Source organism: Neomonachus schauinslandi, chromosome 5 (genome assembly GCF_002201575.2).
Source record: "Neomonachus schauinslandi chromosome 5, ASM220157v2, whole genome shotgun sequence".
NCBI classification, from domain to species: domain Eukaryota; kingdom Metazoa; phylum Chordata; class Mammalia; order Carnivora; family Phocidae; genus Neomonachus; species Neomonachus schauinslandi.
Window position 1 is genome coordinate 84,363,492 of NC_058407.1, and position 143,547 is coordinate 84,507,038.

The window sequence follows — 143,547 nt, forward strand, 5'->3', positions numbered from 1 at the left end:
CGTTTTCTTAGGCGATAAGGAATTGGTTAGTGGTTACCTCATATCAACTTTGGGAAACTGTTTTTGCTGATGTTTTCCAGAGGTATACACAAGTAATTATCCAGGTGAAGTTAGTCTTACAAAATAAGCTAAAGTAAACTTTGTATGACTAAAGTGGTTTTCTCTGCTCAGGGAATTTTTAAGGCTGGTCTTTTTTAGGTTTTTTTTTTTTTTTTTTTTTTTAAACAATTCTCCCCTTTTGAACATTATCTCAGCAGGGTGAGAGAATGACCAACCAGTATAGTATTATTTTCAGTTTCCATCATTGATGTAGTCAGGCTGAAGAATCACATATTTGCTGTTGCCATTAGTTGAATCATCATGCTGAGGGCCATGTAGTCACCTTCATCATTTATGTGGTTATTGTTGATTTCATCCAGTTGTCTGATCCTGATGGATACCATTTGGCATATGAGTGGCTGCTGACAGGCCTTTAAAACCCTTAGGGTTAGACAACGTATTAGTTAAATAAGATGACTGAAGGAGAACAATAGCCAAGGACTGAAAAATTCCCAGAGTAGATTCCCAGGTGCCAAGATTTAACCCACTAAATAAATCAAATGGATTTCAGTTTTTAAAAAGTTATTTACAGGGTGCCTGGGTGGCTCAGTTGGTTAAGTAACTGCCTTCGGCTCAGGTCATGATCCTGGACTCCCAGGATCGAGTCCCGCACGGGCTCCCTGCTCAGCAGGGAGTCTGCTTCTCCCTCTGACCCTCCCACCTCTCATGTGTGCTCTCTCTCTCTCTCTCTCTCATTCTCTCTCTCAAATAAATAAATAAAATCTTTAAAAAAATAAAAGAATAAAAAGTTATTTACATTAGCATAGCATGATGTTTTAACAATCACTTCCTCATGATGACTTAGGACTGGTTGAAGGTGAGATTGATTTATTTTAGGAGGTCGTGTGACAGGTGAACTTCCACCCAAATTAGGCCTCCGTATGGTGTGAGCAGTGAGGTAATTTAATGAGAGGCGTTTCTATGGAAACAAAAAGGTTAATAGTTCAAGCAAATTATAAATTCACTGAGTTTGGAGATCAGCTAGTTGAGATAATTTCTAAATATTGGGCTTAAAACATCTTCAGATGGAGTGAGGGCAAGAATGGCAATCTGACAGATTTTCCCAGTTTGCAGTTTGGATGTCTCGTGATCTTGCTGCATGGCCACAGAGCAACAGACACAAAGATTGCCCTCACATGGGTTGTTTTGGTGGTTTCTCTTAAGTTTATGTCAAGTTGTCCAGCTTTAGCTTGCATGGCTTTGGGAGAAGCGCAGTTTTATTTTCATAGTGATTCCAACTCAGAAGAGTGGGAGAAAATTGGAGATGTTAGTTCAGAGAGTTCTAGCCAAATATTGGAAGAAGCTAGAATTCAGGATCCAGTCCAGTTTGTGGGTAGAAAACAAAACCTCAAGGACAGTTAACAGCAGTAGAATCTGATATCCACAAGGGTGTATTACTGAAACTTCATTTTTTTCTTTGGAATTGTCCCTGTTTTTATCAAAGAGGACCGCAGTCAGACTAACTTGTTTGTAAATTAAGTCTAGTTTCAAAAATTTGGCCTGATTATTTACATAAGTGCAGCAAGAATAGTGATTGACCAAATAGGCGCTTTTAAATCTGCTGTGCTGGAACTTGTGTCCTATTAAAAGGAGAACAGATCGAGCTTATGTAAATACATATATTGTCATGAAAAATAAGTATATTCAAAAAGAATTTCTGAATTCTGGAGGGATCAAGTAAGGAGAAAAAGATACTTGTTTCAACCTTTGTTTACAAAAGTATATTTTACTGAAGTGCTGTAAGCTGTAGATAGCTTAAAACAGAGGAGAAAATAGGGCCCTTTAAATCTGGAAAACAAAACATTAAAGAACTAGCAATGTTTTAAATGAAGTCATAAAATTATAATCATCTTTAGTTCAGTCTCCTGTAATTAATTCTTGTTTTGCTTCAACTTGGGTTAGCAACATTATGAATCAGTTTTCTGTTAGACTTTTAGAAATCCTTACCCGTTCAGTGTTATGATCTTAAAGTTATCAGAAACTTGTAGTTGTCAGTCTTTTCCATGACTTTCCTTACAGGTGAAGCACTTTTGTAGGAACACTTTTATGAAAATAACAGAGTAAAACAGTAACTGCCAATGAGTGAAAAAAGATTTAAAAATAGCCATGGTTAAAGATCTTGTGAGAGTTCACACAAACACACACACGCACACACAAATGGAATTGACAAATAAAATTGGTTATTTTTGTGATCTGTAGTATTTTAAGATAATAGCTGGAATTATGACTAGATAATATTATACCAGAACATGTCAAATTTTTAGGAATTTCATATAATCTTTGAATTAGTTATTTAATAATATACCCCATATAAATTATGATCTAAGATAAAACATTATTTTTTGACAGTGTTTCCCATGCAAATTAATATATCAAATAAGTCTACATAAATTAACATATCTCTTTTTACTTCATTCAAAAGTTGATTTGGGGAAGTTTGTTGAAAATGTCAAAAGATTTAAAACATTTGGTCAAATAGAATCATAGGTCACTCTTAAATAATACTTAGTTACCCATTCAACCAGAATGACAAAAGATTTCAAAGGCAGAGATTCCTGTGGTGCTCTCTGTAAGTAGTGCTCTCACTGAGTGGCTGGAGTTGAAGAGAACCTGAGTGAGGAGGTCCTGGAGTACTGCGCATTATGGTGTCCTAGCATGTTATCTGGAGCCAACATGGTACAGGTCTGGATTATTCCAGGGTGCTTTGTGCCTGATGACTTTGGCAAGATGGCTCTTGCTGTAGCGAGCACTGACCAGGGGTGTTACAGCGTGCACTGTATTGGGGCTGTCTTGGTAGGTTGGCTTGGGATGATGTGGGTTAGGGAACCAGCGCTCACTGAGGCAGTAGGCCAGCTAGGGTGCCTGGACTGTGCTCCCATCCATGCTATGAAGGTAGAGGGGAATGTAGAATCTGGTACTCACCAGGCCCTCCAATCCAGAGAAATTTCCAGCAGCTTCCTTACCATTTGGTGGAGTTCTAGGGCTAGATACTTTATATTCTAGTTGCTCTTTTAAACTGTAGCTTTTTTTCTGTGCCCTGGGGGGGTCCAAGTTTGATGTGGCTTAGAGGCCCAGGGCTCACTGAGGCAGCAGGCCAGCTGTGGCATCCATAACCTGCTCCTGTCTGTGCTGTCAAGATGTACTGGAAACAAACCATGGCACTTGCCAGCCTCTCAGATATGGAGAGAGTTCTAGTTGCTGTCCTGCCATTTGATAGGGTCCTAAGGCTGGTTCCTTTATATTCTAGTTTCCCTCTCAAACTGTGGCTTTTTTTCTGTGTCCCAGGGCAGATGAATCTGCTCATAGCCCCTCAGTGCTATCCCTCCCACTGCAGTTCCACAGCATTCGGGGTGGTGGTGGGGGTTTCCTTTGTTAGAGTATGTCTGTCTGTCTTGTTGTTCTTTATGTGATCTTTGTATCTTTTGTTGTGCTGAAGCTGTTCAGTCCATCCCCAGTTCTTCTTTAGGAGGAATTGCTCTATTAATAGGTGTAGATTTGTTGTGTCTGTGGAGGAGATGAGTTCAGGCTCTTCCTGTGTTGCCATCTTGAATCGGAAGCTCTCTGTCAGGTAGGGCTTGATCAGAGAAGCAGAGGCACTGTGAGTGATATAAGGGATTTACTAGAGGGATTTAACCTTATGTGATTATGTGAGGTGGTCAAGCTCTTCCCTTGCGTATGTTTGCCTGTGTGTCTGGCACTGGGCCTGAAGTCAGCAGAGCCAGCAGTTAGGAAGAGAAGGCAGATACACAGTGGGGAATGCAAAAACAAACTGCAGCCTGTGAAGATGAATCCTGTTTCTTAACAGAACCTGCATTAGTCTCATTGCCTCAAAGTCTCCAATTTGAACAATGCAAAAGACCTGTCAAAAAGCTGGTTGCATACTGCTCGGGTGAGGATTTAGAGAAGCTGAAGGAGAACCCACAGGGTCTGGAGCAGCTGCAAACTCTGCTATTTCCCTGAGGATATCTGGCAGCAGTCAGAGTTGCAGTTATTTGTTTGGAAAATAAGCCCACTGTTTCACTTCTGCCCTCCAAATCTCTGGCTGCCCAAGGAAGCACAACTGTCCCTTGTAAAACCAAATATAAATTAATCCTCTCCCCAAAGGAGGGCACACGTTCTTGTTATACATCTTTGGATGCTGCTCATTCCTCTTCTTACTGAATCATTCTTTTTGATAATCCTCTAACTTAAATCCTGAGATATGAAGTCAGCTGTTATTAACATTTTATTTTAGATGTTGGGAGAATAGGAAAAGGGACCCAAATACATAGATATATACATACATACCCACCACCACCACCAACAAAATAAGGAAGAAATACTTATAGTTATTATAGTCCTGTTTCTCATCTGGTCATGTGGTTATTAGGTGTTATTTTATAACTGTCTTCTTCAGTTTCCCATTCCTTCTTCCTTTGCTCTCAGCAGGCACCTCATCGAGTCACAAATGTCTGGTGTGTGGACTTGCCTTAGCAGTTTGCTTGTATTTGGCTTTTGAGTTTTCCGCTAACTTTAATCACAGGACATGGGAATACCAGAAGGTACCCTAGGGGATCCCCTACATTTCAGACCTACTCCTCCGTACTTCAGTAGTGTCACAGCAATCCTATTTCTCTTGAATAGTCAGAATCACTCACCCCAGCCAGTACAGTAACCTGCTTCTTTGCCTGTTGATTCATTGGCATGAGGAGCTCAAAGTGGTCAAGAGGCAGTCCACTTCCATTTAAATGGAACCATTGCTTTTTCCCCTGGCGGAAGCATTCCTTCCTTGCTGAGACCTCTAAACCAGCAAAGTTCAAAAGTTTCAGGGAGGGAAAGCAACATTTCACTAGAGGATCACTAGAGGGTAAAAATAAGAGGAGCCACTCCCATTTCCACCCCGATTCCTAGGCCCAAGAATCCTTCTGTGGGACAAACAGCCTATTTTGGTAGGTAAGGGCAGTTATACTGGCTTCCACTTGGTCTTTCTTACCATAATAGTCCTGACTTAATAGGCCAGGGGACCAATATGTGGATTTGGTTAGTTGCTGACTTTATCTGTTCTAATAATACAACCTGAAACTGGGGAAATAATCACAGAGTGGGTTAGAGAACCTTCTGAGCCCACTGTGTGATGGACTGAGCAAAACTGCACTGATCACGTGACTTGCATAAATCCAGTCCCTGTTCTGACTGGTAGAGCACCATGGCATTTTAATCATCCAGGAACTGTCAGTTCTGAGTTAATGTCCAATAATTTCTGAGAAGTTATTTTCCTTTCCCAAATACACAGTTACTCTGATAAGTTGCTCTGGAGAACACTAGTGTGAAGATTTCCTACATAATTTTTTAGTTGTGTAATAGAGGCCTTCCTCAAAGGGCCCCAACCTCCACTTTATTCAAGGGACTCTGGGTCTATAAATTGGCTCATTTCTGGGAACTGGTTGAAGGACTATGACACTTGTAGTGATTCAAGTCAAACTTATGTGTACTGGAATCAGGGCTTTGTATTCTGCATTTTTAAATCAAGTAATCTGTTTCAGAGTCATCATGATCAACTAGCCAATGCCAGAATTCTCTTTGGGTCAGACTATCCTGATTACTGTGTTGCTCTGTTGCATATTATAGCAACCACATGTACCTTTTCTTTGGTTGTGAACTGAATTGCTACCATTTAGCCCCCATACCTTGGAATCCATCATTCTCATTGATTCAGGTAGTTTAGTTCAAAGACAGTACTTCCCATTGTCATTCTTAGCTTACAGAGAACAGCCACTAAGAGCTCTTCAGGGATGCTGGGGCTCCCTCCTCTGGATCTTCCCTGGGGACAGCAAGAGAGTAGATGATCAGGTAGACTGAGACTCTGGCATTCCCATCTCCCTAAGCCTCTGGATTCCTCCTTTAGGGTATAGCCAGGGAGTTCTAGCCCTTCAATGTCTTTGGAATCTACCCCTGTGTCATTCCAGCCCAACTTTCTGATATTCATTTTTGGAGCCAGGTTTCTAGCAAGCAACTAAATAAATTATTAGAGCCACTCCTGGCCACTATATTTAACACAATAAACCAGAATTTCATATTGAGTCCATATCAGTAAATTTAGGTTCGTTCAAGATTTTGTTCTGTTCACTCTGGCTTAGTACCCTTAGGATCTCTTCCCACAATTATGCCTTACTTTTTTGGTGATACAGGCATACCTCAGAGATCTTACAGTTTTGTTTCCAGCCACTACAATAAAGCCAGTATCACAACAAAGCAAGCCAAAGAGTTATTTGGTTTCCCAGTACATATAAAAATTAAATTTGCACTAAACTATGGTCTATTAAGTATGCATTAGAATGTCTTAACAATGTTTATATCTTAATTAAAACCATGTTATTGCTGAAGAATGCTAGCTATCATCTGAGCTTTCAGTGAGTGTGATGTTTTTTGCTGCTGAAGAGTTGTGCCTTGATGTTGATGGCTGCTAGCTAATCAGGGTGGCGGTTGCTGAAAGTTGGGGTGGCTGTGGCAATTTCTTAAAACAATAAAGTTTGCCACATCATAAACTTTTCCTCCCATGATTTTTCTGTACATGTGATAGCATTTTGCCCACAGTGGAACTTCTTTCAAAATTGGAGCCAATCTATTCAAAGCCTGCTGCTTCTTTATCAACTAAGTTTATGTAATATTCTGAATCCTTTTTTGTCCTTTCAGCAATCTTCACAGCATCTTAGGAAACCACTTTCTTCACTTATCCATAAGATGACTCCTCTCTATTAAAGTTTTTTTTTTTTTTTAAAGATTTTATTTATTTATTTGACAGAGAGAGACACAGCGAGAGAGGGAACACAAGCAGGGGAGTGGGAGAGGGAGAAGCAGGCTCCCTGCAGAGCAGGGAGCCCGATGCGGGACTCGATCCCAGGACCCTGGGATCATGACCTGAGCTGAAGGCAGTCGCTTAACCAACTGAGCCACCCAGGTGCCCTCTATTAAAGTTTTATCATGAGGTTGCAGCAATTAACTTCAGGCTCCACTTCTCATTCTGGTTCTCTTGCTATTTCTACCATATCTGCAGTGACTTCCTCCACTGAAATCTTGAACCTCAAGGTCACCCATGAGAGTTGCAATCAACTTCTTCTGAACTCCTGTTAATGTTGATGTTTTGACCTCTTCCCATGAATCACAAATTTTCTGAATGGCATCTAGAGTGGCAAGCCCTTTCCAGAAGGTTTTCAGTTGACTTTGCCCAGATCCATCAGAGCAATCCCTATCTGTGGCAGCTGTAGCCTTATGAAATGTATTTTGTAAATAATAAGACTTGAAAGTCAAAAATTACTTATTGACCCGTGGGTTGCAGATGGATGTTGTGTTATCAGGCATGAAAATAAGATGAATCTCTTTGGACATCTCCATCAGATCTCTTGGATGACTCGATGGATTGTCAATGAAAAAATATATATATATATTTTTTCTGAACACTAGGTCTCAACAGTGGGCTTAGAGTATACAGTAAACACATTTAAATAGATGTGCTACCATCGAGGTTTACAGAACACAATTTAGCATAATTCTTGCCCCTGTGATTTTTGGAATGGTAAGTGAACATTGGCTCCATTACTTTGTAACGAGAGTGAGCCTGTTCTTTGAAGCTTTGCAACCAGGCATTGACTTCCCCTCTCTAGCTATTAAAGTCCTAGGTGGCATCTTTTTTCCAATATAAGACTATTTTGTCTACAGTGAAAATCTGTTTAGGGTAACCACTTTCATTCATTATCTTAGCTAGATCTTCCAGATAGCTTGCTAAGCTTCTATATCAACACTTGCTTCACTTTACACTTTTATGTTATAGAGATGATTTCTTTCCTTAACCTCACGAACCAACCTCTTTTAGCTTCATACTTTTCTTCTGCACCTTCCTCACCTTTCTGAGCCTTCATAGAATTGAAGAGAGTTGAGGCCTTGCTCTGGATTAGGCTTTGGCTTAGGGGAATGTTGTGTCTGGTTTGATTTTCTATCCAGACTACTAAACCTCTCTCCATATCAGCATTACGACTTTTTCTCTTTCTTATCATTCAGATGTTCACTGGCACTTTTAATTTCCTTTCAGAACTTTGCCCTTGCATTCACAACTTGGCTAACTGGCTCAAGAAGCCTAGCTTTCAGCCTGTCTTGGCTTTTGACATGGCCTCCTCACTAAGCTTAATCACTTCTAGATTTTTATTTAAAGTGAGAGATGTACAGCTCTTCCTTTCATTTGAACAGTTAGAGGCCATTGTAGGGTAACTAACTGGCCTAATTCCAGTATAGAAGTGTCTAAGGGAATGGGAAAGGCCATGGGAGAGAGACTGGGGAATGGCTGGTTGGTAGAGCAATTAGAATACGTACACCATTTATTAAGATTTCCGTCCTATATGGGTGTGGTTTGTGGTTCCCCAAAGCAATTATAATAATAGTATCAAAGAGCACTGATTACAGATTACCATCACAATTGTAATAATAAAAAACCTTCAAATATTACAAGAATTACGAAATGTAATAGACATGAAGTAAGCAAAGGGTGTTAGAAAAATGGTGCCCATAGACCAGCTCAACACAGGTTGCCACAAACTCAGTTTCTTAAAAAGCTCAATTTCTGCGAAACAGTAAAGCAAAGCACAATAAAATGAGGAATGCTTATATATATTGGCAAGTGCAACTCTTGGTGTGTTTCATGTCTCTTCATGTGTCACTCATTTGTACATCATTCTCTAGGGCTTCCTATTCTTGAAGTGCTGAGAGGTGGCAGGCAGATTCTTAGTGGAGTTTAGCAATCCCTTGTGAGGCAACTCTCTCAGGAAAGACCATCACAGGCATTCAGACAGGGGAAAGCTGTCTGAGGAAGAGGAGGAAGAAGGGCAAGAGAGACTCGGCAGAATTTAGTGGTTTAAGGTCCCCTGCCTGCTTCTTTGGAATCTGCCCAGATGTTCCCTTCCCAATTGCAGAGTCTCACTTCTTTCTAATCAGTGCCCTTAACTTTAACATAAGAGTCTGTGCAAGGCTGGGAGTTCAGTTTGCATTGTAATTCAGCCACTTGCAGAATGTTGGTATTCTGTGATCTTGGCCCGGTAGCTACAGGAGATAAGGGGTTGTTTTAGGACAGTTATAGAGACTTTGAGGTCCCTTTATGCAGATCCTGCATTTCTTCAGCTTTTTCAGCATATTTAGGAGCAGATAATCAGCCCCATTATTCTCACAAAATTGTTCTGTGACAGCAAACACTTGGTCACCCAAAGCCTTTCCCTCTCTAGATACTTAATTATTAGTGTCTAGATTATAATTTACATAACTTTGTCTCCTGCGTGCCATGGAATACCACTGTCCCTTTTACCACTGCAGGCAAGGGTCATTAATGCCTTTAAATCTTTAAATCAGAGACTATTCTAGGTGGCATAGAAGCAATTTAGAGAACCTACTTTTAACTTTCTTTTCCTCTGGAACAACATTTGGTGTTGGTTAGGGTTCAGAGAAGCTGAATCATTATGAGTGATATAAGGGATTTATTATAGGAATTAGCTCCTACGTGATCACAGGACGTGGTTAAGCAGTCCATTACTGGTCCTGAAGTCAGCAGTGCCAGCAGTAGGGACAGGAAGATGGAGTGTGAGTGTGGGAGGGTAAAGAAGAGCTGAAACCAATGAGGACAAAGTAGAACCTGTCTGTCTCTCGCTTGCACTCATGTCGGTGTGTCATTGCCTCCAAGGCTCTGACTGCCAGGATGCTGGTGCCCTGCAGAAGGGCTGGTGCGCTTGCCATAGAAAATTACAGAATGTGGCCAACAATTCAGGAAAGCTGAGGAAGCTGTGGGCCAAGCTGCTGCCCCAAAGAGATTCAGCAGGAGCTGGAGGAACTGGCTTCTGCCTGATGCCAAGAAGGTGAATGAGCCCCAGCAGCACCTGACATTACACCAGCCATCTGAATGTAAAGCTGCTGCTGTTTCATTTCTGCCTTCCAAGTCTGAAGCAGAGTTCACTTGTGGCCAGTCCTAACCCAGAATCCTGGAAGGAAGTGAATGCTGGTAGTTGGTACAATACAAATCCACCATAATATTTTATTTTAAATCATAACTGTAAGATTTCATCTTATGAAAATTTCAGGATTAAAGCCGGACACTGATTAATGCAGGCAGATGTTTTAGAAAGCACCAAGGACATCTTTAAAAATTTTTTTAGTTTCCATTGGTGTGGTGTCAAAACAAATCTCACTTTGGCTTTAATACTCAGATTGATTAGAATCATACATTAAGGCTGCTTTATAAATTAGTTATGATGGAATTGTAATGTCAATTCCAGTTCTCTTTTTATTGTTACATCAGCTTGTTTATAATCACCAGCTCCTCATCATGCCAACATATGAACCCAAATATAAGTGTTTTTGTGAAATAATAGCTAAGTACTTAAGGGGATTACTTTTTTTTTTTTTTTTTTTTTTAAAGATTTTATTTATTTATTTGAGAGAGAATGAGAGACAGAGAGCATGAGAGGGAGGAGGGTCAGAGGGAGAAGCAGACTCCCCGCTGAGCAGGGAGCCCGATGCGGGACTCGATCCTGGGACTCCAGGATCATGACCTGAGCCGAAGGCAGTCGCTTAACCAACTGAGCCACCCAGGCGCCCCAAGGGGATTACTTTTAAATAGCATTCTTGGGGCACATGGGTTGCTCACTTGGTTAAGCATCTGACTCTTGATATTTGCTTAGGTCATGATCTCAGGGTTGTGAGATCGGGCCCCGTGTTGGGCTCTGCACTGAGCATGGAGCCTGCTTACGGTCTTTCTCTCCTTCTTCCTCTGCCACTCCCCGCTCACACTCTCCCTCTCTGCCTCTCTAAAAAAAAAAAAAAATTAGCTTTCTTTTGCTTTAAAGTCTGGTCACTTTACTTAAATGACTTAGGACCACTCCCTACAACACAATAAAAAATAATAATGATCATTTATTAAATGCATAACTTTGTTCCAGGTACTATGTTAAGAACTTTCCATATATTATCTCACTTAATTCTTTAAAACAGTACTATGAAAGCTAGGTATTATCGCCTTTTACAGATGGGGAAATTGAGGCTCAGTTAAGTACTTAGCCTGAGCTGGGATGAGGACCTAAGATATAACTCAGGTCGTGTGACTCCAGCACACATGCCCTAACCACCCTGCTCAGCTACTAAGTTTGTAATTTCAATGGTGAGGAATATCCAAAAATCAGTAGGGAAACCTAAAACTAGTCATTGTATCTTTTTTTCCTTTCTTATAGCTTTGAGGAATTGGATTCTATAACCAATGAGCTACATGCAGTAGACCTTCAAATTCGGGAACTTCTGGAAAAGCAACAAGAGCTCATTCAGAAAAAGAACATCCTAACAAACCGAATAAAGCAGCATTTACAGGCTTCTGATGCTGGGAAAAGCAGTGAATGGGATTCTTCACCTGCTGCTTGGAAGAAAGGTTTATTCTGTTTTTCTTTGCAAGTTTTGTTTCTGCTTGTTTCTTTACGCGGGAGTTTAATCATTGTTCCTGGATCAGTGCTTTCCAGCGGCTTAGAGGGAAAATTGGCCACTCTTCAAGTGGCATGGGAAACCCGTAGGCAAACCATTCTTACCCATGTTCTTTTTAAATGAAGCTTTTCTTATTCAGACTTCATAATTTTTTTCCAAATATGGTTCTAGCAGCGTCAATCAATGCTTGGAAAAAGAAGATTCTTACCTAACTTTTCTAAGTTTTAACTAGAGAAAAATTAAACAAGAAAAAAAGATTCAAACTTCTTGCCAAAGTCTGGTTTATTTTCCTGCCCTAGTGAACACACCTTTCTTGATTCAAGATCTTGCTAAGCATCATGTTTATCACTGGCTGTCACATTATAATGGAATACTGTGACTCTAAAATTGCAATGCTTTTGTGGGCCTTGCTTTCCAGGGATTCACTTCTAAACAAGATATTTACATAAATTCTACATAATTGTTAACTTGATATTTGAGATTTTTATGGTATTTTGAATTCCCTTATCAACATTCAGACTGTTTTTTGAATACTTATCAAGCACCTTCCTCTTCTTTGTAGGTTAACTCTCAACTGGCAAATATTTATTTTTTTTGACATACTGTTTCTTATCATATATCATTAAATGCATTTTTGCTTAGCTTTATTAAACTAATTTTGAAATTGTTATTTCTGCTCTAATGTTTATTATTTCCCTTCTGCTGGCTTTAGGCCTTATTTGCTGTTCCTTTTCTAGCTCCTTTAGGTGTGAGGTTAGGTTATATATTTGAGACTTCTTGCCTCTTGAGTTAGGCCTGTATTAGAATATACTTCCCCCTTAGGACTGCCTTTGCTGCAATCCAAAGATTTTGGACTGTCGTGTTTTCATTTTCACTTGTTTCCATATACTTTTATTTCTTCTTAAATTTCCTGGTTAACCCATTCATTCTTTAGTAGGATGTTCTTTAACCTCCATGTATTTGTGGTCTTTCCAAATTTTTTCTTGTGGTTGACTTCAATATTCATAGTGTTGTGGTCTGAAAATATGCATGGTATGATCTTGATCTTTTTGGACTTGTTGAAGGGTGATTTGTGACCCACTGTGTGATCCATTCTGGAGGATGTTCCATGTGCACTTGAAAAGAATGTGTATTCTGCTGCTTTAGGATCAAATGTTCTGAATATATCTGTTAACTCCCTCTGGCCCAGTATGTCATTCAAAGCCATTGTTTCCTTGTTGATTTTCTGGTTACATGATCAGTCCATTACTGCAAGCAGGGTGCTAAAGTTCTTTAGTATTATTATGTTATTATCAATGAGTTTCTTTATATTTGTTAATAAGTGCTTTACATATTTTGGTCCTGCCAAGTTGGGGGCATAAATATTTACAATTGTTAGATCTTCTTGATGGATATACTACTTAATTATGATATAATGGCCTTCTTCATGTCTTGTTTCAGTCTTCAGTCTAAAATGTAGTTTATCAAGGGGTGCCTGGGTGGCTCAGTTGGTCAGGCATCTGCCTTCGGCTTGGGTCATGATCCCAGGGTACTGGGATTGAGCCCCACATGAGGCTCCTCTCCCTCTGCCACTCTCCCTGCTTGTGCACTCTCTCTCTCAAATAAATAAAACCTTTAAATAAAATAAAATAAAACCTAGTTTGTCTAGGGGTGCCTGGATGGCTCAGTCAAACATCTGACTCTTTTTCTTCTAATTTTTTATTGTTATGTTAATCACCATACATTACATCATTAGTTTTAGATGTAGTGTTCCATGATTCATTGTTTGTGCATAACACCCAGTGTTCCATGCAGAATGTGCCCTCTTTAATACCCATCACCAGGCTAACCCATCCTCCCCCCCCCCTCCCCTCTAGAACCCTCAGTTTGTTTTTCAGAGTCCATCGTCTCTCATGGTTTGTCTCCCCCTCCGATTTCCCCCTTTATTATTCCCCTCTTGCTATCTTCTTCTTTTTTTTTTCTTAACATATATTGCATTATTTGTTTCAGAGGTACAGATCTGAGATTCAACAGTCTTGCACAATTCACAGCACTCACCATAGCACATACCCTCCCCAGTGTCTATCAACCAGTCACCCCATCCCTCCCACCCCACCCCCACTCCAGCAACCCTCAGTTTGTTTCCTGCAATTAAGAATTCCTCATATCAGTGAGGTCATATGATACATGTCTTTCTCTGTTTGACTTATTTCGCTCAGCATAATACCCTCCAGTTCCAACTGCGTCGTTGCAAATGGCAAGGTCTCATTCCTTTTGATGGCTGCATAATATTCCATTGTATATATATACCACATCTTCTTTATCCATTCATCCGTCAATGGACATCTTGGCTCTTTCCACAGTTTGGCTATTGTGGACATTGCTGCTATAAACATCGGGGTGCACATACCCCTTCGGATCCCTACATTTGTATCTTTGGGGTAAATACCCAGTAGTGCAATTGCTGGATCGTATAGTAGCTCTATTTTCAACTTTTTGAGGAACCTCCATACAGTTTTCCAGAGTGGCTGCACCAGCTTGCATTCCCACCAACAGTGTAGGAGGGTTCCCCTTTCTCCGCATCCCCGCCAACATCTGTCGTTTCCTGACTTGTTAATTTTAGCCATTCTGACTGGTGTGAGGTGGTATCTCATTGAGGTTTTGATTTGGATTTCCCTGATGCTGAGCGATGTTGAGCACTTTTTCATGTGTCTGTTTGCCATTTGGATGTCTTCTTTGGAAAAATGTCTGTTCATGTCTTCTGCCCATTTCTTGATTGGATTCTTTGTTCTTTGGGTGTTGAGTTTGATGAGTTCTTTATAGATTTTGGATACTAGCCCTTTATCTGATATGTAATTTGCAAATATCTTCTCCCATTCTGTTGGTTGTCTTTTGGTTTTGTTGACTGTTTCTTTTGCTGTGCAAAAGCTTCTTATCTTGATGAGGTCCCAATAGTTCATTTTTGCCCTTGCTTCCCTTGCCTTTGGCGATGTTTCTAGGAAGAAGTTGCTGTGGCTGAGGTGAAAGAGGTTGCTGCCTGTGTTCTCCTTTAGGATTTTGAGGGACTCCTGTCTCACATTTAGGTCTTTCAACCATTTTGAGTCTATTTTTGTGTGCAGTGTAAGGAAATGGTCCAGTTTCATTCTTCTGCATGTGGCTGTCCAGTTTTCCCAACACCATTTGTTGAAGAGACTGTCTTTTTTCCATTGGACATTCTTTCCTGCTTTGTCAAAGATTAGTTGACCATAGAGTTGAGGGTCCATTTCTGAGTTCTCTATTCTGTTCCATTGATCTATGTGTCTGTTTTTGTGCCAGTACCATACTGTCTTGATGATGACAGCTTTGTAATAGAGCTGGAAGTCCGGAATTATGATGCTGCCAGCTTTGCTTTTCTTTTTCAACATTCCGCTGGCTATTCGGGGTCTTTTTGGTTCCATACAAATTTTAGGATTATTTGTTCCATTTCTTTGAAAAAAGTGGATGGTATTTTGATGGGGATTGCATTGAATGTGTAGATTGCTCTAGGTAGCTTTGACATCTTCACAATATTTGTTCTTCCAATCCATGAGCGTGGAACATTTTCCCATTTCTTTGTGTCTTCCTCAATTTCTTTCATGAGTATATTATAGTTTTCTGAGTACAGATTATTTGCCTCTTTGGTTAGATTTATTCCTAGGTATCTTACGGTTTTGGGTGCAACTGTAAATGGGATGGACTCCTTAATTTCTCTTTCTCCTGTCTTGTTGTTGGTGTATAGGAATGCCATTGATTTCTGTGCATTGATTTTATATCCTGCCACTTTACTGAATTCCTGTATGAGTTCTAGCAGTTTTGGGGTGGAGTCTTTTGGGTTTTCCACATAAAGTATCATATCATCTGCAAAGAGTGAGAATTTGACTTCTTCTTTGCCGATTTGGATGCCTTTTATTTCTTTTTGTTGTCTGATTGCCGTGGCTAGGACTTCTAGTACTATGTTGAATAGCAGTGGTGATAGTGGACATCCTGACCTTAGGGGGAAAGCTCTCAGTTTTTCCCCATTGAGAATGATATTCGCTGTGGGTTTTTCATAGATGGCTTTTATGATATTGAGGTAAAACATCTGACTCTTGATTTCAGCTCAGATCATGATCTCAGGGTCGTGAGATCCAGCCGCATATCAGGCTCCACACTCAGTAGGGAGTCTGCTGAGATTCTCTCACTTCCTCTGCCCCTCCCCCCACGCACGCTCTCTCCCCTCTCTCTCTCTCTAAAATAAATAAATATTTTTTAAAAAGTCTAGTTTGTCTGATATAAGTATGGCTATCTCAGCTTTCTTTTGATATCTATTAGCATGATAGATGGTTCTCTATCCCCTCACTTTCAATCTGTAGGTGTTGTTAGGTCTAAAATGAGTCTCTTGTAGGCAGCATACAAATGGGTCTTGTTTTTTTTTTTATATCCATTCTGAGACCCTGTGTCTTTTGATTGGAGCATTTAGTCCATTTACATTCTGAGTGATTATTGAAAGATATGAGTTTAGTGCCATTGTGTTACCCGTAAAGTTGGTGTTTCTGGTGGTGGCCTATGTACTTTCTAGTCTTTATTGCTTGGTTTTTTATATTTTTGAATGATTAAAAAAACCAAAAGAAGAAGCATACTTTGTGAAGTGTGTAAATTATATGAAATTTAGATTTCAGTGTCCATAAAGTTTTATTGGAACACAGCCATGCTTGTTCATTTACATGTTGTCTACCACTGTTTTCACACAATAATGGCCGAGGAGTTGTGATATTGTATGGCCCACAAAGCCTAATATTTACGATCTGGCACTTTACAGTAAACATTAGCTGACTTGTTTTATATTATCTATTAGGAAATAGTAAGCAAGAATTTCTAATTATGCAAGATAAGTAAATATAAACGGTACATTACTAACAAGGTACCCTTTCTCTGTGGAATTTCACCTGTTTGAGAATGGACTCTCTTACCTTCATCTGTTGAATAAGCATTTCCTAGCTATTCTTTTTTTAAAAAGATATTATTGAAATTTCCAAAAGTATAGAAAAGTAGAATTGTAATAAAACTGCCAAGTATCCATTAACTACTTTTAACAATTATCAACATATGACCAATCCTTTTTCATTTATATGCCCGGAATTTTCCCTCCCTCCTCCCTCTTGGTTTGTTTATTTGAAACAATTCTCAGACATCATATCATTTCAGTTGTAACTCCTTCAGTATGTATCAGAAAAATATAATGACATCATCACACCTAAAAAATTTAATATTGATTCATTAAAATCATCAAGTAAAAATATTCACATTTCTCTGTCTCATCAAAACTTAGTTTTCTTTTTTTAAATTGTGGTCCAGAATAGATTCATGGTTTATGTTATATTTTGGTGATATTTCTGTAGGTTTCCCTTATTTCCTGTTTGTTTCCCATGTAAATTTAAATTATTTCTTGAAGAAATCAGGGTCTTTGACTTATAGTTTGCTATATCCTAGTTTTTCTGATAACTTCCTTGTGATGTTGTTCATTTTGTTCCTTTTAGTTAGATTTAGAAGCTTGACTGTATTTGGCCTTTTTCTTTTTTTTTTCAAGAGTATATTTCCCATGGCATGATTCAGGAGGTACATCATAACCTGGTTATTTTGTGTGATGTTAAGCTTGGACAGTGGGTTTGGGTGATATCTGCCTATTCTATTATTGTCAAGTTCTCTGTCACCTTTTCATCTAATGGCTTTAGAGCTGCTGATGATTATTGTCTGCCTTAAAGAATGGCTTTAATTAGGGGCTTCCAAAGTGATGATTTCTCGTTCTGTCACTCCTTATATCAGCTAGACTTTTTCTATAAAGAACTTGTTCCTTGTTAACTCCTTGCAGATCAAAAATTCTTTCCCTTTCTTTACTGTTTTTCAGAAAGAGATGCTTTCCTGACATTTCTAACTGGGGTCAATAAGGTCTATTTTTTTTTTTTAAATATCATTATAAACTTATGGATATTTAACATATTTGATGGATTTTAATCCATATTATTCTTTGTTATGCTGAAATAGTCCTGTCTTTGGGCAGTGAGCATCTCTTCAGGTTGGCTCCTGAATCTTTTTTCTTCACCCCATAGTTTTTGACTCCTTGCTTGCTTTTAGGAGAAGTTACTCCCTGCTCATTTTGCATATTTTCCTCTGGACCTGGTGTCAGCCAAATCTCCAGGTAGCCGTGGTTCCTTTAGTTTTTCCCATCTATTTCTGTTTTATTTAAATTCTCATGTCTGAACTGCTCTCCTATTCAACAGGATGAATATGGAGAACATTTTTTTCTACTACTGTACTTCCTTAACCCTGAAAAAGAGAGTAGTAATAATAGAAAGTAGCTAGAAGTTGCAGATAATTAGACGTTCATGCCACATCACTGCTGTTTGAAAAATTGGAGATGGAAAAAAGAGAAAGGATGGGTCAAGGTCAAGTCCAGTTTTCTGTTTGCTTTCACTAGCAGTTCATAGGATGTGAATATAACTTTTTTTTTTTTTCCACCTCTCCATTTCTGAGGAAATAGCCTTATATTTGCTTCCCTAAGATTTCTGGGGCATTTAAGGACCAGTTGAAGTATTTAATACACTTTAGCCATTTCTTAATAAACTTAAGGATATCTCAAGGAATTTGCTGGGACAATGAAAGCAGTTTGAACATTGTCTATCACATCCACAGTTGTTTCTTTATACTTGTTTTGTTCCTAATTAGGTTAGAAAGAAAAATATGACCCTAATGTGCTAAATATTTTATGAAATAGAGCACTAAGAACCCAATAATTGTGAGCTTTTAAGATGTATTTTTATTATATAAGAGTGTATATTTTATATTACAAAATCTTAATGAATAGGATGCTTTACAAAACCTAAAGAGATTGAGTAGATTTGATAGCATCATTAAAGTAACTAGCTAATCAAGAATAAATTTTGTTCAGGTATATGAAGTGATCACAAATACAATGTTAAAATTAATAAAACCCAACTTTATAATCATCCCTGTTGCATTTAGTTCATATTTTGGCATTTATTATGAACAATTTAGAATTATGTCTTCGTAGAGTAAATACTTGGAGTGTTTTCATTTTTATTTTTTGTTTTTTGTTTTTGTTTTTGTTTTTTTTTTGTCAAATGAGATTATTCTTTTATCAACATTTGGGTACAAGTAAACAACTAAAATGCTATTTACAGTTGCCCTAAATTTAGTACTGGCACGTGGTCTGTTTTAATGAACTCAACATCTGCTAAAACAGTCCAAGGCTGTGGCTTGAGTAACGAGCATCTTCATTTACTGCTTAGTATCCCAGTCTACTAGCTTATTTCCATCATTGTGTCTGTTTTTGCTTTCAATAGGAGCATGTGAAATGGGTTCATGCTGAAATGGTAAATAAAAACTCCAAGCTAAAGCTAATTTATGTGACCCCAGAGAAAATCGCAAAAAGCAAAATGTTCATGTCGAGACTAGAGAAAGCCTATGAAGCCAGGAGATTTACCCGGATTGCTGTGGATGAAGTTCATTGCTGTAGCCACTGGGGACATGATTTCAGACCCGGTATGTATGATGTATCTAGAACACTCCTTGATACTAGGGACTATTTTCTTACTCACTTACATGATGGAAATCCCTGCTTCCATTAAAATTATTTCCTCAGCCATTTATTACTCATTTTCTCTTGCCTTAATATAAGGAGAACCAAGAGGCAGAGTCTTCAATGTCTTTACTACCCTCCAGGGTAGCGCTTAGTCTGATTGCCTTTATCCCTTAAAATGCATGTTTCTCAGCAACATGATTCTCTCCCACCTTTAGCCATAAAGGTTTACTGGCACCAGGTTCTCCCTCACATCCATTGGGGAATTCGTATCTGCTTTGGAGCTGTCTTCTTTAGTCATCAGTCAGGGTCTCTGGCATCCACTTCCAGGTCTATACCTAACTATCACCACTGGGTTACAGTGCTGTGGGGTATTTTAGTAACCCCGTTCTTTACTCCTCCAACCTAATCCTGCAGTCAGAGGCGGAAGCAGATCACCCCAGACTTGCTCTGTGCAAAACCACCTTAAATTTAAGAAATCCTGCTCATGATTTCAACCACAGTTCTTCTTGAACCTGCTTTCACACACATATGGACCCCTAGGGTCCCCTTTAATCCCTCCGTGTATTTGTCCACGGCTCTAAATGCCACCTGATGGTCACTCTCTCCTCCTTCCAGACTCTGCTGTTGCCACTTCTGTTTCTCGTGGATTGCTTGGCATTTTACCTGCCTCAGGCTCTGTGCCAGACTGAGCTGCTGGACCGCTCCCGGCTTCTGCTTCCCCCATTCATGCTGTTTCAGTACTAAATGCTGCCGGGAAAAAATTGCACAGCTGCATTCATTTCCACCTCAGGTCACTGTCATCAGACCCCGCTGTGCTTTTACTTGTTCCTGATGCGTCTCCTGTAAGCATTTCTCCCAGCAAGCTTTTCGTGCCTTTAACTTCCCTTTAGGTCCTACCTCCTACTTAGTGGACGCCTCCTGGTCCCCAGGAAATAGGTGCCAGCAGGTCTGGAGGTCTCCTCTTTCTCTTTCCGTACATTAGTAATCTTGTTTTCTCTTCTTAAGGTAAAAGAGACCATTTCTTGTAAGGGTTACCATGACTCCTCCCACTTCATCCTCTCCTGCCTTCTTAAGATCTCGCTCTGTCAAAGGCTTCACTCCTGCATTGTTTTTTAAAATTTTTTAAATTTAAAAATTTTTTTTAAAAAAGATTGATTGATTTATTGAGAGAGAAAGAGTGAGAGAGAGAGAAAACACAAGCGGGGGGAGTGGGAGAGGGAGAAGCAGGCTCTCCGCTGAGCAGGGAGCCCGATGGGGGCTCGATCCCAGGACCCTGGGATCATGACCTGAGCCGAAGGCAGACGCTTAACTGACTGAGCCTCCCAGGCACCCCATCTTTTTTTTTTTTTTAAGATTTTATTTATTTATTTAACTTGAGAGAGGGAGAGAGTGAGTGAGCAAGTGAGTGGGAGGGGGAGGAGCAGAGGGAGAAGGAAAAGCCAACTCTGCCCTGAGCCCGGAGTGCGTCACTGAGCTCCATCTCACAACCTGAGATCATGACCTGAGCCGAAATCAAGAGTCAGACACTCAACTGAGCCCCCAGGTGTCACTCCTGAATCTTAAGACTCTCTAAAAACAAAGAAACTGAAATAGCCTTCGACCTCTCCCACCCCTTTATGGTGTTGTCCTATTTCTGCTCTTCCTTTCGCCTCATCCTCTAAACTCACCATCTGTTTCTCACCTTCCTTCCTTTCTGAATTCACTGAGTCACTTCTGCCTCACAGGTGACCGTGGCCCCCCACTCCTCACTGGCTTAATCCAGGGGGCTCGTCTGCATTCCTCTTCCCGATTAACTTCCGGAGCAGGAGGAGCGTTTCCTGGTTCACCTGTCTCCTTGCCCCTTGCCCCTTGCCCCCGTGGTTCCTGTGGTTACTGTGACAGAGGCTTTGACATGGTTCCTCTGCATTCTCACTGCCTTTGTTGTCCTTCCTTTGCTGCCACCCTGAATGTTAGTGTTCCCTGTGGTTCTGATCTCTTCTCACCTTTTCTTACACTTCCCCAGACATGGTGGACTCGTGGCCTGAAGACACACAGTTCTCTACCTTCAGAATTATTGGGGGCACAGTTATTTTTTTTAATTTTGATTTAAATGCCTTAGGCAGTATATATATATTGTCCTTTAAACTGGAGACCCCACCATGTTAATCAGACTACTCCAAAGAGTTGTTATCTGTAGCTACTGAAAACACCAGGTTTCTCACCTTTGCCCTGTTTTTCCAGCCTCGGTGGTCTGATCACTTCGGATGAGAACCCTTGCTTGTGTGTTACCATCACTTGCATTGTCTCTGCAGATAAGCTGCCACTTGTCATCAGTTGTTCCCGTATCTAGTCCTCTTCCTCTTCAGCTGCAGATTTATGTTCCTAATTGTTTATTGGAAATGTGTACCCATCTTAAAAAAATTTTGAGATATTATTGATATGTAACATTGTTTTAATTGTATAAGGTAGGTATTTGATGTGTGTATATATTGGGATGTGATTATTACAGTATGTTCACTTATATCCTTCACCACACATAGTTACAAAATATTTTTGGTCCTCATGAGAATGTTTTAGATTTATTCCCTTAGCATCTTACAAAAATATAGTACAGTATTGTAACTATAGTCAGTAGGTTGCACATTACATCCCCAAGCCTCCTTGTATATTTAGAAGTTTGAATCTTTTGATCCCCTTCACCCATTTTGCCCACCCCCATCCCTCACCTCTGGCAACCACGAGGGTGTTCTCTGTATCTTTGAGTTTTTTTTTAAGATTCCACATATAAGTGATATCATACAGTGTTTGTCTTTCTCTGACTTATATCACTTAGCATAATGCTCTCAGGGTTCATCCATGCTGTTGGATGGATGAATGAAATGAATGAAAATAAGAAAAGAAAGACAAATAAGAAAATAAGAATTTTCTTATTTTTTATGGCCAAATAATATTCCATTGTGTATGTATGTATATATACATACCATATTTTCTTTATCCATGTATCAGTGCACACTTAGATTGTTTCTATCTTGGCTATTATAAATAATGCTGTAGTGAACATAGAGGTATAGATGTCTTTTCAAGATAGTGATTTTGTTTCCTTTGGATAATACCCAGAAGTGGAATTGTTGGATCATATGATAGTTTTAGTTTTAATTTTTTGAGGAACCTCCGTACTGTCTTCCATAGTGGCTGTACCAATTTATATTGCTACCAACAGTGCACCAGGGTTCTCTTTTCTCCCACGCTTGTTATTTCTTGTGTTTTTGACGATAGCCATTCTAACAGGTGTGAGGTGATATTTCATTGTGGTTTTGATTTGCATTTTACTGATGATTAGTGATACTGAACACGTTTTCATGCACCTATTGGCTATTTGTATGTCTCTCTGGAATAAAATGTGTTCCCAGATCCTCTGCCTATTTTTCACTCATATTTTTTTGAGGTTTTTTGCTATTGAGTTGAATGAGTTCTTTGTATAGTTTTTATGTTAACCCTTTATCAGATAGTTGCAAATATTTACTCCTAGTCCATAGGTTGCCTTTTCATTATGTTGATGGTTTCCTTTGCCATACAGAATCATTTTCTAGTTTGATGTAATCCCACTTATTTTTTGCTTTTGTTGCCTTTGCTTTTGATGTCAAATCCAATAAATGATTGCCAAGATCAGTGTCGGGAACTTATCCCCTATGTTTTCTTCTAGTAGTGTTATGGTTCCAGGTCTTATGTTTAAGACTTTAATCCTCTTTTTTTTTTTTTTTTAAAAGATTTTATTTATTTTTTTGACTGAGAGAGACATAGCGAGAGCAGGAACACAAGCAGGGGGAGCGGGAGAGGGAGAAGCAGGCCTCCCGCAGAGCAGGGAGCCCGATGTGGGACTCGATCCCAGGACCCTGGGATCATGACCTGAGCCGAAGGCAGACGCTTAACGACTGAGCCACCCAGGCGCCCGACTTTAATCCTTTTTAAGTTTATTTTTGTATATGGTATAAGGGTCCAGTTTCATTCTTTTGTACGTGGCTGGCTAGTTTTCCCAACACCATTTATTGAAGAGACTTGCTTCCCCATTGTATAGTCTTGACTCCTTTATCATAAATTAATTGACCATATATGTGTGGGTTTATTTCTGGGTTGTCTGCTCTGTTTTGTTGATCCATGTTTCTGTTTTTATGCTAGTACCATACTGTTTTGATAACTATAGCTTTGTAATATAGTTTGAAATCAGGAAGTTCAATGCCTCCAGCTTTTTCTTCTTTCTCAGGATTGCTTTGACTATTGGGTCCTTTTGTGGTTTAGGATGGTTGTTTCTAGTTCTGTGAAAATGCCTTTGGATTCTTGATAGGGATTACATTGAATCTGTAGAATCTATAGACTGCTCTAGGTATATGGAAATTTTAACAGTGTTAAGTCTTCCAGTTCATGGACGCAGAATATCTTTCCATTTATTTGTGTTATCTTCAGTTTCTTTTATCAGTGTCTTATAGTTTTTAATGTATAGGTCTTTTACCTCCTTGGTTAAATTTACCCCTCGATATTTTATTCTTCTTCATGTAATTGTAAATGGAATTGTTTTCTTTTCTCTAATGGTTCGTTATTAGTATATAGAAACACAACTGATTTTTGTATAGTGATTTTGTGTTCTGTTACTTTAGTGAATTTTAGTTCTAATTTTTGTTTTTGGTGGAATCAAGATTTCCTGTGTATAATTTCATGTCATCTGCAAATAGTGATGGTTTTATTTATTCTGTTTCAATTTGGTGCCTCTTATTTCTTTTTCTTGCCTAATTTCCATGGCTAGGACTTCCAATGGTATGTTAAATAACACTGGTGAGAGTGGGCATCCTTGTCTTGTTCCTGAACAGGAAGAAAAGGTTGGAAGTAATAAGCTTGAGAGGAGGGTCTTTGTGGAGCTGAAACTCTGACCTCTGAGGAGGCACAGCTCCCTGGTGCTGGTGTCTCTTAGAGGAGGCAGAGGTGGCGGGGGGGGACCTGTGATGAAGCGGGTTCCCCAAAGCTTGGAAAAATGGTCAACTGTATTCAGCTGCTCCTATGAAGACATAGTGCTGCAGTAGGGATGAAGAAACCTTCTGGGGTGATGTTCTTGAGAACACAAGCAAGCCCACATGAAGCAAAAAGGAAGGAGCAAGACCCTTCTTCCTCCCCCAGGCTTGTACTCTATCCTTCTAGGGCCAGCTGGCAAAGCAGAAATGGAGTGTGCAGATTCCCCGCTCTAGCACCACAGAGCAGGGTACAGAACGGTGGATGGAGTTGGAGCTGAGAACAAATAATAGCTCAAACTCTGGTACTTCTCTTCCTAAACTACCTGGCAGATCTTCTTCTTCTTCTTCTTCTTTTTTTTTTTAAAGATTTTATTTATTCATCAGAGAGAGAAAGAGACAGCACACACAAGCAGGGGGAGCGGCAGGCAGAGGTAGAAGCAGGCTCCCGCTGAGTAAGGAGCCTGACGTGGGGCTCAATCCCAGAACCCTGGGATCATGACCTGAGCCAAAGGCAGACGCTTAACTGACTGAACCACCCAGGCAATCCCATAGATCTTTGTACTTAGAATAAATTTCATATTCTTAACTGGGGTCTGTAAGGCAATATGTGGTCTGTCCCTGTTTGTCTCTACCCAATTTCCTATTCTTCCTTCCTCTCTGGTCATACTCCCACTACACTGGGCTTACCACTATGAGCCCTTCTCACTCTTGGATAATAACGTACTTATTAGTTTACTCTTTGTTTTGTCTGGTTTCTTTGCTTGAATTGTACTTCCATTTGCATAGCATCTTTGTCTTGTTCACCACTTAATCTTCAGTGCCTGGACAGTAAAGTCGACAAAACCAAAAGACAACTGGCAGAATGGGAGAAGATATTTCCAAATGTCTTATCAGATAAAGGGCTAGTATCCAAGATGTATAAAGAACTTCTGAAACTCAACACCCAAAGAACAGATAATCCAGTCAAGAAATGGACAGAAAACCTGAACATTTCTCCAAAGAAGACATCCAAATGGCCAAAAGACACATGAAAAAATGCTCCACATCACTCAGCATCAGGGAAATACATATCAAAACCACAACAAGATACCACCTCACACCAGTCAGAATGGCTAAAATTAGCAAGTCAGGAAATGACAGATGTTGGCGAGGATGTAGAGAAAGGGGAACCCTTGTGCACTGTTAGTGGGAATGCAAGCTGGTCAGCCACTCTGGACAACAGTATGGAGGTTCCTCAAAAAGTTGAAAATAAAGCTACTCTATGGCCCAGCAATTGCACTACTGGGTATTTACCCCAAAGATACAAAAGTAGTGAAACAAAGGGGCGCCTGCGCCCCAATTTTTATAACAGCAGTGTCCACGGTAGCCAAACTATGGAAAGAGCCCAGATATCCATCAACAGATGAATGGATAAAGAAGATGTGGTATATATACACAATGGAATCCTACTCTGCCGTCAAAAAAATGAAATCTTGCCGTTTGCAATGACGGATGGAACTAGAGGGTATTATGCTAAGTGAAACAAGTCAGTCAGAGAAAGACAACTATCATATGATATCTCTTATATGTGGAATTTAAGAAACAAAACAGGATCATAGGGAAAGAGGGGAAAAAATAAAGATGAAATCAGAGAGGGAGACAAACCACAAGAGACTCTTAATCACAGGAAACAAACTGAGGGTTGCTGGAGGGGAAGGAGGTGGGGGGATGGGGTAACTGGGTGATAGACATTAAGGACGGCACGTGACGTAATGAGCACTGGGTATTTTTTTTTTTTAAAGATTTTATTTATTTATTTGACAGAGAGATAGGGAGAGAGGGAACACAAGCAGGGGGAGTGGAAGAGGGAGAAGCAGGCCTCCCGTGGAGCAGGGAGCCCGATGTGGGGCTCGATCCCAGGACCCTGGGATCATGACCTGAGCCAAAGGCAGACGCTTAACGACTGAGCCACCCAGGCGCCCCGAACACTTTGTATTATATAAGACTGATGAATCACTGACCTCTACCTCAGAAACCAATAATACATTACATGTTAATTCATTGAATTTAAATTAAAAAAATGAAAAAAAAATCTTTAGTGCCTGGAGACATGCTTGACAGGAATAGATGAATCTTGGACTCTTTCCTTCCCCCTGCTCCCCACTCTGCCTCCTTTAGGCCCATATCCCAATTGTCACCAAGACTTATGGGGCTCTGGTTCTTGGGTTTCTATTCAGTCTCTTCCTTCTGCTCTATCCTCATTGTCATGCCTTGTTTCCTATTCTTACTGGGTCTCTGGTCTGCTGCTGCCATCTTTGAACTAATCTTCCTTTCTTTAGTCTTTGCCTCTTCCAGCCCATACTTTGCACTGCCACCAAAAGATGAATCTTTATATCCCTTGTGCGCTTTAAAAATTACATGGTGACTCATTTCCTATAGAATAAAGTCCTAGCTCCTTAGAGTCAATGGACCATGTTGTTCCCAGTCTTACTTAAGCCTGCCTTTTTATGCTCTTCAGGGTAACGGTATCAGTCAAGGTGCAGGCAGGGAAGCAGAGCTACTATGAATGGCAGGTGATCAGGGATTTATGTTAGGAAGCAGACCCCGTACAATGCTGTGAGGAGCAGGGGATGTGAAGGATGGAGGATCAGAGAAAAATCCCTGGTTTCCTGAAGCACTGGTGTGGGAGATCAACTGGAGCTTGTAGGGGAGTCCAACTGGCATGGCCAGTGCCAGAGGGAGCCACAAAGGGAGGCTCCTGAGATGTCTCTGGTAAGCGCTGTCCTCTGAGTAGCTGTCAGCACTGTGGGTCTGCTGCCAAGCATCTAGTGGGGCCCGTTGGTGGGTAAGGCCTACAGTTGGGAAGAAGAACTGAAGGAAGAATGGAAAAAAACCAGGACAAGCTAGAACTGGCTGGGCACCTCTGCATCTGTCCCTCATCCCATCTGCCTGGAGAGGTCTTCAGAGAGTCATGGCAGCTGGTTCACTTCTGCCTGCCCTACCTTGCACAAGGTCCTCTTTTGGGCCAGCCCTCACCTGGAGCCATACAGGGAACGTGGTTCCCAGCTTCCTAGAGTTGACAGTAGATGCACCCAGCTCGACACCCTGTGAGTTAGCCCGATGGACCTGCTGGCTGTTGTCTGATTATGACAGGTCATTTCATGCCGGCGTCTTTGCAGTGAATGTGCTTTGTCTCTGCCTGGTGGTTTCTTCTGCCCTTCCTAGTGAGTTTCTCATGTCCTTCAAGACCCAACTCAAATGTTAATTTCCTTGAAACCTTCACGACTTCCCCAACCACAACCTTCGCTGTTTTCATAGTAGTTCTCTAGCTTTGCATTTAGCAGTTTTGACCGCAGTTCCTTTCCACTTTCTCCAAGTAGTTCAAGTACTTAAGGACAACTCATCTAGTGATGGAAACGTTCATGACAAATATGAGCCCAGAATGGTTTCCTGGAAATAAGTTCTATAAAAACCAGCACATTCACCAAAAGCTCTGGTGTGATTTTGCCACACTTGGAGGATAGTGGTGGTAGCAGGGGTTTGGCTGATGGCCTCTTTTACCTCTTGTCAGTTGTAAGAGATTCCACACGCTATGGCCATTCCCACTGTCTCTTGGAGCCACTGGTCAGAGGGTGCAGACCAGCGCACAGCTTACTGGAAATGTGTTAGTATTCCCTCTCTTCAACAGCGAATTCTCCTGCGGGCCAGAACAGTGTTTCTGAAGAACCAGTTAGAAGTAGCCTGCTTACTCTGAAAGGCCAGGCAGCCAACTGCAGATTAGATATCTCGAGCTGGAGAAAGAAAATCCAGCAACCATTGCTTAACTGCTTAATGGTAAGATGTCATTTACTCCTTAAGGGTAGAAAGCGGGCCACTTGTTTTTTTCTTTTCCAGATTACAAGGCACTTGGTGTCTTGAAGCGGCAGTTCCCTAACACCACTCCAATAGGGCTGACTGCAACTGAGACAAGCCATATTCTGAAGGATGCCCAGAAAATACTATGTGTGGACAAGTGTTTTACTTTCATGGCTTCTTTTAATCGGCCAAATCTTTATTATAAGGTGTGTAACTTCTATGTCAGTTTGTTACTTTTGTGAAGGATTGCAGCTGAGGTTGCCTTTTCATTATGTTTATTTACATGAGTAACAGTTAACTCTGTTTAAAAGTTTTTAAAATCAGGAGGTGATTATAAGCAGATCAGTAATTAATGCTTTCTTCATGTATCTCTGTTGCTGCATAATCCTTGGCTGGGTTAAGTAAAAGACATCGCCTTGTGAAATTGATGCACATTCTTGTGCAGGTATGGAGGGAAGGTGAAGATTGATACCAAGGACCCTAATGACATCTCTATTGAAGTCATTTAAAAATAACTCAACATGGGGCACCTGGGTGGCTCAGTTGGTTAAGCGGCTGCCTTCGGCTCAGGTCATGATCCCAGGGTGCTGGGATCGATCCCCACATCAGGCTCCCTTCTTGGCGGAGAGTCTACTTCTTCCTCTCCCTCTGTCTGCCGCTCTGCCTACTTGTGTTCTCTCTGTCAAATAAATAAATAAAATCTTTTTAAAAAATACAACATTAATACGCCATTAAAGATTTGCTAATATTCTATTTAGATTATATAACTTAACAGCTGTTTTTTCATTGTTTCTCATCCTTTTAAGAATAGACAATATTTTTCTGAGTTTTCACTGAAGTTATTAATGCCATGTTTTATGTTTTTATAAAAATAGCATCAGAAAATAAAAATGTCTCCATCTTTTTAAGTTGTTCACTGCTCCTGTGCCCCCTCATCCCTGGCAAATTCACAACTAAGGATCAAGAAGAGCCTGGGAGGTGGCAGGGTCAGAGGAGGTGAATATAAGAGTAAGAGAAAAAGCACTGTGCCCATAAAAGCATGGCACCCTGAAAATTGTAAGCAAATGGCTACATGGATGGTCCTATTAATATACTGTGTAATAAGTTAGCTTTTTCTTAGATTTGGCAGAAGCCCTCCAACACTGAAGTTTTTATAGAGGGTATTGTAAAGGTCATTAATGGGAGATACAAAGGGCAGTGAGGTAATATGAAAACAAACCAACTTTGAAGACTCAGAACTTTTGAAAAGTAATTAATATTACACTAATCTACCAATGAATGATTAGCAGCCAAAAATACTAGTATATGGCAGAAGATACTTGAAAATGGTATGATAAAATGAATTTGCTTGGTGATCTTAGAAATTGGGTGTGTCATTTGCTCATGGGACAGATTATAAGAGTTACACTGTTTGATTTATTTTTGTTTATTTACACCTAATTGCTTTAAGTAGTGGACCTAATGACATAATGCTAATTATCAGCACATGTTTAGTAAGTATCCACTGTGTATAAGATAGAAGGTTAAATGGTGATTTTCTGAAGGAATGTAAAAAACAGACCTTTAATAGCAAAGGACACATTAAGGAATAAATAGTACATATTGAATGAATTAACTGTAGATGGAGTTGAGAGTATTTGTCTATGTGTTCCAGGATTAATGCATAGACAGGTGTTACTGAAGCACAGAGTTTGTGTAAAAGTAGCATTTCAAAGCTCTTCTACAGATTTTCAGGAGATATTAATGGTATACTGGGTGAAAGGAGCTCCAGGGTCAAATTTGAGAAAGACTGCAGCTTTTTATCCCACCTGGAGCTTCAGAGGGTATATCAGTCAGCACATGAGAAGTTTAGGCCAGCCCTGCAAATAGAGAAATCTGTTACCTGTGTTCAGTGCAGGTCCCCAGTCACTTGCACAGGAAACTTTTCACATCATACTCGAGAGAAAAACTAGGTAATGGGAACCAACACTGGTGGCCCAGGGCTTATTTGTGCTTTAGAGCAAGCTGCTGATCAAATCTTGAATTATACCAGAAAGTCATACATGTTCAGGACCTTGGAATCTTTTCTAAATCTTTTCCCCCCATGCATTGTATTAATCAGTATCTTGAATGTATGTTAAAAAATTATATATATCTAACAGTTGGACGTATTTTACTACAGGAATATATTGCTTTTCTTAGACTCCAAGCAAGTTACAGTTAGTTTACAGAAGCTGGGAATTCACGCAGGAGCGTACCATGCCAATATGGAACCAGAAGATAAGACCAATGTTCATCGAAGATGGTCAGCCAGTGAAATTCAGGTTAAGTATATACCTTCAATAGAAGTCTAATTAACATTTTAAAATATTTTAACTTAATTTAATTAACATATAATGTTAAACATTTTAATTACTAGTGGCAACAGTAAACAGGTTGCATTTGGTATGGGAATTGATATAGCAGATGTGAGGTTTGTTATTCATCATTCAATGAGTAAATCTATTGAAAATTATTACCAAGAGCGTGGATGTGCAGGTATGTATAACTCCTATCCAGAAGTAACTTTTAACAAAGCTTTTCTAGAAAACACACTATAGATGAGGTTTAACGATTCTGTGTTTTTATTAGCTAGTATTTTTAGAACAATGAAGTCTTTTTTTGCAGTTTTATACTTATTTGTACTTATGTATTTAAATGCTTATCTTACTTATATGGGAGTGTTATGAATTGTTTCCTGTGTTTGCTAAGATAATTTGATGTTCATCTTTGCCTTCTGAATTTTTAATTAGTGGTTTCAAATTTATAACTTCAATAACTAGATTATTTATGCACATATTTTTTAAGCTGATTGTTGATGTCTCTTTAGTCATTTTTTTCTTTTTATAATTTGAGGGCAGTTGCTACAAATTACCTTGCACATCTCTGAAATTTCTAGATGTGATATATTTAGACTATAAAGTGTTGCCAGCTGATTTTATATATATTATTTTTGCATATTTTGAAATTTTCAAGTAATTATGCAATCTCAAGATTTCTCACACTATAGGTTGAGATGACATGAAAGCGGACTGTATTTTGTATTATGGCTTTGGGGATATATTCAGAATAAGTTCAGTGGTGGTGATGGAAAATATGGGACAACAGAAGCTTTTATGAGATGGTATCATACTGTCAAAACATAAGCAAGTAAGCCACATACATTTTTATAACTTGTTACTTAAACATAAGCACTATATGAAAGTCTATGAAATTACTTTGAATACTTGCTCAGTAAGTAAATACACTGGTAGAATATCAAGTACAAACCTGTAAAAGCAAATGTCTGAAGGGTGGGAACCAGTACATGAACCCTCAGATCTGCCTTAATTCAAGAAGAGATACTCTCTCTCCCTGATAATCCTCCAAAACTATTTTTTATTGTTCTTTCTTTTTTATTTAAGTAAAACAAGCATTTTTTTTTTTTTTTAAAGATTTTATTTATTTGAGAGAGAGAGAATGAGAGAGAAAGAACACATGAGAGGGGATAGGGTCAGAGGGCGAAGCAGACTCCCTGCCAAGTAGGGAGCCCGATGCGGGACTCGATCCCGGGACTCCAGGATCATGACCTGAGCCGAAGGCAGTAGCTTAACCAACTGAGCCACCCAGGCGCCGCAGTAAAACAAGCATATTGGGATGATTTTTTTTAATTGAAGAATAATTGACATACAATATTGTATTAGTTTCAGGTATACAACATAGTGAATCAGTATTCATATACATTTTGAAATGGTCACCACAGTAAGTCTAGGGACCCTCTGTCACCTTACAGAGTTGTTACAATATAATGGACTGTATTCCCTCTGCTGTATATTTTATCCCCTGATTATTTTATAATTGGAAGATTATACCTCTTAATCCCCTTCACCTATTTCACCCATCCCCCTTTTATTGAAAGTTTTGATCTAAATTGACAGTGAGTCCAAGCCTTTTCTCTCTGGCTCTGGCATACAGCTACATGCTTTACTAATTTTGAAAAGGTATATACGGTTGGCATTTTGAGAGCTGAGCTTGGCTCGGTAACAGGTACCATCTCACCAGCTGATGGGTTGATGAAATAGTTGAGAGCAGGGTTAAGTTTTTCCTTAAGAAATAAATTTAGGGGTGTCTGGGTGGCTCAGTGGGTTAAGCATTTGCCTTTGGCTCAGGTCAGTGCCTCAGGCTCCCTGCTCAGCAGGGAGTCTGCGTCTCCCTTTCCCTCTGCCCCTCCCCCCACGCCACCTATGCCCGCTTATGCTCTCTGGCTCTCAAATAAAATCTTCAAAAAAAAAAAAAAAGAGAAAGATTTAAATCTATTTAGGGTGGTTTTAGACCTTTAGGTCCCTTTTCAGTAGTAGTCATCTTTATACTCTTATTGCCATCCTAAAAAGGATTCAAAAATTTTGAACTGATAAGCAGTTACTGGACAGTGACAGAAAATGTCATTTCTTTTCTATAGGTGGTGCAACAATCTAGATAATAAGAAAATGAAAATTTCCTTAGATATCCAGTAAACTCTCAAGAAGCGTATTTTGGGATTTAGAGTCAAACTGATACTGTAAAATACAAGAAAATGCTTTAATATCAGGAAGATTCTCTTAATAGCTGCAAAATACTGAATCTCAAAGTGAATCCCAGACAACTTCTAAAAGCAATGTTTATCAGGTACATATGGAAAAAATTGTATGTAGTAGGCAGAAGAATAGTTCCCCAAAGCTGTTTACATCCAAATTCCTGGAAACGGTAATTTACCTTCCATGGCAAAAGAGAATTAAGATTGCAAATGTGAATTAAGGTTGCTAATCAGCTGAGCTTAAAATTGGGATATAACCCTGGGTTGTTTGGATGGGTCCAGTATAATCATAAGGGTCCTTAAATGTGGAAGGAAGCAGGAAAGGTCAGAATGATACTTGTTGGCTTTAAAGATGGAGGAAAGGGGGACATGAGCCAAGGAATACACGAATTCTCTAGAAACTGGAAAGGACAAGGAAAAGATTCCACCCTAAAGCCGCCAGAAGAAATCCATCTCTGCTGACACCTTAATTTTAAGCCAAGGAGACCCATGTCAGACTTCTAACCTGTAAAAATGTAAGATAATAAATCTGTGTTTTTTTAAGCCACTAAGTTTGTGGTAATGTTAATGACAGCAATAGGAAACTAATATAGTCTATAACTCTGTGTTTTGAAATAGGCATTCTTAAAACTTCTTAGGTCATTTAATAATTTGTATCTCTAAATGTGTTTGCAGGTGTCGCCGTGTATTGATAGCTCAACATTTTGATGAAGTGTGGAATTCAGAAGCATGCAACAGAATGTGTGATAATTGTTGTGAAGACGTTGGTGAGTTCACAGTTTTTCTAACTGAAGTAGTGTTACGTTAGTATCAGGTGTACAACGTAGTGATTCCGTAAGTCTGCGCACTGTGCTGCCCACAAGTACAGCTACTGTCCATCACCGTGCGGTGCTGTTACAGTACCTTTGACTATATATTCCCTGTGCTGTACCTCTCACCGCATGACTTACTCATTCCATAACTGTAAGCCCGTACTCCCACTGCCCTTCATCCATTTTACCCATCCCCCCACTTCCCTCCCCTCTGGCAAACGTCGGTTTGTTTTCTGTATTTGTGGGTCAGTTTCTGCTTTCTGCTTATTCCTTTGTTTTGTTTCTTAGATTCTACATATAAGTGAAATCCTTTGGTATTGTCTTTGTCTGACTTATTTCACTTAGCATAATACCCTCTGTCCATTCGTATTGTTGCAAATGGCAAGATCTCATTCTTCTTTATGGCTGAGTAACATTCCATTGTATATACATACCACATCTTCTTTATCCATCCGTCAATGGACACTTGGGTTGCTTCCATATCTTGGCTATAAACATAGGAGTACATATATCTTTTAAATTAGTGTTTTCAAGTTCTTTGGGTAAATACCCAGTGGAATTACTGGATCACATGGTAATTCTATTTTTAATTTTTTGAGGAACCACCATACTGGTTTCCACAGTGGCTGCACCAGTTGTATTCCCACCAATGATGCAAAAGGGTTCCCTTTTCTCCCCATCCTCATCAGCCCTGTTGTTTCTTGTCTTTTGGATTTTAACCCTTCTGACAGGTGTGAAGTGATATCTCACTGTGGTTTTCATTTGTATTTCCCTGATGTTTAGTGATAGTGAGCATCTTTTCATGTTTCTATTGGCTATTTGTATGTCTTCTTTGGAAAAATGTCTATTCAGGTCCTTTGCCCATTTTTTAATTGGATTATTTGGGGCTTTTTTTGGTGTTGAGTTAGTAAGTTCTTTATCTATTTTGGATACTAACCCTTTATTGAATATGTCATTTGCAAATATCTTCTCCCATTCAGTAGGTTATTAGTTTTGTTGATGATTTTCTTCATTGTGTAAAAGCTTGATGATTTTCTTCATTGTGCAAAAGCCTTTTATTTTGGTGTGATCCCAGTAATTTATTTTTGCTTTTGTTTCTCTTGTGTTAGGAGACATATCTAGAAAAATGTTGCTATGACCAATGTCAAAGAAATTACTGTCTATGTCCTTTTCTGACATTGTATGGTTTGAGGTTTCATGTTTAGGTCTTTAATCCATTTTGAGTTTGGTTTTGTATGTAGTATAAGAAAGTGGTCCAGTTTCATTGTTTTGCATGTAGCTGTCCAGTTTTCCCAGCACCATTTATTGAAGAGACCATCTTTTTCTTTATTGTATTTTCTTGCATCCTTTGTCATAGATTAATTGACCATAGAAGTGTGGGTTTATTTCTGGGCCCTCTATTCTGTTCCATTGATCTGTGTCTATTTTTGTGCCAGTAACATACTGTTTTGATTATTACACTGGTGGTATATCTTGAAATGTGGGATTTGAAATCCAGCTTTGTTCTTCTTAAGATTTCTTTGGCTGTTTGAGGTCTTTTGTGGTTCCACACAAATTTTAGGATCATTTGTTCTAGTTCTGTGAAAAATGCTGTTGGTATTTGGATAGAGATTGCACTGCATCTGTAGATTGCTTTGTGGAGTAGGTATTTTACCAGTATTCTTCCAATCCATGAGCATTGTCTTTCCATTTGCTTCTGTAATCTTCAGTTTCTTTCATCAGTGTTTTATAGTTCTCAGAGTACACGTTCTTTTGCCTCCTTGGTTAAGTTTATTCCTGGGTATTTTATTATGTTTGGCACAGTTGTAAATGGAATTGTTTTTAATTTATTTTTCTGCTACTTCATTAGTGTATAGAAATGTAGCTGATTTCTATATATTAATTTTGTATCCTGTAACTTTACTGAATTCATTTATTCTGATACTTTTTGGTGTAGTCTTTAGGGTTTTCTTTGTATAGTATTATGTCACCTGTAAATGGTGGCATTTTAACTTCTTCCTTACCAATATGGGTTTCTTTTATTTCTTATCTGATTGCTGTGGCTAGGACTTCCAGTACTATGTTGAATAAAAGTGATGACAGTGGAATCCTTGTTTTGCTCCTGATCACAGAGCAAAAGTTGCCACTTTTTCACCATTGAATGTAGGCTGCAAAATCTTCAAGTATGGCCTTTATTATGTTGAGGTATGTTCCCTCTAAACTCACTTTGTTGAGTTTTTATCATGAACAGATGTTGAATTTTGTTAAATACTTTTTCTGCATCTATTGAGATCATATGGTTTTACCCTTCCTCTTATAAATGTGTAATTGATTTGCAAATATTGAACTATCCATGTATCCACAGAATCACTTCTACTTGATTGTGATGAATAATCCTTTTAATGTATTGCTAAAAGTGGTTTGCTAATATTTTGTTGAGGATTTTTGCATCTATGTGCATTGTGGATACTGGCTTGTAGTTTTCTTTTTGTCTGTTGTCTTTGTCTGGTTTTGCTATCAGGGTAAGTCTGGCCTCATGGAATGTATTTGGAAGCCTTACTTCCACTTCTATTTTTTTGGTATAGTTTGAGGAGAATAGATATTAACTCTTTTTTGAGTGTTTGGTAGCATGTACCTAAGAATCCATCTGGTCTTGGACTTTGTTGGTAATTTTTTGATTATCACTTCCATCTTGTTACTAGTAATTGGTCTGTTCAGACTTCTATTTCTCCCTTATTCAGTTTTGGAAAATTCTATGTTTCTAGGAATTTATCCATTTATTCTAGGTTGTCCAATTTGTTGGCATATGATTTTTCATAATACTCTCTTACAGTCCTTTGTATTTCTGTGATGTCAATTGTTACCTCTCTTTCATTTCTGATTTTATTTGGCTCCTCTCATTTTTTCTTGGTGAGTCTGGGTAAAAGTTCATCAATTTCATTTATCTTCTCAAAGAACCAGCTCTTGGTTTCCTTGATCATCTTTTTTTCTTTAGTCTCTATTTCATTTACTTCTGCTTTGATCTTCATTATATCCTTACTACTTATGTTGGGTTTTGTTCTCTGTTTCCTTTGGGTATGAGGTTAGATTGTTTACTTGAGATTTTTCTTGTTGCTTGAGGTAGGTTTATATTGCTATAAATTTACCTGTCATAGAACTGCTTCTGCTGTGTCCCAAAGATTTTGGACCATTGTGTTTTCATTTTCATTTGTCTCCATGTATTTTTTAAATGTCTTCTTTGTTGACCCATTGGTTGTGTAGTAGCGTGTTTTTTAGCCTCCACGTGTTTGTGTTTTTTCCAGTTTTTTTCTTCTGATTGATTTCTAGTTTCATACTATTGTGGTCGGAAAAGATGCATAATATAATCAGTCTTCTTAAATTTATTGAGACTTATTTTGTTCCCTAATGTGATCTGTTCTAGAGAATGCTCCATGTGCACTTGAATGTGTAATCTGCTATTTTTGGATGGAATGTTTGTATATATCTGTTACGTTCATCTAGTCTAACATGTCATTCAAAGATAGTATCCTTTATGACTTTCTGCTTGGATGATGTATCCATTGATGTAAATGAAGTGTTTAAGTTCCCTATCATTATTGTGTTACCATCCATTTCTCCCTCTATCTGGTTGTGTTTACTTTGTGTATTTTTTTCTTAGCATTTTTTAAATTTTTATTTATTTAAGTAATCTCTACATCCAGTGTGGGGCTCAGACTAACTGACCCCAAGACCAAGAGTCACATATTCTTCCTACTGAGTCAGCCAGGGGCTCCTGCTTGATATATTTAGATGCTCCTATGTTGGGTGCATAGGTATTTACAATCCTTATATCCTCTTGTTGGATTGGTACCTTTATCATTATGTAATGTTCTTCTTTGATTCTTGATACAGTCTTAGTTTTGTTTGTTTGTTTGTTTTTTAAAGATTTTATTTATTTGACAGAGAAAGAGCACACAAGCAGGGGGAGCAGCAGAGGGAGAGGAAGAAGCAGACTCTCCGCTGAGCAGGGAGCCCGACGCGGGGCTCGATCCCAGGACCCTGAGCCTAAGGCAGACGCTTAACTGGCTGAGCCACCCGGGTGCCCAATACAGTCTTAGTTTTAAAGTCTATTTTGTCTGATGTATGTACTGCTACTCCGGTTTTTCTTTTTGCTTCCATTTGCATATGTTTTTCCATTCCTTCACTTTCAGCCTGTATGTGTCTTTAGGCCTGAAGTAAGTCTCTTGTAGGCAGCATATACCTGTGTCTTTGTTTTTTTAATCCATTCCATCACCCTGTGTCTTTTGAGTGGAACATTTAGACCATTTACATTTAAAGTAATTATTGATAGTTACGTACTTACTGCCATTTTGTTGATTGTTCTTTGGTTGTTTTTGTAGTTCTTCTGTTCCTTCCCTTGTTCTCTTTCTTTGTGATTGCTGACTTTCTGCACTATTTTGTTTCACCTTCTCTTTTATTATTATTCTTTTTCTTTTTACTTTTTTGAGTATAGTTGACACACAATATTATATTAGTTTCGGATGTACAACATAATGATTCAGCAACTCTATACATTATGCTGTGCCCATCACAAGTGTAGCTACCATGTGTCACCATGCAACACTGTTACAGTACCATTGACTATATTCTGTATACTGTACTCTCCCCTCCCCCCCCCCTTTTTTTTTTTTTTTTTTTTTACCTATTCTAGGTTTGGTGTTTGTGGTTATATATGAACTTTGGGTTCATATATAACATCCTAACTATAAAGCAGTCTATATTGAGTTGATGGTCATTTAAGTTTGAACACATTCTAAAGGAACTTCTTTTTTATTCCCCCCTCCATGGTTTATATATATGTTGCCATGTTTTATATCTTTTTATTCATAATTTCCTTTAGCACTTCTTGTAATGCCAGTTTAATAGTGATGAATTCCTTTAACTTTTGTTTCGGAACTCTTTATCTCTTCTTCAATTCCAAGTAATAATCTTGCTGGGTATTTTTTTTTTTTTTTTAAGATTTTATTTATTTGACAGAGAGAGAGAGAACGAGCCAGAGAGAGGCAGAGGGAGAGGGAGAAGCAGACTCCCTGCTGAGCAGGGAGCCTGACACAGGGCTCGATCCCAGGACTCTGAGATTGTGACCTGAGCTGAAGGCAGCAGCTTAACCAACTGAGCCACCCAGGTGCCCCTTTGTGCAATTCTTTTTTTTTTAAAAGATTTTATTTATTTATTTGAGACAGAATGAGAGAGAGAGAGAGCACATGAGAGAGGGGAGGGTCAGAGGGAGAAGCAGGCTCCCTGCCGAGCAGGGAGCCCGATGTGGGACTCGATCCAGGGACTCCAGGATCATGACCTGAGCCGAAGGCAGTTGCATAACCAACTGAGCCACCCAGGCTCCCCCTTTGTGCAATTCTTGATTGCAGGGGTTTTTGTTTTCTTTTTTTCCCTTCAGGCCTGCAGTTTCTGCTGAAAAATCAGTTGATAGCCTTGTGGAGTTTCTCTTGAACATAACTTTTTGTTTCTCTCTCACTGCTTTTACAATTATCTCTTTAGCCTTTGACATTTTAATTATGTGTTGTGGTGTTGAGCTTCTTGAGTTTATCTTCTCAAGGGGCTCTACGTGCTTCATGAATCTGAATGTCTGTTTCCTTCCCTAGGTTAGGGAAGTTTCCAGCTATAATTCTTCAAATAAATTTTCTACCACCTTCTCTCTTCTCCTTCCGGGACCTCTATAATATGAATGCTTGTTCACTTGATGCTGTCCAACAGATCACTTAACGTAACCTCATTTTAAAAAATTCTTTATTTTTGGGGGGCACCTGGCTGGCTCAGATGAAGGAGGATGTGACTCTTGATCTCCGGATCGTGAGTTCAAGCCCCATGTTGGGCATAGAGTTTACTTAAGAAAAAGAAATAAAAATTAAAATATTTATGTCTGCTGTCTGCTTGGGTGCTTTCCATTACCCCATCTTCCAGATCATTCTTCTGCATTCATTAGTCTATTTGTGATTCCTTCTAGTGTTTTTTCTTTTCAGTTGTATTCTTCAGCTCTGGTTTTTTATGTTTTCCAGGTCTTTGTTGAAGTTCTCACTGAGTTACTCTTCTCTCCAACCCAGTGCCCATCTTTATGATCGTTACTTTAAATTCTTCATCAGGCACATTGCTCATCCCTGTTTCATTTATTTCTTTTTCTGAGGTTTTGTCTTGTTCTTTCATTTGGGGCATATTCCTTTCCCCATTTTGCTTGACTTTGTGTCTTTCTATGAATTAGGCAGAACAGCTACTTTTCCTAAACTTGAAGGAACGGTCTTGGTATGTGGTTGTCCCCTATGTAAACTGTATATACCTGGTGACTTTTACTGGCTGGCTGGAGCTGTGGCTGGCATGGGTTGGGGATTGCAGGGTGCTCCATACTGGGGCTGCCCTGGTGGAATGGTTGGAGATTAAGTGGGTGTGGGCTGGGGGTGGGTCCTGAGGCTTTTTGCAGAGGGTGCCCTGGCAGGACAGCTGAAGGTAAATGTGTTCAAGCTGGTGGCTCTCCACACAGAGGATGCTCTGGCAGGACAGCTAGTGCTGAAGTGGGTGCCAGCTAGTGTGGTCCCTGGGCTCTATGCACAGTGGCACCCTGCAGGACACCTGAAGCTGAAGTGGTTGTAAGCTGTGGGTGGTCCCAGGGTTCTCTGTGCAGAGGACACCCTAGCAGAATGGCTGAAACTCAAGTGGGGGTAAGCTGGGGTGCTCTGGAGTGTGTGGAAGGTGCCCTGGTGGGGGCAGTCATAGCTGAAGTGGTTGCTGGCTGGTGGGTCCCTAGGTGCTTTGTGCAGGGCGCCAACTGGCAAGGGTAATTATAGCTGAAATGGGCATGGACTGGGATTGCCCTAGGGTTCTCTAGACAGTGCACTGGAAGGACAGCTGAAGCAGGTGTAAGCCAGGTTGTCCTGGCCAGGCAGCTGGATCTGAAAAAAGGCATCAGCCAGGGGTGCCCTAGAAAGCCATCTGAAGCCAAAGCAGTGCAGGCCTGCAGTGTTCCAGGGTGCTTTGTGCCTGCCTCAGTGTGGCAAGACAGCTGCAGCTGTAGTGAGCACTGACCAGGGCTGTCTTCGTGTGCACCACCATGGGGCTGCCTTGGTGGGACAGCTGGGGCTGGTGTGCTTTGGGGGCCCAGGGCTCACTGAGGTGGTAGGCTGATAGGGCACCTGGACCCTGCTCCCATCTATGCTGTCAAGGTGGTGGGGGAACATAAACTGTGGTACTCACTGGACCCTCCAACCCAGAGATAGTTAGCAGGGTTCAAGAACTATTTCCTTTATATTCTGGTTGCTCTTTTAAGCCATGGCTTTTATTTTCTGTGGCCCAGGTAGACAAATCTGCTCCTGGACCTTGTTACTATCCTTTGCACTGCAGTTTGCAGCATCGGGGGTGGGGTCACCCTTTGTTACCACCTCTCAGTCTCTCTCGCTGTTCTCTAGGTGGTCTGTGTTGTTGTACAGAAGCTGTTCAGTGAGCCCTCAGTTGTTCTTCAGGAGGAATTGCCTATAAATAGGTGTAGATTTGGTGTGCCCATGAGGGGAGTTCAGGATCTTCCTGTGTCACCATCTTAGACTGGAACACTCCCTAGTTCATTGTTTTTAAATTTTTATAGGCTAATATATATAGCTAGGACTACATGGGGGGCAATATTAGACCCCAAAATGGATTAAACAAGCTGTGAATAGCATTTTCTAGGTTCAAAAGTAACTCAAAGTTTTAAAACAAGGTAAATAAAAGGAAAAGTGATATGTGTATGCATCTATTTTATATTGCTATACTAAGGGCATGTTTTTAAGAATTGAAGGGAGAGGTGTAAATTCCTCTGAACAGAAATACTATTTATACAAGAAAAGGCTAATCTCTAATACTTTATAGTCCCTGATTGGGAAGAGAAATTTAATGCAAAAGAGAGATTAGAGTCAATCATTTTTGAACCAGATAATGGCTAACCACTCATAAGACACTAATTTAGCAGTATTTTGGTGCTGCATTTTAACTTTTTTCATCCTGTGTGTATGTTGTGTCTGAAAAGCTGGACTAACCAGTTACCCCCCACAGAGTTCTGATGCCTTGGTGGGTGAAGGTCATTACAATTTTAACTTTGCAACTAGAGAAACTTGTATATGCGTTTATTATACTGCATTATACTGACCACATTAACGAGAGTCTGATATATATAAATTAGGGTGCTAGAATCAATAATTAGGAATATCTGACCAGGACATTCTTGTCTCTAAATCAGAGTACCGAGGAAGCCATAGTTTTCAGACTATTGCTCAATGAGCACAAATCCAGTAAATATGAAAATAGCAGGAGGGGAAGAATGAAGGGGTGGAAATCGGAGGGGGAGGTGAACCATGAGAGACTATGGACTCTGAAAAACAAACTGAGGGTTCTAGAGGGGAGGGGGGTGGGAGGATGGGCTAGCCTGGTGATGGGTATTAAAGAGGGCACGTTCTGCATGGAGCACTGGGTGTTATACGCAAACAAGAATCATGGAACATTACATCAAAAACTAATGATGTGATGTATGGTGACTAACATAACAAAAAAGACTGGAAAAAAAAAAAAGAATAGACTGATTCTCTTCTAACTCTCAGTCATGTCTGGCAGACACCCTGGTTCACAGAGCATACCCCAAGACCTTCTGGTAACCAGCTTATAACTTAGTGATTGACTTGAGGAATAGCCTAGTTTGGGTTCAGAACAAATTAAATCAGTGTTCAGGGTGGTGCATGTTGATGGCTCATTTTAAGCCAGTTTAACCACTTAGACTAGCCTGTCCTTAATTTCTAAATCCCAGTCGCCTGTCTCATTACAGCAGGTGAAAGAATATAACAGCACACTGCAGAGATCTAATCAAGATCCTGAAGGAGGCAAAGGATCTGAATGAAAAGCTTACTCCACTGAAACTGATTGAGAGATGTAGGTGTTGCTCCTCCCAAACTTCTCATAAAGACCTGGTGAAAATTACTGCACACCTTCTTCTATAGCAGTAGCTTAAGTATATACAATCCATTTCTTGTCCTTTCGTGTTGTCTTTATAACTGCAACAGAACAAGTGGTTTTCCAGTTGTTTCATGTAAACTTTTAAATGCCATATAAAATTTACAAATACAATTTATAGAAAGTATTTGTTTTGTGCAAGTTTTATATCAGTATATTAAAATTATTGCACTTATTTTTTTTTTTTATAATTTCTTAAAACCTTTCTGATTGTTGGCCTACACCTTCCACAGAGACTTCATATTTGAAAATAGGATCTAAAGCTAATCTGAATAGTGATGCACATCTTATCACCATGCAAGTAAAGAAGCCCATGCAGAGCTGTTTCAGGGTAACTGGCTATTAATTTCTATATAGTGAAAAAACACATTAAAGCTTATGGGATAGTACTGTCCTGGGTCCAGAACATACCTTTGTTTTCTGTAGAGATATTAGGGAACAGAATTTAAACTAGTCTATTAATTTTAATATAGACAAGGGTTTCCAACCTTTCAGAAGAGGAAAAATCCATTTTAGTGTTGTCTAATTTGCGATGCACCCTGCCCTCACAACATTGGTTGAGAAGTCGGCCTGAGCAGCAGAGGTCGAGAATCAACGACTCTCCCACACTCAATACTCTCAAGCCTGCAAAAGCATGCCACGTACGGCTGTGTCTCTGACAGCATGTCCCTTCAGGATAGGGCTCATATTTGAGTAGAAAAACAAGACCACTAGACACTTAACTGAAGAGCTGATATAGAAGAACCAGTGGTATTAATCTGAAGAGAAAATGGAACCACTGAGTTTTGACCAGAATGTTTGCTTTGTTTTTATTTGTAGATTCATTCTGAAGGAGCTGATAAAAAGAGGGAAGAAAAAAAATCCAGGTAACTTTCAGAAGTCTGCAAACATGCTTTAGCAATCTAAGAATAAATTGATGATGCATGAGATAGGTGTTTATTTTCCAAGAAAACAGTTTAAGACAAATTTTATTAATATTTTATACATATGGAACTTATCTCTGAAGTACTGGACTTAAGTATTTTACATTTTTCTCATTTCATACTGTCAGTTATTTGAACTTGAGTATTTCACATCAAAAATTATCTTAAACTCTTATGCCTTGATATGTTTATTTTCTTTTGATATAACCAACATTTGATAGCGAAGTTATCATATGGAATATTTTACAAAGGCTTATTACAGACAGGGAGTTATTTCAGCTCATAACACCTGTAGAATCCAAACATAAACACAATAAGGTATTAATATAAATCTGAAACCATAACCGTCTCTGAGATTTCACAATCAGAATGACTCTGGCATGCCAGACCAAGTTGTTGGCTAAGTAGATAACAACTTAGCTAAATCAGAAATGAGTAACTTAAATCCTTACATTTACATAAGTGGTCAGTTTTGTGTTGTAAAGTTCAAATAATTTACATATATTTTCCCACTGAAATCATTATCACTTCTGTATTCTTCATTTAATCAGTGCATTTACCTTATTGTGACTTTGTGTTATTTGGAACTTTCTGTAGTTCTTGAAATGCCTTTTTTAGTCAAAATAATCTTCTAAATCAATATTTGGATCTAGCAGATCTTCTCCATATGATGAAAGATCGGTCTGATTTAAAATTAAGTTTTCAAATGTTTCTTCTAAGTCAGTTTCACCAATTAAGACAGCTCCCATCATTCGCCCATTCTGCATGACAACTTTGACGTACTCTTGTCCTTTGGTACATCTCAGCATTAATTCATGATCTGAACCTAAGCCCTGTGCGTTGTATTTTCCCAGCAATACAACCTATAGGTGGGGATAAAAACATGATTCTAGTGAGTACCAAAAAGGAAACACTATATGCAGTTATACTATGTTGTTCCTCTAGAAATAAATGAGTGGCAGTGCATTTGTTGTACAGATGACACCACCACAATCTCTGAACATTAAAAATATCTAGGATCTGGACTGCATCAGCTTAGAGTCATGAAGAATATGCAAGGGAAAGCACTGGGTTCATCCCTGAGTATGACAGCTATTGGTTCCCCCCTTAACTATGAAACAGTATAGCACAGGAAGGTAGGTAATGATTAGGAATTAAGACCAGCAATAATACCAGGTACTGATTTCCAAGAAATTTTGTAAAATAATATTTACATGGTTTTAGTTATAAGACTAACAAGCAGAAAAAGGCACTAATTTGCTTATCTATCTTACCTTATAGTTAAAAAATTTTGTTACATGAGCAAAAAGTTCAAAGCTGAAGTCCATGTCAGTAGATTCTCCTAAACTAGCTGCAGCCATGCATTTTGCTGCATACCATCCCATCTGTCTAGCCTGCGTCCACAGCCTCATCTGAAAGAAAAAAATGTTATGACATAAAAGTTTTCATTGTTCTACTTTAACAGTACCTTACAAAATTTCTTAAAGGGGTTCACTGTTGACAGTCCTTGAGATTGGCTAGATCTAGCAAGCTAGAGGACTAGTTCGATTGTCTTTGCCATAGAAGCAGTTACCAATCCACACTAACCAAACTTGATTTTGCTATTTGATATTACTGCCTTTAAAATTAAAGGATGATACCAAATCTGTATGTTTCAATAAACGATTACATATAAAGACAACATTTCAGGGTATACCAGGTAAGAATACTACTAATTAACCAGTCTCTTTTTTCAGAGTAAGTTCATCATCAGAAGTAGAGATGACAAATTATCACTGAAAAATTCATTCCTCTTCCTAATCCTTAGATTGTGGTGCTAAATCGATATATTAGTTGGTTGTCCAGCCTCAGGAAATCTTACCAGATTTCAGCAACTGATGCTGGGAATTTTAAATTCTTCCCTTACATTAATTTCTCCTTTACTGTATGTTTATTTTAGAAATCCCTGATAGAACACTGGCTGTGAAAGTCAAGACATTGACTCTTCTACATATTTTATTAACAGCCTTAACTTCTTCACCTGAAACAAATGTACACCATCATCTATTCCATGGCTATTGAGAGAATTAAATAAGCTAACCTACACCCTTTTGTGCAAAAATAAGTAGAATGGATAGACTTTTTAATTCTGGGAAGGGAGCAGAGCAAACTGAGCACAACACTCAAGAACGGCTAATGGAGGCGGCCAGCAGTGTTACACTGTTGGACCGTTGTTAATGTCTACCAGCCTCTGAGTCCCTCCAGTTTGGGTCTTGGATCATGTAAAACTAATTAGTGTACTTATTGCTTCTACAAATTAAGACATGAGGTCTATTAGATTCACTCAGAACAAGAGACCTCTGTTTTGTTTTCAGATATTGCCTGTAGCAGAGTATGACACATAATAAGGATATAATTTATCCTCTTAGAGGGTTTAAAGTGTTCAAAAAAATCCCACAAATGCCAATTCCTGAGAGTTGAAGACATATATGCCACAGAATGATTACAGAAAAAAACTGAAAAGAAGCTAGCACTTTAGAAACAGGCCAAAAGCACTCTTCCTATGACTTTTATCTCTGTAAAAACGAAGTATTGAAGGTGCCTCTTAGAATGCATCTGGCCCTTCCGCTACTTCACACTCCACAGTTAATCTGAAGGAGAATCTCTACCTGTGGAGCTAGTCTTTCACCAAGTGTTGCCTGGTTCTTTTATCTGTAACATCTATCTGTGTCTCTACTCCTCCTAAGACCACCTCGCCTATGGCCGAGGTCTGAATATCTTCCTCAAGGATTTCTGCTCCACCGTGAGGCGGCGGGCAGCACCGTGAGGGCAGGAGGACACAGACATCCAGTTGGACGGAGTTGTGTGGCTGAGGAAGAATGGTCGCTTGAGGGAATTTTTTCAGTCATAATTCCCACAGAGACAGAACTGGGTCATCAGGATCGCAAGGGGTCATCATCTATACGGTTTATACCTCAGGATGTTATTTCTTCATCTAAAGCTGCTCTGTCTAGTCTGGTAGCCACTAGACACAGGGAGCTATTTAAACTTAAATGTAAATAAAATTCAGTTCCTCAGTCTCAGCACATCTTAAGTGCCAACAGAGACATGTAGGCTGGTGACTACCTGACTGGACACTGCAAACGTATAGAACGTTTCTGTCATCACAGAGTTCCACTGGACAGTGCTGGTAAGTATTTGAAGATGAAAAAGTCATAGCCCATAATTCTTTTTCAATTACAAGACATACCAGTGTGTTCCATCACTATATAATAACTTACCAAAAGGGAAACATTCTTTTTTTTTAAATGTCTAGGATAGCCTCCTACTTAAAGTAGCAAAGTGGGAAAACCAGAAATTTGGATTTGCTGGTGGTGACTCACTCCTTTACCGTCAGATGGAATCTGATACAAGGTGTGATGGCGGATGCCGGCTTACCTGCTGCCACACCGGGCTGGGCCTCCAGGACGCGGTGCACATGTCACCTGCAGCATAGACATCAGAGAGAGACGTGTGCATGTGAGCATCCACCTTCAGGCCTCCGTCTTCTCCTAGATCAAACTAAACAGGGTTCCTGATAAGCATATGTGGGAAGAAAAATGAAAGAGGTCTTTTCTGCTCTCAAGTAAAAGAACAAGTCAAATTTTTACACCTCGGTATGCTGATCTTCAGTGAGAGAGTAAAAAACAGCTGCCAACTTTAGACGACTCAGCTGAATTTCAAATCCTACTAGGACAGCCCAGCTAAAAAATTCTTAGACTTTCAACATTAAGAATACTCAGTAACTGTGGGACTACCCCACTCGTAATTACAATACTCCTCAGTTTTCTGAGCTTCAAATGCTAAAAGGCAGAAAATACAAGACAGTTTCTCTAGTAGAATCATCAACCTTTAGACAAATGAATTGTGCATTATGTCCTATTTATGAAGACACTTACGCTGGGACGTTTACTGCTTAAGGACTTTAGGCAATACGAAATACTGTAAATAAAACATGAATGTAAACTAAATTGTTTTCAACTTCCTTAAGTTACAGTTTTACACTAAAACAATGAATAGTTATTTATGCTTGAGAATTAGAAATCTCATACTACTTTAAAAATATTCATAGCAGGACAAAATAGTTCACCTTACATTGTTGCCACAGAGGAAAGGTTCTGTATTTGGTGTAACTCCTGTAGCACTGACAATGAAATCACAGCCGTATATCTTTTCATTAGTCAATTCCACATATACAGGCCATACCTCTTTAAAACAAACAAACAAACAAACAAACCACCTTCACTCTCAAATGTAATCACCAGCTGTCATTAGCATTATGTGAATATAATGCCTAGAACAAACAGTGAAAGAAAAAAGCAGGAGAGGACTTTAAAATGTACCCCTTAAGGGCGCCTGGGTGGCTCAGTTGGTTAAGCTACTGCCTTCGGCACAGGTCATGATCCTGGAGTCCCTGGATCGAGTCCCGCATCGGGCTCCCTGCTTGGCAGGGAGCCTGCTTCTCCCTCTGACCCTCCCCCCTCTCATGTGCTCTGTCTCTGTCTCAAATAAATAAATAAAATCTTTAAAAAATAAATAAAAAATAAAAAAAAAAAATGTACCCCTTAATAATTTTATAAGACACATCTGCTTAAACAATTATAATGCAATCAGCACTATCTCCTTGTTTTCAGTATAGTTACAAAATTACAGCATTCTAAACATTTTTCCTTCAAATTTAGACAAAGAACTTCCAACAAAATGATTTTAAACTGACAATCACTTTATAAATTATTTCTTTAAAACTATTAAGCTACTATACTCCACTGAGAATTTAGTCCAAATAGACTACTCACTTTTCAGTGTTTTCCCTTACTATTCATATTCCAACTCTAACACTACCTTTTCCCATGGAAAGATTCAAAGAATTCAAAGACCATGGAATGTCTTATATGCTAGTTCTCACAGGAAGTGTGAAATAGGGATTAGATCTGTTTCTTAATCCCAAATTGAAATTTGTTTGATTTTGGGGAAGTCACTTCATCTTCTGAGAGTATCAAAGTTTTTTTAGTTGATAACTGTTTTGATCTGCAAGATATTCTGATTGACGCACAGAATTCTGGTGGTCAAAGCACCAGGAGCCCCATGTAAAATGTAAAGCTGAATACAAACTATTAGGAAACTTGAAGACTAAGTAATGAAAACAAAATGACTTACGTTATTAAGTAATTGTTTCATTTTTACTTTTTATGTTCAAATTTCATATGGAAATTAAAGTTTTTTAATATAGTAAGATTAAGTAAGGTTTTTTCCTTTTAAATTACTGGTTATTGTATTTTTTTCCTTATTTTATTACTTACCTTTATCAGTTGTCACTGACTGATTAGAATGGTCTCTGGGAAAAGGCAAGGACTTTTTCTTAGAAATTCTAAATTCTTCCTGAAGGTAGATTTTCTTTACTTCACACATAGTTTCAATATGAATCTTATGAGAAAACTAAAGAAATACTGGTCACCATACAATTCCCAAAAAACGACTTAGGTTGCTAATGATTATAAAAAATTACAATACACTTATAGAAACATACAGAAAAAATAATTCTTATAATATAAATGGAAACACACTGGATGCCCCAAAGTAAGCCTCTCAATTTGTGTGTGTGAAGGGAGTGAGCAGAAATCCATTCAGAACCTAAGAAAACAACCAGTTGCACTGGCAGGGCATGCTTTTAAGTATAAGCCTCAGTGATAATCACAAATATAGTTGTTAAAAAATTACACTGCTAGAGACTCTAAAAACCTCTTGAGGGCAAGTCCATGCCGACTTACTGTGATATCCGAGAACCTTAGTAAAGTGCCAAGTACAAAGGAGATAATGTTTAGTGAACCAAACTGCTGAAGTTCTCAGGTTAAAAATACTATTAATCTTTGGATCTGAAGATGCAGGAAAAAAATGATTTTGTATAATTTCTATCACAAAAATTAGATATGCCATGAAGCCAGCTCCTCTCCAAACTACCCAAGGCTGAAAAGAAATCATACACAATAATAAGGACTCCATGTATGCTTCTTACAGTATTTAAATATCACAGCCTTTTAACTATTTAAAAATAAATATCTAATAAAATGAGTAAAAGCAAGTCATCTGTTTATCCAATTACAGTGTTAAATATGTATTTTATTTAGAATTCATCTAATAATCTTCAAAATATTATAATGCATGTGAAGTGACCTTTGAGAAAAGATTAATTTAAAATAGGACAGTTATATTCACTGCAGTCCGAGCCTGGAAATCTCTCTGCCTGGGGAACTAAAAAGAAGGGCACGAATCAGTTTTAGATGAATGAATACTCACCTGTGGTAAGGAATCGGGCCAAGTGCCATTGGTCCTGTCTGTCCTAGCACTTTGGATTTTAAGTAAAATCTTAAAATTTTTGAGTTTGACTTATTTGTGACCAGTCTTTAACGAATGGTTTAAGAATTTAAAATTGCATCTTAGGTTTAATTAGTATATGAACACATACCTCTTTTGTACCTTTAAGATTCAAGCCTTCATGCCAATCAGGTCCCAAGGCACTGCCCATATTACCAGCACCAGTTTTGGTTTGTTTTCTTCCTGAAGAGATAAACTCAACTCAAAATTCAAATGACCTAAAAACTGCCAGGCAGAGATGTGTACTTGTGTTCTCAAGCTTTTAGGCAATGTTATGATTCTCATACGTACATATATACAGCATGACTGAACTAAGTTACCTGTATTACTTTATTATTTTAATATTTTGTGATATAGAGCTATAAAATGGATAATCCTTCAACCAAGTGTTGAGTATAAACACAGTGTGTTTTGGGGATGTTATATATATATATATATCCCCAAATGTATGTTAATATGAAGGGTAAGATCTGATAAAAGGTTGATATCCAAAATACATAAAGAACTCCTACAGGGGCGCCTGGGTGGCTCAGTCGTCGTTGGGTGTCTGCCTTTGGCTCCGGTCATGATCCCAGGGTCCTGGGATCGAGCCCCGCTTTGGGCTCCTTGCTCCGCGGGAAGCCTGCTTCTGCCTCTCCCACTCCCCTTGCTTGTGTTCCCTCTCTCATTGTGTCTCTGTCAAAAAATAAATAAAATCTTTAAAAAAAACCCAAAAACTCCTACAACTTTGTAACGAAAATACAACCAAAATAAAAAATGGGCAGAGGACCCGAACAGACAGGTTTCCAGAGACATACAGCTGGCTAACAGGGACATGAAAAGATGCTCAGCATCACTAATCATCAGAGAAGTGCAAATCAAAACCACAATGAGGTATCACCTTACACTTGTAGAATGGCTAGAATCAAAAAAAGACAAGAAATAACGAGTCTTGGTGAAAATGTGGAGAAATAAGTTCCCTCATGCACTGTTGGTGGGAATGCAAATTGGTATAGCCACTGTAAAAAACAGTATGGAGTTTCCTCAAAAATCCAAAGAAAACAAAAACACTAATTTGAAAAGATATGTGTAGCCCTATGTTAACTACAGCATTATTTACAACAAGCAAAATATGGAAGCAATCCCAAGTGTCCATCAACTGACAAATGGATAAAGAAGATGTGGGGTATATATGCGATGGAGTATTACTCAGCCATAAAAAAGGATGAGAGCTTGCTATGTTCAACAACATGGATGAACCTAGAGGGTATAACGCTAAGTGAAATAAGTCAAAGACAAAGACAAATGCCATATGATTTCACTCATATGTGGAATTTAAGAAACAAAATAATAAAGAGACAAACCAAAAACCGGACTCTTTAAATGGTTGCCAGACAGGAGGTGGATGGGGGTATGGATGAAATACAGGGGATTAAGAGTATACTTATCATGAGGAACACTGAGAAATGTATAGAATTGTTGAATCATTTTATTGTACACCTGAAACTAATATAACACTGTATGTTAACTACAGTAAAATTGTTTTAAATAAACACATGCAAGTTAAACTAGGAAAAATATTTTTATTATTCAGTTGTATACCTAGTTCTTTTATGTGCAATTCTAGCCTCTGGTTTTTATTATTTTTATTATTATATTTTATAAAATATATTTTAAAACAACAAAATAAATAAAACAAAGCAGAAACAGGCTCAGATATAGAGAACTGGTGGTTGCCACAGGGGAGGCACTGGTGCGCAGGCAAAATAGGTGAAGAGTAAAGTAGTAAGAAGTACAAACTTCCAGTTATAAATAAGTCATGGGGCTGTAAAATACAGCACAGGAAATATAGTCAATGGTACTGTAACAAGTTTGCACAGTGAGAGGGTAACTAAACCTACTGAGTGGACCAAGTCATAATGTATAAAAATACTGAATCACTACCGTTGTACACCTGAAACTAATATACTGTAGTCTGTTACAATTCAATAAAAAAATTAGCCATTCTGTTTTTAAACATTTTGTCAATTTTTAGCACCCTCAAGACTTACAGAATTCTTTTCGAACTGTATAAGCCAAAAGTTAAAAAAAAAGCTCTTAAAAAACTAGGTTTGTTGTATTTTTTCTTTTTTTCTAAAGATTTTATTTATTTGCTAGAGAGAGAGAGAGAGAGCGCGCGTGCGCGTGCACACACACACACACACACACACAAGCTGAGGGGAGGGGGAAAGGGAGAAGGAGAAGCAGGCTCCCCGCTGAGCAGGGAGCCCCGATGCAAGGCTCTATCCCAGGACCCTGAGATCATGACCTGAGCCAAAGGCAGATGCTTATTGACTGAGCCACCCAGGCGCCCCTGTATTTCTTTTTTAATTCATTGCATTTTTTGTAAAATTATCTTAGCTCCTGTCCAGTTGTATCATCTGTTTGCAAAGATGCAGATGGGCTGGTTCATTTAATTCACTTTAAATTTCCAGTTTTAATTATACATATTTGTCATTTAAAAAAATCCTGGAAAATCTAAGTCATAAGATATAGAAATAAATATTATCTATATTTCTATCTCTCAACTATATTTTGCTCAGTGTTCTTATAGCCTTATTCTAAACAATTTTTTTTTTTTTAAAGATTTTATTTATTTATTTGAGAGAGAGAATGAGATAGAGAGCATGAGAGGGGGGAGGGTCAGAGAGAGAGGCAGACTCCCTGCTGAGCAGGGAGCCTGACGTGGGACTCGATCCCGGGACTCCAGGATCATGACCTGAGCCGAAGGCAGTCGCTTAACCAACTGAGCCACCCAGGCGCCCATTATAGCCTTATTCTATATGGCTAAAAAGTTAAACAGTTTCATCTGTGAATTAATGAAAAAGATGCTGTATTTACCTTCAGTTGTATACCTAGTTCTTTTATGTGCAATTCTAGCCTCTGGTTTTTCAGCAATGAGCTTTGAAGTCAAGAATTCTGCTGCTCCTGCATCGAAGAAAGTATTCCCAATAGCTTTATCTTTAATGGCCCAAATGATTTCACAACCTTCAATTTCATACCTAAAAGGAATATTAAAGTTACTCAGAGCAATTCTGAAAGTCTGAATAGAAATCTCTGTATTTGCAAATAACAATTATTTTACAACAAACTGAGCAAGAATGATTATAAGGAGCAATGTAATACTCCATCAGGATCAACAGTTAAAGTAGAATAAGTAATAAAAGAAATTTAACCAGTTTATTGAAAGAACATAAAAATGACAAACATATGTAACTGAGTATCAGGTAAAATTTCATTACAGTGAGCATCACCTCTTAAGTGTTCAATTTCCCCAACATAGTTATTGTATGAATGTTCCCCAGGGTTCCATAAATGAGCAGTGCTTTTTTGACATGGGTATAGTGTAATCAATAATGGATGGATGGATGGTATACAGTTAAAATACTGAAAATACCTCACTTCTTTGGTAACAAGTATTTTGTGTACTCAAAGCACAACATTATGGAAGGAGATAGAAAAAGGAGAGAATCAGAGTTATCAACTAAAATTTTAATTCTGTTATAAAGGAACCACTACTCTGCAGTCCTCTCCCTTTGCCTCAGAAATTTCCAAGCCATTCAGCCAAAGAAAGATCCGGTTCACAGAAAAATCAAGGAAAAAGAAATGGTCGTGGTATATACAGGCCAACACCACTCATGAGGAGGCCGGAGCTCCTGCACAGTTTTATCTCTAGGTTTGGTCACGGAGAATGTGGTTTGCTTAGTATTCATTTCACCAAGTCCCTGAAGTCCATTAGATTTTTCTGCTATTAATACTTGTTTTGGTACAACTGATGAACTGGGACAATCCTAGACAAACAGGATATACGGTCATCCTATCTATACTAGGATTTTCTTTGAACCTGTAGTGATACTAAGAGTATCGTGTGCTAAGAACTGTTAATGCTGACTTATGGTCAAAGTATCACCATCTTTATGTCACAGATGCGATAACACGTGGACTTTTCAAACTAATCAATAAGTAGATGATACAAAAAAGAAGGTTTAGTGTACATCTGACTTCAGGTCACCTGATGTTCATGCTTTCTGACAATATGGTCAAGGATCCCCCTGCCCCATCTAATGAGCCTTTATTTTTCCTGCTCCCCTATGGCAGAAACAAATATTTATAGTTACTAAATTTCACATTCTTTGGAGAATATTCTATTTTATCCTGCTCAGGTCATATAGGATTGCTGATGAGCAGAAAGTAGAATATACATTCAGTAATAAATTTCATGTCTTAATTTACATATAGGCACATCATTATTATGAAATACTTTCTTTAGCTGTTATAAATTAGAAATTCCTCTACCATTTTTAAAAAATTTTTAAGTAATGTAACAGTATGATGCATATCAGTATAGCTTAAAATACTGACGCTTGACTAGTAGGCCACAGTAATAAGTAACCATGAGAACTCCTGTACATGCCCTACCTCACAGGACACCCTGTATTCCCCTCAGCCTATGAACTATGCCCTCAGCAAGATGCATCACCACAGAGGTATCCTCACACATAGCGGAACTACTTTCATTTTTAAAACCAGTCTTAAAAAAACAAACAGTGAAATACGGTTTTGTGAAATTATTTAAAAAAAAAAAGTCCTTTTAAAAAGGAAAGGATTAACCTACACTAAGTAAAGAAGAAAAATACACTGAAGAAAATGAGCATTTTCCTTGGGAGAACATGAGGGCTATTGAAGAGCAGAAAGGGTTTGTGTGTGTCATTTCTCATGAGATGACAAACACCTGATCATCAGTGGACCTAAGCTGAGATAACAGCATTATATGTGGCCTTTCTTTAGGAGTTTTATTGAATTATATAGTGTATCTCCAACCTAAAGAAAATGAGGAATAGGATTAAATGTTCTAAGACTATGAAGATTTCTGAATGTAGGAAAATTTTCCAATGTAAAGAATAATAGTATTAAAAGTTATACTTTCGGTGATTGCTACTGGAGAAAATTTGTCATATGCGTCCTCCTTTCTCTTGCCCCTGTTTGGTTTTGACTTGTCCAGTTTTTGTTTGTTTTTCTCTGCAGTTCTCCATAGTGCCACAAACTTCATAATTATAAGAATGACTGCGGCCCCTAGTACTCAGGCAATTTAGGAACTCTTAAAGCTTCCACCGGGATCTACCACCCTGTCCGAAAAAGGAGCAAAAACCTAGTCCAAGAGTTAGAATGGACAGGGCTTTGGCAAATTCATCATTTTGATACAAATTTGTCCTCTTTGTAGTTGGGCTCAACTTTCTGGCCTGAAAATGTCCGGACTATTCCATGTCAGCCATCCGTTGGAAGATAAAATCACAAAGACAATCTATGCTCTGTAGACCATAGCAGGAAATTGATTCCTCAATGTTCTCTGAACTTGAAATATCATCTTAAGATAGTATTTTATATTAATTTATGTGTTCACCATTTTCCAACTTCCAAAAAACCAAGAGCTGAGAGTACCACAGATCTTGAAATAGGGAGTCATGGGACAGAAAGGTACCTATATAAATGAGTGAAGCAGGATGGGTATAAACAATAAAAAGTGGTGGGGGCTGTGACTAGAAATCTCTAAAACTGTGCACATTTAAATTGTTTTTCAAGATAGTCCATGCTTATCAAACACCTCTATGGGTCACACCTCTCCAGTCACCTGTGTGTGACCCCTTGAGACAGAAAACATTCCCTAAACTCATGTTTGGCAATGACATTTCTACAACTATGAATTCCATGAAAGCCAAAAATATAAAGTGGACATTTTCCTTGAAAATATATGAAAACCAATTACATTTATCTTTGAATTTCAGAATACCAAGATGTTTCTAGTCTGCCAATAATCACATGAATCACAGAGCAGTGTTTAAATAGGATTTAAAATATATACTTACACCAGTTCAAGTGCAATGCCGCCATTCCCTATGATCATTATTCTTTGAGCTTTAGTAAGCTGTTTCTGAAATTCCTGTATTAAAAAGAAAAGGAGACAGTGTTCTGTAAATAGTGGGCAAAACTTGAAGCAAGAAGCTTCAGTGATAATATTCTTAAAATGTAGGAATTTTATCTGATTTACAAAGGAACAAAATAAATCTCTTTCCCACTCTGCCAGGATGCATCCTCCCAATATTACAAATGCTCTCTGTTTCACCCAAGCTGTCTTCATAGCAATGCCTCTGCTGATTTTCCTTGCCTTTTAGTCAGTACATTTAGAGTAGTTCAGAATTCAGCAAGCGGCACGACCTCTAGTTTAACACATTCCTAACTCCTTGATCAAATCAATTTACTAACAGGACACTGGTCTGTATCCTACATACAGGGTTATTCCTTTTCGTCTAGTCCTTCAGTTGACACTTCCCCTGGAGTCACTCAACACTCAAAACTTGCATGAATGAGCAGCACAACAGCTTGGTGGTTTAAGAGTCCTTGGTTCTAGGAGTTAGTAACTGCCTGCAGTTATTAACTTGGGCAAGTTGCTTAACCCCTCTGTGCCTCTGGTTCTTCAACTATAAATGGAAACAAGAAGTGACTCTATCTCATTAGGCCTCTGCAAGCATTAAGATAATGTAAATAAAGCTGTTAGGAGCAGGCACAATAATGTCTAACATCAGAAAAAAATGTTACGTTCTTATCATTACAAGACAACTAATTGATGCCTCTACCACCTTCCTCCTCTGCCCCCTAAAAAAGCTCACAATGAGCTTACTACTGAAATTGACTTGTTTAAAATGCTACAAAAAAAAAAAAAAAGTTAATTTTAGTTTGTCCTTCACTGAGGACAGTAAATAATTTAAGAAAGATCTGTTAAAAACACTGGACATGGAGATAAATGGCATGAGTTTAAATTGTACTTCTGATAGACTTAATAACTACTTTAGTATAGGTAAAAACTTAATTTCTCCATCAGAGTTTCCTATTTGTAAAATGGGAGTAATACTGTCACACAGGATTATCATAAGCAGTTAGGTCATGTATGTAGAGGGCCTAGCTGGAACATAGTTATGAACTCAGTCTCTGATAATAGGAACCTGAAATGTTTACAATTATAATTAAATTATAATTTATAATTAAGTTTTCTAGTTTTCTGTAAATTCCTATTAAGAACAGGCTGAAAGAAAACATCAATTTTCAAGAATATAAAATATCAATAAATGTAAAATTATCACCCTATGGGACAGAACTACAACAGTGAGCTTGAGGTAAGACAGAATATTATGATCAGAAACCAGGAAGGGCTTCTTGGCAAAAAGGGTCACTGAACTCCAAAGCCCAGAAATCCATTACCAGAAAAAGTTGTAGAAGGTTCCACAGAGTTTCACCTTATTGGGATAGTTTATTAGAGGCTCCTGAGTACAACAATAAACCAAATGATTTTTTCAGTTCTGGGATTGTCATGATTCTGTACTACAAAGATCTTCTGAATATTAATTTATTTGCTAAGGGGTACGTTCAGTAAGTTTGGGATATGCTTTACCTTTTTGGAAAAAGATCATTCACTATTTAAGATTGCAAATCACATATTCCCAATCAAAGTACAGTAATGAATGTGTGTATTAGTTATAACCTTCAGCTTAGTTGTTGTATTTGGGATACAATGCACAATGGAAAGAACACAGAACATCAGCAAGAACTAAAAAAACAAAAATTATCAACCAAAGCCAAACTGAAACTGGCAATAACATTATAACTACTTTCTGGTTTATGGATCATAAAACAAACCTCTTCTATAATTTAGGAATTAACATTGTAAGTGGAATACTTTGATTCAAATATAGAAAAGTCTAAGAAATATTCACATTCCTTTCCCATGAACCAACCTCAAAATGTTACCTGAGCACTGTCTGTATCACGGATTCCTAATACGTAAGGATTTTCTTCGCATATCAACTTTGGTTTAGCTCCAGCACACAAACAGAGTTTCTTATACACATGCTGACTGCCATCTCCTGTTAAAATGCACTGTAAAAACACAGAGCAAGGAAGGGGAGAGGAGAAACATACTCATCTATGGGTACAATTTCATTTTAAATCAAAAATTTGGGGCGCCTTGGTGGCTCAGTCAGTTAAGTGTCTGCCTTTGGCTCAGGTCATGATCCCAGCGTCCCTGGATCGAGCCCCGCTTCGGGCTCCCTGCTCAATGGGGAGTCTGCTTCTCCCTCTCCCTCTGCTCCTCCCCTGCTCGTGCTCGCTCACTCTCTCTCTCAAATAAAGAAAATATTTTTAAAAAATTAAAAATTCAGTAAGAGGAAATCAAAAAAATACATTAAGGTTGCCTCTTGGTGGCACTCAATACTTTTGTTACAGCAACTGCAAATCAAAGTAAACATGAGAATGCATTCAGTCCAGTCATTCACCATCATTTTAGGGCCATGAACCATTCTGGGAATCTGTGAAAACTAGTCTTTCTCCCCTGGGAAAAGAAGGTACAGTCACACCAGATTTTGCATAAAACTTAAGGAATCGCATGATATTCAGGGAGGTATGCTGATCTCAAGTTAAAAAATAAACATTCAGAAATTTTAAAATTGAGCATTCTGATATTATACCTGGGGCAGGCCTTAATGAATATTTCTGATCTCAGTGGAAGTTACTGTAGGAAGATCTAGTAATTCTAATGGTATCAGACCTTAATAGGTGGTATGGGTACAGGGGGGGTACAGTGTGGTAGGAGAGGGTACATCATCTAAAAACATTAGAAGTGCTAAAAACACAGCATTTATATGCTTAAGTACAAATAACAATCACTTCACCAGCAAACATGCTCTTTGGGGATATTTTCATATATATTTCATGTATTTTCACATGAAAAATGTGTTAACCTTAAATCCTAGCATGTACTGGCTTTAAAGTGATTTAAATTAATTTTTAATGACATCATTGAGTCTAAAACTACATATTTGAGATCCACTGTTTTTGTTCCTTAATATCGAATGAAAACCTACATCTAAGTAGTAGCCTTTAGAAGGTACATATCTATAAGTACATATGACTGAGAGATGCCAGACTTTGTCAGAGTGGTTTAGAGCTTAACACTGTGCCATGTGTTTGATTTATAAAACATGGCAATCATAACTGTAGCACTTGATACCCACTGAGACATTTGTTACCCGTTGTAACTCTTCAGCGGCTTAACAAAAACATAAAGCCAATAATTCCACACAGTATAATGCATACAGGAATTCTACACAAGTCTTCCTGCAGATAATATGGTTAGAATTTTATCTGGCAAACAGTAGTTATAGACCCTGACCAAATCTAAAAATAATTTGCATTTAGCTACTGTAAAAACACACACAAGAACTCTTTTCATTGGCTACTGTTAAATTTTTGGAAGTAGACATGAAGATAAAACACATAATCTCTAATTCATTAAAGAATATAAAGGACAGATAATGCAGACATGATCTCATTTAGGACACTTCAACATGGCAATGGGCGGCACTGATTTATTCAAATGCCCGAATATAAATTCCCTCACAATTAGTACACATTTGAGCACACTTCTATTTGCAAATTAACTGACATGGATGTTACATAGGATATGTACTACTATAAATATCAGAAATTTATCCTGGTTTTAGGATTCAGATTTTTTTCTCATAAAATTCAGTACTTATTTTTTCCTGTCAAATTATTTGTGTTCTGAATGTATTATAAGTGTGTTTTCTCCCTAAGGGAGAACTCACAAATGAGAGCTGCTCTAGGGAAACAACGGCAAACTCCACTTCCCATCTTGCCTGAAGCTCATCTGAGGATATTGCTGATCATCTGACAACACCCTTTTCTGAGCCCACCTTATTCAGTCCCATGTCCAGTGGGTTACTGGGTCCTGCTGCGTTTACAGTAGAAATCTCACTCATATCTGGGCCGTTCTTTCCACTACACTGTCCCTGTCTTAGTTCAGGCCTTCTACCATTCTGGATGATTGCAACCACCTTCTGATTTGGTTGCTGGCCACCAGCCCCTCACTCCACCCCACTTCATCCTCAACACTGCTGTCAGATCTACCTTCCTAAAAGAGTATCCATGGTATCACCCTGCCTCCACCTAAAATCTCTTCATTTCTCCACTGATTACAAAATAAATTTCTTGGTATGATGTAAACAGCTCTTCACACTCTTATTTCTTTGGCCTCGTCTGCCAATCTTCTTTCCTTGTCCCCACTGCAGTCCCTCTGACAGTGTCACTCTTCCATGTGCCCCTTTTCTTTTCTATGGGCCTTTGAATAAGCCACCACCTTTTCCTACAATGCCCCTAATTAAGAACTCTTTTAATTCTTTAAGACTTAAACCCCATTCAAATATTACTCCCTCTGTGAAGTCCACATAAATCTCTAATATCAGAGCTTAGATAAGAGTTCAGTGACTGTGCTTTTCACGTCCCTATAGTTATACGTGTGCAGGTGTATATTCGCTCCGACACTGGGCGCTCCCAGGGCAGGTTCACTGTAATATTCCTGTTGTCTCCCAGCACTTACCGTGGTGCCCAGAACACAGCAGACACTGTAAGTGTTAATGCTCATGTAAAATGTAAAACCTAAAACGCAAACTAATTATAGAATCATAATAAACTCACAACAAGTACAAATTTTCCCAGTAATAATATAAATCACTAAACTTTATATGCTAAGGACCTTAGTGGTGGTGGCGGTACAGACGGGGTCAAAAGAAAGCAGGCAAAAGCTCATCGAGATTGAACAGTGGGCTGACATTAAGAAAGAAATCCTCGGGCGCCCAGGTGGCTCAGTCGGTTAAGCATCTGCCTTCAGCTCAGGTCATGATCCCGGGGTCCTGGGATTGTGTCCCACATCGGGCTCCCTGCTCCTCGGGGAGCTTGCTTCTCCCTCTCCCCACTCCTCCCCTCCCCACTCATGCTCTTTCTCTCTCTCGCTTGCTCTCTCTCAAATAAAATCTTAAAAAAAAAAGAAAGAAAGAAAGAAAGAAAGAAATCCTCTTACGTGTTCTTTACTCTTTAGTTGTTTTACTCCGGATTCTATAATCTTAATGTTGGGAAAGCGATTTTCTAACATGGTTTTCGGTTGCTCTTCAACATCAAACTCCTCCAATACTTTAGAAACCTGTATTAGATCAGAAAGGTAAAAATATATGTTTAAAAAATATTTCAAAAATTTTAAATAATAAAAATACTTTCATTTGTTTTTATACACTACTTACTTCATATTCATAAAACAAAGTCGGCCAATTGCACTATATACAGTGTAAAGAGGGCTAACTCCACATTTTAAGACTTGAACTCAAACATTAGTCCTATCTCTCGGGCAAGTCAGCCAGGTCACTGCGCCTTAGTCTCCTAGCCTGGAAAATGAGGGCTGACTCTACTCACTTCTGCACACTTTTACCACAGCTTGTTGATTCCCTTATCCTTACAGTTTTCTCTGTCCACTTACTAGCCAACTTTATTGTGATCTAGCCTTTAGACTCTTTCCTGTTGTCTAAACCCAAGAGCATCCTCTTGGACTCACTTCTCTTCCTGTGCAGGCATGACTCCACTGTAGATCATTTCATGTTTTGCCCAAACTTTTACTTCCTCGCTTTTTTTTTTAACCATTAATTACCCTGAAAACCCCCCACCACAGACTGAACTGCTTGCTTTTTCCAGTCCTATACCCAGTCTGCTGTGGAAGGACCACACCTTGCAGACTGGCATTTGACTTCAGCTGCCCCCTAAATACTACCGGGAAATCCTACTACATGGCCCTAGTGGTTCTCAAACTGTTTAGTCTCAAGACCCCTTTACACACTTACAGATGACTGAGGACCCCAAAGAACTTTTGTCCATGTGAGTTAAACCCAGTGATATCTGCTACATTAGATATGAAAACTGAGAAAAATGTAAAATATTTAATTCAATTAGAAGTATAATCAATACATGTTAAACAAATATCCTTTTAATAAAAAATAACAATATTTCCAAAACAAAAGAAATTAAGAAGAATGGCATTGTTTCCCATTTTTGCAAATATCTTTACTGTCTGGTCTTAATAGAAGATCTGCTTCTCCATTCAAACTATTACAATATGTTAATTTGGTTGGAGTATATGCAGCCTTTTCAGAGAATGTGTATTATTCTTTGATGTTACACTAAAACTCAACAAACGTGTTTTCTTAAAGATTAGTTGCTATGTAGAATTTGAAACCATATCAAAGAAATTTTCATCCTGTTACTAGGAAATCCACTGGTCTATCCTGCACTTTGAATGGATCTTGTAACATCACATTCGTCATCTGGACAACAGTGGTTCCCTAAGTTATGGAGAATTGCCCAATGTTAATACATTTTATATCACTACAATACCAAAAGATCACATTATTATCACCAACAATCTCATGAGAAACGTCTTTAAGTACCAGGAGGCTCACAGTGAGGAAATGAGTTTCCCAAAGTTCTAATTCTGGCTGGAAAGCTCTAATTTTGTCCTGTTGCCAACAAATACTATCACCTGTGTTCCTTGAAGTGACAGGCTCACTTCACTCATTTTCCAAATATGAATTACTATAGTGTGTCAGTTGTTCTTTCAAGTAAAGCTGGTGTCTGTAAAAGAGCAACTAGCTCCTCTTGCAACTCAGCAACAACACAACTGCTTTTCCTTGAGACAACACTACTCCTGTATGTAGAACAAGTGCTTTATGCCTACAACCCATTTCATCATACAGAGTATTAAAAACACGTACACTTATGGGTCAGGACTTAATAAAACATTTTTTACTGGCTCTAATTTATTTAACTGAGTGCGTGCAGTGAAGAATACAATGACCACCAGCCCAGTTTAGCCACCATTGCTCTTATACCATCGGGGCTTAAGTGTCAATTTAGTGAGAAGAGTAACATCAAGTAACATCTTCCATCCCTCAGTAATTTTTTCAAAAGTTCATCATTCTAATGTTTCACAAACACACTCCACCCTCTGCATTCCCAGCAAATCACCTTACCTCTAGGCTTAAAGAGACTACTAAGAACTCTTACTACTTCTTTCCCACCATCTATACATTTCTCAGCTATAGTCTGCCTTCCTTGACCCATTTCTATTTTCAAGGTGAATCCAGTAATCTGTGCTCTATATCCCATCATCTCTCACCTCCTCAGGACTTTTATTATGTATTCCTTATTTTTCTTTATCTTCATTCCTACTGGCTTCTTAATCTCAACAGGTAAACATGCTAAAGTGTTTTCCACCTTAAAAGACTAAAACTCAACTTAATGCTAGTCCTCATGTCCTCTATTTGCTGCCACCCCATCTTTTTTCCCTTTGCAGCTAAATTTCAAAAGAGAAAAGTTTATGGTTACTGTCATTTTAGAGTTACCCCCTACTAATTTCTGAAGATAGTGTAAACTGTCTCAAAGTCACCAATGATTTACTAGATATGGGCACTTTTGAGTCCTTGTCTTGTCTGACTATTCCCTTGGATCTGACGTCTTTGACCACTCCTCTTTTTTTTTTTTTAAATAAAGATTTGATTTTATTTATTTGTCAGAGGAGAAAGAGAGAGATCGTGCACAAGCAGGGGGAGCTGCAGGCAGAGGGAGAAGCAGGGAGCCCAATGCGGGACTCGATCCCAGGACCCTGGGATCATGACCCGAGCTGAAGGCAGACGCTTAACTGACTGAGCCACTCAGGCGTCCTGTGACCACTCCTCTTAATTAAACGTTTGCCTTCCATGGCTTCAGGGATACTTCTTTTTCATAGTTTTCCTCTTCAATCTAGACTAATAAGGCTGGCCATTTTCAGGTCTTCCGTTCTCTCTGATCTTCCTTTAAATGTCAGTGTTCCACAGGACACTGCTGCTGGGCTCTTTCACTGTATGTATTTTTCCTGGGAGACTGCATCCCATGCGTATGACTCAGCTGACACTGAGACGATGATGAATACTAAATTTCTATCTCCAATTCAGTGTTCTCACCTGCTGAAAATGCTCCAAAAGTTTGGCATCATCTAAATTTGGATAAAATACAATTCCATACCATAGCATACAAGCCCATCATGGTCTGGCCCCTGCCTACTGGTTCGACCTCACACTTTACACTCCAGCAGCACTGAATTGGTACCTGTTAGAGCATATTACATAGCAATATAGTTTCATGCACTTTGGCACATGCCTGCCTCTATTAAACCTCTTACAAACATGGGAAAACCTACTATTCTTTCAGTCTCAGTTTCAATGCACCCTCCTATGTAAAGCCTTCTGGATTCTCAAAGGCAGGCTTTGGCACTCATTCATAATATATTTATAAAAATAATTATGCATATATTGCAATATAACCTCAGTTTTGATTTTTTTTGCCACTATCAGTATAATTACCATATTGTATAACTATGTCTTGTAGATTTGTTGCCCCAATAGAAAGGAATTATTCTGAGAAAGTGCTACTCATTAACCATGAGGGCTATAGAGCCAAAGGGCCTGTATTCAAAACCTATCTATACACATCTCAGAAATTTACCCAACCTCACTGTGGCTCATTCACCTCATCTGTTTAAGTGGGGATAATATATGAATCTACTTCATAGAGTTACTTAAGGATTAAATTAATACATTTAAAACATTTAGAAGAGTGTCTGGTGCATAGTAAATACTCCAAAAGTAATGTGAGTTATTATTAGTAATCTTTTTTCTCTTTAGAAATTACAGAAGCCACAAAAACATGTTCTTTAATATTAAACAAACAATATCTAATATAAAATAAAATGTGCCTCTTTACCATTCTCTGAATCTCACACTACCCCACCATTACTGCTGTCCCCTGACTCCAGAGATAACCAATAGTAATTTTTTGTGTATGTTCTATACTTTCAATCTCTGTAACTGGGTACCTAGCATACTGGTTGATATATAATATAAATGCTCAATAAATGATAAAAAGGATGCAATTTCCTACTTCTGAATTTTAAGAACTGACATTTGCATAATATTTGTTACTCTAATGTACTTTCACATATATTAGTATGTCTTAAACTCCCAACATATACAACCTTAATACTTCCTAAGCAAGGAAGGTATTATCTTAATATTACAAGTGAAGCAACTGAGATACAGATTTGCCAAGGCTATGCAGCTAGGTAAATAAATTAGGCCTAGAACCCAAGATTTTTTTTCTTCTATTGTACAAAATTTACAAAATTAGCAAAACTGAACTCAAGTCTTACAACTGTGGAATAGTTACACCAAATTCAGTCTTCTGGAAAAACACTTGTAAGACTCAGCTATACATCTTTGTATTATGTATGTGCTCTTAGCCTATAATTGAATATATATATTTTTTCTTTTACGAGATTAATAGCCATAATTTATTATCTGGTTCTCTCAATCCCGTAAGTCCTTTGGCTGTACCTAGGTAATAAGATATCTTAGGTATCTCTAAGTAGGTTATAAACAAGCAACATATTACACTAAATTACCCTTGGTCTTAGCAGCTTACAACATGAGAAAGTTTTATTTTATTATCAGGATGTAAGGGAAAACTTGTATTAAAGACTATGGTAGTATTCTTCACCGAAGTATGGGAACAAAAGATTTACTTAATTATTTTGCATAGGCATTATAACATAATTATAGCACTACAGTATAGGCATAATTTATAATATGTAAATATACATATATTAGGACATAAATCAAAACTTTTTTGATGTGAGGTACCACTTTAAAAATGTTTAGAGATCACTCTTCTATGATACTATGATCCAAATGATTTCAGACTCCTAATGTAATGTTATGATGTGTGTCATGTAAATACATGGAACTACAAAGTGTTCTGTTCTGAGATGCTTATTACACATCTGAAACATTAATTATCTGCAAGTGTAAACTTGGCCAAGAAGCACTTTTCTGATTTGCAAACACACATTTATTCACGCACAACTGTATACAACTGTATACATACAGCTGTGTATATACACACATATATATAATGATATCCAAATATATTTGTATTCATATTTATATTTGTATAACATTTTTCCTTAAAAGAACTTTAAAATTTTCTGAAAAGTAATTCTGAGTGGGAGGAAAAGATGGGAAGAAAATAAAGGTCTAGAAATTAAACATCATTTGGGTGCGTTCAGTATTCAATATAATTCTAAACTTTGAGCTTTGATTTTAAAATGACTATCAAAAGAACATTTGTCATTTTAAACATTTAAAAACTATAATTACACTACTAGGCAAGTTACTGAAATTTAAAAACATTAATACTAAGAAAGTTATACAAAAGTTCTTACCTGCTTGAAATTTGTAACCGCTTTAATAACAGGAGAAGCTGTTACCAGGAGAATATCTTCTGATGGAAACTGAATAGCCAACTTATTTAAAAAAAAAAGGTTGGGAGAAAATACATGATAAATAACTTTAGATACTTTAGGTATTAATATATATGCCATGGAGGGTGAGACAGGGATAATGCAATTTTAATAATGTTATTAACCTAGGAAACTATAAACTCACTTTTCCTCATCTAAAGGTCTCCATTATTCTGTGTCTTCTTATTTATGGGGTAGTGGTGAGTAATGTCCAACTCTGATACTGATAAAACAAGTAATACATTTACACTAAACACTAACAAAGCCTCCTGAACAAGAAAAATGATACAAAGAGGTATTCCTTATTTACTTAAACTACATTATATACCAATTTAAAGTTGTCATGCAGAGAATGAGAAGAAAATATTTTCCTAAATAACAGTTAAACAAACTCCTATTTATTTTAAAATAATATTTTCACTTCCCTGCCGTAGGATTATATTAGAGCAAATCCTTACTAATAAATACTCAGAATCTTAGCCTGACTTTTCCCAAGTGTTCTGGCATTGCTATTCTGCCTCTTCCAAATGCCCAACCAGTATACACTCTGGGAAAACAAAACCATTTTAGTAGTAGCTTCAACAGAATTTAGAGGCTTAACTTGGTCTTTTTTTCATGATTTTCCTCCGGCTACATACAACCTTTCTCTCACTTTAAACTTCAAAGAATTTTTTTTTTAAGATTTTATTTATTTATTTGACAGAGAGAGAGTGAGAGCATAAGGCAGGAGACAGAGGGAGAGGGAGAAGCAGGCTCCCCGCTGAGCAGGGAGCCTGATGCAGGGCTCTCCTGGGATCATGACCTGAGCCGAAGGCAGACGCTTAACCAACTGAGCCACTCAGGTGCCACTTGAAAGAATTTTCTTAAATCACACTCTGGTTCCTCAACTCCACCAAGTTCTATTTCTTTCCCTACTACACCATTAAAACTGAGCACATTCAGCCAAAAAACTATCAGAATAAACAAATGAATTCAGTAAAATTTCAGGATACAAAATTGATGCACAAAAAGTGGTCGAGTTTCTATACACTAATAATGAGCTATCAGAAAGAGAAATTAAGAAAATAATCCCATTTACAACTGAATCAAAAAGAATAAAATACCTAGGAATAAATTTAAGCAAAGAAGTGAAAGACCTACATTCTGAAAACTATAAGCCACTGACAAAAGAAATTTAGGAAGACATAAATAAATGGAAAGATCTATCATGCTCATGGATTTAATATTGTTAAAATGTCCATACTACCCAAAGCAATCTACAGATTCAATGCAATCCCCATCAAAATACCAGTGGCATTTTTCACAGAACTGGAAGAAAGAATTCTAAAATTTGTGTGGAACTGCAGAAGACCCCAAATAGCAAAGCAATCTTGAGAAAGAACAAAGCTGGAGGTATTATGCTCCCTGATTTCAAACCCCTACTACAAAGCTGTAGTGATCAAAACAGTATGGCATTGGCACAAAAACGGACACACAGATCGATGGAATGGAACAGAAAGCCCAGATATAAGCCCACACATAGATAGTCAGTTAATCTCTGATAAAGGAGGTAAGAATACACAATGGGGGAAAAAAGTCTCTTCATAAATAATGTTGGGAAAACTGGACAGCTTACATGCCAAAGGATGAAACTGGACCACTATCTTATGCAGTATACAAAAATAAATTCAAAATGGATTAAAGACTTGAATATAAGACTTGAAACCATAAAACTCCTAGACGAAAACATAAGCAGTAAGCTCTTTGACACCAATCTTAGCAATATTTTTTGAACCATTTTCTTCAGGCAAGGTAAAACAAAAAGCTAAAAAGCTAAAACAAATGAAATTAAATCAAACTAAAAAGCTTTTGCAGAGAAAAGGAAACCATCAACAAAACAAAAGGACAACCTACTGAATGCGAGAAAATATTTGCTAGTCACATATCCAATTGGGGTTAATATCAAAAATACAACAAAAAATTAAACAACTTAATATAAAAAAATTTAAAAATGGGCAGAACTTGAAAAGACATTTTTCCAAAGAAGACATACAGATGGCCAATAAACACATGAAAACATGCTCAATGTCACTAATCATCAGGGAAATACAAATCAAAACCACAATGAGCTATCACCTCACAACTGTCCAATTGGCTATTACCAAAAGATAAGAAATAACAAGTGTTCTTGAGGATGTGGAGAAAAGGGAAAGATTGTACACTGTTGTTGGGAATGTAAAATAGTGCATCGCCTATGGAAAACAGTATGGAGGTTCCTCAAAAAATTAAAAATAGAACTACCATATGATTCAGCAATTCCACTTCTAGGTATTTAGGAGAAGAAAACCGAAACACCAGTTTAAAGAGATATATGCACTCCTGTGTTCACTGCAGCATTATTTACAACAGCCAAGATATGGAAGCAACCTAATTGCCCACTGATAGATGAATAGATAAAAAAGATGTGGTATAAATATATTCAAAGAAATATTATTCAGCTATAAAAGAAATCTTGTCCTTTGTGACAATATGAATGGACCCAGAGAGTATTATATTAAGTGAAATAAGTCAGAGAAAGACAAATACTATATGATTTCACTTATTTGTGGAAACTAAACAACAAAACAAACAAAGCAAAAGAGACTCATAGATACAGGAAACAAACTGTTGATTACCAGAGTGGAAAGGGGTTGGGGGTGGAGGGGAGTTGGGCAAAATATATTAAGGGATTAAAAGGAACAAACTTCCAGTTATAAAATAAATAAGTCGTAGGGATGTAATGTACACCATAGAGAATATAGTCAATAATATTGTAATAACTTTGTATAGTGACAGAGGGTAATTATGTCTATTGAGGTGCCCATTTCATAATGTATATCCAATCACTATGACATCACCTAAGACAATATTGAATGTCAATAATTCAATAAGGAAAAAAAGAACATCTTCAATTCACCTATACATCCTTAAAACCCATCAGATTCTTTTTAACATCACCTTATTTGAACTTTCTATAATACTTGATAATATTACCAATCTCTCCACCTTTCTTTTCTTTGTATATTCTGTAATTTCTTTCCCCACTTTGTTTGCATTGCTACACCTGGCCCTCAAAATTTCTTTATAGTACTAAATTCACCTTCCAATTGGCCTTCCAGTCTCATTTTAACCAGCTGCCCTTGCCCCAAACACTTTGGAACAAATCACCTCTCAAAATATTTCATTTGACCACATTAGGCCACTACTCCAAATCATCTCACTACCTGCAAGTTCTTGTTAAATTCTTATCAAGACTTATATGACCCTTTACGATCTGGTCTCTGCCAACCTTCCTACCTTCATCTCTGGTCACCTCCCCCCAAACACCACCTACTTTGAGCTTTGCTGCTCTCAGGTAATGCCATGCTTTTCCACCTGAGATTATATCCTTGCCTCCCTTAGCACCCTCTGGTTTTTGTCTACCTGGTGAACTTTTACTCAATCTTCTATACTGAGACAAAAGGACTCCCCCTCCCCAATTTACACCCTGCCAACTCCACAGGCACCCCTAAATTGGAATGATTTATTTACATGTCTCTTCCACTAGATCGTGAGTTTTAAAAAAGGAGGTAGCATGCTTTGTTTATACATAACTAATCAGCCCTTAGTACAATGCCTGGATCATAGGTGTTTACTTGGTGAAAAAATGGAAAAAACACACCTAAAAATTAAAAGTTTGTAAAAAAAAAAAAAACCAACTCTTGAATTTCTTGCACTACTTCTGTGACTTCAATAATTGCTTCTGCTTACTTTATAACAACAAAATAATCTAGTCCTTTTTGGAGAGAGAGAGAGAAAGAGAGAGTGTGTGTGTGTGGTCTGATTATTCACTAGAATCAAAAAAGCACTCCCCACCTACATTTAATAACTTGCTCATTGTTTTACAAAACATTACTAGAGATGAAATCTCTTCTACCTTGTATAGGATAGAAATATAGGAGAAAGTATAGGAGAAAACGTAAGAGTTTATCAGTTATTTACGATGAACGATGAACTAAGGACCTGGCATTTACCTGGAAGCTGAATTCCATCAGCTAATTAAGAAAGGGGGCTGAATTTTCTGAACAAGTACCTATTAGTTTTAAGCCCTCTTGCTGTTTATGATTTTTAAAATTTATTTGACAGAGAGAGAGGGAACACAAGCAGGGGGAGTGGAGAGGGAGAAGAAGGCTTCCCGCTGAGCAGGGAGCACAATGCGGGGCTCGATATCAGGACCCTGGGACCATGACCTGAGCCGAAGGCAGACGCCCAACGAATGTGCCACCCAGGCGCCCCGCCCTTTTGCTGCTCTGACATAACTAGGACTAGAGTCTGGTTCAGTCAGCTTTGGGGTTCCCCTCCCAAAACCTAGCTCCCCACTCCTCCCTATGCCCAAGGCTAAGCTTGACAGGTACTAAGAACTTCGTCCAAGGGCCACCACGCAGTCTCTAACATTTGAAAGCAAGGAGTGCGGGGGGGGCGGGGGAAGGAAGCGGCTAATGAGGGACATGGGCGAAGGGCAGGAGGGTGCCGCTTCCGGGGTCGGGGAAGCCAGCCTACCTGCTCAGCACAGGTGACACCCGCGATGCCACCACCGACCACCACAAACTTCCCCGTCGTCGAGGGAGGGCGCGCTGCCTCCATACTCTCGAACTCCTAGTGCGTTACTGACAACCAGTGGGCGAACCCCAGGAGCTCATACTCTGGGAGCGGAAGTCAAACAGGCCGGCTACTTCCGGTGCCGGTGCCTAAACCGGAGAATCTGAGCTACGGGTGCCCAGCAGCTCATACTTAGTGTCCTTGCGTATTCTCTTCGGACTGATTCCGAAGTACAAAGATGTCTCTGTTTCCAGGGTTTTGTTTTACTGCCACTACACCTGAATGTGGTTTTTCCACGTAGATTTGATAAAGAGAAGACACAAAACAAAATAAAACAAAAAGGATGGGTCGCCAAGAGAAGCTTGGCAAATTGTCGAAACACAGACCAGAGTTCTCACAGGACAGAGCATTCTCAGAATAAATGAACCACCCTGAAGTTTTCACTATTCATTTTTGCGAGGAGTTTAACATAACTTTAGCTTTTAAACTCTTATGCCGGGCGCCTGGGTGGCTCAGTTGGTTAAGTGAATGCCTTCGGCTCAGGTCATAATCCCAGGGTCCTGGGATTGAGCCCTGCATGGGGCGGCTCTCTGCTCAGCGGGGAGCCTGCTTCTCTCTTTTCTGCTCCCCCTGCTTGTGCTCTCTTTCTCACTCTGTCAAACAAATAAATAAAATCTTAAAAAAAAAAACCAAAACCCTCTTATGCGTGGACAATATCATCCTTCCCTACTTTTTGCCCAGCAATCCAAGATTTTATATTTTGGAAGCACATTCTTCATGGCATATTAAAGCAAAGCAAAGCAATACTACTGAATTGTTCTCTGAGAAGTTATTTCCATTTACAGTTTTGACCTCAGCTATAATTTCCAGTAGTATAGAGAATTGCTGGCCATTTTGTCAAAATAAATGAACATTCCTCCCAAGTGTCTAGTAAATAGTATGTGTGAAGCCTGAATTAAATATTCCCAATCTTAATTTTACTGCTAATACCTTTCTTTGTGATATTCATTTGTTTTGAGAAATGGCTAAATAAAAAAAAAATTTTTTTTTACTATATTCACATTAGAACAGTATACACTATTTTCATTATTTTGTTATTTGCTATTGCCTTTACTGTCTCATATAATATTTTCCCTTAGTGTTTTACTATAATATTAAGAAGGTACAATTTCTCTAAATGGCTCACGCTAAAACTGGTAATTACAACCCCCTCTCCTTTAATTCTTTAAACTCTGGAAATAACCATTCTATATAAATAAGAAAACCTACCATATAATTACAGATATTTACTGATATCCTAGTAATTGTTGTGTTTTGATAAATAGTAGGGAGTTCAATAGTGATTCTAATTCCTATTACCAGCTTAGAAAACCAAACATTTCTTGGAGGAGGATATGGTACTTTAAGCCCATTGAAATTTAGTCTTGTTTACTTCTGTAGCTTCTTATTTTCACATGATCTCACTCACACTGTGCTCTATCTGGATTGAACCACACTGGCAGCATCCAAGATATGGCATGTTCTTTCTTTTCTGAGCATTTCCACATAACTTTGTCTATGATGCTCTTCTTCCAACTAATTTTCCCGAGCTAAATCCTCACTGACCTTTGGTTTCAACCAGCCATTACCTTCCCCAAGAAGCTTTATTGAATGTCCTTAAGACTGAGCTCATTTTCCTTTCTATACGTTCCAATAGCACCTTGTCATCCCCTGAATTTAGACTTACATCACCTTATTTTAAAACTACCTACTATCCCACCTGACTCTCACTGGCCACCACCATAAACTCCTTAATCTCAGGGATTATTACTAGGTTCCCTTTATATCCCCAATCTTCAATTAGTAGTGAGTGCTCACTGTAGATGTCCTGAATGAATTAGTAATTAGGTGGAGCACGAGACTGCCCGGAAGTCCTCTAAAGACCTTTAGATTCATTTTCCAGGGTCAAGATTCTCCTGTATATTATGAAAGCTAGTTCCTCTTTAGGAAGGGCAAAGAGAAGAACAGCCTGGAACTCAGAGGAAATGGAGAAAGGCCACTGGAATGGAATTATTGTTTACTTATCTTGATACTTAACTATTTTCCATTTTAGTGTATAAGGCAATATTTTAACATCAGCTACACTGAAGATAAGAGAAATTCAGATTGTTTTCTGATAAATAAGTAAAATATTTCCCACGGCTAGTTATTATACTAAAGGAAGAGAAACGAACGACACTTTGTATTATTACTTTTTGTTTATTGAAATTGTAGTTCCCATAAAATAAATGGAAGTATAAAGACGATAAAGCGTATTTCCTTCCAAATGAGAAAAATGCTAAATTATGGAATTAAATGGATGTGGCTTATTTTAGTTGATATAAAATACTGGCATTAGAAATAGTTGTATCAAAGAATTTTATCTGTTTTAAAAAGAAAAAAATTATGTTTCAAATAACACTGCAAATACTACATTATCTTCTCTATTAATTTTGTTTTTAAGTTCACATTAACCCAAGACAGATTTATATGAAAGTTTAGGCAAATTTCTCCTTTTTAGTGGTTTTTTTTTTAAAGATTTTATTTATTTATTAGAGAGAGAGAGAGCGAGAGCAAGAACACAAGCAGGGGGAGTGGGAGATGGAGAAGCAGGCCCCCTGCAGAGCAGGGAGCCTGATGCGGGGCTCAATCCCAGGACCCTGGGATCATGACCTGAGCCGAAGACAGACACTTAACAACTGAGCCACCCAGGCGCCCTCTTTTTTAGTGTTGAAACTCCTTTCACGTTTACATGAGACTTTGGAATTTTAGCCATCAAAATGATCTTCAATCAAAACACATTTGCTAGCAACAATGATTCGCATTCAACATGCAAGGAAATTCACATGTCATCATTAGATTTGGGAGACACAAGTTTAATAAATTTCTGATTTGGTTCAGATGAGGTTATTTATCATATGGATCACATTTTGAAGAACAGCTGTTTTAAAAAAAAACACTGTATAACACCAAAAAAAGTTGTTATTATTGTGGCTATGAAATGGCGTTCATAAAGGGAAAAGTTTTTCTTCAGGAGGATGAAACATGTGTTTAAAGAGACACATCAGCTGGCTATGCAATAATTTCCTTTTTGACATGTTGAAGTAATCTAATGTATTACCAGTTATAGAATTGTTACAGCATCTGGTGTTTGTAGAAAATTGGACACCCATTTATTTCCTCCTTTCTTTAGCCCCAGACATCTGCCCCAGGAAACTACACTATCTTTTTTTGTATTTATCAATGCTCCATTTGAAAAGGAATGTTAATGTCAATTATCAGATAGCCATGACTTATGGAATCATAATGTGATGATCTTCCTCATATTTAAAAGTAATTTAGAAATGTGCCATAACATTATGCAAACCTAATAATATTGCAAAACTTGGATAACTCTTTTAACAATATTCCTATTTTCCTTTTAAATCTCTAGGTCCTTTTGCTCTCTGTCCTATGATGATCCATTTTCTTTCACCTGCCCCCAAAAGCACTTGTTTCTCAAAGTTTTATTTTCTCTGAAGTTCTCTTCCCTCTCTCTACAGCCTTTATAACGCATCTGCTCCTTGTTGGTTACTGAATATACATTCTTCTCCCTCTTCCTTACTAACAGAACCCTAATTTTGTTTAAACTGACAATGTGCTACCAAGAAATATCTATCTTTCCATACCTTTTTGGCTGGTGAGGTGGCCATGGGACAGTTCTGGCCATGGAGTAAGTAGAAATCAGCCAGGGATTTAGGAAACCTTTGTTCTCCTGATACAGGTACTGCTAGTTCTTCCTTTTCTCTTTCTCCTTCTTCCTGTCTGGAATGTGGATGTGAGATTAGGGGTAGAGCAACCCTCTTGCAACCATGAGATCAGAAGTATGAAGATGAAGATATATTTGCTAATGATATGCAGGGGAGAGATGGAAAGACCCTTCTCTAAGACTTAATTGAGACTCTTTTAAGACTCTGGATTGCCTACCTCCAGGCCTCTTGTTGCCTGAGACAAATAAATCTCTGTATGTTTAAGCCACTATTAGTTTTCTGTGCTTATTGCTGAACATAATCCTAACCTAGCCCCCTTTTATTTAGTTAACTAAGGACAAAAACATTTGATTCACTCCTGTTATATCATAACTTCAAGCTGTATTTATTCCTATTACTCATCTCTGATTACCACACAATGTGGCATTTGAAAGTGTACAAAACTGAAGGCAATATTTTATATCATTTGCAAAGTCAGACAAATTGCTTTTAGTTCAAAGGTCTGAGATTTATTGTGGCATTTCTCACTGTGATTTATCTGCAACATTTTGCTGTAGGTATGACATGATTTATAATTTGGGGACCCTGCAGATGGTTGATTTCCTTATGCCATTTCTGACCACAATTGATGTCAATTCATGTAAATCATTCCTGCAAATCCAGTTCAAATTAATCTTTTTGTAAATTTACTTTGTGAAAAGGTATGTCATATTTTATTAGACACAGATTTCAATTTCCTACTCTTCCTATATTGAGGTTGCTTAGCCACTGTGAAGACTAACTTATAATTAATAATGTACATATCTCTATGGATGTTCACATCTAGATCTATATCTGCATATCTATATATATTTTAAGGTTTATTTATTTATTATATACATAGAGAGAGAGAGAATGAGTTGGGGGGGGCAGAGGGAGAGAATCTCCAAGCAGCTTCCCCACTGAGCATGGTGTGGGACAGGGGGCTCAATCCCATGAGATCATGACCTGGGCCAAAACCAAGAGTCGGATGCTTAATCAACTGAGCCACTCAGGTACCCCTGCATATTTATAATTATGTCTAGATCTGACTGAGATATCAAGTAGTTAACTTAAATACAACTGTTTCTAAGGCAATGGCTTTGTTTTCCTCCCAATCATCATGGATTCTACTTATTTTCATGTAGTAAATTTCTAAGTCTAAATATATTCCTTCAGTTTCATAAAAGTTTGTATTAATCAAAATTAGGCAAATATGCTCAATAAAGTCAATAATTTTTACTTTTGTAATGAAGAACATAAAATCAATTAATAAGTGAACATTTGGGTTATCAACACAATCATTCTAATGTTATTTAAAAGATTAAAAATCATCACATTTTCACTGACTTATTCATTCAAGAAACATTTACTGAACATCTGCTATGAGCCAGACATTATTCTGGGCACTTGGAATATATCTGTGAATAAAACAAACAAAAATTTCTGCCCTACCAGGGGAAGACAGACAATAAAATAAATAAAATATACAGGATTGTATGTTTAAAAGTGCTAAATGTATGGAAAACAATTAGAACAAGAAAAGTGGGATCAGTAATATGTGTGGAGGTGTGCTGTTACAATTTTCATCAAAGTCACAACGGAGGTCTCATTGAAAAGGTGACGTTTGAGCTAAGACATGAAGGCAATGAAAAAGCCATGCAGATGTCTGAGAGAAGAGCATTATAAGTGGTGGGGCAAGGACAATGTGGTGGGCAATAAGTGTAAAGGCCTCTAAATGGGAACATATCTGGCATGAACAAGGCATTGCCAGGAGGCCAATCTGGGTAGAACAGAGCCCTGAGGGGGAAAGAGTAAAATATGAGGTGAGAAAGGATCAGGGAAGAGGTAGACAGATTAAGTAGAGCTTTGTAGACCATGTGAGAATTTTGCCACTTATTTAATGAAATGAGGAATCATTGCAGGGTTTTGAACATGTGTGACATGCTCTGAAGGCAAGGTCAAAAGCAAAGAGAAAAAAACGCAGCAGGTAAGAGAAGATGGTGGCTTGTATCAGGAAGAAGTATTTGGATTCTGAATATATTTTGAAGAAAGAATCAACAGGACTTGGGGAGGTTGACTATATACTTTTTATCATGTATACTAGACATTTCTAAAACTGAAAAGGGATGCCATTAAGAATTCTGCCAAGACAAGAGACATAAACCAGAACTGTCCTGGACAAAACTGGACATAAAATCATTAGTCATTAGTGACCTTGAAAGAGCTTCCCCTCCTCACCATTTGCAGAACAATTTCTTCTCTTCTTTCCTCTCCAGTCAAACTTTGGCCCATAATCCACAAAATTTAATCCATTTTGCAATTGTTTATCCTGGGTCAGAAAAAATGTACTCTGGGAAAAATCAGCATTGAATTCTGGGAGAGAAATGTAGGAAGATAAAGAGAAACAAATATTGCTCCAGAGTTTTTTACTTAAGTAGCCAGAAGGATGATGGGATGGTATGCCATCCACTGAGGTGGGGAAACCTGAAGGTGGAAAAGGGTCTTTTTTTTTTTTTTTTGAGAGAAGGCAGAAGGGGAAAATTTATTCTGTTTTGTATATGTTAAGTTTGATATGTCTATTATTTCAGAAGTTTGTTAGTAATATCCAGGCTGTTTGGGAATGGTCAGCCTGTAGGGAGTATTTATAAGCCATTAAACTAGATGAGCTAACTGAGGAAGTAAATATAGATGAAATAGAGAAGACAACCAAAGACTGAGCCATGAGGTATTCCAGTGTTAGAAGATCATGCAGAAGAAGGGGGTCCATCAGAGGAGACAGAAATAAATCACCTATAAGTTAGGAGGAAAACCAAGAAATGTGGTGTCCTGGAAGCCAAATGAAGAGAGTTTACAGGAGAAAGGAATGTTAGACTTGTCAAATGCCCCTGATAAGTCAAATAAGAGAAGACTGAAAGATGTCCATTAGATTTCGTGATGGAAGGTCGTTGGTAGGTTAACCATATGTTATCATTAAAACTTGACTTTTGGGGCGCCTGGGTGGCTCAGTTGGTTAAGCGACTGCCTTCGGCTCAGGTCATGATCCTGGAGTCCCGGGATCGAGTCCCGCATCGGGCTCCCTGCTCGGCAGGGAGTCTGCTTCTCCCTCTGACCCTCCTCCCTCTCATGCTCTCTGTCTCTCATTCTCTCTGTCTCAAATAAATAAATAAAATCTTTAAAAAAAAACAAAAAAACAAAAAAAAACTTGACTTTTAATGATAAGAGGGTAGGTATTAATGATGATGCAAACACAATAAATTATGATGCAAAGACAATAAACATAAGTCAGAACTGATCTGGGCAAGACTGGACATAAGTTCACCCTAATCATTTGTGACCTCTTTACAGAAATACTACTTCTTTTCTGCTTTTCTCTTAAATCTGCTCCAGTCAGGCTCTTGCACCCACATTCTATAGAAACTGATCAGTTTTGCAATTATTTATCTGAGATCAAAAACAAATGCCTTCAGACAAAAGCAGCACTGAATGATTGAATGCTAGAATTATATCACATTTCATCTTCTGCTAGATTTTGGTCAGCATATATATATACATAAATTTACTTCAGTGTGCAGGTTGATCTGATTTATCTAGATCAAAGTTCAGCAAACTTTCCTTGTAAAGGGCCAGATAATAAATATTTTGGCTTTGCAGAACATATGGTCTCTCTCATAACTACTCAACTCTGTCACTGAAGTATGAAAGTAGCCATAGACAATAAGTAAACAAATTAGCATGACTATTTTCCCATACAACTTTATTTATGAACAATGAAATTTGAATTTCATGTAACAGTTTCATACTTTTAAAAATTATGCATTTTATATTGAGATAGTGGAAGATACACTACAGAAAGATCCATGTACCCTTTACTCAGTTTCCCCCAAAGGTAATATTTTGAAAAGACAGTACAGTATCACAACCATTTAGAACATTCCATCACCACAAGGATCACTCATGCTTCCTTTTTACAGCCACATTCTCCTTCTCTACCACCCTCATCTACTCCTTAATCCCTGGTTAACCATTAATCTGTTCTCTACTTCTATAATTTCATTATTTAAAGAATGTTCTATAAATGGATTAAGACAATAAGTAAACTTTTAGGGTTGGCTTTTTTCACTCAGCATAATTCTCTGGAGAATCATCCAGGTTGTTGCATGTCTCAATAGTTAAATGCTCTGTTTTAAGTGGAAACTCCCTTACCTCTTTAAATCTTTATAAAATAACCATTCTATATTCTGTGCCTGAAATTTCCAGTATCTGCCGTTCTCAGTTGTCTGCTTCTGTTTGTTATTTCTTCTGATTCTCACTCAAAGAGATCCGCCTTCCCATTGTTTGTATAGCTAATTATTTTATCTTAATCATAAAACTAAATTGAGATACATTTTTTTCTCCAGGTAGGATTTCCTCCTTCAGTTGGCACCCGGGGGCACCACTGACTTGGAACCTTCATCTAAAATTTTGGCTCAATGAAGGAGACTCATATTTAGCTTCCTTCTGTTGCTTTTGGACTAAGGTGTAACATCCCAATACTAGTATTGCTCTTGTCTTCATCCTTAGAGCAACCTAGGTGCAGGGTGGGAGTGGGAGTGGGGTCATAAAGTTTTGCCATTCTTATAGACCTCCCCTATTTCTGTGGGGACCCATGCCATGTTGAAAAAAAATGTTTTCTTTCCAGAAGCTGGAGGTGTTCTGGAGAAGATATTGTGTAGTGAGAAAGTCTCTCAGCACTCTTATCTGACATAAGGCTAGAAGCAAAGCTCAACATTCTATTCTATAAGTTTGTTGATTATCCTTAAATTTCAATACATATGTGCATTGTACTTTTCTAAAATGTGTATGCTTCCATTATCCTCCCAAATGATTCAGGAAATTTAGCATGATTTAACTTCTCTTTGATATGCACCAATTCCCATCTTTACACATAGTTTAGGTCATTAAGTAAGTATACCAGTTCATATAGTTTTTATTTTTTATATTTTGTTTAAATTTTTTAATGACTTGTTTTAATAAATTATTTTAATGAATTGTTTTTATAAGTATCAAAATTATGCATGTATAGATGTCAATAATTTTTTAAAAACTTGCAACAAAAATAATAGTATTTGTCACTTTTCCCCATTTCCAAATAACCCATCATCAAAGAAAACTATGTTCAGTATTTTTTATTTTTTGTTTTTTTTTCTGGCATCACTTTTTTAATCTAAGTAACTGGCTTTATGCTTTTTATCTATTTCTTCCTGTGGAAGACGTAACTCTCAAATAATCCATTATACATACAACTACCCATACAATACTCCTTTTGATAGCATCCCAATATAGTCTGCCGGAGTCCAGCTCCAGCCGGGGTGGGTCTCTCGTAGGAAAGGACGGCGTCTGCGAATGAGGAGCCACAGATACAGGATCAGGTTGCAAGCATCTCCTCCTGACAGTCTCGGAGGAACTTTAGTTATATGTTAGGATTTTTTTGTTTTTCCATACTTTCGTAACATGTGATTATGTTTTTTTTTTACAATTTATCGAGATAATCTTAGATCATTTTCTGGATTACAGACATAGCCTTCTTTCATTTTTCCTTTGTAATGATTAACATGACCTTTATTGATTTCCGCTTATTGACTTGCGCTAAAACTAAAAAACAATAGGCAAAGAGAAAGGTGCTAGACAGAGCGTGACCGTCTTGTTATTTTGTTCTATAGCGCAGGAAATATAGTGAACTGTGGAACAGCTTGAGCTGTTCCTTTCTTAGAATCTTGCTGCTTCTGAGGCACCTGGGGGGCCTTGTGGAATTAGTTTCATTATGATTGCTTAGATAGGCATAACTAAGATGAGTAGTCACTTTATCATGAAACCCGAAAAATATTCCCACAATTACAAAGATTGCCATAAACAAAATGAAAGAGAGTAGCAGGAGCCAGCTGTGGAGTCTCCTGTTTTTCAGGATCATCCCCCATACTTGGACCTTGTCAAACAGCATGAGTAGCTTGGCTCATGCCAATAGTCAATTATAATTTTGGTTAAATATGTATTCAACGTTTATATAGTTATGACTGTATAAATATTCAAAGCTGCTATTACACTATGATTACACTTCTTGTCTTGTACAACCTTTCTGTTTTTCCTGGAGTTCATAGTTGCCTTGCTTTTTTATTTGCTTAGTTTTCTTTGTTCCTATTTCTACTTTCTTCCCAAACTGTCCAAACAATGAAGATATGACAGGAATATACAAAATTAACATATTAAGTACCTAATATGTGCTACTTACTGCCTTCATGAAGTTAACATTCTAGATCAGTAAGTTCAAACACTTAATATTCTAAATCACTAAGTACAAACACTTAATATTCCAGCTCAATAGTTTCAAAGACATTAGTAATGTACTGGTTTTTGTTTTTTCCTTAGAATTTTCCCTCCTTGAGCCATTCATTTCCCCTGATCCAGCTGAACTGAATTAATAAGAAACTTAGTAAAAGGGAGACAAACTGAAATAATGAATGAAGATGGTAGAAGCAGGTCCAAGTATATTAGGTGAAGTATATTAGGTAGTAGCAGGTCTAAGTAATTAAAAGAACTACACTTAGACTGAACTCACCAGTTAAAAGATACAGATTGATCAATAGGGCAAATAATCTAAATGTACAGTCTTCACAAAAGAAACACCAAATATAAGGACAGGCAAAGATCAAAAGTAAAAATATGAAAAAAATTTTATCAGGCAAATGTTAGCCAAGATGAAGTTGGTATAGTTATTTATATCAGATAAAACAAACTTCAAGACAAAAAATAACTATTAAGAATAGAATTGGGTGCCTGGGTGGCTCAGTTGGCTGTGTCTGACTCTTGATTTCCACTTAGATCATGATCTCAGAGCTACGAGATCAAGCCCTGTGTTGGGCTCCTCACTGGGCACAGAGCCTGCTTAAGATTCTCTCTCTCCCTTTCCCTCTGTCCCCCACCTCAAAAAAAGAATAGAATAAATCATCACATAATGATAAAGATTTCAATACATTTGGAAAATGTAGAAATTTTAAACCTTAAAATAACATGAATCACAATTAATAGACATTAGAGACATTGATATATCCACTATTGTACTGTCAAATGATAAAACTAAAACAATTTAGTGACAAGAGATGCCCTTTATTCAAGGAAAAGCAATTCATGGGTTGAGGGATTACAGTGCCTCACAAGCAGTGGAACACTGTTCCCAAGGGATTTGGAGTAAGAGGGAGTTTTGTAGAACTTTAGAAGGGGCAACTTGGAAACAGGGCATGATTGGCTGGGAATTTAGGGTAGCAGGTTCTATTTTCTAGGGTAAGGTAACCTACTAAAGCTAAGTTGGAGGAATTGGTGTATTTTAGGATTCTTTGAGAGGTGTTTTCTGTGAGTGAAGGCTGATTTAGGTTTACATTTGTGATATTGGCCAGGTCACTGAGGTGACCTCCATTTTGTGGGGCCTGACATACAAATTAACTTTAAAAGTACTGAAAGTCAGTACACTCTTCTGATTATTGATAAGTCAAACATATAGAATGTTAGAAAGATTTAAAATATCTGAACAATACTATTAACAAGCTAGAGTGAATTAGAAGTTAGAGGTTAACAACAAAATATAAATACAAAATCCCTACGTTTGGAAATTTAAAAAAATGCTACCAAATAAGTCATAGGTTAGAAAAAACCATAACAAAAATTAAAAATGGGTTAGAACTGAATGGTAAGAAAATACTATTTATCAAAATATGTGGAACTTCAAGATAAATTTATAACTTCAAGGACTCACATTAGAAAAGAAGAAAGCATCACAATCAATAAACTAAGTATCTATAGTACTGACGATAAGTATGACTTACTTATCTTAAATAAGTCATAGACATTTTTCCTGGCACATTCAAGGACTGAAGTCCAAGAGTACAAGTCAAAGCACTGTAACATGGTAGAATCTTGGTCTTTATCCCTAATCCTTTGCTATGGCATTCATTAATGGGAAAGGACCAGCCCTCAAGGGCTGAGATCCAAACCTCACAGAACTTGCGGTCTGAGTCTTCACCTTAAAACTCTACCAAGAATGATTGCCTAAGGACTAAAAAGTGGCTGGTTTCCAGTGGAGCTTTGCAGGGCCTAGGCTACAGAGAATTAGTTTTAGATAAATTAACTCTTACTTCTTAAAGAGTGAGAAAGTCCAAAGTTGGTTCTCTTAGAAAACTAACAAAACAAATTCATAAATGTAACTCATTAACAGATTAAGAGAGAAAAACATATTATCATTTGATTAATGGTTGAAAAAATCCAACAGGTAATCATGGTAAATATTTCAAATAACTTAGGAATAGAAGGAAAAGGACCTTAAACTTATAAAATTATCTATGAAATGATTAAATTTAACAAAATGTATTTGTTATATTTATAAGAATAATTATGAAACTTTATTTAGAAATATTTTTAAAATTCCAGATAGATATACAATGATCATAGATAGGGCTAAATATCATACTGATGGAATTTCTCCGCAAAATTGATCCATAGATTTAATACAATTCATAGATATGAAACTTGATGATTATTCTGATTTTATATGGCCAAGTAAAAGGTCACAAGCAGGGTGCTTCTAAGGAAAGTCTGTGAGGAATAAGACTTAGTTTATTATTCTAATAATTATTATAAAGACATGGTAATAAACACAGTATGGTAATAGTGCAGAAATAAATTGACAAATAGAATAAAATGAGAGCCTAGAAAGAGATCCAAATGTGTTTGGAATTTTGGCATATGACTGTGATGTCATGAGAAATCAATGGGGAAATGAGAAATTGTCCAATAAATATATTGGATTACTATCTCATATCATACAGAAAAATCAACTCTAGATATATTAAAGATCTACATATCAAAAACAAAATTTTAAAGGATCATTTGAAAAAATTTAGTTTTTTAAAAAATATATTTTTGGGAACTTGGAGTTAGGATGGCTGAGGAGTAGGGAACCCTAATTTCGTCTGGTTCCTGGAATTCAGCTAGATAATTATCAAATCATTCTGAACACCTACAAAATCAACCTTAGATCTGAGAAAAGAATTGCTACAATTCTACAAATAGAAGAGTGACTACTTTTTGCAAGGTAGGAGGTGTGGAGATGTGAAACCAAGGTGATACATTAGAAGATAAACTGTGGGGGAGGGAGCCTCTGTAAGCCAGCTACTGGAAAGTGATATATCAGTGGAGCACAAAATCAGAACTTTTAGAAGTCTGCTGTGGTGGGGAACATCCCTGCCTGGAAGGCTCAGGTAGTGAAGAGAGGTGGAATCCCAGGTGCGACAGCATGGTCTCAGGATCCCCAGGATCACAAAAAGAACAGGGGTGCTTGAGTGCAGCAGAGATCCCAGGCATTGGAGCAGAGACAATGCAGTGAGCCCAGGTGCCATCTTTTTGTTCGGTGTTGCCATAAACTGTGAACTGCTGCATGGTTGGGTAACCACTCTCCAAGCAGGGGCCCAGCAAGAGGCAGAAGCATGGCGAGACCCTCTTCCCTGCCCCAGGAAGAGCAGCATGGGTGGGCACCACAGTAGTCTGTAAAGTGTGGCAACTTGAAGCAGGGTTGCATGCCTGAGATAAAAATACTTGGTCACAGCTGGGTGAACATAGAGTTCAAAGGGAAACCAGGGAGATGAGCGATTGACTGCTTTTCTGGGAGGGTGCACTGAAGAGTGAGGGGTTTGAACTTTCAGCTCTGGGGCTAAAGATCGAGGCACTGACATTTATGTCCCTCAAATCAGTGCTGAAATCCTTCAGGGAACAAAAACCAAAGAGAGCAATCTGGAACCACTTACTTAGCCTGGCCCCCTGGAAAAGGTGGTGCAGTTCCAACCAGGGCAAAGACACCTGAGAATCAGAGCTACAAGCCCCTACCCCAGAAGACCAGCAGGAACATCCAGCTAACACCAAGTTTACCGATCATAGAGAACTGCAAGACTCCAGTGCTAGGGGAAAATAGTATATAGCATTTGTGGTTTTTTCTTATGATTCTTTTGTCTTTCAGTTTCAATTTTTTTTCCTTTCCAGCTATTTTCTTATTCTATCAATTCTTTTTTTAAGTCTTTTTTAATTTTTATTTTTATACTTACATCATATATATATTTTTCATTTTTGGTTTCCATTCATTATAGTCAATTTTATTTTTGTATAAATATATATATAAGTTTTTCTTTCTTTCCTATTTTGGGATCTAGTTTCTTCTAACAAACAGAGCTGGATCTAGTTTATTGTTCTGTTCACCTTCTGTTTGACTTTATTCTCAGTATTTTTTCCTCTCTCTCTTTTTTTTTTTTTGTTTCTGTTCTTTTCTGATTTGTTTAGTGTATATCTTTCTGGTGTCATTGTTGCTATTTTTGTATTTTTTCTCTTTCATCTATTCTTTTCTGGACATAATGACAAGATGGGAGAACTCACCACAAAAAAGAGAATAAGAAGCAGTACTTACTGCCAGAGATTTAATCAATATGGATATAAGTAAGATGTTGGAATAAAAAAAAAAACGATTATAAAATTACTAGCTGGGTTTGAGAAAAGCATAGAAGACTCTAGAGAATCCCTTACCAGAGAAAGAAAAGAACTAAAATCTAATCAGTTTGAAATGGAAAAGAGTATTACTGAGATGCAATAAAAAAATGGAGGCTCTTACTGCTAGAAGTAAGAGGCAGAAGAGAGAGACAGTGATATAGAAGACAAAATGATGGAGAATAAGGAAGCTGAAAAAAAGAGAGATAAACAACTACTGGATCATGAGGGGAGGATTCAAGAGATCAGTGATACCATAAAGTGAAACAATATTAGAATAATTAGGGTCCCAGGGGAAGAGGAAAGAGAGAGAGAGAGGGAGAGAGAGAAAGCCAGGTTTATTTGAACGAATTATAGCTGAGAACTTCCCTAATCTGGGGAAGGAAATAGGCATTCAAGTCCAGGAGGCACAGAGAAGACCCCTTGAAATCAATAAAAATAGGTCAACACCCTGACATATAATAGTGAAGCTCACAAATTTTGGAGATAAAGAGAAAATCCTGAAAGCAGCAGCAGCTCAGAACAAGAGGTCCTTAACATACAAAGGTAGAAATAAGGCTGGCAGCAGACCTGTCCACAGAAACCTGGCAGGCTAGAAAGGACTGTCATGATATAGTCAAGGTGCTAAATGAGAAAAATATGCAGCCAAGAATATTTTATCCAGCTAGGATGTCATTCAAAATAGAAGAAGTGATAAAAAGCTTCCAGGACAAAAAGAAACTTAAAGAATTTGTGATCACTAAACCAACCCTGCAAGAAATATTAAAGGGGATCCTTTAAGTGAAGACAGAGCCTAAAAGTAACAATGACCAGAAAGGAACAGAGATAATATACAGAAACAGAATATACAAGTAATACAATGGCACTGAATTCATGTCTTTCAATAATTACTCTGAATATAAATGGGCTAACTTATCCAATTAAAAGACACAGGGTATCAGATTGGATAAAAAAAAAAAAAGACCCATCAATAACTTATCAACAAGAGACTCATTTTAGACCCAAAGACATTTCCAGATTGAAAGTGAGGGGGTGGAGAATCATGTCATGCTAATGGACATCGAAAGAAACCTGGGTAGCAATCATTATATCAGACCAATAAGATTTTAAACCAAAGACTGTAATAAGAGATGAAGAGGGACACTATATCATAATTAAAGAGTTTATCCAACAAGAAGATCTAACAATTGTAAATATTTATGCCCCTAACTTGGGAGCAGCCAATTATATAAGCCAATTAATAACAAAATTAAAGAAACACATTGATAATAATACAATAATAGTAGGGGACTTTAATACCCCACTCACAGCAATGCACAGATCATCTAAGCAGAAGATTACAAGGAAACAAGGACTGTGAATGACACACTAGATCAAATGGACTTCACAGATACATTCGGAGTATTTCATCCTAAACCAACAGAATACACATTCTTTTTGAGTGAACATGGAACATTCTTCAGAATAGATCATGTTCTGGGTCACAAATCAGATCTCAACTGGCACAAAAAGATTAAGATCATACTATGCATATTTTCAGACCACAGTACTTTAAAACTTGAACTCAATCACAAAAGAAAATTTGGAAGGAACACAAACACTTGGAGGTTAAAGAGCATTCTAGTAAAGAATGAATGAGTCAACCAGGAAATTAAAGAAAAATTTTTAAAAATCCATGAAAACACTACTCTACAAAACCTTTGGGATGCAGCAAAGGCAGTCATTAAAGTGAAGTGTATAGCAATACAAGTCTTTCTCAAGAAACAAGAAAGGTCTCAAATACACAAGCTAAACTTACACCTACAGGAGCTGGAGAAAGAACAGCAAATAGAGCCTAAATCTGGCAGGAGAAGAGAAATAATAAAGATCAGGGAAGAAATCAATGACACAGAAACCAAATGAACAGTAGAACAATGAAACTAGGAGATGGTTCTCTGAAAGAATTAGTAAGATCAATACACTCCTAGCCAGACTTATAAAAAAGAAAAAAGAAAGGACCCAAATAAATGAAATTATGAAGGAAAGAGGAGAGATCAGAACCAACACCATAGAAATACAAACAATTATAACATGAGCAACTATATGCCAACAAATTAGGCAATCTGGAAGAAACGGATGCATTCCTAGAAACATATAAACTACCAAAACTGAAACAGGAAGAAATAGAAAATCTGAACAGACCCATAACCAGCAAAGAAACTGAAGCAGTAATCAAAAATATCACAACAAACAAGAGCCCAGGACCAAATGACCTCCCTGTGGAATTCTACCAAACATTTAAAGAATAATTAATTCTTATTCTTTTGAAGTTGTTTCAAAAAATAGAAATGGAAGGAAAACTTCCAAACTCTTTCTATGAGGCCAGCATTACCTTGATCCCAAAACCAGACAAAGACCCCATCAAAAAGGAGAATTACAGACCAATATCCCTGATGAAATGGATGCAAAAATTCTCACCAAGATCTCCAATTGGATCCAACAGTACATTAAAATGATTATTCACCATGACCAAGTGGGATTTATTCCTGGACTGCAAGGGTGGTTCAACATCTGCAAATCAATCACTGTGATACACTACATTAATAAAAGAAAGGACAAGAACCATATGATCCTCTCAATTGATGGAGAAAAAGCATTTGACAAAATATAGCATCCTTTCTTGACTAAAACTCTCCGCAGTGTAGGGATAGGAGAAACATACCTCAATTTCTTAAAAGCCATATGTGAAAAGCCCACAGCAAATATCATTCTCAATGGGGAAACCCTGAGAGCTTTTCCCCTAAGGTAAGGAACACGACAGGGATGCCCACTCTCACCACTGTTGTTCAACATAGTACCTGAAGGCCTAGCCTCAGCAATCAGACAACAAAAAGAAACAAAAAGCATCCAAATTGACAAAGAAGAAATCAAACTCTCACTCTTCACAGATGACATGATACTCTATGTGGAAAACCCTAAGGACTCCACCCAAAATTTGCTAGAACTCATACAGGAATTCAGCAAAGTGGCAGGAGATAAAATCAATGTGCAGAAATCAGTTACATTTCTATTCACTAACAATGAGACAGAAGAAAGAGAAATTAAGGAATCGATCCCATTTATAACTGCACCAAAGCTAGCCTAAGATACCTAGAAATAAACCTAACCAAAGAGGTAAAGGATATGCACTCTGAAAACTACAGAACACTTAGGAAAGAAACTGAGAAAGACACAAAGAGATGGAAAACATTCCATACTCATGGATTGGAAGAATAAATATTGTTAAAATATGTAGAGCCATCTACACATTGAATGCAATCCCTATCAAAATAGCATCATCATTTTTCACAGAGCTTGGAACAATAATCTTAAAATATGTATAGAACCAGAAAAGATCCTGAATAGCCAGAGGAATGTTGAAAAAGAAAACCAAAACTGGGGGCATTAAATGCCAGACTTCAAGCTGTATTACAAAATTGTAATCATCAAGACAGTATTGTACTGGCACAAAAACTGACACAGATCAATGGAACAGAATAGAGAGCCCAGAAATGGACCCTCAACTCTATGGACAACTATTCTTTGTCAAAGCAGGAAAGAATATCCAATGTAAAAAAGACAGTCTCTTCAACAAATGATGTTGGGAAAATTGGACAGCCATATATAGAAGGATGGAACTAGACCATTTTCTTACACCATACACAAAAATAAACTCAAGATGGATGAAAGACCTAAATGTGAGACAGGAGTCCATCAAAATCCTAGAGAAGAACACAGGCAGCAACCTCTTTGACCTCAGCCGCAGCAACTTCTTGATAGACACATCTCCTAAGGCAAGAGAAACAAAGCAAAAATGAACTATTGGGACTCAAGATAAAATGCTTTTTGGTCAACAAAACCAAAAGACAATGGACAGAATGGGAGAAGATATTTGCAAATATCTTATCAGATAAAGGGCTAGTATCCAAAATCTATAAAGAACTTCTCAAACTCAACACCCAAAAAACAATTAATCCAGTCAAGAAATAGGCAGAAGACATAAACAGACATCTCTGTAAAGAAAACATACAAATGGCCAACGGACACATGAAAAATGCTCAACATCACTTGGCACCAAGGAAATAGAAATCAAAACCACAATGAGATACCACCTCACGCCAGGCAGAATGGCTAAAATTAACAAGACAGGAAACAATAAATGTTGGCGAGGATGTGGAGAAAGGAGAACCCTCTTACACTGTTGGGACAAGCTGGTACAGCCACTCTGGAAACAGTATGGAGGTTCCTCAAAAGGTTGAAAGTAGAGTTACCCTAGGACCCAGCAGTTTCACTACTGGGTATTTACCCAAAGGTTACAAAAATAGTGATCTGAAGGGGTACCTGCACCCCAGTGTTTACAGCAGCAATGTCCACAATAGCAAAACTACAGGAAGAGCCCAGATGTCCACTGACAGATAAATGTATAAAGAAGAAGTGGTATATATATATGAAGGAATATTACTCAGTCAGCAAAAAATAAAATCTTACCATTTGCAATGATGTGGATGGAACTAGAGGGTATTATGTTAAGTGAAATAAGTCAATCAGAGAAAGACAATTATCATATGCTTTCACTCATATGTGGAATTTAAGAAACAAAACAGGGTTGCCTGAATGGCCCAGTTGGTTAAGCGTCCGCCTTTGGCTCAGGTCAAGTCCCGCATCAGGCTCCTTGCTCAGCGGGGAGTCTGCCTCTCCCTCTCCCTCTATTCCTCCCCTTGCTTGTACTCTCTCTCTCTCTGTCAAATAAATAAATAAAATCTTTTTTTTTTTTAGAGTCTCTTATGGTTTGTCTCCTGCTCTGATTTCATCTTATTTTATTTTTTCCTTCCCTTCCCTTATGATCCTCTGTTTTGTTTCTTTTTATTTTTAAGATTTTATTTATTTGACAGAGAGAGACACAGCGAGAGAGGGAACACAAGCAGGGGGAGCAGGAGAGGGAGAAGCAGGCTTCCCATGAGCAGGGAGCCCGATGCGGGGCTCGATCCCAGGACCCTGGGATCATGACCTGAGCCGAAGGCAGACGCTTAACGACTGAGCCACCCAGGCGCCCTGAGACTCTTAATCATAGGAAACAAACTGAGGGTTGTTAGAGGGGAGTTTGGGGGGGTTGGGGTAACTGGGTGATGGGCATTAAGGAGGGCATGTGATATAATGAGCACTGCATGTTATAGGCAGCTGATGAATCACTGAACTCTACCTCTGAAACTAATAATATGTTAATTAATTGAATTTAAATAAAAAATATTTTGGACAGGGTTTTCTTGTCACAAATAGGCATTGGCAATACATTTTTAAAAACTGAAAAATTTGACTAGGAGCCATCCCAGGAGCTCACCCAGAGATACCTCAATAGAATATCCAGGAACCCTGTATCAGGGTTGGGGTCAAAAACAAATATTAGAACAAGATACTCTTAGTTTTCTTATCACTTAGGAAATTACAAGGGTTTTGGGAGCCCTGTGTCAGGGACAGGGAGCAGAGACCAATATATATTTTCCATGATCTCACAAACCCACATGTTCTTAATGGGAAAGTAGATGACTTAACTGTGGTACATCCACCCAATGGAGTTTTATTTGGCAATAAAAACGAATTAACTATAACGATATTATATCCAACGAAATGAATAAATCATAGCAATAGGTGAAAAAAATGGGTCCCCTCAAATTATACACAGCCTGAAACTTTCTTTATAAAGTTTAAAACAATTAAACATATGCATGCATGCATGGATGTGCACACACACACACATACTCTCTCTTTAGGAATATACATAAATGCATATGCATATGCAAATGCAATACATAAAAATGAAAACAAAGGAATGATGGATGAAAGATTCACGATGAACACAAGGTTCAAGTGGGTGGTTACCTTGAACTGGGTGAGACATGAGATGGGTTGGTGGGGAAAATCAGACAGTTAGATGCAGTTTATTGATAAGATCTTAGGTTTTGCAAATAAAAGCACCCATGCATGGACAAAGATGGGAACAAGTAAACCAAGAGGTGTGATTAAAGTAATTCTGTGTTCCTGAGGTCCCATAAAATATATTTTTTGTATAAATGAATGATTTCCTGAGTTACTTTCCACTTTTTAAAAACAGAGCACAGAAAAAAAAATTATGAGGGATGCATGTATCCCTTTTAATTAGTTTTTTTTTATTCTTTGGGTAAATACATAACAGTGAAATTCCTGGATCATAAGGTAGTTCTATTTTTAACGGTTTGAGGAACCTCCATACTGTTTTCCAGAGTGGCTGCACCAGTTTGCATTCCCACCAACAGTGCAAGAGAGTTCCCCTTTCTCCACATCCTTGCCAACACCTGTTGTTTCTTGTGTTGTTGATTTTAGCCATTCTGACTGGTGTGAGGTGATATCTCATTGTGGTTTTGATTTGTATTTCCCTGATGATGAGTGATGTTGAGCATCTTTTCATGTGTCTGTTGGCCATGTGTATGTCTTCTTCAGAAAAATGTCTATTCATGTCTTCTGCCCATTTTTAAATTGGATTATTTGGTTTTTGGGTGTTGAACTGTATAAGTTTTTAAAATATTTTTGGTACTAACCTTTTATCAGAGAAGTCATTTGCAAATATCTTCTCCCATTTCTAAAACCTTTCAGTTTTATTGATTGTTTCCTTTACTGTACAGAAACTCTTTATTTTGATGAAGTCCCAATAGTTTTTTGTGGGGTTTTTTTGTTTTTTGTTTTTTTTTTTTTGCCTTTGTTTCCCTTACCCCAGGAGACATATCTAGTAAGAAGTTGCTATGGCCATGAATGGATAAAGAAGATGTGGTATATACATATAATAGAATATTACTCAGTCATAAAGAAGATTGAAGTCTTGTCATTGCAATGATGCAGATGGAGCTAATGGGTAAGTGAAGTAGGTCAGTGAGAGAAAGACAAATATCATGTGATTTCACACATATGTGGAATTTAAGAAACAAAACAATCACAGGGGAGGAAAAGAGAGAGGCAAACCAAAAAACAGACTTTTAACTAGAGAGAACAAACTGATGGTTACCAGAGGGGAGGTGGGTAGGGGGATGGGTTAAATAAGTGATGGGAAGTAAGGAGTGCATTTGTGATGAGCAGTGGGTGTTATGTAAGTGTTGAATCACTAAATTGTACACCTGAAACTAAAGTTACACTGTAGATTAACTAACTGGAATTTAAATAAAACTTGAAAAAATAAATAAATACTATTTAAATAGATTTTAAAAAGTTATGAGGGAGCTCCCTGAATAACCAGTGCTCACAGAGGGGAAGGAATGTGTGCAATGGAGTGAAGAGAACACATATAATGTGTTTGAAGTTCAGAGAGAGATAGCAGGATGTGCAGACTCGGAAGGAAGCTTCTGAACCTTACAACTCAGTGATATAACAACGATCTCAAAGATTATTTGAGGCAAGGATGGTAGTGGGTCACTAGCCACACATGGATTCATTCCAACACTTCACATTGGTATCTGGATAACTCTAAGTCCCAATTTTTATCAGAACTTCTGCTAACATGACTCCACACTGGCCTTGCTGCTACCAGAAGCATTATTCTATACTAGGGGTCAGCAAACTTGTTTCTATAAAGGGCTAAAGATTAAACATTTTAGGCTTCACAGGCTATAAGATCACTGTCACAACTATTCAATGCTTTCATTGATAGCAGCCAGGGATAAAATTTGAATGGTTGAGTGTGGCTGTGTTCCAATAAAACTTTGATTACAAAAGTAAGTGGCAGGCCAGATTTGGCCCCAAAGCATAGTTTTCTGAACCCTGTTCAATCTTATCCATTCAATGGTTAGTCTGTATATTTTATGGTGGGGGAACAGGCATCAATACAGCATGTTTGCCAGGGTGGTGAGATGGTATTTAGGCCAGAACTTAGGCTTTAATGTGTTATGCCTCAATGGTTCCCACAACTTGGAATATGAGAAGAAACACAATCCTACAATCCAGACTATAGGATCTTTACAGTGGAATTATTGCCAAAGAACACTATGTGCAGAGCTACAAATATGAGGTGAGGACTTGAGGGAAGCAAACAGTAAAAGGAGTTTAAAAGAAGCTTCTCAGTTATTTTTGGATGCCTCTTCTTTGAATAAATATCTACATCAGCAGCTATGAAACACAAAGTCCTTTAAGCTGTCACTATCGACCCTGCCTCTGCTTCCAACATTTACTTTGATTCTTGTACTATTTTACCGTATGCTGTGTTGCACCCAAAGACCTGTGCATAAGTTCCTCTGCACTTGGCTAGTGAGTCCACTAAAAAAGCTATTCACTAAAGGAGTATCCCAGTCCCTTCCCTGCAGATGAAAATCCATCATGGTCGGTATCATGTAGAAGATGCTGGTCCTATAAGTTGCCAAGTAAAAGTCCTAGGCAGGCAGGCATATGAGTCAGGAAAACAGGCTACCCTTTTAGTGTGTGTGTGTGTGTGTGTGTGTGTGTGTGTGTGTGTGTGTGATTGAGGGGGTGCTTACAGACAAGACAGAACATAGTCACTGCAAAAGGTGAACTTCTTATTCACTTTAAAAATGAGGATTGAAAAAAATATGTCCAAAGATCCCCACAGCTATCTTAAAACAACTTCTGCATGGCCGATAGGATAAAGCTTACTTTATTTCTAAACAGCTTCAAACTTAAAAGTACACAGGCAATTGAAGTGTAGACAGAGTTTGTAGATTAGTCTCGGAAAGACATCTCAGTTCTGAAAACAATGATAAGTCCCATCTTGATCCTGCCTCTGTCCAAGCCCCTGAGAGTTTTTAAAATATATTTATTAAATAGGCCTAGTGAGGGCGCCTGGGTGGCTCAGTGATTAGGCGTCAGCCTTCGGCTCAGGTCATGATCCCGGGGTCCTGGGATCGAGTCCCACATCGGGCTCCCTGCTCTGCGGGAAGCCTGCTTCTCCCTCTCCCACTCTCCCTGCTTGTGTTCCTGCTCTCGCTATGTCTCTCTCTGTCAAAAAAATAAATAAAATCTTAAAATAAATAAATAAATAGCCTAGTGAGGGGAAAATATTCCCTCTTAATCTTATTATGTTGACTTGTTTATTATCTTCCTTCAGTCAGAACAAAGATCTATGAAATAGAGATCTAGACTTCTTAACACCTGGGATAGTATTTGGCATAGAATAGGCGCTCAGCAAATATTTGTTTAATGAAAGAATGATCATCTCAGCCATTATTTGATGTGGATGCCATAATCACCCCTTAGCATAGGTCAAAACTGAGGATAATGAACTTGTTCAAGATCACAACTTGTAGTTCTGGAGCTGGTTTAGCCGGTTCTTGTAAGCATTCCATAGCATGTGTAGCATGTTAATCCAACCATCCTTTCATCTTTCATCCTTTTTACCTGAATATGACCACCTCAGCACATGACATAGCCCCTAATCTGGGTAGCAAGTTACCAATGGAATAATTGGTAAACATTGGTTTTCTCCCTTCAGTCTACTGTTCAGAAATGTTGGTGGCACCCTATAGAAATGAATGTTCCTGTCCACAGCACTGTTCCAAGTTTATTTCTTCCAAGTTTATTCCTATTTCGGTATCATCTTTGTTTGTTTGTTTGTTTGTTTTTAAATATTTATTTATTTGTCAGAGAGAGAGAACACAAGCAGGGGAAGTGGCAGGCAGAGGGAGAAGCAGGCTCCCAGCCAAGCAAGGAGTTCGATGTGGTACTCGATCCCAGGACCCTGGGACCATGACCCAAGCCAAAGGCAGCCACTTAACCGACTGAGCCACCCAGGTGCCCCGGTGTCATTTTTTTCTTAGGTTATCCAGTCACCCAGAAAATTGAACTAATGCTTAACATGTTAGCATTTTGTTTAGTAAATGAGTAAATCAGTAAGTAATTCTTGGATTTACAAAAGACTTTTTAAGGCACAAAAGAAAAATACTGAAGGCTTAGCAAGTTAAAAACTTATTAACTAATTACTTACTCACTCACTGAGTTTTTCTTTACTGTTTTAACTGGATGTTATGGTCAGAGCCACAGCCACGTAAGGGTTAACTGTTAAGAAGAAACAACAAGGGAGGAGCCTCTGGCTCCAAGTGACTACTCTTTTCTATAACCTGTTTTAGGTAACCCTCAGAGCCAAAGAAATTTTATCAGAGGATTAAAACTTATATAAACAAAGATCCCTTTATTTATATAACTGGTTCTCTGCAGGGCAAGAAGCATCACTCACGTTACATGTGTGCAGAGATTTATACATATTGGTGACTCAATGTGTAATTTTTAAAAAATCTGATGATCTTACAGTATAGAAGCAGCAGTGAATGAAGAGGATGGTCAATGATAAGGTAAAGGGAGTTCATTTATTTGGGTTGTGGTGAGTTGCAATTCACTTATTTTTTGCTTTGAAAAAAAATGTAAGGTAAAGTTAATACTAAGAAATATAAGACTCTTTGGGTTTTCTAATTACCTTGTCTATAATTTCCCGATAGTGACAAAAATTCTATGTAATGCTAGATCATGTAATAGTAATAATATTGCTTGTTCACACACAAATAGATGGATATGTATTTTGACTTTTTTCAAGTATGTAGTTACAAGTGGTTTAGAGCATTTGAAGTGAGTCAAAGTGATTCCAGATAATACTTCTTTCCTCCTGCTTTGCCCATGGTCTGAAAGACCCCTCTTTGTTTATCTAATTCCTCCAAACCCATCCTTTTCATTCTGATCAAGCCCCATGTTCTCCATATCCCCCTTTCTCTCTCCCTTGAAATCCTAGAGCATTAGTTGTCTGTACGATACACACACACAACACACACTTATTGGTGTTTTCTTTCAAAGTTCAAAAATGATAGAGGCACCTGGGTGGTCAGTTGGTTAAGCATCCAACTCTTGGTTTCAACTCAGGTCATGATCTTGCAGTCATGAGATCAAGCCCTGCACGGGTCTGTGCTGAGTGTGGAAGCTGCTTAAGATTCTCTCTCTCCCTCTCTCTCTCTCCCCCTCCACCACTGATTGTAATGCATGCTCTCTCTCTCTCTAAAAAAAAAAAAATGAGAAAGTTATTTTTTAAAACCCCCAAATGACACAAAAATATAAAAAGTCAATTTGGTGTATATCATTTATATTTCTTTCCATACACACATAAAAATATATATGACATATATAATTATATACGTTATATACATATGTTCCACCTACTTTTATTCATATGGATAGGATCATCATTATATATGTGACTTACCTTGTTGCTATGTTTATTTAACTATATACCATAAACATTCATCTAGGTCAGCACATAAATCTAAATCATTCATGACCTCTATCCCCTCAGAAAGAAATATATCCACCTCTATAGATTTCCAAAAGTGACATCACAGAAAAAAATGTGTACTGTAATTCACAACTTCGCCATTTTTATGCTCTATTCCACTAAATGTTATGAATTTTAAAAAATTTTGTTAATTTGTTATATAAAAAAAATGAGGGTATTGTGTTGTTTTGAGTTGCATTTCCTTAGCTGCTAGTGAGATCTGACATCTTTTACAAGAAGTTTTTAAAAAACTTTTTGGTCCATTTGCATTTCCTCTTTTATGAATCCCAGATTGTACCCATGTTTGTTTCTTTTCTTACTGAGTTTTAAGAGTCCTTTTTTCACATTAGAGATATAAAAACCTCTGCCTCTTTATATATTTCAAACCTTTTCTCCATCTCTTTCTCTCTCTCTTTTTATCTTACTTATGATATTGTTTTGCCTTTGTGTAATTTGTATTATTATGAAGTCAACGCTGTAAACTTTTTCCATTATAGTTTCTTTTTTTTTTTAAGATTTATTTATTTATTTTGGAGGGGGGGCAGTAGGGGCAGAGGGAGAGAATCTTCGAGCAGACTCCCCATTGAGTGTGGAGCTCATGATCTACCTGAGCCAAAATCAAGGGACAGGCACTTAACTGACTGAGCCACCCAGGTGCCCCTTGCTTTTTTTTTGTTTGGGGTTTTTTGAAGAGTTTTTTTTCCTGACCCTCACACTTTCCTATTTTTAAAAAATATTTTTATTTTTTACATTAAATCTTTAATCCATTGCTCTTTTCATTTTTGAACATGACATTGGGGAGGGCTAACACTTTATTTCTTTCCAGATGAAGATCTAGTTATGATACTGATATCATTTATTAAATAAACTGCATTTTTCCTGTGACCTATTATTGAGGTATTTATTATCTATTACATTTTCATTTTTACTGGGTGTAGTAATGGACTGTTTTGTACCAGTGACTTGTTTGCCTACTTCTTTTGCTTGTGACTTTCTGCTTTAATCAGATTAGTGTTATAGAAGGTGTTATCATCTCTCTGGCAGATGCCTACCATCTTTTTCAATTCCAGGGCAGTGTGGGGTGCTCTTTTGCCTGACCTCAAGCCTAGTGAGCATGACTTTCAGAAGTTTGCTCAAAGTGCTTTATATTTGTCCTCTGCAGTTTAGATGACACAGGAACTGGTGTCTGACTCATGCTAAAAAGGTCTAGAAGGCAAGGCTGTGGGTGGAACCTCTTGCCAGGAGGTGGAAGGCAGCAAGGGCTACATTTGAAAAGGAACAACATCCGAGTAAATGGTGGGTCAACGGGCATTAGTTTGGGTCTGTCTTACATCTGGACTGATTGGATTATATGGAGCAATAATGAGACCTTAGCAGAGAGGCTAAAAGTGCATGGTTCCCGTAAAAATTTGAAGAACTTGTGTGTGACTGTCAAAGGAAGTGCATTTACCCTGCCGAGGACACAGCAGGTTAGTGATCACGAATGAAGGGGAGCACCTCCAAAGACCCATGGAAAGGCCAGGAGAGTATGTTTTAAATAACTCTGCAGAGAAAGCAAGGATGACATTTCCTGCCTGTTAACATCCTTCCTGTAAGTGTCAACTCTGGAGGACAAAGAAGCACCGTTGTCCAACTGTGGGGGGAGGGCTGAAGTGGGGTTGGAGACAGAGGCCAGGGGAAGTTGGCACGGAACAGAGAGAAACAACCAGGACCCTTTTTCCCAGCTGTAGGATTTGGATATGTTGTAGTGGGAGGAAAGAAGCTGCAATTTAAACGAAGTTCAAATTCATTTCTGTGGGACTAACATGACCAGAGGGCTTTTTTTTTTCTTTTGAAATTCAACAGAAAGTAGTACAACCTGTCTGAGTTCCATTTAGTATCAGTGGAGGGAGAAGAGTAAAGCTTTTTGTCTGATATCATAAATCCCATTTGCTCAAGGGGCTTGTCCTTGTGATCTATTTCTGTGTGTAAATGTAAATACTGCTCAGGAGGACAAGAGTGGATTACTTCAACTTTAAAGTCTTTTATCAATAACACATCCCTTTCAGTAAACATGGATTTTCTCAGAAAGACACCAGGATTATATATTTGCCTTCCTTCAACCCTCCCTTTACTTCAGTATACTGTGGCCAGTTCTACTTAAGAATTTTCTACATGTACATAACATTTTATCATTTAGTCTGAAGACAACTTTATGAATCATGGGAATAGATTTAGATTTAAAAGTATGTCATCTATGTCAGGATAGGGGTTGGTAAGGACAGTCAAAACACGTGAGTCAAATTTGGGCCACTTTATAAAGGGAGATTTTTTTTTTTAGGTAGAATTTATCATTTATAATAATGATGTTAATTTCAGAAATTTACATAGTATTTTAAATCTTCAAAATAGCTATTTACTTCTTAAAAGACAGGATGTAAATAGGATTACATGTCCTATCTCTGAAATGAGGACAGAAAGTAGAAAATGTCTTGAGTTACTTAACAGAGGGGCACCTGGCTGGCTCCGTCAGAAGAGCATGTGACTCTTGACCTCGGGGTCATGCGTTTGAGCCCCACATTGGTGTAGAGATTCCTTAAGAAAAAAAAAAAAAAAGAGTTACCTAATACAGCTATTTAGAGGCAGAACAAGGATAAGATGAAGCTCAAGCTTGACAACTTTTTTTTTATTATTATGTTATGTTAATCACCATACATTACATCATTAGTTTTAGATGTAGTGTTCCATGATTCATTGTTTGCGTATAACACCCAGTGCTCCATTCAATACGTGCCCTCTTTAATACCCATCACCAGGCTAACCCATCCCCCAACCCCTCCCCTCTAGAACCCTCAGTTTGTTTCCAGGAGTCCATAGTCTCTCATGGTTGGTCTCTCCCTCCAATTTCCCCCCCTTCATTTTTCCCTTCCTGCTGTCTTCTTCTTTTTTTTTAAACATATAATTTATTATTTGTTTCAGAGGTACAGGTCTGTGATTCCTCAGTCTTACACAATTCACAGTGCTCACCATAGCACATACCCTCCCCAATGTCTATCACCCAGCCTCCCCATCCCTCCCACCCCCAACACTCCAGCAACCTTCAGTTTGTTTCCAGAGATTAAGAATTTTTAGTTATTTTATCTAGCAATAGGGGTAGCAAAAGCTACCAATGATTGAAACTTATAATATGTCAGGTTTTCTCAGAGGTACTTTATGTCATTTATCTCATTTTTCATTACATGCCATGTAGATATCTAATCTTTTTGGATCCAGTAAGATTTAGATATCTCCTATTTGAGCCAATTCTAGAAATCCTGACAAGATCTAACTAGATGGTCCCTTGGCAGTCCCGAAAAATCAGAGGTATTTAGGTTACTTGGGTTTAAAAGTTAGAATTAATTCAGATGTGGCAGCAGGACTCTGGGTGTTCCAAAATGTCACCTAAATATGTGATGTAAACTGTATTGTGTTGCTAATGTAGAAAAAGAATGGGATAATGTAGACCGGGTTCCACATTGGTTCGGCTTGCCAACATTTTTGTCTTACAAATTAGAAATCTTTCTGGCAGTAACAATCTGTGATTTCATCTACTTTATAAAAATATAATATGATGATCCAGTGAAACTGTATAAATTTATTCACATTCTCAAATGGAAAAACAGCCAGTTTTAGGACTATGAAAAGCCCATAGGAGGCACCTCATTTTGAAGACATCTTGGTTTCTTTTCCTATCCATCTTCTTTTATTTCAGTGTGGGTGTGATTTTTTTTCTTCATTTGCTAGTGATACTTACGTCATTTGTGGTTTATGCACTCCTGTTCTTCATGCTGTGAATCTTGGTGTTAAAACCCATACTAAATGGGGCTAATTGGTAGGACTATTTAATATCTAAATTTGGTATGAACTACAATATCAGAAATATACACTTGAGTAGTGAACATATCTTTGATTTTGCTATACCATCTTTTGCCTTTATCTGGGAGAACAAATTGCTTATATACACAAGGAAAAGGTGGAGAGTAGACTGTATTCCCCGTTTCTGTTTTCCAGCTGGGCCACTGATCATTTGCTAACCCCGTAGATTAGATATTGGATCTTAACTTGTTAATAATCTCATTTGTACCTGGAACTTATGGTCACATTTGTGTATATTTATATAGGCTAAATTATTTTTTAAAGATTTATTTATTTAATTGAGAGAGAGAAAGAGAGAGAGAAAATGAGAGTGGGGGGGGCAGAGGGAGAAAGAGAGAATTCTCAAGCAGACTCTCTGCTGAGCGTGGAGCTGGAACTGGGGCTTGATTTCATGACCCTGAGATCATGACCTGAGCCAAAATCGAGTCGGATGCTTAACCGACTGAGCCACCCAGGTGCCTGTATATAGGCTAAGTTTAAGCTGTAAACGGGCATTCCTAGAAAAGGCTAAAAAGAAAGGTGTATAGGTGGTAATAATACCTAAGCTTTTCTGAGGCAAAGTTCCAAATATAACTGTACGGTTATAACTATTTTTTAGATATGTAAACATTATATCCTGATGCTTTCCTATATTATAGATGGAAAAATAATTTACTTCAGATTACTGATCACAGTGACTAAGCTCATTTTTGGTGGTAAAGCAACACATTATCCATTGTAGATGACTCAGCTCCTAAACTCAAATATACCAAAAGAGCAACATGTACTAGAGTTGGGAGAGACTTCAAGGATAGTGAAGAGCCTCAGCACATTATGTCTGAAAATAGCCACATTTAAGCCTTTGTTAGATTGTTGTATTATGGTGTTCATGATAATGAAGAACAAAAGGGTCTTCTCTACATTCAAACAGGCTCTAGAGGACCAATCCTACACTTGCAGCATTTTACCAATTGTAGTTATTAGAATCTCCTGAACATCTTGACCTGGGTTTACTTTTTTCTTATTTTTACTCAGAGTTCTTAGAATCAAGGTGCAGCCAGATGTGAAAGTAATGAAGTTAAGTTTTTAATACCTCATGCTCTGGTCAAGGCCGTATCCTGGAACTGAGTTAAAAATAATCACAGAGGCACTTGGATGGCTCAGTCAGTTAAGCCTCCAGCTTCGTTCAGCTCTGGTCATGATCTCAGGGTCCTGGGATCAAGAGTCTTCTTGAGATTCTCTCTCTCTCCTTTTCCCTCTACCCATCCCCCTGCTTGTGCTTTCTCTCTCTCAAATAAATAAAAATAATTAAAAAATAATAATAATCATAACTAAAAGTTGTTAAATGTAGTATAGCCAGGTGTAATTATATACTAAGTGCTTTTCATGTGTTATCTCCATTCTTTTATCTCTGCAGAAGAGATATTACCTTTTTCATATATAAATGAGGAAACTGAGGCCAAAAGAAATTAAGAAATGTATATAAAGTTTGGAAAAGAGCCTGGATCCTAACAAAAGTCAGCTGGATTCCAAAACCCATCCTTCCCACTACACCAGCAGCCTTACTGTGGTAGCTTCCAGTATCCTGTTGATTTGTTGCTCTTCACCATGACAACAGGACATCCTTGAAATGCTTGATTTTACTTTTCTATTACAGAAGTTGAACACACTTAAACAATATCTCCTGGGTATAGATAGATACTAATTATAAACTCAAATTCAAAGAAAGCTCCAGAAACTGACTTTGAATATCTTGGTACTCAAAAAATGTGGTTCTGTTTCAGAGCCTCTTTCCAGTTCCATTTCTGTAGGCAGGGGACTCTGGACAAAAGGGTTCCTAAGGATCCAATACTGTCTGAGGAAGCCTGAGGAAGCTTCAGAGAAACAAATGGTTTCCATTGTCTTGCTCTTTTCCCTGTTTTCTCCTGCCAGCCTTCTGTATCCTACTGACCCAGGCTACATTTAGGATCTTTATAACCCGAGTAGAATTGGTGTTTTGAACACTGTCATGCCTAACTATGTGCAAGAAATGGTTACAAATTAACGTAGGCCCCAAAGCCCGAACAGAGAAACGGTAAGGTAACCAGGGCCCTTTTATGTTTTTCCTCTTGCTCCTTCTCCCTTCTCTTCCTTGCAGCCTGAGTACTGCCTCCCCCCCCCACCACACACTCCTCTTTTCTTGTCTTCAGGTACCTTTTCCATTCTCCAAGTGTTTGTTCTTAGGTAGCTGTTAACATGCTTCAACTAGGGTACTAGTTAATAGTAAGGATTTTCCCTGTCAGGAGGGATTTGTCTTTTATTAAGGGATTTTTTTTTAAAGATTTTTATTTATTCATTTGACAGAGAGAGATAGAGCGAGACGGGAGTGGGAGAGGGAGAAGCAGACTCCCCACTGAGCAGGGAGCCCAATGCGGGACTCGATCCCAGGACCCTGGGATCATGACCTGAGCCAAAGGCAGTCGCTTAATGATTGACCCACCCAAGCACCCCTACTGAGGGACTTTTGAACTAAAAAGGCTTTAAGATGCATAACAGATTTCAAATCACAGAAAGTTATAGGGGTTAATTGGGATTGGAGTTTTGCTCAAGCAAAACTTGTTGCTTATTCAGATCATTCACATTTCTGGAAATGGAGGTGTGTATTCAATAAAATAAAGTCAATTATCACAAACAGTTTTATCACAACTATATGTGTGTAGGGCCACGGGCTCCTAGCTTTCAGGTGAGCTCAACTAAGTATTTCAGCATGTCAGTTACATAGGCCCCATGTTCACATGTTTATAGGATAATCAAAAGGAAGATGAAAAAGAGATGTTTTTTTATTTAAGTCTACAATTTTTTGATAAAATTAATTTTCCTTTTTGTAATGCTTGTCCTTGATTTCAACTTTAAAAGTCCTGAATTTATTAATATATAGTTTTTTTTACATATGTGGTAATATTTCTGGCTACTTAAATTCCTTCCTTTAAAAATTTTAGAATTTGCGGGGTGCCTGGGTGGCTCAGTTGGTTAGGCAACTGCCTTCGGCTCAGGTCATGATCCTGGAGTCCCGGGATCGAGTCCCACATCAGGCTCCCTGCTCAGCAGGGAGTCTGCTTCTCCCTCTGACCCTCCTCCCTCTCATGCTCTCTCTCTCTCATTCTCTCTCTCGCAAATAAATAAAATCTTAAAAAAAAAAAATTAAAAAAAATTTTAGAATTTGCTTTTACTCTTCTAATCTACTTCCAACCCAGGTAAATTCTACCAGATGTGCTTTTTCTATATTGTCTGCCTTTTCCTTGTAAGGCTTTGTGTGCCACTTCTTACTGATCATGATCTTTGTTCTAGATAACAAAAGGAATGTTTCTCACAGCAAAGAGGGTCAATTCTTGGAGACTGCATCTTTTATGGTTCTGTCAAAATTTTGTAATTCTAGATGTGGTTGTGCAGGACAAAGTGCCTTTGCATCATTTGTTATTGGAGCAGAAAAGGTATCTTGTGATACAAATCCTGTTTAGGATTTGGGTAGATTATTGTCATTATTCTATTTCCCTTTTTGTTTCTTTGAACACTTCTCCTCATTGTTCTGAGCCCGCTTTTGTTACTTACCTTTATCTTTTTTCTCCCTCCCCCCCTCTTTTAAAATCCTTTTTGTTTGCTATCAATAACAAAAGCCCCCACTATAATACCATATTTTTCCTTTGTTTGTGTACTGTTACCATGGCTATAAAGTTATCACTCACTGATTGAACACCCAAGATGGGTGAGGTACAATGCATATTTTATTCCTACTCTTTAATAAAACCCTACAATTATTATCCCCTGTTTCCAGAGGGTGTAAGTTGTCATACTCAATCAACTTTATCACACATATCATAAATTTATATTATTTTCACTCACTCATTCATTTGTTCGTTTTTCATAGAGAACATTTACTTAAACAATATATATTGAGTGCCTGTTATGTTTGAGTAATAGGCTTAAATACTGTAGGGATTACAGAGATGACATACGTCCTTGTCCCCAGGTAGTTTACAGGCTACATGAGGAAATAACGCCCGTGCATATATAACCAAAATACAAGATAGAAACTATGAACATCATCAAGATGTTCTCAAAATTCTGACCACTAAAGTATTATCAAATACCAAAGCGAGATGTATAAACATTTATTGAGTGACTGAATAAACTGGTATCAGGAGAGTAATACAGGTAAGAGTCTGTGTAAATCCAGGGAAGAGCTAAAAGGATCTTAAGAGATTCCCTGGAGAATGAGGTATTTGAGCAGAACCTGGAGGTAGATTCCCAGGGGGCAAGGTAAGCAAATTAGATGACCAACATTGTGGGGTGTGTGAACTATATAGAGGTTAATGCACAAGAGAAGAGGTATGAAGTATATAGAGGTTAATACACAAGATAAGTGCTAGCAGGGGCGCCTGGGTGGCTCAGTTGTTAAGCGTCTGCCTTCAGCTCAGGTCATGATCCCAGGGTGCTGGGATCCAGCCCCGCATCTGCTTCCTGCTCGGCGGGAAGCCTGCTTCTCCCTCTCCCTCTGCCTCTCCCCCTGCATGTGTTCTCTCTCTCACTGTGTCTCTCTCTGTCAAATAAATAAATAAAATCTTTTTAAAAAAAGAGAGAGAAGTGCTAGCAAAGCAGATAAAAATAAAGTCTGAACTCTCATGGGAAAGACCTTAGTGGAGTAGCTCTAAAATGAGGGCCTGTTCACTCAGCAGAGTTTTTGTTACACCATAACAGAAAATTTTCTTAATTGTATACAGAACAAAGAAATAAAAGTCTCAATAGAAAACTCAATATGAAAATGTAAGTTGATTTTGGTGAGGGGTGGGAACCAGGATAAGCTACGAGCAATCTTTCAGTATTAATAACTATTTAATAAGTGTATTTGATTTTTCAAACTTTCAGTTGAAACCTTAAAAAGCCAAAATAAAACAAGGGAAAACTATCTCATACTGAGTAAAGGTTGTTATTCTCAACATCAAACAAGTTCTTCATATTTTGAAAAGATATTTTTGTCCCATTATTCTTTTGCCTGACCTGTTTATCCAGTTCCAAGACAAACAGATTTGGCAGCGTTCTACATAAAATAAACCACAGGACATAGTGGAAGTAGAATAAAAATATTTTTCTTTGGACAGTTAGATTAGAGAATTTGTCTGGACTTTGGAGTCTGATAAACCTGGGTTCCACTATTGGAATGACCCTTATTAACTGTGTGATCTTGGACAAGTTGCTTAATTTTCTTTAAAGATATAATCCCTTTATTTTGAAATATGCATCTGTTTTGAGAGCGCAAAGAAATCCCTATGGCTTTTATCTACTTTTGCAGAATGAAATTTTTATGTCAGCTCAGTTTTTGCTCCTTAGTTTTTAATCAGTAAATGGTATAACAATACCTGCCTCACAGAGTTTTGTGAAAATTAACAATAATATATATATATATATATATTTATGTGTGTGAGTGCATATACATATATATACACGTATAGATGATACTTTAACAATAGAGACTTTTTTCTCCTAATTCTGTCTGGACAGAATTTTGGTTTCCTCAAAATTTTTGTGATTTAGTCTGTTAAGCTATGAAAGGAAGATGAAAGATATTACAAATTAGGAAAGATTAAGGGGAATTGAGTTTGGGGGGAAGCAGTATAACATAGTGGCTAAGAGCACGGCTCTTGTACCCACTACCCCAAAACTGTGATGCCAATTCCATGAGGATAGGGGTTTTGTCTGTCTGGATTATTGATGCATCCCAAGCAGTTTTCAGAGTGCTTGACATATAATAGGTGTTCAGCAAACATGTGGAATGAAGAATATTCGGGTTAATATCTTGGCTCTGCCATGGGACTTGGATTGTATTTGGTACAAACTGAAGCAGAAGAAGGTGAAATGACTTTCTCAAGGTCAAACAGCCTCAGTTTATTCATTTGCAAAAGAGCGATAATAATTGTATTTCTCATTGAGATATTATTGATGCATAACATCATATTAGTTTCAAGTGTACAATATGATGATCAATATATGTATATATTGAGAAATGATCACCACCATATGTCTAGTTGATATCCATCACCACACTTGGTCACAAATGTTTTTTCTTATTATGAGAACTTTCTTTTTTTTATTTTATTTTATTATGTTATGTTAATCACCATACATTACACCATTAGTTTTTGATGTAGTGTTCCGTGAGTCATTGTTTGCGTATAACACCCAGTGCTCCATTCAATACGTGCCCTCTTTAATACCCATCACCAGGCTAACCCATCCCTCCACCCCCCTCCCCTCTAGAACCCTCACTTTGTTTCTCAGAGTCCACAGTCTCTCATGGTTGGTGTCCCCCTCTGATTCCCCCCTTCATTTTTCCCTTCCTACTGTGATGAGAACTTTCAAGATCTACTCTTCTGGCACTTTTCAAAATTACAATACAGTATTATTAACTATAGTCACCATATCATACATTACATCTCCAGGAGTTATCTACTTTACAACTGGAAATAATATTTATTTCATAGGATTTTATGAGGATTAAATCTGATAATACATCTGAACAAACTTAAAATAGCATCTGGAACATAGTAAGCATGCCATAAATGTAGCTCTAAATGGGAAGGCAATGAGTGCTTAGCAATTAATGGGTACCAATTACATTTTACCAAGCACAAGCTGAGATGGATAAACAGGGACATTCAGATGTAGGATGGAGTATCTGTTATTAAAAACAAAACAAAACAAAAAACAAAACAAAACATGTTATATGCTTCTTCAAGCACCCTCCTTAGCTCTACAGTGGGCAGGTATCTCCCCCTTACAAAGTGTAGCCCAATATCATTCTGCTGTGGCAAGGTGGCCTTTGTAGGAAATGCTTTGTAGGGAGAGAGGAAGCTTCTTCTTGGGGAAAGGAAGAAAACCAGCGTTTATTGCAGGACAGATTTGTAGCCAAAATCCCAGCTATTTTCGTTAATGACACAATCTCTTTTATCTTCATAGCCAATACTGAGTTAGTTATTATTCTTTTCATGTCACATATAAAGAAAGGGAGGTTCAGAGTAACTTGATCATAGTCACACAAGTCTACATGACTCCAGATTGCATAGCTTCCCTACTGTAAGGCACTAATGAGGACACAAACTCATCAGCTCTCCCTGTCATTTCAAGGGGTGTTACTGTGGGACAAATGCAAATCTCCTATCTTCAGCTGCATGGTGATCAGCAGCAAAATGGTGGTTCCCTCCTCTGAGAAAGATGAGGGTTTCCTATGCCCCATGGTAAGAGGAATGTGTATTTTTTATCTTTTCCAAGATCTACACAAAAGATTTCAGATCAATAATGATACATCAAAATTCAAATCTCTGGTCTATATTGTAGCTTATTTTTTCACCTCATAAGCATTTCTACACCGTCATTGTGAAGAAATAGCAGATCTGAAATCAGCAAGGATACTATTGATACTTCCTAAGCAAGAGAAGAGGTGAAGAATTTGATAGCAATTTTTATTTTTTATTTTTATTTATTTTATTTTTATTTGACAGAGAGAGAGACAGCGAGAGAGGGAACACAAGCAGGGGGAGTGGGAGAGGGAGAAGCAGGCTTCCCGCCGAGCAGAGAGCCCCATGTGGGACTCGATCCCAGGACCCTGGGATCATGACCTGAGCTGAAGGCAAACACTTAACGACTGAGCCACCCAGGCACCCAACAGCAATTTTTAAAGAATCAGCCATTACTTACCCAACATAGGCATATTTCACGCCATTTGTAGATAACCAAGGGACCTTTGAAACACCATGGACTTTTCCACTGGACCTTGTTACCCAGTGATTTCTTTAGCAATTGAAAAATGACACTGTATTATAAAGCCTTCCTTCCTAGGTATATGATAAGCCCCTTTAAATAATTATCAGATAAGCAGTAGCATTTTACAGGTGTCCAAAAGCATATATTGGCTTTTTCCCAAAACTCTACTATGGAGTTTTACCAATAGATTTGCCTTTTTAGATTCATTCAATTACTTAACTAAAGAGTAATACCTGATCCCACCCACCACAAAAAGTTTGTGATCCACCTTGTAATCTGTAAAGCATATATTTGTATTCTTATTATCACCTGATCTTCTTATAGAATTCTAACTGAAAGTATTTAGATAGCAGAGCATGGTGGCCAGCTAAAATATTAACTGCATTATTAATACCTGCCATAGTATAATTTAATTTTTAAAGAAATCATTGAGAGTTGTCCTAATCCCAGACAATATAAAGTGTGACAGTTTATATCCTTAAGGATATTAATTATAAGCCAAATGATATAGCTATTTTGCTAATTCACATGTTGCCTCAAACACACAAAAAAATTTGGCTGTAATATGTAAAACTTTAGCTCCTGTTTGGCTTCTTTTTTTTTAAAGATTTTATTTATTTATTTGAGAGAGAGAATGAGAGACAGAGAGCAGGAGAGGGAGGAGGGTCAGAGGGAGAAGCAGACTCCCTGCTGAGCAGGGAGCCCGATGTGGGACTCGATCCCGGGACTCCAGGATCATGACCTGAGCCGAAGGCAGTTGCTTAACCAACTGAGCCACCCAGGCGCCCACTCCTGTTTGGCTTCTAAATTGACAAATCTTAGCACAGATACTTAATTCATTTCTCCCTGATTGACTAACTCTCAGGATAGATTATCAAGAAATGTCTGAGCATCATGGATGGATTTCTAATGTGCTTTGTGTCTTAATTTCTTCTGTTGAAAATGCTACAGGGCTATGACTCACTGTGTTCTTTAATATATTGTTATGCACTATCAATAAGTGTTTCAAAGTAGAGACATTTCAGCTAGTACAAATATTTTCCAAATAATGTAGGTTAAAGAACCACATGATTAGGAATGACCAATATATGCTACGTTCTCACAAAAGTGATAAAAAATTAAATGATTTTCAAAGTTTAAGCAATAGGCCAAGATTTAAATTTTGTTTATGAAATTTGTTTATTGGGGCACCTGGGTGGCTCAGTCAGTTAAGCGTCTGCCTTTGGCTCAGGTCATGATCCCAGCGTCCTGGGATTGAGCCCTGCATCGGGCTCCCTGCTCAGCGGGGAGTCTGCTTCTCCCTCTCCCTCTGCCGTTCCTCCTGCTTGTGCTCTCTCTCTCTCTCTCTCGATGTCAAATAAATAAATAAAATCTTAAAAAAAAAAGAAATTTGTTTATGAATTCAATGTATAGTCTAAATGAATAATAAGGGGAAAGAGAAGGGTGCTAGCATATTTTATCATTTTTCAAATGGAAGGGCATTTTTCCTATAATAAATTGAGAAACATGAGTATTTGTTCCTGCCCCACTCCACCAGAAAACCCATTTTCAATGGAAGTTACTTAATCCCACTCAATATGGAAATTTAGGATTTTATTTCAATAATTATTTTATGGAATTTAAATATTTAATTGTGTAATATTCTGTTTACTTTATTGGGTGATGGAATTCATTTCCTAAGGGTTTAGTAACTCAATTCAAGGCAAGAAAACCATAATTAATATGTTCTGGTATATGTGAAGCACATTCCATACCCAAAGATGCTGGTGGTAAATGTCAAGTCATTTTCAGAAGACAAGAACTGTTAAGCTCTATGCCAGTATAATATCAAGGACAGAAAACAGAAACTGCTCAAGTAGCTTACCTTTCTCCAGAATGTGTAAATAGGCTTAAGCTCCTTGATTGTAAAACAGAAAATACGTGGAATGAAGAATATTTGAGTCCTAGTTTCTGCCCTTAGGAACCTAGCAGTGTGGGAGAGAAATGTGTTAGTCACACAAATAACACAGCAACAACATAACAATATGGTATTTTTAATACAAATAAAATGGTCATATTATAATACTCAAATTATGTATTTCTTTTGAATCTAAAATATATCCTCAAAGTGTGATGACAGCTCAGTGGGTGGAGAAATCATATTCAGGAAGGGAATGATGAAAGATCTTGACTTTGTCATTAGAAGATTTCAAAAGGCTGCACTGGGGACAGTTGTTCAGCTTGGGGGGAAGGGAGGGAAGAGACAGAGACTGGAAAAGAAGAGGACAGGTGATAATGGAAGAACAACGAAAACAACCAAAGAGTTTGGCAGGGAATAAATGTATAAAGTGAGATAGTGTGCAGTAAAGCTGGAAGATTGGGGTTAATTTATGGTGGGACTTGAATGTCAGGCTAAAGAATTTGATGGATTTTAGTAGGTTAAGAACAAGCCTTTTAAAAATTCTGTGTAGAAGCCTGATGCAGTACGAAATGTGCTTTAGAAACCTTATTCTGGTATTGGTGTACAGAATGGCAGAAAATCCTGGAGGTTGGAGAACTATCTGCAGGTTGCTGTAGGGTCCTGGCTTATAGTAAAGAGTCTGGAGTTACATTATTGGCAATGGAAGAAGAAAGAAGAAACATACCTTAATAGCAAGGAGGCTTTCAAGTATATGTGTCCTGGTAACTGACTTGAACATGTGGAGTGAGGATTTGAGCAATTGGTGATAATTCCAAGATGTCAAGCCTGAACTAAGTGGGAGAATGATTATGATATTATTAAGTTCAATGGAGTTGACAGGAGAAGCAGCTTTGTTAGGTAGGGTGAAAGTTTGACTTTGGCTATTGTCTTATGGTAGGTTATAGATAAAAGTCACAAAAGTTTATTTCTTGATCATACTCCATGTCCAAGACAGATTGGTAGGAATGTTCGCCCAGAAGTCACTCAGGGCTCCAGCCTGATGGAGGCCTCCTCATCAGGAACTGCTGCAGAAGAGGAAAGAGAAAGATAGAAAAATATAGGCCTTTCACCTACTTGATCAGTCTGAAAATGACACACATCACTTCTTCTAATATTTCACTGGCCAGAATTAGCCACATGGCTTCACCTGAATGCAAGAGGGCTGAGACTATAATCTCTTATATGCTCAGGAAAGAGAGGATATTGGTGAGCACTAATAATGTCTACTACAAATGCACTGAGTGGAAGATGAATCTTTCCATAGCTTTGGATAGTGTGTATGTGAAAAGGAAAATAGTTGGTAGAAAAAGAGTACTTTCTAATTTATATGAAAAACTTGTTTTGTACTCAAAGGAGCTTTGGACTCACAGGCTCTTCTACTTTGATCAAAAGATATTCTGCATAATATTGCTAATGATATTCAGGCTTCAGAGAAGTGAGAGGTTCACTGCATAATGTTCTCTCAAAATGCTCAAGAGAATTTCCAGAAGTTTTAAATGTAGCGTTACTAAATAAATTTTATGTCTGACTCTGTATTGCAACATGGAAGATAGAGGAATCATTTGTACTTTTAGTTGTTTAGTGAAATATAATTTGTGGCATGCATATTAGTATTTGGAGGCTTAACTCACTTCTAGATTATTCGAGAGTACCTATGATTTCAGGTATCATAGACACAAAGAGAAAGGTTGGGACAAATGTAGCCACCAAAACTTACTGTTGACATTTCCAATTACATCAATTGAGTTTTACTCATTATTTTCACAAGGTAATTATAAAAAACCAGGGAAAGTATTTGGTAAGCCTCATGCAATAAGGCATTCCCAACTTTTATATATTTAGATTCCTACTGGCCTACCAACTAAGAAAATGATACTGAATTTGTTCAAATGTTTCACTTTGATAATAAATTTAATGACTAAGTTTTAGAACATCTACTGTTAATATCTCTCATATCAATATAATAACCTCTTTTCTTCAAAATCTCCCAGCTGGAGTAAGTTACATAGCCACCCTAACTACATTTCACTCCTTAGCACCAGAGGTTGTTAGGTTACTATAACTACACATACTTCTTGTCTTATTCCTGATAATTGTTTGCTACAAAATACACTGTCCTTGAATGCCATATGCACACATTAAAATTTTTATAACTCTTGAAAAATAGATTGAGAAGTTGATATAGAGGTGATATGTAATGGAATTTTATTTAAAGTAGACTATTATAGGAAAAATTTAAATAACTAAGTTTAAGAAATTGTAACTTAATCACACTCAATTTAAAATGTTGAGCTCAAATCCACTTTGAAAGAAGGACTGACAACTGGTTATCACAAATAGGAATTTATATATTCATTTATTTATTTCAGCATGCAACTTATGACATAAAATCATTATAAATATCATATCCTGTTTCTATACACTCATACACACACACAACTATAATATGGTAATCTAGGGCACACTTCATAATGTATAAATCAAGTCAATGAGTCAGATTCCCACTAAGATTGAGATACTTCTTTTTTCTGTTTTTTTTTTTTTAATACAACTGTAGCGCCTCTAGAAATGGCATAATACAACACAATAGCAGCTTATCTGAGTTAATGCTACTTCCAAAAGTAACTAACTCATGGTCAGGGGACAGCAGATACCCCTGTAAGAATCAGACTTAGAGGGAAACATTATATTTCATGTCCAAATCAACAGCTTCCTTCAAGAAAAGTGTATCATACACATGTAACCTCTGCCAGAAATGTCTAATTAGTTTAACAAACAAAATAAGTTACCATACAACATATAGTTTCCAGAAGTCTATGGTCTTTTAATTGAGGACATACATGATTAATAGGAACACAAGTTGCTTTTGCAATACCCTGCATCAAAATATGACTGAAATTTGCTGAAAGCCATTTGAACAGAATAAAGGACATATATGTTTAATAAAAGCTCATCAATGATAACACACAATGAAACCCTCATAAACACAAATTGCTTTTACTTTTTGAATAACCTCTAGTACAACAAAGAATATAATTTCAAAAAATATTTTGACTGAGTCAAGAGCAAAAATTAATTTTTTTAAATAGCATTTTATCTCATTTCAGAAATCTAATGCAAAAAGGAATTGCTTTCTCTTTCTTCTGTCTTGTTGTTGGTGTATAGGTATGCCACTGATTTCTGTGCATTGATTTTATGTCCTGCCACTTTACTGAATTCCTGTATGAGTTCTAGCAGTTTTGGGGTGGAGTCTTTTAGGTTTTCCACATAAAGTATCATATCATCTGCAAAGAGTGAGAGTTTGACTTCTTCCTTGCCGATTCGGATGCCTTTTATTTCTTTTTGTTGTCTGATTGCTGTGGCTAGGACTTCTAATATTATGTTGAATAGCAGTGGTGATAGTGGACATCTCTGCCATGTTCCTGACCTTAGGGGGAAAGCTCTCAGTTTTTCCCCATTGAGAATGATATTCGCTGTAGGTTTTTCATAGATGGCTTTTATGATATTGAGGTATGTGCCCTCTATCCCTATACTCTGAAGAGTTTTGATCAAGAAAGGATGCTGTACTTTGTCAAATGCTTTTTCTGCTTCTATTGAGAGGATCATATGGTTCTTGTTCTTTCTTTAATTGATGTATTGATTGATTTGCGGATGTTAAACCAACCTTGCAGCCTAGGGATAAATCCCACTTGGTCGTGGTGATTAATGCTTTTAATGTACTGTTGGATCCTATTGGCTAGTATTTTGGTGAGAATTTTTGCATCCATGTTCATCAAGGATATTGGTCTGTAATTCTTCTTTTTGATGGGGTCTTTGGTTTGGGGATCAAGGTAATGGTGGCCTCATAAAACGAGTTTGGAAGTTTACCTTCCATTTCTATTTTTTGGAACAGTTTCAGAAGAATAGGTATTAATTCTTCTTTAAATGTTTGGTAGAATTCCCCTGGGAAGCCATCTGTCCCTCGGCTCTTGTTTGTTGGGAGATTTTTGATGAATGCTTCAATTTCCTTAGTGGTTATAGGTCTATTCAGGTTTTTTATTTCTTCCTGGTTCAGTTTTGGTAGTTTATACATCTCTAGGAATGCATCGATTTCTTCCAGATTATCTGATTTGCTGGCATACAGTTGCTCATAATATGTTCTTATAATTGTTTGTATTTCTTTGGTGTTGGTTGTGATCTCTCCTCTTTCATTCATGATTTTATTTATTTGGGTCATTTCTCTTTTCTTTTTGATAAGTCTGGCCAGGGGTTTATCCATCTTATTAATTCTTTCAGAGAACCAGCTCCTAGTTTCGTTGATCTGTTCTACTGTTCTTTTGGTTTCTATTTCATCGATCCCATTTACAATTGCACCCAAAACCATAAGATACCTAGGAATAAATCTAACCCAAGAGGCAAAGAATCTGTACTCAGAAAACTATAAAATACTCATGAAAGAAATTGAGGAAGACACAAAGAAGTGGAAAAATGTTCCATGCTCATGGATTGGAAGAACAAATATTGTGAAGATGTCAATGATACATAGAGCAACCTACACATTTAATGCAATCCCTATCAAAATACCATCCACTTTTTTCAAGGAAATGAAACAAATAATCCTAAAATTTGTATGGAACCAGAAAAGACCCCAAATAACCAGAGGAATGTTGAAAAAGAAAAGCAAAGCTGGTGGCATCACAATTCTGGACTTCCAGCTCTATTACAAAGCTGTCATCATCAAGAGAGTATGGTACTGGCACAAAAACAGACACATAGATCAATGGAACAGAATAGAGAGCCCAGAAATGGACTCTCAACTGTAGGGTCAACTAATCTTTGACAAAGCAAGAAAGAATGTCTAATGGAAAAAAGACTGTCTCTTCAACAAATGGTGTTGGGAAAATTGGACAGCCACATGCAGGAGAATGAAACTGGACCATTTCCTTACACCACACACACAAATAACTCAAGATGGATGAAAGACCTCAATGTGAGACAGGAGTCCATCAAAATCCTAAAGGAGAACACAGGCAGCAACCTCTTCGACCTCAGCCTCAGGAACTTCTTCCTAGAAACATCACCAAAGGCAAGGGAAGCAAGGGCAAAAATGAACTATTGGAACTTCATCAGGATAAAAAGCTTTTGCACAGCAAAAGAAACAATCAACAAAACCAAAAGACAACCGATAGAATGGGAGAAGATATTTGCAAATGACATATCAGATAAAGGGCTAGTATCCAAAATCTATAAAGAACTCATCAAACTCAACACCCAAAGAACAAAGAATCCAATTAAGAAATGGGCAGAAGACATGAACAGACATTTTTCCAAAGAAGACATCCAAATGGCCAAAAGACACATGAAAAAGTGCTCAGCATCGCTCAGCATCAGGGAAATCCAAATCAAAACCTCAATGAGATACCACCTCACACCAGTCAGAATGGCTAAAATTAACGTCAGGAAATGACAGATGTTGGCGGGGATGCAGAGAAAGGGGAACCCTCCTACACTGTTGGTGGGAATGCAAGCTGGTGCAGCCACTCTGGAAAACAGTATGGAGGTTCCTCAAAAAGTTGAAAATAGAGCTGCCATACAACCCAGCAACTGCACTACTGGGTATTTACCCCAAAGATACAAATGTAGGGATCTGAAGGGGTACGTGCACCCCGATGTTTATAGCAGCAATGTCCATAATAGCCAAACTATGGAAAGAGCCAAGATGTCCATCGACAGATGAATGGATAAAGAAGATGTGGTATATATACACAAAGGAATATTATGCAGCCATCAAAAGGAATGAGATCTGGCCATTTGCAACGACGTGGATGGAACTGGAGGGTATTATGCTGAGCGAAATAAGTCAATCAGAGAAAGACAAGTATCATATGATCTCACTGATATGAGGAATTCTTAATCTCAGGAAAGAAACTGAGGGTTGCTGGAGTGGTGGGGCGTGGGAGGGATGGGGTGGCTGGGTGATAGACATTGGGGAGGGTATGTGCTATGGTGAGCACTGTGAATTGTGTGGGACTGTTGAATCACAGACCTGTACCTCTGAAATAAATAATACATTATATGTTAAAGGAAAAAAAAAGAAGATAGCAGGAAGGGAAAAATGAAGGGGGGGAAATCGGAGGGGGAGACGAACCATGAGAGACTATGGACTCTGAAAAACAAACTGAAGCTTCTAGAGGGGAGGGGGGTGGGGGGATGGGTTAGCCTGGTGATGGGTATTAAAGAGGGCACATACTGAATGGAGCACTGGGTGTTATACACAAACAATGAATCATGGAACACTACATCTAAAACTAATGATGTAATGTATGGTGATTAACATTACATAATAAAATTAAAAAAAGGAATTGTTTAACAGGGTCCTTATAATTGCTGTTTTTTAATGTTCTTAACTTTACTCTCAGCTATTTACAATTTACTAAGTTTCCAAATACCATTTTCTCTCTCTTTTTTTTAAGATTTTATTTATTTATTTGACAGAGAGACACAGCGAGACAGGGAACACAAACAGGGGGAGCGGGAGAGGGAGAAGCAGGCTTCCGCCGAGCAGGGAGCCCGAGGTGGGGCTTGATCCCAGGACCCTGGGATCATGACCTGAGCCAAAGGCAGACGCTTAATGACTGAGCCACCCAGGCGCCCAGCATTTTCTCCTTTGTTCTCAAACTCAGGTCATAAAGATACAGGCAAAAGAATGACTTTTTAATTTGTTTTTAAAATAAAAATTGATAGCAAGAACCCTTCATTTTAAAGACATTGACTTTTTTATTATGGGATCTTAATTAGCATTAAATTTAAGACAATTCTTACCATGACAATTTATATGTACTGGCAATAAACATGGGACATAAAAACTCATGTTCATGCTAATGTTAAATTACATGGGAAGTCACTAGGATATTTATACATGAAACGATAAGAACTGTAGAGATACATTGACCTCTAAAAGGGTAAGTAATTCAATGGTCCCCTGTTTAAAATCTCAGCTGTGCTCCTCTTGCCATATGTATTGGATCCCACATTGGTAGGCGAGAGAATGGCACCAAGATTGTTACTGGAACGAACTAAGAAATTTGCCAAGCGTTGAGTTGCACATGTGGCAGTGTTGCATTTCCGCTTTTCCATCTGGTGACTGGTGACATGGAACAAATAGGGAAAGTTAGAGCCTTAAACTCAGGATTGGATACTCCTTTTTTTTTTTAAAATTTTTATTATGTTATGTTAATCACCATACCTTACATCATTAGTTTTTGATGTAGCGTTCCATGATTCATTGTTTGCGTGTAACACCCAGTGCTCCATTCAATACCTGCCCTCTTTAATACCCATCACCAGGCTAACCCATACTTCTATAGGACAACAGATATCCCATATTGATGAAAACTAAAGGAAACATTTTCAAGTAAGTAACTCAACGTTTTGGTTTGGAAACGTCTGGATGACCAAGATTTTTTGACACCTTGAAGATGCAGCAGAAGCAATTTTTGTCTGGGACATCATATAACAAAACATCCATTATAGTCAATGTTGAATTTCTCATTATGATCCTTGGAAACTTCAGCATTTATTCCAGATAGTAATAATAATAAAAAAGCATGTCTTTGTCTTACATTCTTTGAAATCTTCTTTTATTCTTCTAAATCTTGATAAATCTAGTTCCCAATATATAAAGAGGATTAAGAATATAAAATTTATATGTAATCTGGAATATGTGGAATTAAATATATATATATATTTATTTCCCACAACTTTCCAATGAAAATTAAGCAGTATAAGATATTTTTGTTAAGTTCCCTGAGATCATTAAATCAGGGGTGTTAAGAGAGAAACGTCAGGTACTACTAATGCTCAAGGGGAATCAAATTTATCACTGGTTCATGCACTTTCACTGTTGTAGATTGGGAGTTCTATTACTCTTAGCATAAATACATGAGCATTACTATCTTTCTTCTGCCCGTTTGGTTCTTTTTAACAATTTTAATGATAGGACTATGTTGAATGTTAAAAACAAAAGACTTTTATGTTAATAGTATTACTATTCACCGCATTCTTTCAGCAATCTGGAACAATTGCATAATAATATTCCAGGTAAGTCAGAAATTATCACTATGTTTAAGTAATTCGTTTGAATGTTAACTCTTGTTTCTATATATATATAAGCTATATATATATATAAATTCTATATTTCAGAATTTATGTCAACTCTATATTTTTGTACCACCCTTTGTTCCAGTGTGCTCTCAAAATGGTATTAGAAATGGATACAGAATAATAACATGCTTCCCTTTTTTGCAGATGATTAGGAAAACTAGGGAAATGTTTTAGCTTTCAGCTCCATGGAAATCGAAATATTAGTAAAACTTAGGATAAGTGTAAATTGGGAAAGAGATATAGATATGAAGCTACGTTCAGAAGCAAGTTGTTATACATAATTTGGGGCAAAATGCAATAGATTTGATCTCAATGTGTTTGCTTTGTATGGGGAATACTTCATTGTCTATATCTCTCTATAGGGATAGCCTAAGAGTAAGTGTTTTTAAATCTCATGTAAATCTTTAGGGTTTTTACACTCATATATTCTTCCAAATATAGAAAATTCTTATGGCATCAGGTAAACTTGGTATTGTTGAATATAAGTGTATGCTGACAAACCTATTATTCAGGCAAAGGAAACCCACTTTGGGACCTAATTACCTGGTCTAATATGTCAATATTAGTCATATTATTTATTTAATTATTTCTCTTTGCATGTGTAGTAAGCATGGCCAATGTACATTTCCAAAGAATGACTTAATGCTTTTTAAGAATTAAACCAATAATTCATAAATCATTTAATTCTAAAAGAGAATAAGCTTTTCTTGAAAAAAGCAGAAATTAGAATTTGACCCAAACACTTCAAAATAATAAGTTTAAAGCAATAAAGGAAATAATGGGCCAAATTGGGAAGGTTCGAAGTGATATCTGTCCCAAGATATATTTTGCAAATGCCTGGAGCAGAGTGTGAACTAATCTATGTGTTAAATGTCTGAGTAGTACTTTGATAACTGGTCTCAAGGTCTGTAACAATACTTAAAATTATTCCAACTAAAATGATATCTTATTTGAGTTAGCTAGAAGAGCCATCATTCCACTTATAAGAAATATTAAGAGCTTCTATGTTGATTTGTTTCATTATTATGAAACTGCTTTCCCAAATAAGACTTTTCTTGTAAATATAACATCAGTATGTACAAGATTCTTTCCCAAACTATCATTAAGATAGAAAAATATGGCTGAAATGGTTAGTAAAAGGCATCACACCCCTACTTTCAGGCATTTTTTCTTTCTCTTTAACTACTTGGGCAGACAAGCCCTACCTAGCATCTAGTGACAGACGCTAGTTCAAATCCATTGACCACCTACACACATGCACAAATTCCTAACTTTAAGAGTTTAAACAGTGATGACTATAGACTGAAGAATCACTCTTATATTATCTCTCTTTAAAAACATCTCAGTTTCAAGGGCTTTTAAAGATTTATTTTAGACAGAGAGAGAGCAAGAGTGAGAGAGGCAGAGGGAGAGGAAGAGAGAATCTCAAGCAGACTCTGTGCTGAGGACCAAGCCTGTTGAGGGGCTTGATCTCATGACTCTGAGACCACGACCTGAGCAGAAGAACTGACTGTGCCACCCGGGTGCCCCACAAAGACTTTTAAAAACAGTTTTAAACTGTATCCCTGCTCCAGTTCTCAATATTCATTTGTGGAAGTAATTATACTATTGGTTAACCTCTGATTATCTGCTAGGCAGAAATTTACTGAGTGTTTAAAAGTTGGTGGGCAAGTGTGTAATCCTTTTGCCTCAGTCAAGAGTATAAAATATTTTGGGGGATGGTTTGTAAAGTCATTTTTTTGCCTCTTAATCTCATCTCATACAGACATAGAAGTTAAAAAAGATCTCAAATGAGGTGATTAAATTTTATAAGAAAAATGATGTTGATAAATCTATATCAGCTTTGTCTTTTAAAAGTGTGTGAGATTTGAGTCATTTTCTACATAAGCTTTCACAGCTTTTTATGAGATGTATAGAATATTACATGGTTGAACAGCTCAGGATGATAAATTCTCTCCCTTTAAAAAAAATGATCAGACGTACTGGTTTCTGGAAATTTATTAAAGAGTAATTTGAAGAATGCTTTGGAAGTATTTCTAATAAAGATTCAAATTAAGAGATTGTGAGACTAACATGAAAATAACTTGAAAATAAATAATGTTATATACTATTTTATTTATGAGTGAAGTTCACCTCATAATAAACTCATATCCATAAAGACATACTGGATAAATGTGCTTATCAAATGTCTATATCTAATGAAAGAAAAAAAAAATCAAGATATAGACAGAAATACTAGGTAATACTGCTATTTTCCTGTTATTCTATTATTCTGCTGGTTTATCAGAAACTTCATGTCAGTTTCACTTATTTTTACCCACAAAAATCCAATTGAAAATTAGAGTTAATTCTGAGAAGAACATCCTGTAAATTCAATAAGCCTGAAAGGACAAAAGAAATCTGAGGATTCCTGTTATTTATTACACGTGGGTGCTGTAGAACCCTTTACATATCACCACAGACTGCCACCTCAACAAAAAAACACCTCAAAGGAAAATAGACAAGACACTAATAATTCTACAAGAAAAGTTTTAATGTGACCTGAAGCAAACTCTTTTTTCTTGTTTTTTTTTTTATTATTTTATTTCTTTGACAGAGAGAGATAGCGAGAGCAGGAACACAAGCAGGGGAGTGGGAGAGGGAGAAGCAGGCTTCCCACTGAGCAGGGAGCCCGATGCGGGGCTTGATCCCAGGACCCTGGGATCATGACCTGAGCCAAAGGCAGACACTTAATGACTGAGCCACCCAGGCGCCCCAAAGCAAACTCTTTTCAAAAGTAACCTTAATACTACTCAGTCTTAAAGAGTGTGTAAGTTCAGTCCTACAAGACTATAAGGAATCAAACTGATTTAGGCACAAACAAATCCTCAATTATATTGTTTACGACATATGATGAATTTGGACTTGAGAATCTTTTAAATAAATGGAGAATTACAGTTCTTTCCCCTTGAAAGTTGTAATTACTGCTAACATTTTCGCCTGACAAGTTTTTAGACTTCTTTAAAAAATTCACTTAAATGACATGACACGTTTTGAAATAAGCCTTCTTAGGAAATTCTGATGCACATGCTACCTATTGAAAACATTCTAAGAAGTATAAATTTACATTTAGATCAGCTCAGAAGTAATTTCATGAAGAACATATTTTTTAATAATTCTATTTCATTAATAGAACAGTTAACAATATAGAAAGAATCCCCTAGGAGCAAATGGCTTTTAAACTAGTTCTTAAAAATTTTAATTTGCTCCCTGATTATTTCTGTGTATTTCAATTTCCAGAAGGAGATGTAATAGTTTTGGATATTGCCAGAGCCCTCTTAAGACAAAAAAAACTATGTAAACATACAATAAAATCCCACCTGATATAGAATATATGTTTTAAGTTTCTCTAGTTTATTTGAGAATCAGGTTAATATAGTGGAAATTACTGCCCTTTGGCTTTTCCTGCTTTGTATTCTGGTTTTGCCCCTCTAGGTTCCAAGAGCATATTTCTTGACAAAACTGGAACTATCCATTCCTGTCTGTCAGAAATTCTGTCAGAAAGATGCATCTATTGGCATAAGGGCTGTTAATTATACAGCAGTTTTTAATTCTAATTTTCCCATATTTTACAAAAGAAAACAAGATTTTTAAGATACTAACCTTTTAATAGGAGTAGCTTTCATATGGTTTAATGCAACTGAGATTACAATGAGAACTACCGGCAGCTTCAGGAGGCACATTGCTTCTCAAATTTTCTGAAAAGAATAATTCAGCATTGAAATCAAGAAATTTTTTATAGCTCTGATTGATGGAATTTGAGACTAGAACCTACTGTAAAAAAATCTCTTTTTAAACATAATCTCCAAAGATAGTAATTTTATTGATATAGTCCCTCGATACTGCTCAAACAATTTTCAAATATTTTAAAATTTTCACTTTCCCAATTTCCTTCTCTAAACAGTCTGGAAAGTTGTTTTTATACCATTTTATCCCTTTAGCCTTTCTTTGAAATAAGCTATATGTTTAATCCCAAATCTGCTCTTCCCTAAACAAATAATATTTTCCCATAAACAGGACACTCTTTACCTTTTAATGTTTCAGTGTCAGCAAAATCAGAGAATGTCTCTAATGGTAAGAAAGCTTCATGAACAATCCCAAGCTTGCATCCACTAGAGTATTTGTCCCCCACTTGCCAATGAGTAATCCAGCTCTTATATATGCTTCACACCTTTCCCAGCTCTGACATCAGGCATCTCAGAGAGACTGTCATTAATTTCCATCCCTATAGATAGAAAGTACCTCACAGACAGCAGAAGCAGATGGGTCATTATTACATTAACACATCAGTAAATACTAACATAGCAGATACAGAGTGTCTTTGTGCAGTTAATGGTGTGTCACACACAGCAGAAGTCTGAATTTTCCATTTTTGTAAAATACAAATGTGGATTTTCAAAGATTAAGCAGTATGCTCTAGTAAGGGATTGATAAAAGGAAGTGATTAAGAATAACAAATGTGTTTACATGCAAAGACTGAAGCCAGGGACATTGAAGAATCTAATGAGGAAGCTAAAGCCAAATGACTCCAATGGCTTAATTCCATGAACATTCAGTAGTAGTTTAAACTATGAGGGTAAGGTACATAAAAAAGCACACTAAAAAAAAAAAAAGAGAGAGAGAGAGAAATCAAAAGCTATTTATATGAAGTGGGGGATGGAAGATTAAAGGAAGCAAAATATAATTTTCAATCCCCAAATTCATTTGTCAGCATTTAAATAGACACATATCTATGTCATTAAGAAATTTCTGCTTTTTCTATTATTGCATAGAAACACTGCAATTATTTTGAAAAAATAATATTAATTTGTTACTTTTTATTTTCTCCATATTGTTCTTTTTTCTTGTATTTCTAAGTTATATTTAAGTTAATATTCTAAGTTATGACAATTTAATGTCATATATAGAAAGTAAAAGAAATTCCAAATGCTAGTGAAAACATGCATATCTATGTAGTCTAAAAAAGAAGGAAGTTCTCCATGTAAAAAAATTAAGTTCACTGAGTTCATATACTTCTTTAAAGCTTAGTAATACAGTTTGAGGGTGTTTAGTAAAAATTTCAGAAAGAAAGAAAAAAACTTTTTTTCCAATACTTATTCTAATTATCCACTGATTTTGCAATTTTATATTTCTGTAAAATTTACTGATATTCCAAAAGGAAAAAAACCATAAAATCAAATGATTTGGAAGAATGATGATTTCCTATGAGAAGATAATTAATGTATTTAACAAAGTATATACAATGATTTACAGATGATACAGAAGCCCAGAGATATTAAATAACTTGTCCAACATTACACATCTAGTTCATGTTGAAATCCTGAACCAAAGTTTAGTTTTTCTGATTTATGCTCTAGTGTTCATTTAAACCAAAATACCTGCTTTTAACCTACATATTTATTTATTTTCCTAACTCTTTTTTTCCTCTATACTGGTTGTTTGGTTTAGTGGTTTGATTTCATTCAGGTAAGAATCTCCTGTTTCTTTCCTGTTCTATCACAACATCTGGCTGAATCTCTTTTGTGGTGTTAAGATTGATCAGTGAGGTCAGATTTTGTCAGCCACATTGTCCATTCTGAGTTCTCCATTAGCCCTTCAGTCACTGGTTTTAGCAACCATTGTCTAGAATCATTGTTTTATTGTAGGCTACAAGTGAGAGTCTGATTCTATTATTTCCTCTACATTTATTAGCTGAAATTCTCCAGTAAAGGAGAACATTCCTCATTAACTATTTGGCTACCTTGAGGCACAGTTTTAAAGGAAAGGCAAGATATATGCTTTATTCTTTCCCTTTACTTACCAGTTTTCTGCACATAATAATGAGTTGGTTCTCTAGCATCCTAGAGAATTTTTGGGGGGGGGATTCTCATTGTGAACCTATATATTTTAGCATATATGTATTTTGATCCCCTTTTTCTGATGCTCAAATTACCCCATGTTGGAATGCTTGCACAATGTTGGTAGAAATGTAAATTATTTCAGTCACAATGGAAAACAATATGGAGGTTCCTTGAGAAACTAAAAACGGAACTACCATATGATCCAGCAATCTCACTTCTGGGTATATATCCAAAGAAAACAAAATTATTACCTTGAAGAGATATCTGTACTCACTTGTTCATTGCAGCATATTCACAATAACCAATGTAGGGAAACAACCTAAGTGTCTGTTGACAGATGAATAAAGAAAATATAATTTTTTAGAGAGATAGAATATGATACAAAAATGTCTATATTCAATGCCTGAACTATGCACAATATAAGCAATATTTGCATATAAAAATAGAAAACATAAAAATAGTAATAGTTTATAGCTGATTTTTATGTGAACATTTTTTTTTGTTGTTGCTACATAGTTTTAAAACTATCTTGGGGACTTCTGGGAGTAGGAGGATCCTAAATTCACCTCATTCTATGGATACACCTACATAATACCCACATCAGTGTAAATAACCCAGAAAATGACCTGAAGACTGGCAGAACTGACTCTCCACAACTGAACATAAAGATGAGGCCACATAAAAAATGATAGGAAGGGCAGGGACTCGGTTCGGAACTAAGCTGACCCATGGGACTGTCCTCAGGAGGGAGGGACTCTGCAAGCACAGAGAATGGAGAGGAACAGACCCCACACCAGGCACTGTAGGCAAGGAGAACCCACTCAGGGAAGACAAATCCCCATAATATTTGGCTTTAAAAACCAGAGGGGCTTACCATCATGAGTTTTTACAGTCAGCAGGGCTTAACACACAGCTGATTGGCTCTGGGAGAGCTAGAGGGTGATAGGAAACTGAGTCCCTGCCTTTAAAGAGACAGCATAACAAACAGTCCTGCTGAGATATAGCATAGAAGCAGTAGTTTGAAAAATGCCTGCAGTATATGGGAAGGAGATTTATTTACTAACCAAACAGCATGTGCAGAAGGGGCAGGGATCTTTGGGAGACTTTTCCAAGAACAAAAGAGCTGGTAGGTGCCATTTCCCTCCTCCACCACCCAGTCTAGTTACACGGACACCTGCGGGAACCAGTGCAGCATGAATACTCTCCACCTAGTTTGCTAACAACATGTCCTGCCTCCATGCTCTTCTATAGACTCGCTCCATCCAACTTAGCCTCTGCAGCTCTCCCAAGCAGCACCAGGTCTCCTCCCACAGCAGACTTGTGCAAAACTTTCTAATACCACGTATCCTGCCCCCACGCTCTTCGGCAGACCACTCTCTCCAACCTTCCCTCTGCAGGAGTCCATCCTCAGTGGTTCCACAAGTGTGGCAGTGTGCAAACCGCCCTGACAGTATGCAAACTGCTAGTACCACCACAAAGGTCCCCCTACCCTGGGAAGAGGGGAAAATAAACACACCAGTTTGATTGCAGTCCCAGCAGTGGGCTGGGGGCAGACATCTGGTCTGATCTCAGGCCCCACCCACCAACAAAAGCTTCTTAGGGGACAGCACAAGGGGAGTGCCCTGTACTTTGATGGGACCACAGGTCTGTCAAAGGCCTGGTCTGGCTGAACTCATGCCCAAGGTGGCCTAAGACTCGTCCATTAATAACACAGGAACCAAACCCTGGACCAGTACAGGCAAAGAGAGCCATTGCAGATGACTGGACTGAAGGCAAATGCAGCTCAGCCACAACAGTAGGGCACACACAACACACATAGGAAGCTACAGGTTCTGGTGAGCAGGGGACATTGCACTACAGGGCACTATAAGACCTCTTCTCTATAAAGCCACTACTTTCAAGAACAGGAGACATAGCTGACTTTGCGAACACATAGCAACAGAGAGTTAGACAGAATGAAGAGATAGAAGAATATATTCTGAATGAAAGGACAGGACAAAATCACAGCAAGAGAGATAAACAAAACAGAGATAAGCAATATGCCTGCTAAAGAATTCAAAGTTATGGTCATAAAGATACTCACTGAACTTGAGAAGAGTGGAGGACCTCAGTGATACCCTCAACAAAGAGACAGAAAATGTAAAGAAGAGCCAATAAGTGGTGAAGATCTCAATAACTGAAATAAAAATATACTAGCAGGAATAAATAGTAGACAAGAGGAAGGAGAAGAATGGATAAGTGACCTGGAGAGCAGAGTAATAGAAAGCAATCATGCTGAACAAGAGAAGGAAAAAAGATTAATAAAAAGTTAGACTAGATTAAGGGAATTCAGTGACACCATCAAGCATAGTAACATTTGCATTATAGAGATCCCAGAAGGAGAAGAGAGAGAAAAGGGGGCAGAATTTTATTTGAAGGAATAATAACTGAAAACGTCTTGAATCTAGGGAAGAAAACAGAAATCCAGATCCAATAGTCATAGAGAGCCCCCAACAAAATCAACCTAAGGAGGCCCACACCAAGACACATAGCAATTAAAATGGCAAAAAAAGTAGTAATAAAGAAAGAATTTTTGGGGGTGCCAAGGGGGCTCAGTCGGCTAAGTAGCTGCCTTCAGCTCAGGTCACGATCCCGGGGTCCTGGGATTGAGCCCCACATCAGTCTCCCTACACAGCGGGGGGGCCTGCTTCTCCCTCTGCCTCTGCCATCCCCGCTGCTTGGGCTCTCTCTGTCAAATAAATAATTAAAATCTTAAAAAAAAAAGAAAGAATTTTTAAAGCAGCAAGAGAAAAGAAAACAGTTACATGCAAGAAAAACCCCATAAGGCTCTCAGTTAATTTTTCAGCAGAAGCATTGCTGTTCAGAAGGGATTGGCATGATATATTCAAAGTGCTGAAAGGAAAAAACCTGCAGTCAAGAATACTCTATCCAGCAAGGCCATCATTTAGAATGGAAGGAGAGCTAAAGGGTTTCCCAAACAAAAGTTCAAGGAATTTATCACTGATAAACCAGACTTACAAGAAATGTTAAAGGGGATTCTTTGAGTGGAAAGGAAAGACCATAAGTAGGAGTAAGAAAAGTCAGAAGCACAAAAGCAACAATATCTATAAAAATCAGTCAAGGGAGTCACAAAATAAAAAGATGATGATATGATACTATATACCTAAAACATGGGGTGGGGGAGAGAAAAGTAAAACTTTAGTGCGTTCAAACTTAAGTGACCATCAACGTAATATAGACTGTTACATGCATAAGATGTTAGATAGAAACCAAATGGTAATGACAAATAAAAAAGTGTTAATAGATATGCAAAAAATAAAGGAACCTAAGTATATCACTAAAGAAAGCCAGCAAAACATGAGAGATGAGAGCAAGAGAAAAAAGGAACAGAGAATTACAAACACAACCATAAAAGAAGTCATAAAATAGCAATAAGTACATAGCTATCAATAATTACCTTGAATATAAATGGATTAAACTCTCCAGTCAAAAGACTAGGGTGACAGAATGGATAAAAAAGCAAGACCCATCTATATGCTGCCTACAAGAAACTAATTTCAGACCTAAAGATACATGCAGATTGAAAGCAAAGGGATATTAAAACATTTATCATGCAAATGGAAGTGAAAAAGAAAGCCAGGGGAGCAATACTTATATTAGACAAAATTGACTTCAAAACAAATACTGAAACAAGAGACAAAGAAGGACACTACATAATCATAAAGGGTACAATCCAAAAAGAAGTTATAATTGTAAATATTTATGTACCCAACATGGGAACACCAAAATACATAAAGCAGCTATTAACAAACATAAAGGAAGCAATTGATGGTAATACAATGATAGTAGACGACTTTAACACCTCACTTACATCAATGAATAGATCATCCAAACAAAAAATCAACAAGTAAACAGGGGCTTTAAATGACACATTGGACCAGATGCATGTAACAGATATATTTGGAACATTCCATCCTAAAACAGTGGGATACCATTCTTTTCAAGTGAACATGGAACATACTCTAGAATAGATCACGTTAGCCACAAAACAAATCTCAACAAATTCAAAAAGATTGAAACCATATCATGCATGTTTTCTGACAAGAACAACATAAAACTAGAAATCAAGCACAAGAAAAAATCTGGAAAGAACACAAATACATAGAGGTTAAATAACATGCTAATAAACAACGAATGGGTCAATCAAGAAATTGAAGAGGAAGTCAAAAAATACATGGAGCCATATGAAAATGAAAACACAGTAGTCCAAAATCTTTTGGTGCAGTTAAAGTTATTCTAAGAGGGAAGTTTATAGCAATATAGGTCTATCTCAAGAAGCAAGAAAAATCTCAAATAAATACCCTAACCTTACACCTAAAGGAACGAGAAAAAGAAGAACAAACAAAATGCTGAAGCAGTAGAAGGGGAAATAAGAAAGATTAGAGCAGAAATAAATGATATAGAAACTAAAAAAACAACAGAACAGATCAATGAAGCCAGTAGCTGGTTCTTTAAAAAGATCAACAAAATTGATAAAACTCTAGCCAGATTCATTAAAAAAAGAGAGAGAGAGGATGAGAGAGAGGATTCAAATAAATAAAATCACAAATGAAAGAGGAGAAATCACAACCAACACCACAGAAACACAAACAATTGTAAGAGAATATTATGAAAAATTATACGCCAACAAATTGGACAACCTAGAAGAAATAGATAAATTCTCAGAAACATATGTCACCATATATAAATAAGGAAAAAAAACAGAAAATTTGAATAGACCAATAACAGCAATGAAATTGAATCAGCAATCAAAAAACTCCCAATAAACACAAGTCCAGGACCAGATAGCCTACAAATTTAATGCAATCCCTATCAAAGTATCAAAAGCATTTTTCACAGAACTAGAACAAATACTCCTAAAATTCGTATGGAACCACAGAAGTCCTTGAATAGCCAAAGAAATCTTGAAAAAGAAGAACAAAACTGGAGGTATCACTATCCCAGATCTCAAGATATATTACAAAGCTATAGTAATCAAAACAGTATGATACTGGCACAAAAAGGGACATATAGATCACTAGAACAGAATAGAAAGCCCAGAAATAAACCCACAATTATATGGTCAATTAATCTTTGATAAAGGAGGCAAGAGTATACAATAGGGAAAAAGTCTCTTCAACAAATAGTGCTAGGAAAACTGGACAACATGCAAAAGAATGAAACTGGACCACTTTCTTACACCTTATACAAAAATAAACTCAAAATGGATTAAAGATCTAAATGTGAGACCTGAAACCAAACAAATCCTAGAAAAAAGCATAAGCAGTAATTTCTCTGACATTGGCCATAGCAACATTTTTCTAGATACTGTCTCCTGAGGCAAGGGAAACAAAGCAAAAATAAGCTATTGGGACTACATCCAAATAAAAAGATTCTGCACAACAAAGGAAATGATGAACAAAACTAAAAGACAACCTACTGAATGGGAAAAAATATTTGCAAATGATATATCTGATAAGGGCTAGTTTCCAAATATAAAAAGAACTTATACAAATCAATACCAAAAAAAAAATCACCAAATAATCCAATTAAAAAATAAGCAGAAGGCATGAACAGACATTTCTCCAAAGAGGATATACAGATGGTCAACATACACATGAAAAGGTGCTCAACATCATTCATCATCAGAGAAATGCAAATCAAAGCCACAATGCAGTATCACCTCACACCTATCAGAATAGCTAAAATAAAAAGCACAAGAAACAACAGGTGTTGGAGAGGATGTGTAGAAAAAGGAATCCTTATGCACTGTTAGTGGGAATGCAAACCCATGCAGCTACTCTGGAAAACAGTATGGAAGTTCATCAAAAAGTTAAAAATAGAACTATTCTACAACCCAGCAATTGCACTACTAGGTATTTACCCAAAGAATATGAAAACACTAATTCAAAAATATATATGCACTGCTATGTTTATTACAGCATTATTTATATAACCCAAATATGGAAGCAACTCAAGTGTCCATAAATAGATGAATGGATAAAGAAGAGGTGGTATGGAGAGATATATATACACACAATGGAATTTTACTCAGCTAAAAAAAATGAAATCTTACCATTTGCAACAACATGGATGGATCTAGAGGGTATAATGCTAGATGAAATAAGACAAATACTATATGATTTCGCTCATATGTGGAATTTAAGAAACAAAATAAATGATTGAAGAAAAAAAGCAACCAACAGACAGACTCAAGTGTAGAGAACAAGCTGGTGGTTACCAGAGGGAAGACAGGTGGGAGCATGGGTGAAATAGGTGATGGAGGTTAAGAGTACAGTTATTGTGACGAGCACTGAGCAATGTATGGAACTGTTGCATCACTAGGTTGTATACCTGAAACTAATATAACACTGCATGTTAACTATGCCAGAATTCAGAAGATAAATTAATTTAAAAAACTATCTTGTTAATGAATTGCCACACATAGTATGAAAATGGTATCACTGCTCTAAATATTTTCAGAGGAAAAATTGTGTTTTTAAATCTGTGCCACTTGCTCTCAAATTATGTTTTTTCTATTCCACTCCATTGTGATAGCTTAAGATTATTTTCTATGCAAAAAGCTACAAATTAACACATGTTTTCACCTCTTTGGATCACCGAAGCACTTTGTTGGAAAGCAATCCGGAATCTCCTTTGATTTCACTCCACATCTAGTCGTTCTTTCCTGCCACCCTTTAAAATGCAGCACAGAAAATTTTAAGTCCCTAAAGTGAAAAACGTCTTCTGAAGCACTCTCTTCACATCTCCTCTTACCAGATTCAAAACATGTGAGTAATAATTTGAAAGGAGACAGTAGCCGGCTACATCGCATTGCCCCATAATCTAGGGGAGGGTGAGCAACGCCTTTTCCTCACAGCTTCATTTAGTTTATACGCACTTGTGGAGAGCTCAGTACTTAATGGTTTGCCTCTTTATATTTTAAAAGTTTCTCAAGAAGTGATCTTTTTTATTTAAAGATTTTATTTATTTATTTGAGAGAGAGAGCATGAGAGGCAGGAGGGTCAGAGGGAGTAGCAGACTCCCCGCTGAGCAGGGAGCCTGATGCAGGGCTCAATCCCAGGACTCCAGGATTATGACCTGAGCCAAAGGCAGACGCTTAACCAACTGAGCCACCCAGGTGCCCTCAAGAAGTGATCTTAATGAACACATGTTCTTTCTACACCATTTTAGTATTTTGAAAAATAATGTATTTTTCAATGACTTCTAAGATCCTGTTACTTCGACATACAGGTTAGGAGCTTTTGAAAGGCCTAATGTTCCCCCAAAATTGAAACAAAAATAAGCACACAAACAAATGAGCAACAATCTTTGAGTTAGAAGAGACTGTAGGGAGAATTTAATTTACTCTCCTTTAATGGCTGATTTACTTATTCAAAAATATTTAGAGCATCTATTGGGTAGTAAACCCTGAAATATGGTCTAATTGGAGATTTGGGCAACCAAGCACAAATAACAGTGGTGTTTTCAGTGTTTTGGATAAAGGACTGCCAACTGAGTGACTTAAAAACCAGTATGTATGGTCTCATAGTTCTGGAGGCTGGAGGTCTGAGATCAATACGTGAGCAGAATTGCTTCCTTCAAGGGCTGCTTCCTGCCTCTCCCCTAGCTTCTGGTGGTTGCCTGGCAATCTTTGGTGTTCACTGGCTTGAAGTAGCATCACTCCCATCTCTATCTTCATTTCCATATGACATCCTGTGTGTATGTCTCAGTGTCCCATTTTGCCTTTTTTTTTTTTTTTTTATTAAGACACCAGACATATTGGATTAGGGACCCAAACTACTCCAGTTGACCTCATCTTAACCGATTACATCTGCAATGACCCTATTTCCAAATATGGTACATTCTTGGGTACTGTTAGGACCTCAACTTACGAATTTGGGGGAATACACTTCAACCTGTAACACTTGTTTTCTAGAAATTCTGCAGTTTTTGTTTGTTTTTATCCTCTTCTTTAACTCAACAGGTTTGTTTTTAAATCTTTCTCAGTGGAGTTTTCTTTTGTTTTGTGGTCAAGCAATGTTTTCTGTATTGATTCTTTAGACTTCAATAAATTTTTCTTTGTGACCTAATAAATGATCGGTTTTAGTAAAGGTTCCATAAGTACTTTTTTAAAGCCATATTTTCCACTTCAGTACAAAAGTTCAATAAATGTGCATATCATCCACTTTATTGAAAATGTTATTTAAATTTTCTAAATCCTTTTTTATGCTTTTCATCTTGTTACGTCTTGGGCTGGGAGGAGAAATAAACTCGATTACTATTTCTGCTGATTTATCTTTGAACCTACTGCATTTTCTGCTGTATGAAATCGCCTGTCACTGGGTGCACAGAAATGCATAACACTTATATCTTCTCTGTGAATTGTCCCCGTTTGTACCTTTAATCTACCTTTCTATGTCTTTTCTAATGCTTTTTGCTCTGAATCCTACCTGTGAGACATTATCATGACTCTTTTTTCTTTTTTGCATATGCTGTGCATATCATTGCTCATTCTTTTATTTTAATCTTCCTGAATAACTTTGTACTTACTGTGTTTCTTACACAGCATAAAACGAGATGTCTTTTGTGAGTGATCTGAAAAACGCCTTCTTTTGGTAGGGAAGTTAAGCCCACATGTTTTTCGATATAATAGATATTTGAGGCTTACCTCTGTCATATTAATATTTATTCTATATGCTTAATATTATCAGCTTTGGTCCAAGTACTTGATCCTTACACAACTCCCTATTTTTTTAACAGATGATGAAACTGAAGTACAAAGAGGACAGTAACATGCCTAAGCTCACAGAGCCAGTTAGTGGTCGAGCTGGAATTCAAAGTTAGTCTGGTTCCTGAATCTTTTATCTATTATATCATGCAGCCTCTTTATTTTGTGCCCTCTATGTTTGCTAATTCTGAGTATTGTCCCGAGATCTCATCTCCAGTTCATGAATTATCTCTTTCATTTCTATCTGATATGCTATTTCCCATTCAATGAGTTTTTAATATCAAAGATTACATTGTTTTACTTTTAAATACTTCTTGGTAATTTTTAATAGTCTTTTCTTGATTTTAAAATAATCTATTTTTAGATTTTTTAAATCATTTCATGTATGTTTACTTAATGTGTTTCTGATAATTTCAGCATATGAATTTCCTTAGAAATTAAATCTATATTTTGTTTCTGATAACTCTTGGTCACAATGGCCTGATTTGTATTTATAAGATCATATGTTCTTTTTTTTTTAAAGATTTTATTTATTTATTCATTTGAGAGAGAGAAAGAGCACAATAGGGGGGGAGCAGGAGAGGGAGAAGCAGACTCCCCGCCGAGCAGGGAGCCCGATGCGGGACTCGATCCCGGGACTCCAGGATCATGACCTGAGCCGAAGGCAGTCGCTCAACCAACTGAGCCACCCAGGCGCCCTATAAGATCATATGTTCTTAAATTTAATCTGTAGGAATCCTAGGGGCCCATACTGGGATGTTCCCTTAGAAAGGGTAAGTACGATTACATCTGCCACTATCAGAATTTCCCAATATCTGGGATCACTTTAGCTCCAGGGAGAGTCCAGAATAATATAGGAGACTCACATTTGCTCTCCAACCCTGAAACAAACCTAATGGGTAGGACCTCAGGATTTAAGATTTCTATCAGTATTTTTTCCAGGGCAATTTTCTTTTACCTTTTGCTTACTTGTGGCTCTGCACAAATTTTAGTTCATTGCCTCCCCCCGCCTCATACTTTGAGATTTCCTTTTCTTCTTATGAGCTTAACCATGCCTAAAAAATATCTTATTTTATCCAAGTTCTAGTTGTCTTAGTGGGAAGGCCCTTTGGCATAACTTCATGCTACAAAAGCAGAACTGCATATGCATATTTTAAAGAATTCTGAGCTATAGAGCCAAATTCCTCTGTATAAAGGTTGTAATATTCTACTCTCCTTTGGAAATACATTAAAGTATCCGTTTATCCTTAAATTTTCAACACAGTATATTATTTAGAAAAAAAATACCCATGAATGATATGGTAAAGGAGAGTAATATTTTTATAATAACTTGAATTTCTTTGATTACCAGTGAAGCTTAAAACTTTATTATATTTTTGGACATTTATGCAATTAGTTTTTTAATCACCTGGAAATATGGATTTGGATATCAGGATAGGTCTGACCTAGAGATGTGGGACATTTTTGGACATGAATTACATAATCCAAAAAGAGCATGTACAACATGAATAAATGAAGGCAAAGTGTATATTGGGAAACATCAAAATTTAGCAGTCATACTGAGGAGTAGGAGCAGAGGAAGAAATCGGAGTGCACAAACATGAATTATTGGGAGATGAAAGGAATGTCAGAAGTGAAGTGACACGAAAGTTCCAAGAAGGAAAGCTTGGGATGAATGTCACATGATGCTGATACATTACACAGGATGAAGACTAAAAATAGAAATTGGAAGTTGGCAAATAAAAGTTCACTGATGACTAAAGCTAGAATACTTTCAGTGCGTAGTACAGAGAGAAGCAAATATGAAGGGATAGTGTGACAGTCCTGAAATGTTACTGATGTCAATCAGTGGATTTTAACATACTGAGAATCAGGATTCTTTTAAGACTATGATGAGAAAAATAGACTTTTGTGTGTGTGTGGAAAATAAACCCTTGAACATGTCATCTAAATTTTGAGCACAATATCCAGACATTCATATTTCCTCTGACAATATTCCTTAAATGCATTCTTCTATAGCCTCTTTGAAAAGGTTTCATCATAAAGAGAAGAAGAAAGAAAGACCAATAGCTTCAGGAGAGCTATACCTGTAAAAAATACCTGTCACTTGCTAAGTACACATTTAATAAATGTTTATTGATTTTTTCAGGAGCCAGCAGGAAAGGGGAGTTTGGTGAGTTGGGAGAGAGAAAAGATAATTGTTAGCATAGTGTTCCCAAAGAGCTGGAAGACAATGTCTTATGGGGAGGAGAGAGGTAGACATTAGAAATGTGTGCTTATCAAGAATCAACTCTGTGTCAGGCATTGTGCTAAGATGTTTTGTACAATATCTCATTTGATCTTCAAACAACTCTGTGAAGTAAGAAATATTAACTTCTACAGATGAGCATTTGAATGCTTTGAGAGATTACATAACTTTTCAAATTCATGTTAGAGAGTAGCAAGAAGACTCTAACCTCTATGTGCCACAGACCAAAGCTGCCACACAGTTGGAAGAATTATACATAAGTTAAGAAATTAATTCTTATAACTGAGATTGGAGTTCAAGGGAAGGTAAATTCGGGAAATTTGAATCTCATTTTCACTGTCAAATGGCAGAAAATGACCAGCTGAGAATGACCATGAGCCTGGCCTTCTCCTTCCTGTTGACTGGTCAGCAATGCCCCCTTAGTTACATAAAAGGGTGTCCACACATCCTCACAGACCTGAAGCTGCTTGGCCTATGCCTTGTCCCCCATTAGGCCCGACAGCAATAGAAACCAGGGTTGGACCAAACCTCTGGGAAAGAGCCAAGTTGTCTATAAGAGATTTTCAAATATGAGTTAAATGAAAAGAAAAAAAACAAACAAAAAAGAATATAATAGGCCCATCAGAGCAATCAGACATTATCTCCTACCAAATCCACTGAGATTTGATTTTTGTGGCTGTTGTTTTCCCTGAGCACAATCCAAACAGAAAAAGGCTACACACCTTCCGTGTTGTAGAAGTCTTGGGGTTAACCTCTTTTTCCTCTACACAATAATACTGTTCATCATGGTTCAGAAGTTCATCAGCTCTTGGAAATTTTGTTTATATTTCTTGTTTTGTTTTATATTTAGAAACACTTTATAAATAATATTACTTACTGTTGTTTATATTTGAGTTTTATTGCAATTTGATCTAATGCTAAGTAACTTCCAATCTAAGTAGATATGTATGCAATGAAATTAACTGGCTCCAAATAGTCATTTCTTTTAGTTATGAATGATAATTACATGTAATCTAATTAGAGAGATGAGTTTTAAGTGATACTGTGTAAAGTCAAAAGAACTCTGTTTAGGATCTGATTATTTAAACAGATCCTATAACAATTTAAGAGGGATACCCTGTGATTATGTTATAGCACTGCTCAGAGTAGTATATAATTTAGGTTGAAATCTGTCTGTTTTATATCCACTGTTAAAAGACATTTAATAACTTATGCCAAAAATTGCCTTACTTTAAGAGTAAATTGTTTGGGTGACAAAACTGCCAAGCTCACTGAGATATTTTTGCTTATATTCACTCATACTCCTGCCCCCACTCGCATAGAAATGGTTAATTAACCAATGAACCAACCAAATATGTAGAACAACAGGGAAAGAGTATTTTTATTTCAATGTGTTTCCACATAGATGGATTGACGATATTTGTTACACTGTTGGCTATGGATGGAAGAGCCAACACCTATGTATTCTGAATAAATATTTTCATTTTCAGAATCCCTCAGCAACAAAATTTTATCTATAAACGGATGACAAGCACAAAGGAGTGTTTATATGTGGGCAGCCTTGAAGGACTCAAGACAATGACTGGTATTCTCAGATACACCTCACACAGCCATAGCACCACCCTTACTCAGAGGACCCAAGTGTTCAATATAGAGATTCCCTTATTCAAATGACCTTATTGAAATAAGTGAAAGTGGAGAAATAGGGCGATGACCCAGTTATTGGGAAAATAGAGTAGGATCACTTGGAATTTTACTGACTGTATGGAATTGGAGCTACCAGACTAAAGCCCCCTCAGCTTTTAATGGCTTGAACCTCTTAGACGCTTAACTAATTGCTACCAGTTACCCATTTTAGTCTTTCCTCTCTTTGCATTTCCAGAGATAAATTCAGTTTGGGGGAGGTAGGTCTGCACTAAAGTGTTTTGGTGAAGTGCACTTCTAACCGATCATTCTGTGAAATGAAACAGAAGACCTTCCTTTTTAAAGGCTATCCTTAAATTCAAAGGGAGGGGTGGATGGTAGCAATTAGACAAATTCTAAAAGATTTGAGCCATTAAAAACCATAAGGACTATAGTCTGTTAGCTCCATATGTGACAACCTGGATGAACCTGGAGGACATTATGCTATGTCACAAATACTGCATGATTTTCCACTTATGTGAGGTATCAAAAATAGTTAAACTCATACAGAGTAGAATGGTTGTTGCCAGGGGCTGAAAGAATGGGGAAGGAGATTTCCTATTCACCAGGAATAAAATTTCAGTTATGTAAGAGGAATAAGTTCTAGAGATCTCCTGTACAATAGTGTGCTTATAATTAACAATACTGTATTGTGTACTTAGAAATTTAAGAGGGTAGGGTTCACGTTAAGTATTCTTACCACAGTAAAAAATAAAATCAAATAAAAATGTCATCTGGTAAAAACAAGACAAGCCAAAACAAAACAAAAATCCTAGCAGACCTTTTAAGGTAGTGACTAAGAGGCTGATGTAATTGGAGGCGTGACATTTTCCTTAAGAATACGGGTATCTGGAGGCATTTTGAATCCATTTCAATCTGTCCTTCAAATTTATCCCAAGATTTTGTTTGAAACCCAGGAGAAAACTTCCTAAGGCCAATTTCAAATCAGTACAAACTAATACCCAAAGACCCAGGAGTTGTTGGTAGGCTTACATGGCATTTGTTTGACCTCAGGTATTTGGGGGCATAATACAGCTTGGTGTTGGTGCACCCCATATATCCCCTTGATCAATGGTTTCTTCTCATGCTTTTAGCATTACATTGCTAGTGATGTTTATTTATAAGGATTGCAAAGCATTTAAAAAAATGCAAGACACCAAATGTGTGATGCTCGTGGAAATAATCTGAATTCTCCTGCTTTGAGAGGGATTTTTTTCTCCTGAGGTGGGCCCAGGAATATGTGGCAGGTGGACTGAAGGCCACATGTTGAGAAAATGCACTAATAAAACAGGATGACGTGGTTGTTATTCCCAGCACACCCTGAACTTTGTGACCTCCAGATTTGCACTTCTCATGTTACAAAACACATTTTCCCATGTCATATAGTAGTCTATATGTCTTATCTATTGACTTGTAAGCTGCTTGAAAGTGAGGCTACTAATTGCTAACTTCTTGTTTACTGAATGCCTCTTAGCAGAGTGCCTGGCACACATTTAGGCACTTTGTTATTATAGTATAATGATTAAAAGCTAGAGCTTTGGAGGGGCGCCTGGGTGGTTCAGTCAGTTAAGCATCTGACTCAGTTTTGCCTCAGATCATGATCTCAGGGTCATGAGATCCAGCCCTGCCATGGGTTCCATGCACTGAGCCTACCTATCTCTTTCCCTTTCCTACCTCCTTCTCCCTCGCCCTTGGTCCCTCCCCACCTCCTTCCTCCTGCGTTCTCTCTCTCTCTCTAATAATTAAAATCTTTAAAAAAAAGCTAAGGCTTGGAGGCTGACAAATTTGGATTGGAATCTAGGTTGTGTGGCCTTGAGCATATTAATATCTCATTGTAATACTGAATAACAAAAGCGATCTACAATTATGTGACAATTAAATGGTAATGCATATGAAGCATTTTGCACAGTGTCTGCAAGATTATAAATTCTCCATATATGGTAACAATTTTATGAGAAAAAAATTTAAATCATCTTGTATTTGCTCATTAAAGAAACATAGAAAAAAATAGGTAATTAAAAATATTAAAGTAAAAACCAACTTAGTCTCACCTCTGAAAGATAATAAAACATAACATTTTGGTGAATTTTCTCCCAACATTGATTTTTGAACTCTATATATCTGCATGTAGACTTAAAGTGACATCGTACTATTCATACAATTTTGAAGATTTCATTTATTTATTTGACAGAGAGAGAGAAGAGAGCACAAGGAGGGGGAGGGGCAGAGGGAGAAGAGGCTCCCCCTGAGCAGGGAGCCCAATGTGGGGCTCGATCCCAGGACCCTGGGATCATGACCTGAGCCGAAGGCAGACGCTTAACTGACTGAGCCACCCAGGTGCCCCCATACCATTTTGTAACATTCCTTTTGTTATTTAAGAATATGCTATGAATACTTTTCCATGTCAGTAATAACCTTGTAATATTAAGTAGCCACTTTTTATTCTAGTGCATATGTATAAAATAAACAATCCCTACCGTTGGGCATTCAGGCTTTTTTTCTGTAATTTAAAAAAAATTTACTGAAACAAATTTGTGGTAAATATCCCTCTGTACATTATTTTGTCTATAATTAATTTTTTCTTAATTTCTTCAGAAGTAAAATTGTCAGGTCAAAGACTACATTTTTAAATATTTGATACCTCCTGCTCAGTTGCCATTGCAATACCATATCATTTATACTTTCATCATTAGTGAGTGAAAGATCTTTGCCAATGTTGAGCATTATAATAAAGAAACCTTTGACAATTTGATAAAAATGGCCACTTGTTTGTATTTTAAAATTCATTCTCAATTCAGCAAATACTAATGAGCACCTCTTCTGTTCCAGGCACTGAATTGGGTGATGGTGAGAAATGGGGGAGATGATTCAGAAGTAAGCAAGACAGAGCTGGTTCTTACTTTGATGGAACTTAAAGTTTAGTAGGTTTAGGGGCTCCTGGTTGTTAAACGTCTGCCTTCGGCTCAGGTCATGATCCCAGGGTCCTGGGATTGAGCCCTGCATCGGGCTCCCTGCTCAGCGGGAAGCCTGCTTCTCTCTCTCCCACTCCCCCCGCTTCTGTTCCCTCTCTCGCTGTCTCTCTCTCTGTCAAATAAATAAAATAAAATCTTAAAAAAAATTTAAAGTTTAGCAGGTTTAGAAGTATGAATGATATGATGTCACTCTAAATCTACATTCAATGGGTAGCAATTAAAGGTGTGATGATGAAGAACATATCTAAAAGAGTTTTGAGTTTTAACTTAGGTCAAGGTGTTAGACTCGGCTCCCTGAAGTGCACTCACAGATGGCCAGAAGTTGATCTAGCTGGGCAGGGAAGGAAGTGCTTTCAGACTGACCGATGATTGAGGAACTAAAGAAAATATAGTATAATTAGTACGTGGACCATAATAGAAAGATTCAAGATGCGACATGAGAAGTAGTTAGAGGTTAGATCACATAAGGGCCTTGGAAGCCATGTTAAGATTGAGGACTTTATTTTAAGGATAGAATTTTTCATTTTTAAAAGATAATTTTAGGGTGCCTGGGTGGCTCAGTTGGTTAAGTGACGGCCTTTGGCTCAGGTCATGATCCTGGAGTCCCGGGATCGAGTCCCACATCGGGCTCCCTGCTCAGCAGGGAGTCTGCTTCTCCCTCTGACCCTCCTCCCTCTCATGCTCTCTGTCTCTCATTCTCTCTCTCTCAAATAAATAAAATCTTTAAAAAAATTTTTTTAAATAAAAGATAATTTTAGTTGCATTTTGGGAATGGATTATTGGAGAATAAGGGTACTTATGGGGAGATTAGGTAGGAGGCAACAGTGTGGACTGGAGTGGCTTGCAGTATGTATTACAATTCTTTGATTACATGTGATAGGAATCTAACTCAAACCAGCTTAAGGCAAAAGGGAGAATTTGAATCACAGACCTGTACCTCTGAAACAAATAATACATCACATAAATAAAAAAAAAAAAAAAGAAGAAGATAGCAGGAAGGGAAGAATGAAGGGGGGAAATCGGAGAGGGAGACAAACCATGAGATACTATGGACTCTGAGAAACAAACTGAGGGTTCTAGAGGGGAGGCAGTGGGGGGATGGGTTAGCCGGGTGATGGATATTAAAGCGGGCACGTACTGCATGGAGCACTGGGTGTTATACGCAAACAATGTATCATGGAACACCACATCAAAAACTAATGATGTAATGTATGGTGATTAACAGAACATAATAAAATTTTTTTTTAAAAGGGGAGAATTTGTTGACTTTTACAACCAAAACATCAAAGTAAAATTTTCATCTGGGCGATAGGGACAAATCAAACCCAAAACTCCAACAGTCTCTTCCTCGTTCCCTCTCCCTTTCTTTCCCATTCCCTTTGCTGTCATCCACTTTTTTCCTATACTTTCCACTTTTCAGACTTATTCTCTCATACTGGTTTCTTCCATATGGCTAAAAACAAGGCCACAGGTGGCCTTGTAATGAAACTATTACTGCTTCATTATCTAGAAAAGGACAGACTCATGTTTTCAATGAGTTAAAAATAAATCCAACAGTGGTCTTCTGGTAACAGAAGTTGTTTCACTTTCAACAATTGCTTTCCATTTCAAGTTAGCAAAACAATGGTAACTCCTCTATCTTAAAACATTTCTCATCTTTCAAAATAATACAGTTTTGACAGACAGGCTATAAACAGTGGCTTTTTTCCTGTAGTTTGAAACAAGTCTGAATTTGAGGTCAGTCATGTTACTAAGAGCTTCGCACAAGGAGTGAAGGAAATGCTCTAGCTTACGTAGGTGGCAGTTACAGAGAAACACAATGAATCTTCTATTAATGGTGTAATGGCATGTGTATGGCTTGCTAGCTCATCTTGTTTCCCGATGAAGTGCCCCGGAAAATGTGGGTGTCTCCTTCAGAGTGAAGTAGAGCACACAAGGCCTTGGTTATATCTTTGCAAATTCAGTATATACAGTATCTGATGATATTGGAGGTTGGGTCATACAACAGGCCGAATTTCAGTCAAGGAGAAATTGCTTTGGAATCTAAAACTAGATATTTATCACTGCTGGAAAGATGGCAATGCCCGTGGCTTCTGCTAAAGCAGGGATAAAAGACAGTCATTGTTCCATATCTGTTTTATTTTGGGGATCCTATCTTCCCAGTATAAAATCACATAGTTGGCAGTTATGGTTTGATTTGGATGTATATACAAGGCAAATTCTTTGGACACAATAATCTATCCTTGATCTGCAGCCTGTACTCAGCAAAAATATATGCGTTCGACAGCTCTTCAATACATACCACCCTCTCACCACAATTTTATGGAAGTAGGCAAATTCTTCAAAGATCAAGGCACTGAAAGCCTTTTGTGGAATAGCCTATTTCTAAATGTACTGGTTCACCAAAAGTACTGTTTTAAGGATTAATCTGTGTGAGCACATTAAATGGTTTTTGATATGGCTTCCTATAAGCATAATTTATTGTTTATATGTAATAAATACAAATACTTCTTCTTGAATATAGTCAAGAACCTATTGAAGAACATATTTTACATGAACACATTCTTCATAAATGCATTCTTCCTAATTGTATTCTTCATGAATATATTTTTCACAAATATGAATATATTCAATGAATTTATTCATCTTTAGTATGCTTATTACAGTACCTTATTGGGTCTTAATTTTATTAAGATATTAATATTTTAGGATATATTAAATTTAAATATATTTTAATATATTCTATAGGTTTATTAGAAAATAATAAAGACCAAATAAACCTAGGACTCAGCTTTTGGCAAATTGAACATTCCTTAAAATGTACTTAATGAAAATATATGTATATTTGAAGATAATACGCCTTATAACAAGTTTTTGTAAATTTGCAAATTTGGTAAATTTGTCATTTCGTAAATTGACTTTGTAACTGACCTCAGATTTAATTCTATTATTAGGTCATTTACTTAAAAAAACATAATTTGTCATTGTCTTTCATGACTTGAATGGAAAAATGCATTTCAGTTTTATAATTTTCATTCAGTTTTGCCTATTTAGCTTCTATGATGACATAAAAAAAGCTAATTTAAAATCAATTATAGGGATGCCTGGGTGGCTCAGTGGGTTAAGCATCTGCCTTTGGCTCAGGTCATGATTCCAGGGTCCTGGGACAGAGACCTGCATCAGGCTACTTGCTCAGAGGGGAGTCTGCTTCTCCCTCTGACTGCAGCTCCCCCTGCTTGTGCTCGCTCTGACAAATAAATAAAATCTTAAAAAAAATAAAGTAAAATAAAATAAAATCAATTATAATTCTAAACATGATACTATGAATCCATTTCCACAAAGTGATAGTGATCCTGAATTTTTTAGGATTAACCATTCACCTAAAATCAATGAGCAGAGTTATTATTGTTTGCCCAAAGGAAAAAAAAGTTTGGCCTTGCTTGCAGATCAATCTGTTATTCTTTCTCTGTTTCTAAAATTTTAGAATAGTCTGGTCTATTCTCAGTCTCTAGACTACTATGCTCATATCATAAGCACTGATCCACAGATTTATAATAATTTACTTTTCCTACTACAAGGAAAAGATATATTCCATATGAATATGCACATACATTTTAGCTTCACATACATTTGGCCTTGATTTTCGGAGATTTAGGTAAAGAATGAACTGAATTTAGACTATGAAAAGGTAAAGTCTTAGAAAACTCTGTGACTGTGCTTAATGAAATCAAACATAAAATAAAAACAGATCAAAAGCAAAGCAAAGCGACAAATAACTGAAGACTGAATATTAATGTTTCTTTGAATGTATTGTTATGGTTTCATTTTGTGTGAGTATATGATGATAAGAAGTACCATCTACTTTCTCCTATAGATTAATTGCTTCGTGGTTACAAAATATGGATTACAAAACTTGTCCTGCACATATGAGCTAAGGATTTGAAGAAAGAACCTTTATTCTTGACACTGATTTTACCAAGAAGAGGGAAAAATAGTACTACACTTAGTTATTAAAGAAGGGCTGGGTGTTACTAACATCTGAATTCAGT

The 143,547-nt window shown here is 37.4% G+C and overlaps 2 protein-coding genes and 1 pseudogene across 4 annotated transcripts; 1 reads left to right on the plus strand and 2 right to left on the minus strand.

The window, feature by feature from the left end:
• The first annotated feature begins 11,476 nt into the window (after positions 1 to 11,476).
• On the plus strand, positions 11,477 to 43,195 carry LOC110580804 (annotated as a pseudogene).
• LOC110581091 (pyridine nucleotide-disulfide oxidoreductase domain-containing protein 1) lies at positions 43,140 to 70,664 on the minus strand. 3 transcript variants are annotated; one of them, XR_002480376.1, is made up of 13 exons: positions 70,516 to 70,664; positions 65,881 to 65,961; positions 60,604 to 60,723; positions 57,477 to 57,605; positions 55,541 to 55,614; positions 52,518 to 52,678; positions 49,750 to 49,841; positions 48,587 to 48,722; positions 47,382 to 47,494; positions 46,686 to 46,808; positions 44,543 to 44,680; positions 43,829 to 44,131; positions 43,140 to 43,557 (listed from the first exon to the last, which is right to left on the minus strand). XR_002480376.1 is itself a non-coding variant. In XM_021690809.1 (12 exons), exons 1-12 carry the CDS (start codon positions 70,597 to 70,599, stop codon positions 43,883 to 43,885), a joined length of 1,500 nt encoding a protein of 499 aa, XP_021546484.1. In that variant the 5' UTR covers positions 70,600 to 70,664; the 3' UTR covers positions 43,140 to 43,882. The 3 variants fall into 3 exon arrangements, 2 of the variants coding, with proteins under 2 accessions (XP_021546484.1, XP_021546485.1); XM_021690809.1 differs by having other exon boundaries at positions 43,140 to 44,131; XM_021690810.1 differs by lacking the exons at positions 52,518 to 52,678; positions 55,541 to 55,614; positions 57,477 to 57,605; ... (1 more) ...; positions 65,881 to 65,961; positions 70,516 to 70,664 and adding an exon at positions 51,228 to 51,264 and having other exon boundaries at positions 43,140 to 44,131; positions 49,750 to 49,843.
• Positions 70,665 to 116,540: 45,876 nt separating this feature from the next.
• LOC110581020 (islet amyloid polypeptide) lies at positions 116,541 to 122,029 on the minus strand. The gene is made up of 3 exons (XM_021690717.1): positions 122,015 to 122,029; positions 121,589 to 121,683; positions 116,541 to 116,927 (listed from the first exon to the last, which is right to left on the minus strand). The coding sequence occupies exons 2-3, from the start codon at positions 121,666 to 121,668 to the stop codon at positions 116,738 to 116,740; spliced, it is 270 nt and encodes an 89-aa protein (XP_021546392.1). The 5' UTR covers positions 121,669 to 121,683; positions 122,015 to 122,029; the 3' UTR covers positions 116,541 to 116,737.
• Positions 122,030 to 143,547: the final 21,518 nt, after the last annotated feature.

Excerpts from the sequence above, each read along its gene's own strand:
- LOC110581091 (XM_021690809.1), bottom strand. The coding sequence starts at position 70,599 with ATGGAGGCAGCGCGCCCTCCCTCGACGACGGGGAAGTTTGTGGTGGTC. Across the intron at positions 60,724-65,880 it reads CGGTTACAAATTTCAAGCAG|GTTTCTAAAGTATTGGAGGA; the intron begins GTAAGAACTTTT and ends GATCTAATACAG. Across the intron at positions 48,723-49,749 it reads ATCTTAAAGGTACAAAAGAG|TTTTCTCATAAGATTCATAT; the intron begins GTATGTGTTCAT and ends GTATTTCTTTAG.
- LOC110581020 (XM_021690717.1), bottom strand. The coding sequence starts at position 121,668 with ATGTGCCTCCTGAAGCTGCCGGTAGTTCTCATTGTAATCTCAGTTGCA. Across the intron at positions 116,928-121,588 it reads AAAGCTACTCCTATTAAAAG|TCACCAGATGGAAAAGCGGA; the intron begins GTTAGTATCTTA and ends CCATGTCACCAG.